Source organism: Odontesthes bonariensis, chromosome 9 (genome assembly GCF_027942865.1).
Source record: "Odontesthes bonariensis isolate fOdoBon6 chromosome 9, fOdoBon6.hap1, whole genome shotgun sequence".
Taxonomy (NCBI): domain Eukaryota; kingdom Metazoa; phylum Chordata; class Actinopteri; order Atheriniformes; family Atherinopsidae; genus Odontesthes; species Odontesthes bonariensis.
Window position 1 is genome coordinate 5,395,249 of NC_134514.1, and position 121,896 is coordinate 5,517,144.

Here is a 121,896-nt window from a genome sequence, read left to right on the forward strand (position 1 = left end):
TATGTAGATGTGACAAATGCCACACCGGAAAAAATGCCCCTCCAAAAATAAGTAAGAAAAACAACAAATACAAGATGTTTTTGCTTAAAATGAGCAAAAAAATCTGCCAAAGGAACTAGTGAAAATCGGCTTGTCAACATTTCTTGAAATAAGATGTGATATTTGGGACTTTTGAGATAAAAGTGATCTTGAAATTAGCTTAAAAACCTCTTCAAATGTAAAAAAAAAAAGCTTGTTTCATGTGAAATATGACTCAAAACAATTTGTTTTCAAGACTTTTTCATTTAACAAGATATTCCAGATGTATTGTCTTCAAACAAGTCCCTATATCTGGCTGAAATAGTACTTGTTAGGCAGTTGTGTCTTATATTAAGTGTAATGAGATATTTGGACTAGAAATGAGACAAATATACTTGGTAAAACTTTGATTTTTTCCAGTGCTGCCATCTTCCATTACACATAAAGTTGTTTAACAGAAGTTGGAGGAGTACTGCTTTTTTTAAATGTTAACTTCCTTCCTCTGCTGCGGGACTACTTGGTCACACATTGAAAGCACCTGGTTAAGGTTAAACATTAGAAGTAGGCCCACTTGTTTAATGTTAGGCTTTAAAGGTTTAAGGTGAGGCAATAAAAAGTGTTTGGTCAAGGATGGAAGAACGGCACGGTTAGGTAGGACAATACACAATAAATTAAATACATTGTATAGCAGGAAGTTTGGCCAATGTGACTTTACCAGCTGGGGAAAGCTTGAAGCTCTGCATTAAAACCAACTACTGACCAAACATCATTGAAAACCAAAAGGCGAATCTCTCAATCTTCTGATTCAGCTTCGTTCCAACCCTCACCCATAGTCACAAGATCTGGGTACTGATCAAAAGTATGAGAATGGGGAAGCAAGCGGCTAAAATGAGTTTCCCTTCCTCTCGTGAGTCTCCTTTCATCGCTCTGAGGTTCTGCCAAAGAGAAAAGGCGAAAGGCTCGACCATCCGGGGGGAGAGCAGAGCTGCTGCTCGTCTGAATTAAATGAAGTCAGCTGAGGGCGTTTGGGCATCAGAATCCAATATAGCAACATTGGTCTGGCCCAGTTCTGGCCCCCATGATGCCCTTACATCTGGCCCACATGATGCCCTTACATCTGGCCCACATGATGCCCTTACATCTGGCCCACATGATGCACTTACATCTGGCCTATATGATGCACTTACATCTGGCCCACATGATGCACTTACATCTGGCCTACATGATGCACTTACATCTGGCCTATATGATGCACTTACATCTGGCCCACATGATGCACTTACATCTGGCCCACATGATGCCCTTACATCTGGCCCACATGATGCACTTACATCTGGCCTACATGATGCCCTTACATCTGGCCCACATGATGCCCTTACATCTGCTCCACATGATGCCCTTACATCTGCTCCACATGATGCCCTTACATCTGGCCTACATGATGCCCTTACATCTGGCCCACATGATGCCCTTACATCTGGCCCACATGATGCCCTTACATCTGGCCTACATGATGCCCTTACATCTGGCCCACATGATGCCCTTACATCTGGCTCATACGATGCCCTTACATCTGGCCTACATGATGCCCTTACATCTGGCCCACATGATGCCCTTACATCTGGCCCACATGATGCCCTTACATCTGGCCCACATGATGCCCTTACATCTGGCCCACATGATGCCCTTACATCTGGCCCACATGATGCCCTTACATCTGGCCCACATGATGCCCTTACATCTGGCCTACATGATGCCCTTACATCTGGCCCACATGATGCCCTTACATCTGGCTCATACGATGCCCTTACATCTGGCCTACATGATGCCCTTACATCTGGCCCACATGATGCCCTTACATCTGGCCCACATGATGCCCTTACATCTGGCCCACATGATGCCCTTACATCTGGCCCACATGATGCCCTTACATCTGGCCCACATGATGCCCTTACATCTGGCCCACATGATGCCCTTACATCTGGCCTACATGATGCCCTTACATCTGGCCCACATGATGCCCTTATATCTTGGCTACATGATGCCCTTACATCTGGCCTACATGATGCCCTTACATCTGCTCCACATGATGCCCTTACATCTGGCCTACATGATGCCCTTACATCTGGTCTACATGATGCCCTTACATCTGGCCTACATGATGCCCTTACATCTGGCCTACATGATGCCCTTACATCTGGCCCACATGATGCCCTTACATCTGGCCCACATGATGCCCTTACATTTGGCCCACATGATGCCCTTACATCTAGCCCACATGATGCCCTTACATCTGGCCCACATGATGCCCTTACATCTGGCCCACATGATGCACTTACATCTGGCCCACATGATGCCCTTACATCTGGCCTACATGATGCACTTACATCTGGCCTACATGATGCCCTTACATCTGGCCCACATGATGCCCTTACATCTGGCCCACATGATGCCCTTACATCTGGCCCACATGATGCCCTTACATCTGGCCTACATGATGCCCTTACATCTGGCCCACATGATGCCCTTACATCTGGCCCACATGATGCCCTTACATCTGGCCCACATGATGCCCTTACATCTGGCCTACATGATGCCCTTACATCTGGCCTACATGATGCTCTTACATCTGGCCTACATGATGCCCTTACATCTGGCCCACATGATGCCCTTACATCTGGCTCATATGATGCCCTTACATCTGGCCTACATGATGCCCTTACATCTGGCCCACATAATGCCCTTACATCTGGCCTACATGATGCCCTTACATCTGGCCCACATGATGCCCTTACATCTGGCCCACATGATGCCCTTACATCTGGCCCACATGATGTCCTTACATCTGGCCCACATGATGCCCTTACATCTGGCCCACATGATGCCCTTACATCTGGCCCACATGATGCACTTACATCTGGCCCACATGATGCCCTTACATCTGGCCTACATGATGCCCTTACATCTGGCCTACATGATGCCCTTACATCTGGCCCACATGATGCCCTTACATCTGGCCCACATGATGCCCTTACATCTGGCCCACATGCCCTTACATCTGGCCTACATGATGCCCTTACATCTGACCTACATGATGCCCTTACATCTGGCCCACATGATGCCCTTACACCTGGCCTACATGATGCCCTTACATCTGGCCCACATGATAACCTTACATCTGGCCCACATGATGCCCTTACATCTGGCCCACATGAAGCCCTTACATCTGGCTCATATGATGCCCTTACATCTGGCCCACATGATGCCCTTACATTTGGCCCACATGATGCCCACATGATGCCCTTACATCTAGCCCACATGATGCCCTTACATCTGGCCCACATGATGCCCTTACATCTGGCCCACATGATGCACTTACATCTGGCCCACATGATGCCCTTACATCTGGCCTACATGATGCACTTACATCTGGCCTACATGATGCACTTACATCTGGCCCACATGATGCCCTTACATCTGGCCTACATGATGCCCTTACATCTGGCCCACATGATGCACTTACATCTGGCCTACATGATGCCCTTACATCTGGCCCACAGGATGCCCTTACATCTGGCCTACATGATGCCCTTACATCTGGCCTACATGATGCCCTTACATCTGGCCCACAGGATGCCCTTACATCTGGCCCACATGATGACCTTACATCTGGCCTACATGATGCCCTTACATCTGGCCCACAGGATGCCCTTACATCTGGCCTACATGATGCCCTTACATCTGGCCCACATGATGCCCTTACATCTGGCCCACATGATGCCCTTACATCTGGCCTACATGATGCCCTTACATCTGGCCTACATGATGCCCTTACATCTGGCCCACATGATGCCCTTACATCTGGCCTACATGATGCCCTTACATCTGACCCACATGATGCCCTTACACCTGGCCCACATGATGCCCTTACATCTGGCCTACATGATGCCCTTACATCTGGCCCACATGATGCCCTTACATCTGGCCCACATGATGCCCTTACATCTGGCCCACATGAAGCCCTTACATCTGGCCCACATGATGCCCTTACATCTGGCCTACATGATGCCCTTACATCTGGCCCACATGATGCCCTTACATCTGGCCTACATGATGCTCTTACATCTGGCCCACATGATGCCCTTACATATGGCTTACATGATGCCCTTACATCTGGCCCACATGATGCCCTTACATCTGGCCCACATGATGCCCTTACATCTGGCCCACATGATGCACTTACATCTGGCCTACATGATGCCCTTACATCTGGCCCACATGATGCACTTACATCTGTTCTACATGATGCCCTTACATCTGGCCTACATGATGCCCTTACATCTGGCCTACATGATGCCCTTACATCTGGCCCACATGATGCCCTTACATCTGGTCTACATGATGCCCTTACATCTGGCCCACATGATGCCCTTACATCTGGCCTACATGATGCCCTTACATCTGGCCCACATGATGCCCTTACATCTGGCCCACATGATGCCCTTACATCTGGCCCACATGATGCCCTTACATCTGGCCCACATGATGCCCTTACATCTGGCCCACATGATGCCCTTACATCTGGCCCACATGATGCCCTTACATCTGGCCCACATGAAGCCCTTACATCTGGCTCATATGATGCCCTTACATCTGGCCCACATGATGCCCTTACATTTGGCCCACATGATGCCCACATTATGCCCTTACATCTAGCCCACATGATGCCCTTACATCTGGCCCACATGATGCCCTTACATCTGGCCCACATGATGCACTTACATCTGGCCCACATGATGCCCTTACATCTGGCCTACATGATGCACTTACATCTGGCCCACATGATGCCCTTACATCTGGCCCACATGATGCCCTTACATCTGGCCCACATGAAGCCCTTACATCTGGCTCATATGATGCCCTTACATCTGGCCCACATGATGCCCTTACATTTGGCCCACATGATGCCCACATGATGCCCTTACATTTAGCCCACATGATGCCCTTACATCTGGCCCACATGATGCCCTTACATCTGGCCCACATGATGCACTTACATCTGGCCCACTTGATGCCCTTACATCTGGCCTACATGAGGCCCTTACATCTGGTCCACATGATGCACTTACATCTGGCCTACATGATGCACTTACATCTGGCCCACATGATGCCCTTACATCTGGCCTACATGATGCCCTTACATCTGGCCCACATGATGCACTTACATCTGGCCTACATGATGCCCTTACATCTGGCCCACAGGATGCCCTTACATCTGGCCTACATGATGCACTTACATCTGGCCTACATGATGCCCTTACATCTGGCCCACAGGATGCCCTTACATCTGGCCCACATGATGACCTTACATCTGGCCTACATGATGCCCTTACATCTGGCCCACAGGATGCCCTTACATCTGGCCTACATGATGCCCTTACATCTGGCCCACATGATGCCCTTACATCTGGCCCACATGATGCCCTTACATCTGGCCTACATGATGCCCTTACATCTGGCCTACATGATGCCCTTACATCTGGCCCACATGATGCCCTTACATCTGGCCCACATGATGCCCTTACATCTGGCCTACATGATGCCCTTACATCTGGCCTACATGATGCCCTTACATCTGGCCTACATGATGCCCTTACATCTGGCCCACATGATGCCCTTACATCTGGCCTACATGATGCCCTTACATCTGGCCCACATGATGCCCTTACATCTGGCCTACATGATGCCCTTACATCTGGCCCACATGATGCCCTTACATCTGGCCCACATGATGCCCTTACATCTGGCCTACATGATGCCCTTACATCTGGCCTACATGATGCCCTTACATCTGGCCCACATGATGCCCTTACATCTGGCCTACATGATGCCCTTACATCTGGCCTACATGATGCCCTTACATCTGGCCTACATGATGCCCTTACATCTGGCCTACATGATGCCCTTACATCTGGCCTACATGATGCCCTTACATCTGGCCCACATGATGCCCTTACATCTGGCCCACATGATGCCCTTACATCTGGCCTACATGATGCACTTACATCTGGCCTACATGATGCCCTTACATCTGGCCCACATGATGCCCTTACATCTGGCCTACATGATGCCCTTACATCTGGCCTACATGATGCCCTTACATCTGGCCTACATGATGCCCTTACATCTGGCCCACATGATGCCCTTACATCTGGCCTACATGATGCCCTTACATCTGGCCCACATGATGCCCTTACATCTGGCCTACATGATGCCCTTACATCTGGCCTACATGATGCCCTTACATCTGGCCCACATGATGCCCTTACATCTGGCCTACATGATGCCCTTACATCTGGCCCACATGATGCACTTACATCTGTTCTACATGATGCCCTTACATCTGGCCTACATGATGCCCTTACATCTGGCCTACATGATGCCCTTACATCTGGCCCACATGATGCCCTTACATCTGGCCTACATGATGCCCTTACATCTGGCCCACATGATGCCCTTACATCTGGCCTACATGATGCCCTTACATCTGGCCCACATGATGCCCTTACATCTGGCCCACATGATGCCCTTACATCTGGCCCACATGATGCCCTTACATCTGGCCCACATGATGCCCTTACATCTGGCCCACATGATGCCCTTACATCTGGCCCACATGAAGCCCTTACATCTGGCTCATATGATGCCCTTACATCTGGCCCACATGATGCCCTTACATTTGGCCCACATGATGCCCACATTATGCCCTTACATCTAGCCCACATGATGCCCTTACATCTGGCCCACATGATGCCCTTACATCTGGCCCACATGATGCACTTACATCTGGCCCACATGATGCCCTTACATCTGGCCTACATGATGCACTTACATCTGGCCTACATGATGCCCTTACATCTGGCCCACATGATGCCCTTACATCTGGCCTACATGATGCCCTTACATCTGGCCCAAATGATGCACTTACATCTGGCCTACATGATGCCCTTACATCTGGCCCACAGGATGCCCTTACATCTGGCCTACATGATGCACTTACATCTGGCCTACATGATGCCCTTACATCTGGCCCACAGGATGCCCTTACATCTGGCCCACATGATGACCTTACATCTGGCCTACATGATGCCCTTACATCTGGCCCACAGGATGCCCTTACATCTGGCCTACAGGATGCCCTTACATCTGGCCCACATGATGCCCTTACATCTGGCCCACATGATGCCCTTACATCTGGCCTACATGATGCCCTTACATCTGGCCTACATGATGCCCTTACATCTGGCCCACATGATGCCATTACATCTGGCCTACATGATGCCCTTACATCTGGCCCACATGATGCCCTTACACCTGGCCTACATGATGCCCTTACATCTGGCCTACATGATGCCCTTACATCTGGCCCACATGATGCCCTTACATCTGGCCCACATGATGCCCTTACATCTGGCTCACATGATGCCCTTACATCTGGCCCACATGATGCCCTTACATCTGGCCTACATGATGCCCTTACATCTGGCCCACATGATGCACTTACATCTGGCCTACATGATGCTCTTACATCTGGCCCACATGATGCCCTTACATATGGCTTACATGATGCCCTTACATCTGGCCCACATGATGCCCTTACATCTGGCCCACATGATGCCCTTACATCTGGCCCACATGATGCACTTACATCTGGCCTACATGATGCCCTTACATCTGGCCCACATGATGCACTTACATCTGGTCTACATGATGCCCTTACATCTGGCCCACATGATGCACTTACATCTGGCCCACATGATGCACTTACATCTGGTCTACATGATGCACTTACATCTGGTCTACATGATGCCCTTACATCTGGCCTACATGATGCCCTTACATCTGGCCTACATGATGCCCTTACATCTGGCCCACATGATGCCCTTACATCTGGCCTACATGATGCCCTTACATCTGGCCTACATGATGCCCTTACATCTGGCCTACATGATGCCCTTACATCTGGCCCACATGATGCCCTTACATCTGGCCCACATGATGCCCTTACATCTGGCCCACATGATGCCCTTACATCTGGCCTACATGATGCCCTTACATCTGGCCTACATGATGCCCTTACATCTGGCCCACATGATGCCCTTACATCTGGCCCACATGATGCCCTTACATCTGCTCCACATGATGCCCTTACATCTGGCCAACATGATGCCCTCACATCTGGTCTACATGATGCCCTTACATCTGGCCTACATGATGCCCTTACATCTGGCCTACATGATGCCCTTACATCTGGCCCACATGATGCCCTTACATCTGGCCTACATGATGCACTTACATCTGGCCTACATGATGCCCTTACATCTGGCCTACATGATGCCCTTACATCTGGCCTACATGATGCCCTTACATCTGGCCCACATGATGCCCTTACATCTGGCCTACATGATGCACTTACATCTGGCCCACATGATGCACTTACATCTGGCCTACATGATGCCCTCACATCTGGTCTACATGATGCCCTTACATCTGGCCTACATGATGCCCTTACATCTGGCCTACATGATGCCCTTACATCTGGCCCACATGATGCCCTTACATCTGGCCTACATGATGCACTTACATCTGGCCCACATGATGCACTTACATCTGGCCTACATGATGCACTTACATCTGGCCCACATGATGGCCCAGATCCGGTTTGCCAGAGCTGGTCCACACTTGGGCCACCATTGCCAGATTTTTCCCAGATCCGGTTCACTTACCAGCATCATTCGGATGCCTCCTGATCACCTCCCTTTAGAGATTTTTTGGGGCAGACCCAGAATATGCTGAATTGTATATGTCTCTTCTGGTCTGAGAACGCCTCGGGATCCCCCAAGATTAGCTTGAAAGTGTGGCTGGGGAGCGGGATGTCTGGATTTCACTGCTGGACCTTTTTTCTCAACAGCCCAACCAGTGATAATGTAAAATAATGGATGATTAGATTGATGGATGTTGAATTGTTTAATTGCATTATTTAGATCTAACCACTCCCGTGTTTTACAATAAGCATGATTTGAAAGTTTAAACCCATTTTGCTTCCTTGAGACTGACAATAAAGGGATAGTTCGCCTCTTTTGCATTGAAGCTGTATGACATCCCATATTAGCAATATCATTTATGAACATTTTCTTACCCCCTGCTGCGTCCTGTGAGCCGAGTTCCAGCCTCGTTTTGGCGTTTTATGAAGGTAGACCGGCTAGTTGGCTGGGGCTTAAAAAATAAAGCGTTTTGCTTCTCAAAACAATGTCCGTTCAAAGGATTAATACATTTGCATCACAAAATCGTTCAACAGGAAAAAGTCAGACCTCACAATCGCTTGGCACTGTATTTTATTTTTGTGGCCCCAGCCAACTAGCCAGACTAGCTTCCGGCACTGGAAGGTAGTCAGAATAGATTTTAAAAGCCTGCTGATGGTTTACAAATCCCAGAACGGTTTAGGGCCAAAATACATCTGTGATCTGTTCAGAGAATATAAAGCCAGCAGAGCTCTTAGATCCAAGGACTCAGGTCAGCTGGTCCAGTCCAGAGTCCAGACTAAACATGGAGAAGCAGCATTTAGCTGTTATGCTGCAAACAAGTGGAACAAACTGCCAGTGGAGATTAAACTTTCACCAAATGGAGACATTTATAAATCCAGGTTAAAAACATTTCTTTTCTCATGTATCTATGCATGAAATCTGCACAATATCTTGTTTGGACTGCTGTTGCTTGTTTTTAAATTCATTTAAATTATTTTGTTTGTTTCTCTTTATATTCTTTTATGTATTTTTAATGCTTCTTCCACTCCCTGCTGCAATGCTTTTATTTTATGTGAAGCATTTTTAACTGTTTTGTACATGAAATGTGCTACAAATAAATTTTATTTGATTTGATTTGATTTGATTTGATTTGATTTGATACCTTCATCAACGCCAAAACGAGGCTGGAACTCGGCTCACAGGACGCAGCAGGTGGTAAGAAAATGTTCATAAACTATATTGCTAATATGGGATGTCACACAGCTTCATGTCAAAAGAGGCGAACTATCCCTTTAATACAATAATCTATCTGAATTATACAAATAAGAACAGTTTTACAGCACTGAATATATAATACGCTGTATCTATCTTATGCTAACACCTTATTCATGCGAGCAAACAGAGAGTGTGACGAGCCTTTGTGTAATGTTTTGAAAGCAAATTTCCAGCAGGTGCAGCCACTTGATGGATCGGTTTCAGGAAGCGCACATGCAGCAACATGCAGAGTTCTCTGACATCCACCTGTGATGGGAGTGGAAGCCGGTCTGACCACTTTACTGAAGGTGCAACAGGTTGTCCTTAACCCATTGAAACCCAAAGTCCCCTGCTGGTTAATGCTAACTGCAGCTAGCGTTTTTGTGTCCAATAACGTTTATGTTTGATTTTAATTTAATTTAATTTAACTAAACTAATCTTTTATTTATTACGTGTTTGAAGATGCGTGTCAAACCCAATCAGTGAAATGCTTTAGGAAGTCAAATAAGAAAAAAAGGAAGCAGAAGTTGCTTGTTTTTGTCATTTGCCTACGGAACACTTCCCCAGTTTTTTAACTATTTCACCTCAAAAATGAACTTATATCAACATTCCCTTCACAGCTTTGTGTGTTTCATTGTTTTAATTAAGGGAAATTATAATTACAATTATAATATAATTTATTTATTATATTTAAGGGAGATTTTTTAAATGTTTAATTCAACCTACCAACAAAGGAAAACTTAACACCCGCGTTTGTTTTATCGTGTGTCATGCCCGAACATGCATTTCTCAGTAATCACCTGTAAATACATAAATAGCCCAGTGAAACTGTGACACTCCCTGAGCGGTGGCCTCAGGGCTCGCTGCGATGAAGTCACACAGGTGCATACCGTCCCATTTTGATACATGAAACCACTTTTTTTTTTTTTAGCTCTTGAATAATCCAAACAATGTAACTAAGAAAAAATGTTTCCATTATGTCTCAAAAGCTTCCATAAAGTACTTCCCCTCATGTTTTGTTCTTTTTCAGTGTAGGATGATCGTAAATAAATGTGATTACTTTTCATTTGTTGTTCAGTCTGTCAGTGGCTGGTGCCCCTAAACTTTGCAATGGGTTACCATGGTTACCGCTGCATATCCGTTCATCAGAAACTCTCGAATTTTTTTAAAACATCTCTTAAAACCCACCTTTTCTCTCAGACTTTCAGACCTGGGTGAAACAAATGTTGTCTGTGTGTGTGTAAATTGTTTTTTTTTATCTCTTGCTGAATTTCTTTGTTAAATGTTTCTGTTGAATTTTATTGTTATTTATTCATGTAAAGCACTTTGGTCAACCCAGGTTGTTATAGAATAGAATAGAATAGAAAATACTTTATTTATTTATAAAGTTACAAGGTGCTGTATAAAGTTATGAGGTGCTGTATAAATAAACGTGACCTTGACCTTGTTAAATCAACATAAATGAAAATGATTTCCTCCAAAAACATGCATGTTAGCTTAATTGGTGTCTCTAAATTTGTCCCTAGGAGTGAGCGTGAGTGTGGTTGTTTGTCTCTGTGTGGCCCTGTGAGGGACTGGGGTCCATCTATCCGCTGGGATAGGCTCCGGCCCCCCGCGGCCCAACAGTTGGATTATAGTGGATAAAACTGTGGAACGACCTCCCATTTCACATCAGACAAGCCCCTTCACTGCCCATTTTTAAAACCCGTCTTAAAACCCATTTTTTATTCCCTGGCTTTTAACCCAGCATGGGGCTCTGTTTCTGTTATTGTTTTTATTGTTTTAATATTGTTATTGTGTATTATTGTTTTTACATTGTACTTGTGTTTTTTGCCTTATATTTCGTGTTGTTACTCATGTACAGCACTTTGTTTCAGCCACGGCTGTTTTAAACGGCTTTATAAATAAAGTTGAGTTGAGTGATAGAAAATGGATGGATGGATGATTTAATGCTAACTTATTCTCCTTGTTTCCCTTGTTTGCTTCGCGGGTTTTTTTCAGCTCGACATTGATCTGCATAGTGACCCAACCAGATAAGCTGAAGGGTTGGACGCCTGAATGAAAGCCAAAGCCAGCCGTTACTTCGGCGTTTGGGCTTGCCTCTGACTGCCTGCTGACACTTGTTGCTTCACCTCCCTCTGGCATTTTCTCACGGCTCCTGGAGTCCTACGAGTGCCTGTTGCTGTAGAATTTGTTTTGTTCCCTTTATCTTATAGAGCGCATTACTCTGGCATGTGTGTGGAATCAGCTGAATATCCTGAAATGTTGTCAGTGGGTGCTTTACATTGAAAAAACACTATTTGTTTCACAACATGACTTTACTTTGTCCTCAGTCTGATTCATTAAACGTGAGTTAAAGTTACCGAGTTCACCAAATAGGATTCTTACAAAAGCATTCACACTGGAAAAAATGCCCCTCCAAAAATATATTACAAATTACATTTCAGAATGATACACATTTTAAATGTTGGTTTTTAATATCGGGCTTGAAATATTTGCCGATCATTGCATCCTGCGATAACATAAAATGAAAAGCTGAATATGAACATTACATTCAGTCCTTTTGAGTGATTCCCACCAGCATAATGTTATGATACACTGGAAAAAATGCCCCTGTAAAAATAAGTAAAAAAACAACAAATAAAAGACGTTTTGCTTGAAATGAGCAAAAAAATCTGCTATTGGAACTAGTGAAAATTGGCTTGCCAAGATTTCTTGAAATAAGATGTGATATTTGGGACTTTTGAGTTAAAGGTGATCTTGAAATTAGCTTAAAAATCTCTTCAAATGTAAAAAAAAAAGCTTGTTTCATATGAAATCCGACTCAAAACAATTTGTTTTCAAGACTTTTTTATTTAACAAGATATTCCAGATGTATTGTATTAAAACAAGTCCCTATATCTGGCTGAAATAGTACTTGTTAAGCAGTTGTGTCTTATATTAAGTGTAATGAGATTTTTTGACTAGAAATGAGACAAATATACTTGGTAAGACTTTGATTTTTTCCAGTGCAGTAGGTGATTGCAACCTTTTTTGTAGCTCTACATCAGGGCTGATCTCAGCCTGAATCCATCTCTCCTCAGAGTCTTAATTGCAAAAATTCCTCCCTGTGTCCTTATGTGCGGAACCCAATCTCCATAGCCAGGCTCAAGTACCTTTAATGATCCTACCTTGGATAAAATAGAGGTATTATAGTCCTAACGGTAGATCTGGCTCTTAAACACTGCCTCCATTCTTTTCTGAAAACATCTGATTCTCTCTCTACCTCCCTTTGCCTCCTTTCACTGTTCCCTCTTTTTGCAACAGTCTAACAAGTGGAATCCTTGGCACGGCGTCTGCCATTTCCCCCAAAAAATCTCCCTCCTGATGTCTTCTTACCTCTGTGGATAAAACTATAGATAATTAAAGTGGGACCTGGACTGCAAAGTGCCCTCCCTGGACAAGCCGTGCCATCCTGCTGCAGCTCCTCATCCTTTAAGGACTGACATCACCACACGGTCAGCAGTTGTTCTGTTACCGGAAAGCTAAGGTTTGTAAGAAAATGTTTGCTTTCATGCACATGCTCTCGCTTCTTGCTTTTCTCTTACATGGATGTGGCCTGTTTCAGTTAATATGATCATAGTTGGATTGTTGTGTGTGAATAATCTGAATGGCCTGAGCACAAAACTGCATTTCTGTTGTCATTTGTTTATCGTGTTATAAATATTCTGCATTAGCCAGTTTGATTTAGGAGCCAACTAATCTTCTTATTTATGCTAAATGTTATCTGATTCAATGTGTTTCATTCTAACACCTAGAAATAGTTAACATTAAGAGCAGGAATTGTGTTTTATCCACTTAAAAACACTTTCTGACATGTTTCGGTCTCAGTTACTGGGCACAAGAAATGTGGAGGCTCTACTTTTTTCTCTCAAACTAAAGCCGAATTTAAAAACATCAGAGGATAAAGACTTCACATTTTGACCTGGGAGATATCAAAGACATGTATAACCTGTAAGGGATTTAAGAGGAATCTTGATAATTGTTTGTCCAACCTTTAAAAGACACACTCAAAAATACACTAATAGCACACACTGGAAAAGATCTAAATCTTACCAAGTATATTTTTCTCATTGAGTATCTCATTACACTTAATATAAGACACAACTGCCTAACAAGCTCTATTTCAGCCAGATATAGGGACTTGTTTTAATACAATACATCTTGAATATCTTGTTAAAGCAATACTATGTAACATTTCTACCTTAAAATATTGAAAAAAATTGTGCGGCTAGAATGAGTTTTAATATTACGATTGGCCTGTCTCCTATGCCCTTCGGGGGTCTGAGTTGGAAAAACTGTGCTATGTAACTTCGCTGGACCGGCCCGGGAGCTGAGCGGAAGTACTTCGACTTGCTTTCTGGCACACCTACCGCAAAAACAAATAGACCCCTCTCACGCTCCCAGGTATAAGGCTAAGCTAGCGCAACATTGTCAGTACGATCATCATGGCAGAGGCACCGAAGAAACAGAAGAAGACGTTGACTGATTAAGCAAGGAAGAGAAAGAGATTTACGACAAAGCAGGAGACCGGACTAGAGTTGCTCTCGGCTCCAAAGTGGGCTTTTTGAGAAGTTACATTGTATTGCTTTAAGTGAAAAAGTCTTGAAAACATCTTGTTTTGAGTCATATTTCACATGAAACAATCTTTTTTTTTCATTTGAAGAGGTTTTTAAGCTAATTTCAAGATCACTTTTAACTCGAAAGTCCTAAATATCACATCTTATTTCAAGAAATCTTGACAAGCCGATTTTCACTAGTTCCATTGGCAGATTTTTTTGCTTATTTCAATTAAAAACATCTTGTATTTGTTGTTTTTCTTAGGCTACTTATTTTTGGAGGGGCATTTTTTTCCAGTGCAGCACGAAACCAGAAAAAAAAAGCCATCTGATTGTTAAAAGTGTTTCTTTAAGGTGTGGTTAGCACTTTTTTTTTAATTTAATCTTTGGTCTGCTTTTCTATGCTGAGCACATATGAGTCACAGCATGTCGAAACAACAAAAACCCACATGATTACACATGTCTGGGTCTGACGGGGGGGGGGGGGTTACAGAAACCACGTCACACCTGTGTGACAGTGTGTCAGCATGTGTCAACCCCCCCCCGCTGAGTTAACCGTATAAAAGACCTGCTCCAACCTTCCTCTAACATTCACTCTTGGGGATCTCTCAAGTAAAAGACTTTCACAGACAGAAACCTTTGGACCTACATTTCTTTGGACAACAGTTTGAGACATGGTGTCGGCTGGATTTCAGATCCTGGGCTTAGCCCTGTGCATCATAGGCTGGGTCGGGACCATCATCGTCTGCGCCCTGCCTCAGTGGAGGGTGACGGCCTTTATCGGACAGAACATCGTCACGGCTCAGACCACGTGGGAGGGCATCTGGATGACCTGCGTGGTTCAGAGCACGGGCCAGATGCAGTGCAAGGTGTACGACTCCATGCTGGCCCTCAGCCAGGACCTGCAGGCCGCCCGGGCCCTCATCATCATATCTATTCTGGTTGGAATCCTCGCCCTTTTCATTGGCATCGCCGGAGGCAAGTGCACAAACTGCGTGGAGGATGAGAGCACCAAAGCCAAGATCGGCATCACTGCCGGTGTCATGTTCATCATTGCCGGGGTTATGTGCCTCATCCCCGTTTGTTGGACGGCTCATTCCATCATCAGGGAGTTCTACAACCCCATGCTTAGCAGCTCCCAGAAGAATGAGATGGGAGCATCACTCTTCATCGGGTGGGGGGCCTCTACCCTGCTTCTACTGGGCGGAGGACTTCTCTGCGCCAACTGCCCGCCCAAAGACACCTACTCTGCCAAGTACACGGCTCCACGTTCATCTGCACCCAAGGACTTTGTCTGAGGAGAGAGAAGCCGGGCGGGAAGGCAGAGAGACTGAGAAAGGACTTGATGTGAATGCTCAGTGGTCCATGAAATTAATTCATGATGCCGCACAAGTATACTTTTCACTGATTTTGTTGTGCTTGGCGCTTAGTTTGAGTTACAGCCGTTCGTGATAAGTTCCATCTGCAGATGTGAACCACACCCAAACAACTGCCACTGCATAACGAGGGGTTCCATCTGCAGGAGGGACAATGTTTGCATGAATCTGTAGTTTTTTTTTACTCGTTTCAATCATTTCCATTCATTTAATTCATTTTTACCCTGTTATATATATATACCTTCTTTTATTGTTCTGCTTGTCTGAAAACTGTAAATAAAATTGTTTCTGTTTAACTCAGATATGCGGTTTTGTGTGCTTTTCTTCAAAAACTTTTGAACATTTTTGTTTTACTTGTTTCACGTTGAGCTCAGAAGACACGAGGCGGCACCCTGACTTGTTTTAAAGCTAAAACAATATTTTGTAAAAGTTAAACAAATTCTTAAATTAACTTGATTTGTACTCTTTACAATTTAATGCATTAAAGACCCTGTAAACTAGACAAAGCAGGTGTCTAAAAAGCTTTATTCACACCAACACCTGTCATTTTTTAAAGAAACATGAAAATACACCTCTGAAAATACGCCTTTCCCTATTTTTTTATTATTAGATACATTGCTGTTAATATTATTACCATTACGAATATATTTGTTCATATTCTTGCTGAAAAATACATTTATAAATGGCTCAAAACCAAGAACAGTGCTTCGAAAGCAAAGCGAACCGCTCCCTGAGAGGAACAACTGGTGCAACACTGCCCCCTGCTGTCAGAAAAGAACACATCTGTAGTTTCTGTCACCTGTTCGTGCTCATTTCATTTGGTACATTTTGTCTCATATTTGGATATTCACATTTCACATATTCACATTAAGCTCGTCTTGTTTTTTGATAAACCAAAATGACACAATAAAGATCTTTTATCCAGTTTCCTACAACATTTTTAAGTGAAGTTCCATTTTTGGCTTTTTTACAAGAACAAAGCAGCTCATTTCTGTACGAAACAATGCTCATAAAATGCCTGATTTAATGCAGAGTGAGCAAATAGAAATACCCTAAAATCCTGCCCTTAAATATGAAAAACAGAAAAAAGATAAAGATGTGACAGAAGCTGAGTTAAAGATAATAAGTCAAATTAAAATGTCTTGTGTCAGTGAGTTTTTAATAGAAGAGGAAAAATGATTCAAGAGTTTATAAGTCAGATTCAACAAGTCATCCTCAGACTGAGGTTTATTCATAGCTATGTGAGAAAAGTTTGAGTTTTTCCAGCTGTCGGACTAAACTAAAGTGTGATGTGCAGTGGTTTCCACATCTGTGCTGCAACAAGAGTCCAGTTCCAAAAAATGATCCACTGAAGGCACATCAAGTACTTCTGCTAAAACATGTTTTTTTTGTATCGTGTTTCACATATCAGGACATAAAAAGCATGAAAGTAGTCAGAGTCCTATTATAAAGGAAATACCTGTGCTTCTTATGCTAAATGAGATGATAAAGGAAGCCATGCTGGTTCTGCTTCATGGCTGCCACTCACTGCATTCTACTCAGTTAGAAGGATTTCTAAGCATAGAAGATACCATCAGCTGACCAGCTTTTTTTAATTTGCTCTGGGAAATCTTTAAGTTCGGGTAATCGAAGACTGTTAGCAACATGTTTTGATTGCATTCACAAGCATGCACATTGTTACCACCGCAGCCTTTAAGCACTGCCATGCTGCAACCTGAGCTTATCTGGACTCTGACTTTAACGAGCTGTAGGAGTTACACACACCTGAGGGGGAGCTCCTCCCTGCAGCAGCTTAAGGACGACACAGTTTACCCGGTTTGCACCTTTATTTCCCCTGTTTTCACTTTGGATCATGACTTATGTACATTAAACCTCTCAGTGTTCTTATCTCAGTGAATATTTCTCAGTGCCGTCTTTTCTATTTATAACAAAATGATAGTTTTCAAAGACAGGGACAAAATGGCCCCTTTGAGAAAGTGTTCGGGACATGTTCCCAGTGATGTACTGTAAATTACATCTAGATATCATATTGTTGGCCGCCATTTAAGAGACAAAGTAACAAAGTTGATATTAAAAAGTTATGCAAACAGTTATTTATGTTAAAAATGCATCTCAGTAAGGAGTATCACAATGGAAAAAATCTAAATCTTACCAAGTATATTTGTCTCATTGAGTATCTCATTACACTTAATGTAAGACACAACTGCCTAACAAGTACCATTTCAGCCAGATATAGGGACTTGTTTTAATACAATACATCTGGAATATCTTGTTAAGTGAAAAAGTCTTGAAAACAAATTGTTTTGAGTCATATTTCACATGAAACAAGCTTTTTTTTAAGCTAATTTCAAGGTCACTTTTATCTCAAAAGTCCTAAATATCACATCTTATTTCAAGAAATCTTGACAAGTCAATTTTCACTAGTTCCATTGACAGATTCTTTTGCTTTTTTCAAGCAAAAATCTTGTATCCGTTATTTTTTTAACTTATTTTTAGAGGGGCATTTCTTCCAGTGCAAAATAAAGTGAAGGATTCATATCAAATGAACTGCCAGTTTTTCCAGTAATGAGCCCAACACTGTGGGAATAGCATGTTGCTATGTGACCTTGGAGCTCTGGTTTCTGGCAGGTCAGCACAGCTAAAGGGCGCCGGGTCTTTGTTTGTGTGTAAACTCTTCTAAGCCAATAGGAGCTGAGGACTGTGGTGTCACATACCCTCATGTCTCGGTTCCTTCTTCTCACATGACAGACTATAAATTCAAGCTTTCGCCATTTCAGTTGTTTTTTGTTTTTTTGACTCACGTGGGAGGGATACAGCCTAAAGATGGTCTCTCAGGGGATTCAGGTCACCGGTATGCTGATGGCTGCCACCGGCTGGCTCTTCGTCATCATAGTGTGTGCCCTACCCATGTGGAAGGTCACTGCCTACGTTGGAGCCAACATCATCACTGCTCAGAACATTTGGCAAGGCATGTGGATGAACTGTGTGGTGCAGAGCACGGGCCAGATGCAGTGCAAGGTGTACGACTCCATGCTGGCTCTGCCACAGGACCTGCAGGTGGCCCGCGCTATGATCGTCATCTCCATCCTGATGGGAATCTGCGGCCTGATCCTCTCCATCGCCGGTGGAAAATGCACAAACTGCATTGAGGACGAGCGATCCAAGGCCAGGACTTGCATCGTTTCCGGGGTTACGTTCATCGTCTCGGGGCTGCTCTGTCTCATTCCCGTCTCCTGGTCTGCCAACACCATCATAACCAACTTCTACAACCCGGTGCTGCTCGGAGCCCAGATGTACGAGATCGGAGCGGCGCTCTATCTCGGGTGGGCCGCTGCCGCACTGCTGCTGATGGGAGGGGGGCTTCTGTGCTGGAACTGCCCCCCCCAAGATGAACACCCCCGCTACATCACCAAATTCACACCTGCGAAGTCAGCCTCCACTTCCAGGGAATACGTGTAAGATGGTTCCCCATCTCTGCATGGAACTAATTTGCTTTAAAACTAATATCATCATCCTAAATATATGTTCACTGACATTGTAAATCTGACTGACATTGGATTTTGGCATCCGATTCGCCAGCCTCCGATTCGCCAATTAAATGGATGGGCATAAAGGGCCATTTCACTGCATTTTGATCGACCAAAACTAGGTCCTGTATGGAAACTACAATTGTTACACTGCTCATATCTGGATGCAATTATTCTAAAGAGGCTATAAATTCATTAAAACCTTGTTTGGGATTTGTGAAACCTTTTTCTGATTTGTGAAAATGCAGAACAGGGCCATTTTACTGCATTTTTTTTGCATTTTGATCGACCAAAACTAGGTCCTGTATGGGAACTACAATTGTTACACTGCTCATATCTGGATATAATTATTCTTAAGAGGCTATAGATTCATCAAAACCTTGTTTGGGATTTGTGAAACCTTTGTCTGATTTGTGAAAATGCAGAACAGGGCCATTTTACTGCATTCTTTCTTTTATTTTGATCACCCTAAATTAGATCCTGTATGGAAACTACAATAGTTACACTGCTCATATCTAGATGGAATTATTCTAAAGAGGTTACAGAGTCTTTAAAACACATTTTATGATTTGTTAAAACTTTATTTGGTCATTGAAAATTCAAAAAGGTGAAATCATCTTGCTGTAAAAGTGGGGGTGTCGAAACACCCCCATCCCCCCACGGGTGCGACGCCCATGTTGTAAATAATCCACAGGCTGAATGATCAGGCTTGACAGAATTTTGTCTTTGTTAAAGTTGCCCATATCACAGCTGACATTTTGTTCTGTGAAGCTCAGGGTATAAATAATATCTGTCGGTTTTTCCAGTGGGCTCACTGTCACACATTAATGGAACAAAGCCTTCGATATTACTGTAAATGGGCCTTAAATTTAAATAAAAAAGAAGCATATCCTTCTTTTTTACGCATTAAATGAAACATCATCTGGGTTGTCTTTCAGATCCAGTTAGTTTTCGTACATTAATGAGGTTTTAATCATGTTCTGATACTTAAAACCTAGAGACTGTGTTTTAAAAGTCTCGGCTGGAAGCTGTAGCTCAGTGACCAGGCAGAGTATGGAGGCACAATCAAAAACCAAGAGATGAGCAACGTCTCAACTTAGCTGCTAAAATAATAAGAAGCTTTACTAAACCAGAACATTTGACTATTTTATAAATAATTATGATTACAATGAATTGAATTCCAATTGGCTTGAATTGGACTTTATTATTTAAGTGCCTTGAGATGACATTTGTTGTATTTGGCGCTATATAAATAAAAATTAATTGAATTGAATTGAAGATTTAGTTAACCAGAGAATATTTCCCTGTATGGTAGCTATTATATCTTTTAAGTCTTGTGCAATTCTTTGTTTTTGTAGACTTATACTATCTCAGAATCTAGACACTTCATTATGAGCCCTGAGGTCCTGTGAGACAAGGCATGATTTTATCATTTTATCATTTCCCATCCTTGTTTGAGCTGGTTTCAGGGTTTTTGAAGTTATAAAGTGGTTTTAACAGCCTCCAATTAACCCACTGCACTGGAAAAAAAATCTAAATTACCAAGTATATTTGTCTCATTTCTGGTCAAAATATCTCATTACACTTACTATAAGACACAACTGCCTAACAAGTGCTATTTCAGCCAGATATAGGGACTTGTTTTAATACAATACATCTGGAATATCTTGTTAAGTGAAATCTTGACAAGCCGATTTTCACTAGTTCCATTGGCAGATTTTACTGCTTATTTCAAGCAAAAACGTCTTGTATTTGTTGTGTTTTTACTTATTTTTGGAGGGGCATTTTTTCCAGTGTGTGTAATGGAAGATGGCAGCACTGGAAAAAATCAAAGTCTTACCAAGTATATTTGTCTCAAATATAGTCAAAATATCTCATTACACTTAATACACAACTGCCTAACAAGTACTATTTCAGCCAGATACAAGTCCCTATATCTGGCTAAAATAGTACTTGTTAGGCAGTTGTGTCTTATATTAAGTGTAATGAGATATTTTGACTAGAAATGAGACAAATATACTTGGTAAGACTGATTTTTTTCCAGATATAGGGACTTGTTTGAAGACAATACATCTGGAATATCTTGTTAAATGAAAAAGTCTTGAAAACAAATTGTTTTGAGTCACATATCATATGAAACAAGCTTTTTTTTCATTTAAAGAGGTTTTTAAGCTAATTTTAAGATCACTTTTATCTCAAAAGTCCTAAATATCACATCTTATTTCAAGAAATGTTGACAAGCCGATTTTCACTAGTTCCATTGGCAGATTTTACTGTTTATTTCAAGCAAAAACGTCTTGTATTTGTTGTGTTTTTACTTATTTTTGGAGGGGCATTTTTTCCAGTGTGTTACTGGAAACAAACAAAAAAAAAGAATCTGCATGTTATTGTTTAAAGGTGCGGGCCACACCTCTTTCCTTCAGCAGCAGGAATCTTGTTTGACCAGAAGAACTCACCTGACGACAGCCCTCCTCCTTCACATCCTGTGACAAACAGCAAGTGAGAGAGCCGTGTCACTCCGAACGGGATTCAGACCTGCACACCTAAAAACCCGCTCGCTCCTGCCGCGGACAAACCCTCTTCACCATGGGGAGGCTCGGCAAAGAAGTGGCAGGCCAGGTGCTCGGCTTCGTAGGCCTCGTTTTGGCGTCGGTCACCTGTGGGATCCCCATGTGGCGAGTGACCTCCTACATCGGAGCCAACATTGTGACGGGGCAGATCATCTGGGACGGTCTGTGGATGAACTGCGTGATGCAGAGCACCGGACAGATGCAGTGCAAGCTGAACGAGTCCGTGATGAGGCTGACCCAGGACCTGCAGGCTGCCCGAGCGCTGGTCATCATCTGCCTCGTGGTCGGCCTCATCGGCTTCATCCTCTCGTTTATTGGAGCCAAGTGCACCGGCTGCCTGAGGAAAGACGCCTCCAATGCCAATATGGTCATCATAGGCGGCTGCCTGATGATCTTAGCAGCAGTCCTGGTCCTGATCCCCGTCTGCTGGTCTGCAGCCATCACCATCGCAGACTTCATGAACCCCCTGACCATTGACACCCAGAGGAGGGAGATCGGTGCTTCTATTTACATCGGCTGGGCCTCTGCTGCATTCCTGCTGATCGGAGGGATCATCCTGACCACTTCTTGTCCTCCTCAGAGACCCACGTACGCCGGCTACCCACCGGGACCGATGTACCCATATGCACCGGCAGTATACGGGCCCATGTATGCGCCCCCAACCAGCCGGCCATACACAGCCACGGGGTCATACGTCTCCGGCAAACCTTATGCAGCACCGACCACGTATTCTGCTCGGCAGTTTCTCTAAAGCTGAAGGGACAAACAGAGTTTAGAGACTTTAATATCTACCCTGATGGCTTCTGAATACTGACTTGCTGTAGTAAAAATGAATTTATCTCCAGAGGACGGTTTGTACACCAACGCATTCTGGTGTGAAATGAATTCACTCGATCACTGTGAGCTTTGATTGTAAAACGCTTTGATAAAATGATTTCTCTGTTGCATTTACGCACGACTCTGATGCAGAAATCTCTGACATAAGAGAAACTATTGTGTCTTCGTGGTTGTGAACCCTGACAGATGCAACTTGCTGTTGATATATATTTATTTTCTTGATTTGTAATGTGTTTGTCTTCTGTAAGCGTCACTTTATTATTCAGATTATTCAGAAGAATTTCAATAAAAAGTTTGAGTATTTTCACTGATCTGTTTGTGGAGTCATTGTTTACTGTATAAAAACAATGAAATATGCATAAAGGAACTCTGACATGGCAGAATATCCGAGCTTTTCTTTATGTCTGCACATATGTGTGTTAATGGTAGAAAATAATCAATCATATCATATTTAATATATTTAATATATATTTATATTTTAATATGTTTAATATATTTATATTTAATATATTTTATATTTAAATTAAACCTTCTTACATATAAATATCATATTTCCCTTCCAAATCTCAGGTAATAACTTCATCTTAAAATTGAATTTAGAGAAAATAAAACTAATGCTTTAATACATTTAGGTTCATTTTTACTCTTTTATTATAAACCACAAAGAACTGATTTAAATCCCCAAAGAGTTTCTGTCCCTTTGATTTGCATCAGTACAGTTCCGTAATTCTGTCTCACAAAAGTGAAGCTGAAAACAGGAAATTGTACCATAAATGGAGACCGCTCGTGACACCCGGTGAAACTCCGGATGTTTTTTAAAAACCTGAAGCTAACGACTGGACGTGACGTCCCAGAAACCCGTCCAATCAGCGGCCGCTCACAGGCAGAGCATTGTTTGAATGAGGCACGTGGCACCTCTCCACAGACCTCATTTGAATAGACGCGTATCTCATCGAAACTACACCTCTTCTACGGGTTGACAATGTGAAGAATCTGGTTGAACCGGAGAATCACTGCCAGCGCCGGTTTCAGGTCAGAGGTGAAGACGGTTTGGCCCCGCCTCTAAGAGCAACGTCCTTATAATGGAAGGAAGTGATTCTTCAGTCTACATTCTGCTTTACAACCAAAGCTGAGCGGCTTCTCTGACTCTTAAACCTGACTTACTCCTCATCATGGTGTCTATGGGACGACAGATGCTGGGCTTTTGCCTCGCCATCGTTGGTTTCTTGGGGACCATCATTGTGTGCGCCCTGCCCATGTGGAAGGTGACCGCTTTCATCGGAGCCAACATTGTGACGGCACAGATCATCTGGGAGGGCTTGTGGATGAACTGCGTGACGCAGAGCACGGGCCAGATGCAGTGTAAGATCTACGACTCCATGCTGGCATTGCCCCAGGACCTCCAGGCCGCCCGGTCCCTCGTGGTCATCGCCATCATCGTTTCCGCCTTAGGTATCATCCTGGGAATCGCCGGGGGAAAGTGCACCAACTTCATCGAGTACGAAAACACCAAAGCCAGGGTGGCCATCGCTGCTGGGATCATGTTCATCTGTGCCGGGGTTCTGATTCTCGTCCCCGTGTGCTGGTCTGCCAACACCATCATCATGGACTTCTACAACCCCCTCATGACCGACGCTCAGAGGAGGGAGCTGGGAGCGGCTCTCTATGTGGGCTGGGGCACGGCGGCGCTCCTCATCCTGGGGGGCGCCCTGCTGTGCAGCTCGTGCCCTCCCAAAGAGAGCCCGGAGTATCCCGTCAAGTACGCCGGCGCCAGGTCCACGGCCACCAGCCGGGCCTACGTCTGAGAGCTCCGCTCTGCGGGGAAAGACTGTAAACTGGTGTAATATTCTTCTGGAACCCACTTTTAATCTGGGTTTCGGACAGGTTTCCACAGATTGTGTGACTGAGAGATGCTGTGAGATATGATTCTTCTGAGAAACCGAGAAGAGGTTTTTAAGCTAACTTCAAGATCACTTTTAACTCAAAAGTTCCAAATATCACATCTTATTTAGAGAAATCTTGACAAGCCGATTTTCACTAGTTCCATTGGCAGATTTTATTGCTTATTTCAAGCAAAAAGGCTTGTATTTGTTGTTTTTCTTACTTATTTTTGCATATAAAGCTTGTGTTACACCTAATTATTCTGTGAATGTCTGCAGGCGAATCTAATGCTCTGACGGAAAGAAATGTGTACAGAACAACTGGTATATTGTAAATTTATTGTGTGAAATTATTCTACAACTATCTGTTCGGTGTTGTCATCTGTGAACTGCCTTTATTTACTGAACCATGCTGATTTGTAATAAAATGTTTATATTCGATCTTATTTGTCAAAGAGTCTTTTTAAAGCGGTCAAAGTGAGTGCGGTTATCTTTAAAAACTGCCTGTCAGCTCTTGTGCTTTGCATTTAAATATTTTGTTTTAAAGACCACAGAGTGATTCTTTTTTTTTTTTAGATCTGTTTAAAGTAGTTTAAAGTGGAAAAAAACTTACTTTTTTTAAAGTGTAGACACACTCATTGATTGCATAAAAAGAAGAAAATCTTAGAGTTGAAATTCAGGACGGACCAAAGGAGGAACTTGGCAGTAAAATAACAAACTTTAAGGCTTTGTTGAAACTAGTTCAACCTGTTTTACAGCATGAAGTCAAAGCCTTATTGTTGGTTTCAACCAGCATAGAGATGAGTCACACACACCGTTTACACTGTCCGAATGTACTTGTAATTGTTTACATTTAAAGAAGGGAACCATGGAAGACTTTTTGTGACTTTGCAGAGTAGTTTTGTTCACTCAGCAGTGAGTGTCCACACCCTTCTGAAAATGTGTGGCTCGTTGATACGTTTCCCTTTTTCTGGACATTGTGAGGCAATAGAATCATTTCATGGGTTTCAGGTGGACCTTTAATACTGGCATGTTTTTACTATTGTCTGAAAAACTGTTAGACAAAGACAAAGTGGAAGCAAACCACGACAAAACAAACCCAAATGCAACATTAAAAACACCCAGAGACTGATTATTTCTACCAGAAATGAGAATAAAAAGTAAAAACGAATGTTGGGTCAGACTCCTCCGATGGTAAAATAAATCCAGTAATCCTGAAAACAAACCGACACATAGTAAACCCACTGGAAAAAATCTAAATCTTACCAAGTATATTTGTCTCATTGAGCATCTCATTACACTTAATATAAGACACAACTGCCTAACAAGTGCTATTTCAGCCAGATATAGGGACTTGTTTTAATACAATACATCTGGAATATCTTGTTAAGTGAAAAAGTCTTGAAAACAAATTGTTTTGAGTCACATATCAAATGAAACAAGCAGGGGCGGTTCTAGGGGCGGGGCCACAGGGGCATTGGCCCCAGCTGAAATCTGATTGGCCCCCTGACGTGCCCCTGTCCTGTAACTCATCTGTCTTTTGTCTTTTGTTTTGTTCAGTTCCCGTCACAAAAACGAAGAATAATGCTGTTTTAGAGTGATATTTACAGTAGTCACCCACATGCAACTTTGTGTATGTTTGTGAGAGAGATGTTTTGAAATGACAGTATTTGTCAAAAAGTAAAAAGGTTTTAAAAAATTAAATAAAATGCTGGATTTTCTCACATGCTGTGTGTGTTTGATAGCATTTTGTCTATGGACAGTAAAAATACATGTAAAATTGGTTAGGAGTTTTTTTTTAATTACGTGTTTGAACATGGTGTGACTGGTGAAATGTATAGTACCTTACCAAAACAGGGAATTGTGTGCAAGGGTGTTGGACAAATACTTGGCCCCTCTATGAACACTGTGGCCCCTTAATGGCCCCTTACTCAGAAATATCCTAGATCTGCCACTGGAAACAAGCTTCTTTTTTTCATTTGAAGAGGTTTTTAAGCTAATTTCGAGATCACTTTTAACTCAAAAGTCCAAAATATCACATTTTATTTCAAGAAATCTTGACAAGCCGATTTTCACTAGTTCCATTGGCAGATTTTGTTTTGCTTATTTCAAGCAAAAACGTCTGTATTTGTTGTTTTTTTTACTTATTTTTGGAGGGGCATTTTGTCCAGTGGAGGTAAATGAATATCAAAGGTATAAAAAGGCCATAAAGGTTGCAGTAACACTGCCAAAGCCATTTAAAGCTGAAAGTTAAAAGGCTTATTTATTCATTATTTAAAGTCCAGTGCATCTGTTTAAGCATGACTCTTTAAAAAATGTCTCGAATCAATGCCGGGAAATGACTCCCATATGTCCTATTTACAGGAATCCAGCAGCCTTTATCTGTTTATTCTTGTCTTTTTTATCTATGATCACGATCAACAACTCTATCTAAATATGAATTCTCCCAGAAACACGAAAATGACGCCGTCCTAAAATAGATATATCGTTGTTTTGTTTTTCGTAATCGTGGCCGATACTCCTTGACTTTCAGGAAACAATGTGTGCGTTTCTTCTGCGGTCCAGATGATCACGAGCATGATGTCAGCATGGCACAGCAGGGTGTCTGACAGGTGTGGACACACCCTGTTCTGTTGTTTCCTCTCACCTGGTATCACATGCACAAGCTGGCTACCAATCTACGTAAACCGGTTACAAATCAATGCTCACACTGGAAAAAATTAAATCTTACCAAGTATATTTGTCTCATTGAGTATCTCATTACACTTGATATAAAGACACAACTGCCTAACAAGTACCATTTCAGCCAGATATAGGGACTTGTTTTAATACAATACATCTGGAATATCTTGTTAACTGAAAAAGTCTTAAACATCTTGTTTTGAGTCACATTTCACATGAAACAAGCTTTTTTTTTTCATTTGAAGAGATTTTTAAGCTAATTTCAAGATCACTTTTAACTCAAAAGTCCTAAATATCACATCTTATTTAAAAAAATCTTGACAAGCCAATTTTCACTAATTCCATTGGCAGATGTTTTTGCTTATTTCAAGCAAAAACATCTTGTATTTGTTGTTTTTTTATTTATTTTTGGAGGGGCATTTTTTTCCAGTGCATCCCAGACAGAAAGTACAGAAACTCATATGTATAAAAATCATAGCGTTCATATTCACAGATACCAAAAGTACCTGAATTTAACTACTTTGTTGAATAGAAATAAACGAAACTGAAAGATAAGAATCAACCTTTCAGACCTATGATTGGAGACAGAAGTTGATTTTGTAACATTTGAAGCACCTGAGGTCAGAATAATAAGCAGAGAGCAACAGTTTTTCTTTGGAGAATCGGAATAAATGTTAGATGCACGAGTCATCTATGTCTAAAAGTTCTTAAAGAAGGGAAATACTCCTGCCTAAATTGTAGAATGTCTGACATATTTAGTTTTTAGATGAAACCATTTGATGGGTGATGATAAACCTGCCATAACAGTAACTACAGGAGCCTTATTGATTGATATGTGAGGATAATGTTTTTATCATTTTCTGTTTCAGACCCATTCAATTTAAAGTCCCTCTCCAGAAATTATAAATTACTTAGAAACTCATCTGAGTTCCTCAAATAATAATATATTTAATTTATGAAGCACTTTACATCAACTTAATGACCTCAGAGTGCTACATTTTCAAACTAGCATTTAAAAAAGACAAAACAAAACAAAAAAACAAACAGAAAAAGAATTTTAAGAATTTTTTTCAGTTGAGCTAAAGGCTTTTCTAAAAAGGTGAGAAAATTGTACATTTTGTACACGTCTGTGACTTTTAGAGAAACTTTTGGCTCCAGTATGACACCTTTTTTCCTAATTCAGTGAGTGTTGGATCAGTGAATGAATTCATCTGGCCCATCTGGTCTCTGCTACTGTAATGTCCGGTTTGGATACTGGGTTAATTCATGCTCGAATCAGATGTTCTCAAGAAGAAGAAACTGAGTTATACAATGTTTATGCAAGTGGAAATATCAGAAACCTATCAGATTTATCCAGAATGCACTGCTACGATCTGCGGCTCCTGCTTCTACTGGCTGCTCGTACTTTGGCTTTTACTAACTTCTTATTTAATTAGATCATTTAATTCCTCATATATATCAGATGAGATAATCCCTACACTGGAAAAAATGCCCCTCCAAAAATAAGTAAAAACACAACAAATAAAAGACGTTTCTGCTTGAAATAAGCCAAAAAATCTGCCAATGGAACTAGTGAAAATCGGCTTGTCCAGATTTCTTTAAATAAGATGTGATATTTAGGACTTTTGAGTTAAAAGTGATCTTGAAATTAGCTTAAAAAACCTCTTCAAATGAAAAAAAAGCTTGTTTCATATGTTATGTGACTCAAAACAATTTGTTTTCAAGACTTTTTCATTTAACAAGATATTCAAGATGTATTGTCTTCAAACAAGTCCCTATATCTGGCTGAAATAGCACTTGTTAGGCAGTTGTGTCTTATATTAAGTGTAATGAGATACTCAATGAGACAAATATACTTGGTAAGACTTTGATTTTTTCCAGTGTGTGATGATGATGATGTTAAACAATCCTGTCCCTGAGCCCAACAACAATCAAACTGACATGTGCTCAGTGGCAAACATTCTTGCAGAAGGATTCCAAGAAGCCTAAAGCTTCAACCCCCCCTCCTCTTCTCACAGAAGAATCATTGAAACCCTAACCTTTATTGTCCCAGCGTGCAACAAAACCTGCACTGCTGGATTTGTTTGGCAGCCCTTCTAATGTTTCCTTGGCTTTCACACCTCCCATTCTTCTGCTGCACACATAAACACCTGATCAGCTCTTCTCTCAGAGAGACTCGACGATGGCTTCCATGGGGATGCAGATGATCGGCTGCGCCCTGGCCCTTTTCGGCTGGATCGGGGTGCTCGTGGCCTGCGCCATACCCATGTGGCGGGTCACGGCTTTTATTGGCAACAACATAGTGACATCGCAGACCATGTGGGAGGGCATCTGGATGAGCTGCGTGGTGCAGAGCACTGGACAGATGCAGTGCAAGGTGTACGACTCCATGCTGGCCCTGAGCACAGACCTGCAGGGGGCCCGCGCTCTGATTGTGGTCTCCATCATCACGGGCATCGCAGGGCTCCTCATCGCTTTCGTCAGTGGCAAGTGCACCAACTTCATTCCAGGAGAACACGCCAAGGCGAAGGCCTCGGTGGCCGCAGGCGTGGTGCTGATCATCACCGGCGTCCTCTGCCTGGTCCCTGTCTCCTGGACAGCCAGCATCATCATCCGGGACTTCTACAACCCTCTGGTCATGGACGCGCAGAAAAGGGAGATCGGGGCTTCTCTTTACGTCGGCTTTGGGGCTGCCGCGCTGCTCCTCCTGGGAGGGGGTCTTCTGTGCGCAAGCTGCCCCCCAAACGAAGAGCACAGCCCCTCTGTGAAGTATCTCTTAAAAAGCTCTGAAGCCAACAGCAAAGGACCGTCATTCCGATCTGTTACACCGACAAAGACTTACATCTGAGTTTCCATCAAAGAAGATTGTCAGTAATCCGCTGAAGAGGGGCCCTCACACACATTAAACAAGCTACGATGAAGGAACTCTGCACTTTACCCTCAGAAGTTATTCACACTTTAAATGAAGACCCTGTGCGTAATGAACGTATTTTATAATTACTTTAACCCTCCTGTTGTCTTGCAGGTCAAAAGTGACCCACCACCATGTTTAGCTGTAGAAAAAATACCTTAAACTATCTTTTTCCAACTTGAAATTTTATGACTTTTCCTAAAGGGACCCCATCATTAGAAAAAGTCAGACTTTATTTTTGTTTATGTGTCCATGTGGGCTGCACACCACTAGGGTAGCCTGGGAATTCCCATGCTGCTTTGCGCGCGATTTCATTCTCACTGCAAAGTCAAGGGCCGTGTATACTCTCGCAGCAGTGTGTCGCAGTGAGTTTGTCGCAGGTAGAAAGTGTTTTAAGTAGCTTAGAGCGCTAGTTTACTTTTATTTTACTTTTTTTTTTCTTTTTCCTCGTCGAATTTCTGTCGTCATCTGGTATAAGTGATACAATTGGCTATGAATCGCGTAGAGCAGCATGGGAAGAACCAGACGCCATTTGATAGACATTCGTAGCGCCCAATAAACGGCTCCAGGCATTCATAAACCACGCCTCAAATGAAGAGAGTCTCCCAGACCACCATCTCATCGGGACTGTGGACGCGTCAGCCAGGCTACCACTAGGGTACAAAGATTGTCTTATGGGTCATTTTTGACCCGTGAATTATAAAAACATTTAAACAGCAGAAAAAAGTTCACTGTTTTTTTCCCTTTCAATATAATTAATTCAGAAGTAATTACTTCACATTAATATAATAGCAATAATAAACCTTTATTATGTAAAAGAAAACTGAGAAAACAAGAAAACTGTTGGTCCAACTGACAGTTGGTTTGTGGTATAAAAAAAAACAAAAAAAAAGTGTAATCCTGAAAACTGGTGATTGTGTTTTTGTATTGTGTAACAACAAATACATGATAAAAAAAATATTGAATTGAGTTGAATAGATAAATAACAGGTGGTTTCATCATACAGAATAGATTTTGGATTTAACATTCAATTAAGTTGCTTTATTTTGGGGCTCTGGTAGGGCGGGTCATTTTTGACCCGTAGGACAAAGGGAGTAAACACAATGTAAAGACCGTACAAAGGGTTAAACAACATAAACTCTTTGTTTTATATGTTTCAAACAGGTTTAAGCTGGAAAAAAATTGTAATGATAAATTGTAACTATGAATCTTCTTGGTTTTATATTTTTCTCAATAAATGACCTTGCATTGTACATGTTTCCTGTGACAACTTCTGTTTAGTTTCTTTTGAAAAATGCACAAATGCTGCAAGAACCTGTTTGTCAGGTACTTTATCAGATGACTATCCAGGGAACAAAAGTGGTGACTCAGCTCGGGTGTTTTATAACTCACGAAGCATGACTTCCTCTCAAAGGTTTCAGTCAGCACCATAAGAGCTTGTTGCATACGTGGGAAGAAAGAATGACTTAGATAAATAATTTAATGGGGTTTTACGAATGTAAAACATGGTTAATGGAAAAGTTTTCACACAGAAATCCTGGTTTCACAAGCTCGATGTGTTGATTTAGTACACAACGTAACCAGCCTGGGAGAAATGTTGTTTCCTCATGTTATCAGGCTGGAGATCAGAGAGAAGGTGGAGTCACATTACTTAGATACCACAGGAGTACAAGTCTACTACAAGTCTTTAAAACTTAGGATGTTCAGAATACTGCAGATCACTGTTAGAGCATGGCATAGAAATAAAGATAGATGCTTTAATAAGACGTTAATCCCTGCTGTCAGTATTTACAATCACTTATAAAGTATGCCATGTAAATGTAAATGTATTTTATTCATACAGACCTTTACAAACAATCATTACGATGTACCAAAGTGCTTTACAGCAATAAATAAAGAGAAGAACAAGTAAAAACAAATAAAAACAATAAAAGAATAGTGAAAGCAATAAAATACAACAAAATCGAATAAAATAAAATAAGATAAAAGTGTCAGTTGTTGTTCTCAGCCATGAAGACATACTAAAAAACACTAACAGATAATACATTTGTAATAATCATTACAGAAAAGAAGGATGCGTCCAACAACATGTGGATCAGTTGTACTTTATAAAGCCGTGTTTTTTTTAATGGAAATACATTGAATATACATTTTATTTGACTTTATTCCTTTATTAAAGGCAAATACAGGAGCACTGAGAGCAAGAGACGACAAAAACCCACTTTGGGTACTCGTTTGTTCATCTCTTGTCACACACTGCCACCTAGTGGCGAGTTGCCTCCATTACAGGATAATCTCTAAATGTTTGTCGAATGGAGTCAGTGACAGGAAAATGTAAATGTACTTTATTTATACAGCCCTTAACAGACGATCCTTACGGTGTACCAAAGTGCTTTACAGCAGGTAATAAATAAAGAGAAGAATAAGTAAAAACAAGTAAAAACAATAAAAGAACAGTGAAAGCAATAAAATAAAAATAAAAAACAATGCAAAGGAAAATAAAATAAAAATACATTACATTTCAGAATGATACATATTTTAAATGTTGGTTTTTAATATCAGGCTTGAATTATTTGCCGATTATTGCATCCTGTGATAACATGAACTGAAATGAAAAGCCGAATGTGAACATTACATTCAGTCCTTTTGAGTGATTCCCACCAGCATAATGTTATGATACACTGGAAAAAATGCCCCTGCAAAAATAAGTTTAAAAAAACAACAAATACAAGACGTTTTTGCTTGAAATAAGCAAATAAATCTGCCAATGGAACTAGTGAAAATCGGCTAGTCAAGATTTCTTGAAATAAAATGTGATATTTAGGACTTTTGAGATAAAAGTGATCTTGAAATTAGCTTAAAAAACTCTTCAAATGTAAAAAAAAAAAAAGCTTGTTTCATATGATATGTGACTCAAAACAATTTGTTTTCAAGACTTTTTCATTTAACAAGATATTCCTGATGTATTGTCTTCAAACAAGTCCCTATATCTGGAAAAAAATCAAAGTCTTACCAAGTATATTTGTCTCATTTCTAGTCGAAATATCTCATTAAACTTAATATAAGACACAACTGCCTAACAAGTACCATTTCAGCCAGATATAGGGACTTGTTTGAAGACAATACATCTGGAATATCTTGTTAAATGAAAAAGTCTTGAAAACAAATTGTTTTGAGTCGGATTTCATATGAAACAAGCTTTTTTTTTTTTACCTTTGAAGAGGTTTTTAAGCAAATTTCAAGATCACTTTTATCTCAAAAGTCCTAAATATCACATCTTATTTCAAGAAATCTTGACAAGCTGATTTTCACTGGTTCCATTGGGAGATTTTTTTGCTTATTTCAAGCAAAAACGTCTTTTATTTGTTGTTTTTCTTACTTATTTTTGGAGGGGCATTTTTTCCAGTGTATATAGTACTTGTTAGGCAGTTGTGTCTTATATTAAGTGTAATGAGATATTTTGACTAGAAATGAGACAAATATACTTGGTAAGACTTTGATTTTTTTCCAGTGTATGATAAAACATCCCACACGTCCTCTCTAAAGAAACTCCCACTCCCACCCTTGTGTGTTTCCCAGGGTGTGAGAGTCTGCTGCGTCTCCCATGGCTCTGCAGGAGCTGGGCATCAGTCTGTCCATGACAGGCGTTGCCGGGACCATCCTGATCTGCGCTCTGCCCATGTGGAAGGTGACGGCGTTCATCGGCACCCATCTGGTGGTGATGCAGGTGTTCTGGGAGGGTCTGTGGATGACCTGCGTCAGCGAGTACACGGGTCAGATGCAGTGCAAGCTCTACGACGCTCTGCTGGACCTGTCGCCGGACCTCCAGGCGGCCCGGGGCCTCATCTGCATCAGCCTGGTGTTGGGATGTTTGGCCTTCCTCATCTTCATCCTGGGGGCACGTTGCACCAACTGCCTGAGCCACCCTCAGATCAAGGCGAGGGTGGTGCTCAGCTCCGGGGCCATCTTCTGCCTGGCAGCCCTCACCACCATGGTTGCTGTTTCTTGGACAGCCAACACCATCATCGCTGATTTTCACAACCCTCGAGTCCCGGAGGTGCTGAAGAGAGAGCTGGGCGCGGCCATTTACATCGGCTTTGTGACGTCTGGGCTGCTGTTCTGCGGAGGGGCCGTTCTGTGCATGAACTGCCCCCCGCAGAGGGCCAGATGCCCCTCTGATGGGTACATGCTGTCCAAGACGCCCACACGCAGCAGCTACGCCGTCAAGAACTATGTTTAAAGTTAGGCTGGCACACACACACATCTGAGTGTGAGAGATGGAAACAACTCAGAGAATGGTCACCACTCTGGGATAAATGTTTTTAATTGAATCGCAGTGCCAATGATAACAAAAACACATGTAGACCCCTTTTAATGCAGTCCAAAGAGCAATGTCTAATCTTTGAAGTCTTTCTTGGAATTTGTAGTTAAATTTCCGTTTAAATTAAGTTTTTGGACACTTTCGAGTTTCGACATTTTCTTGTTTCAGACTAATCATTAAAGAGATTTAAATTCATGGTTTTATCATCACTGAAATACATGATCACAAGTACAAATGTTCTTTCTAATGATCCAGAAGCTTAAAACACTTTCCCCTTTAGATGTTTCTAAGTTAAAGGGATAGTTCGCCTCTTTTGACATGAAGCTGTATGACATCCCATATCAGCAACATCATTTATGAACATCTTCTTACCCCCTGCTGCGTCCTGTGAGCCGAGTTCCAGCCTCGTTTTGGTGTTGATGAAGGTAGTCCGGCTAGTTGGCTGGGGTTTAAAAAATAAAGCGTTTTGCTTCTCAAAACAATATGCGTTCAAAAGAGTAATACATTTGCATCACAAAATCGTTCTCCAAGAAAAAGTCAGAGCTCACAATCGCTTGGCCCTATTTTCTCTCCCTTCGTATCACTGCCCGCTGTGCAGACCGAGCAGTAAACACCGTAACAGGCGCAGCTGTCGGCAGGTGGCTGCACGCATTGACCTCCACTAAAATGAGCAAATGGGTTGTTTGTTCACAGCCTTTTTATTAAATCCACAGAGTCGTCTTCTAACCTACAACCCTGACAGGCAGCATGAGGGAAATACGACTCACACTAAAGTTTTAACTTTAGCAAACATCCCATAAGCAGCAGGGAGGGCTGCACGTTCAGCAATGGGACTGAAGTTTCGACATAGCATCTGTTTTTACACTTCTGGGTTACACTCACACACAACAACACTTTAGTCAAACAGCATTACTCAATCGGGAACAGAAATGAAAAAAACTTTTCTTTTTACAACATCATCTTTCAAATGCCATTTTGCTGGTTTCCTTGGTAACGTGTCAACTAAACATGCTGCTTGGGTGATAACAAAACTTGTTAAGCATTAGAAATTTAAAATTACTTGGGTGTGGTCTGTGGCGTAGTGGGTTGAGCACACTGAAAAAAAAATCTAAATTACCAAGTATATTTGTCTCATTGAGTATCTCATTACAGTTAATATAAGACACAACTGCCTAACAAGTACTATTTCAGCCAGATATAGGGACTTGTTTGAAGACAATACATCTGGAATATCTTGGTAAATGAAAAAGTCTTGAAAACAAATTGTTTTGAGTCACATATCATGTGAAACAAGCTTTTTTTTTTTTTTGAAGAGGTTTTTAAGCTAATTTCAAGATCACTTTTATCTCAAAAGTCCTAAATATCACATCTTATTTCAAGAAATCTTGACAAGCCGATTTTCACTAGTTCCATTGGCAGATTTTTTTGCTTATTTCAAGCAAAAACGTCTCGTATTTGTTGTGTTTTTACTTATTTTTGGAGGGGCATTTTTTCCAGTGCAGGCGCCCCATGTACAAGAGGCTGTAGTCCTCGCTGCAGCTGGCCCGGTTTGAGTCCCGTACCGGATGGCCTTTTGCTGCATGTCGTTCCCCCTCTCTCTGCACCCTGCTTCCTGTCTCTCTTAACTGTCCTATTCATTAAAACGGCATAAAAGCCAAAAAACAAAAAAAAAGAAATCAGAACTACTCAGTTGTGGTTAGAACATTTAATAGGCATATCAAGTACTGGAAATCAGTTTTTTCTTGGCAGAACTGCTCAGGCTCAGCCAGCTTGGGTTCAATCCGGTGAAGATGTTTAGGGTCCAGAACTTTCCCGGATCAGTCCAGGATGGCAACAAAGTTTTCTTAAAGTGTTTTCCTGCTTGTTTGCTTTAAGTCATCCTTTCCAGCCTGATATTTTTTTTGTTCTACATTCATCTTTCTTGCTCAGTAGACCGACCGTCCCCACAGCATGATGCTGCCGTCACCATCTTTGACTGCAGGGATGGTATAACCACATATATCATTGGGGACTGTGGCCAAATAGTTCAATCTCTGCGTCATAAGATCAGAGGATTTAGCTTCTCATGATGTGAGAATCATGCGTCTTTGCATGTTCTTAGCAGGCTGCCGTGCACCTTTATTCAAGAATAAGTGCTTTTTCTGACCTCTCTGTGGTAAATGTCTGATTTCTATTCTGTAAGGTTTCTTATCCCTACTTTGGATCTCATTTAGAGCGAGCACACATACAGGTAGCGTCCTTCTGCTCCTTCTTTGGGCTGATGTTAGTTGCTGTGCTTCCTGATCTTTAAGTGCTGCACACGTTTTCTTGTTTCCCTCCTCAGATCCGAGCCTCGACACAATCCTGGCTCACAGGCCTAAGAATAATAAATCTCTCACAGTTTATTACTCTGACATACACCTTAAAGAAGGTGTGTTCCTTCTTTATCATGTCCAGAAACATCACAAGAGCCACTAACGTGAACGGGACTTACTCGGGCTCTGCTGTCAGTGTGTGGTGGAAATCTTTAGTAAGTCAGTTATTTTCAGAGGACATAAGATGCTTTTAATAATATCTTGCAAGAGAAAACAACACAGCACAGAGTACAGAGCTGCTCTGACCACTGGGGCAAAAACAATTCAGTTATTATGCAGATTATTGCGTCAGCGCTCCTTCATAGTTAAGCATTTTTATCTATTTGTCCTCCCTTCCTGCAGCCAAGGCTACCTTGATACTGCACCATCTATCCTCCTTAAAGTTGTTTAATCATATAACGAGCTCACAATGCCCTCATGGAAGGAAGCTTATTACAGGTTATACACAGAAACACTCAAATACAATGCATATAAGAATTCATTTTCCTTTACAAGTGTCGTAAAAAGGGTCTTAATAGATGAGTTTCTTAACGTTTTATTTTTAAAAAAATCCCCAAACACTCAGAAAAGGAGGGTTTTTTTTACACTGTGCAGATTTGTGCGCAGACTGATAAGAAATATTTAATTTAAGATGCATCTGAAGCAACAAAATGTGGAACATTGAGAAGGATTTGGAAACTTTCTGTCCAAACTATTCTTCTAATGCTGTTATTATGAACTAACATCTCAGGTTTAAAATACTGTGGCTGCAGTTTGTCTTTTTCTGTTTAAGAATAAATGTGTTGCCGGATAGAGAATACATTCATAACCCCTGTATGTGTTTCAATCTGTAGAAAATGACATATTCCATGTTTTAGTAACCTTTTTAAGTGATTTGTATTGTTGTGTAACACAAATAAAAGCTGAGGAGTAACCGTGTGTCATTTGAATCTATATTCTGTAGTCAGCTCCCCAGATTCTGGGAACAGAAACACCAGCACAAGTAACAACTTGTGCCTTTAAAACAGTTTAACTCCACAGTTCAGTGCCAGAGTTCAGAGTCCTTTCACATGTCACATTTTAATATCATTCTAACTTATTAAACGTTCTCTTTGAGTTTCCCACAAACACTTTAAACCCAGTTTCCGAACAGAATTAAGGCCGAGCGGCTGAGCGGTCGGAGCACAGTGGAAGCTTTGTTTTTCCCTCTGCATAGAAACTGAGAGAAAGGGAATGTTTTGAAACCATGGCAGAGCAAACAGGGGTTTCCCTGCTCCACCCAGCTGCAGCCAGGCCAGTGCCTTCTTTTTAAGAATACCAAAGAACTGGTTTCCCCCTCTCTGCAACCGACATGCAAAGCAGACGCACACACACACTGTTTCTGCTTCCCACACACTGTTTCTGCTCCACACACACACACACACACACTGTTTCTGCTTCCCACACACTCTTTCTGCTCCACACACACACTGTTTCTGCTCCACACGCACTGTTTCTGCTCCACACACACTGTTTCTGCTCCACACACACTCTTTCTGCTCCACACACACTGTTTCTGCTCCACACGCACGGTGAAACAACACCCCACCCCAGCCAGCTCTGCTGCCAGCTGTTTCTGCTTCGGAGGTGAAGAGGAGGACGAGGCAGGCCGGAGTAATGAAGTGGCAGCTGGAGTTTGCCGCCTTTGGCTTGGCCCTCGTTGGATGGATATGTTCCGTTCTGACTCGCTGCCTCGCCCTGTGGAAGGTAAGCGGCACCCTCAACAACACGACGGCCACTCTGCCAGCTTACTGGGATGGGGTGTGGCTAGAGTGGGATCACTGGGATCTGGCCCACGATGGCAGCCTGCACTGCTCCTTCTACCAGTCTCTCATGTCTCTTTCCGGGAGTTTTCGGACGTGGAGAGCCCTCATCATGGCGGCCATTGGAGCTGGGGCTTTTGCGGTGGTTATCGGAGCGGTGGGGGTGGTGTGGTTCCCCAGGCGGGGCCAGATCAAAGTGTTTTCTGGTAGTCTCTTTGTTGTGTCAGGAATCCTGTTGCTGGTTCCCACAGCCTGGACATGCCACCACACCAGCCAGCCACTGGAGGGCGCTGTGACGCTGAGGAGGGACTGGGGGCCTGCCCTGTACCTCGGATGGATCTCCTTTGCCTTGATGCTGGCCGGTGGGGTGTTTCTGACCACGAGGTGCCCCAACGCTGAGGGGCAGGCGGAGCATCCTCAGGGCAGCAGGAACTCAAATGTAGAAGAGGAAGCCAATCACCCGCTGAGCAGGATCAACAGGACTGCCTTCACACACAGCCAGTTCCAACGCAGATCAGAGCCCATCTGAGAGGACTGGGATGAAAAATGTAACCGCGGGTGATTAATCTGATAAATCAATAACCTGTCAAACCAATGTGAACAACAGCTGGGGAACATCTGTGGAAGTGTTATCAGTAGCTGTTTCACTCATATCTAACTTTTATTGATGGGGATTGCATCTTGTTTTGCTGTGTTTATCATTTCTAACAAACTGCACATTTACAGCATAGTTCCAGATTCAATCCTCATTCCCAAGATTTTTTACACATGGATCAGCTCTACAACTACAGCCGTTGTGGAATCTGTTTTTTTTTTTTTTTAAAGGAGTGATGAACATTCTTCAAAAAAAATCTGCCAATGGAACTAGTGAAAATCGGCTTGTCAAGATTTCTTGAAATAAAATGTGATATTTAGGACTTTTGAGTTAAAAGTGATCTTGAAATTAGCTTAAAAACCTTTTCAAATATCAAAAAAGCTTGTTTCATTTGATATGTGACTCAAAACAATTTGTTTTCAAGACTTTTTCATTTAACAAGATATTCAAGATGTATTGTCTTCAAACAAGTCCCTATATCTGGCTGAAATGGTACTTGTTAGGCAGTTGTGTCTTATATTAAGTGTAATGAGATATTTGAACTAGAAATGAAACAAATATACTTGGTAAGACTTAGATTTTTTCCAGTCACATGTCTTTACAACGTAAGAAAACAGGTCGTATCTTACTCAGTATGCCACTCAGCTCCTGTTTGTACAATGAATCTACACAGATGGTCTGATCAGCCAAAAGAAGGGACACGGAATTCCACTGGTCACCCATGGCTGCCCAAACCCAGTGATGCTGTCCACAGAGCAACTTCTGGGCAGCTTGAACTCAGTAATACAGGCTTATGCTCCTTTCAGAATTTTGTCTCGTACGTTTATGTTTCCGCACAAAGTCATCTCAGTTCAGACCGATTTGTGGTTTCATCATGGTGGGATGAGCTACTGATTGTTAATAGATTAGGGGAATAACCTCCCCTCATGCCTAACCTGCACTTACCTTTTTCTTCTGTACCTGTTCTGCTTTTACTTGAACATTTAAATTGTAAAGAAATTTAGCACTTAACGCACAGTTCAGTGTTTCTTACTGTGCTCCAGCAATTAATTTATGTGCGGCTTTGGATAAAATCCTCCCCTAAATGACTACTGTAAATGTAAAATGGCACTTCTCAGCGTCTCTTATACTGTCGAACACTGAGGACACAACATCTGTCGGATGATTTCAACATGTTCTGATGTCCTCAGTCTGAAAAAGTTAACAATATATGAAAAATATGTACCTTTCCTGCATGGCACAAATTGATTGCATTGCATTAAAGACGACGTTTTCAGAGTAGGAGACGGGGCTGAGAGACATTTCATTAGTTAGTCCAGGAAAACACGGTGGAGTGGAAATGTCGGCCAAGGACGGAGCTTCTTTAATATATATGGTGCGGTCTGAATTTATTGGCTAAACCGAACAGAACTAAGAGAGTAAACTGAGCAGGAAGCGGTGCTGTTAGGTCCCATCTTTGCTCACCGTGTCTGAGCTTTGAAAACATCGTCGTTAAAAGTGATGCAATTCGTTTTACAACCGATTTGTTCTGCACCCTGTGGAATGGGAGAAATGTCCCTGACTCAAGTTAAGCATTATAGTATGTAAATGATCCAACGCTGAACGCTTGAGTGGTTTAAGGTGGACAGTAATCTGGAGCCAAATGGCCACATAAACTCTCTGTTGTACTTTTTGTTTCCTCCTCCTCCTCCGAAGAGTTCACGACAAAAAGGAACCAATGTGTTCTGAGGGTGAAATGTACGGCTCATAGTAGACTAAAGCAGGACTTTTTTACACATTTATAAATCTACACTTATGTTAAGGGACTATTTAATAACAAGGAAGGCAGGAAACACTGACAATGAGAGCAGCGTACAGACCATACACTTGAACTTTATTCATTAATTTATTCAACAAACTTTATTTGTCCAATGTTTACTGTGAAACCAAACCAAAAAAAAAAGCCTTTCTTCCTGTTGTTCTTCCACATCTGTTTGAACTTTGAGAAAATGTTTTGGGATTTTGAAGGCAAAGCTTGTAGATTTATGAATTTTATGTGCAATCCCTTCCTCAATTTTGCAAATAAAAAACTTTTTTCTGCTGTTTAGTTTGTAATAAGAACAAATGTGTGACTATTCTTTATAACCACTTAAGACTAAACATGTTTATTAAATGCATTCTCTTACATTACTTTTAAGTCAGAGATAAAACGGTGATGTGTTGGCTTTAAATGGAACTTACTTGGATTAACTGTTCCCTGTTTGTGTTGAAGCAAAAAACCAAACAAACCCTGAGTGTACACCCCAAAAATTAGTTTTTATCAGTTTGTTTTAAAGCAAACCCATTTACAGATGAATATATATCACTGGCACATGAAAGATGATGAGAAGCTTTTCATCTGTACTGACATAAAAAAAAAGAATAAATAAAAGAATCCAGATCAGAACCATCTAAGGGTATAAATGCCAATTCTTACTCTCCAGATATATTCCTGTCAGCATGCAAATCAAATTCTTCCAACATTACTGCTGAAAATGAAGTGAATACAACAACAAACGGCCGTTTTCAGGAGTTTTTCTGTTTTTATGCTCCAGTGACGTGTGTTACTGTGAATAAAGTGCAGAGTCCTGACGAGCTGGGTGACTATAGTTTCTCATCTCCCTCCTCCACGTCCTTCAGGCTGAGCACCTCCAGAGAGCCTTTGCCTTTGGTCTCACAGCGAATCAGCTCATCGATCTCCCTGTAGCAGCCGGGATCCACCAAACAGACCTGAGAATGATAAAAGTTCAAAGGCAGGGAAAGTAGAAGTTACTGTAGGCTCCTAATCATTTCTATAAAATGGTCTGGAATATAAAAGTATCCACAGCCTTTAAAGTACTCTGTGGATACATATATCACTGCATTACACCCACAAACTCACCATTTCCAGCTCCTCGTCAAAGTCCTCACTCTCCACAACCTGCAGAAGCGGCTTCAGCTTCTCCTTCAGCCTCTTGGCCTCCTTGGCGGGCAGCACCAAGCGCAGCCTCATGTAGGCTCTCTGGATCTCCATGGTCTCCTTCAGCTGCCGGATCACTTCCAGAGCCTGGGACCAATGGGACAGAACGGTTGGATTTACACACCATCTCAGCGATCGAGAATAAAAATTAACTTTGTTCTAAACTTAAATGTAAATGTATTTTATTTATACAGCCCTTTACAGACGATCCTTACGGTGTACCAAAGTGCTTTACAGCAGGTAATAAATAAAGAGAAGAATAAGTAAAAACAAATAAAAACAATAAAAGAACAGTGAAAGCAATAAAATACAACAAAATCAAATAAGATAAAAGTGTCATCATATTATCGTATTAAAAGCCATCCTAAATAAGTAGTTTTTTAGCCTAGATGTGAAGAGGCCCGGGTCAGAAATAAGACGTAGCTGGACGGGGGGCTTATTCCAGAGCCTGGGGGCAGCTTTGGGAAAAGGCTCGCTCACCCCAGGGTTTGTATTCTGACCTGGGCACTTCCAGCAGAAACTGATCTGTTGACCTCAGAGCTCTACCAGGACTAAACTTAAAATAAATTAAAAGAAATCTCTGAATTCTGATGAAGATAAGATGTTTAATCAGCAGTTAATCTCAGTGTTAAAGAGGGAAAGATTTACTCCCTCCTACATGAAACTCTCTAGAACTTTCCGAGGTGAAGATGTTGGAACCCACGGAACAATGCTGCCTTATGCTTTGCCGCAGGAATCATTTCTGCTGGTAACGTCTGTTATGATGCGTAACCATGTCAACGGGAAAGCTGTTTACATCTGTGAGCAGCTGAATGAGCTTTTCAAAGCACAAGTAATGCCAGGAGTTACCTGCTAATACCGTGTGTGACATCATCAGCTAAGCATCACCCCAAAGCATCCATGGCAACCACTGGAGAGTCCAATCACGCCTCTCTCTGCTACACTTCAACTGTCAACAGTTTGCCAACGGATTTCTGTTTTTATTTGATTTTGTGATCCATCTATAACAATATACTGGAGCGATTCATTTTCTTCATAGTTAATAAAACAGAAATGAACTGGTCTGAATCATCACAGATGAGTGAACACAGGGTCAGCCCACCTGCTGCTTGGTGTTCTGGTTGGTCTTGATAGAATAATGGATGTCCTTCATCGCCCGCTCGATGAGGCCTACCGTGTACGGCCTGTTAGTGTTGGGGTTGACACACTTGTCCGACACAATTGTCGCAATGTCCTTGAACATGGTCTCCAGCTGAGACTGCCTCTCCTTGTCTGACACTTGGAGCTCGCCTTTGGTCATGATCTGTCCCAAACAAAAACATGCTGAAGGAAAACAGCAGGTAGAAAGCCTCAAAAACACTTAGCATAAAATATCGAGACCTGTACCTGTTTGCAGATTTCTGTCTGATCGTCTGTCCCAAAAGCTTTAATCAAATCTTCTTTCTTTGCCATCTGACCTTTGGACACATTAACGAAAACAGAGTGCGTCTGCAGAACCTCATCAAGATCTTTCTCTCTGGAAGAAAACAACAAACAAACGTTCATTTCCAATAACTTGTAATAAGCTAAGAGCAGCAGCATTTAAACTGATGGATTAGTGATTTTAACACATTATGAAATACTAGTTTTTTATGCCAATACAGCCCTTTGAACATTGTGGATGTTGACGTTAAATGTGACTCACGTTCCTGATCTCCAGCTCACAACTTTGTTCTTGTAACAGGCGATTTCAAACCGCTTCCCTCCTTTCTTTATCCGCACCACCGCCACATTCGTCAGTCGGATTTGATTCGTCGGCGTAAATATAGACATATTTGTTTTTAAGAAGACACACGACTGTGTCCAAAGGGCTACTTTGAAGAAAAACGATGCTATCAGTAGCAGCGCCGTTGGTGTCCCCACCAAGTGTGTTTTCAATGAGTGTCCTCCGTGAAACATGGAAATTGAACAATCGTTCCGCTTCATTTCATTTGTTAATGTCAGGCAGATTAGTTTTTAAGCATAGACATCTATATATTCGTTTAAAAATATGTTCTCTTGGCTAAAAAATGAAGAATTCATATAAAAAAATGATCAGTATCTGCAAAATTACCCCTTAATTTCAACTTTTAACTTCGCGTTGACGCAGTAAAGATTAACCACCGGAAGTACTACCAAAATAAACACCACCGAACAAGAGTATTACAATGAGATGCTATTTTTTAATTACACGTTAAAGAAATTAATACATCTTAAAAAAATGTCTTAAATTCAAATTTCCCACTGATGAATATGAAGCTCTTATCTCAAATAGTTATTTTTAAAGATCAGAAATGTTGCCATGCTGTTACGCCAGATTTGACGTCAGATGTACTCTTCAATCTGACCACGAGACTGCAGCAAAAAAAAACATTGATTTATTTAAAATTTTAAACGAACAAATCATTCTTAAATACTGTGTCACTTACGGATAGCTTTAGAAAGATAATTGTAGTATTTTTCAACGTCAGAAGAGAAATCTAACAAGACGAACAATACAGTCCAAAAGCAAATTTAGATTTTAAATGTCTGAAAAATTTAACCGTAAACCTCCTTATTTCATCTAACCTGCACTGATGCCGGTCTGTGATGTTTGGAACAAGTGACTCTTCCAGTTCCCCCAGTGGTCTTAAGAGGGCAGCACATTTCGCCTTTGTGGAAATTGGAAATGATTTCATGGCATTGTGTTGAATCCCACTTCCTTCAACATTAGTCTGAAAGCTTGCTATCTTTAAACAGTATTAATATTGACAATATTCACTATCTTATTGTGAGTTTCAGTCCTGCTTGGTCCCCTTTATTCACTTATCTCACCCTAATTGGAATGCATGCTCCTAAACCAACATCACAGAAGTTTGTGAACCTTGATTAGATCCAAGGACTCAGGTCAGCTGGTCCAGTCCAGAGTCCAGACTAAACATGGAGAAGCAGCATTTAGCTGTTATGCTGCAAACAAGTGGAACAAACTGCCAGTGGAGATTAAACTTTCACCAAATGGAGACATTTTTAAATCCAGGTTAAAAACATTTCTTTCCTCATGTGTCTATGCATGAAATCTGCACGATATCTTTGAACTTATCTAGACTGTTGCTTGTTTTTAAATTCATTTAAATTATTTTATTTGTTTCTCTGTATGTTCTTTTATGTATTTGTAATGCTTCTTACACTCCCTGCTGCAATGCTTTTATTTTATTTAAAGCACTTTGAATTGTTCTGTACATTAAATGTGCTACAAATAAATTTGCATCCCACAACTGTAGGGATGTTGTTTGTTTTCAATGTCACAATAAGCTAAATTACTAATAATATAAAAGACTGCAGTGACACAGGGTGAGCATTTGAGGGGATATACACATATTTAAATATGCAGCTTGTCTGTCACAGTTTTTGATTAAATATTTTATAATTATTTTATTATCGTGAAATCAGACATAAGAAAAAAACGTCTGCTGATGACATGAAAAAAACTTGTTTTCCAAATATTTTTATATTCTGAGAGGAAGGGTTTTTTCATTCATGGTGGGAGCTTAATTTTTGTCCAAAAATTTGAACTAAAACAATTCAAATTTCTATCAGCGCGCAGGAACCACACAAAGAACTACATATCCCAGAATGCCATTCGGCCAAACACTATGGCTGCATACTACAACATTAGCTTCTGAGGACTGTGTGTTTTATTGAGTACTTGCCTTTTGCAGCGATGCCAGGTTTGTTCGTGATTATTTTGCTTTTCACGGGCCCCGTGTCTGCCTTGGATACTAAAGGTGAGATTATTTAAGTCTTTAATGGAACATAAAACCAACTTTACGTTGTGCTTTAGCTAAAATTAGTAGTTAGCATGTGTCGCTAACCCCTGACCCGCCTTTCAGTGGCTGCAGGTTAAAGGTTTCGTCCTGTTCCCCTGCTACTTGCTTTGATTTCGTGTGAGCTGTTCTTCTTTTATTCATATTATCGATCTGACACCAAGGGCTCAGTTGGATGTGTTTTCTTCCTTCAGTCTCGCATGATGCCAACAGTCCCAGTGACAACTATCTCATGTTGGTGTGGCACAACAGGCTGTACTTGTATTCAGCTGCTGCACTTGTCTTTGGTGTCTGGTTCTCCCTGAAGGTAGCTTTGAAAAAGGTGAGTTCTCGCTTGACAATTTATTTATTATTTATTTAATTAATTTTATCTGGCCAATTTTGTGTAATTGTAGGCTAGTTTTCTGTTAGCCTTTGTTGTATTTTCTGTCAAATTGTTTCCAAAGTGGCTGCTAGTTTGAAGTGTTTGTGCACCAGTCATGTTGGCACACATTTCAGGGATCGTGCATTTAGGAAAGCTTGAATAGAAACACCAGTTTCTGAATGAATTCTCTGCTTTGTTCTGTTTTAGAGAAGCTTCACAGAGGGCGCCGGCTTGTTGGTCCACAGAGCTGCAGAAAACAAAGACAAAGACGCCGAGGTTCATGTGTCAGGAGTTAAAATCTTCTTCGGCTCTCAAACTGGAACAGCAAAGGTACAACTTTTATTTTCTGCAAACATAAACCTCACTGACTCATGAAGCTAACAGACATGATGATGCTGTAGTATTCTGTAAAAATCCATCGAGACGCTCGGTTATTTTGACCAAACCCCAAACACAAACAGAGAAGTAATTATTTAGGCTTTGACTCAAGTCGTGACCGATTAACTAAAGCTGGAGGTAAGTTAAGTTTTGAGATGTTGAATAAGCATCTTTCGTGTGTTCAGGGTTTTGCAGATGAGCTGTCGGAGGAGGTGAAGGCTTTGGGTATACCAGCTGAGGTGGTCGACATGAAAGACTACGATCCTGACGATCGACTTGCAGAGGAGGTAAGAAAAGTTGAAAGCTTTGTCCTGACTAAGTAAAAGCAAAAAAAAAAAGCACTCAATTCACATATGAAACCTTATAAAGTAAGTACCTAGTTATCTGTTCATTGCTGCAGCTCTGTTAAGTATGATGACACTTTTATCTTATTTTATCTTATTCGATTTTGTTGCATTTTATTGCTTTCACTGTTCTTTTATTGTTTTTATTTGTTTTTACTTATTCTTCTCTTTATTTATTACCTGCTGTAAAGCACTTTGGTACATGGTAAGGATTGTCTGTAAAGGGCTGTATAAATAAAATACATTTAAGAGATATTTACATCATACAGAGAAACTGTAAATGCCAGCGAATGGGACTTTGCAGCATCAGCATACAGGCAAACTGGAATTAAAAATGACAAACAAACAATTACAATCAAAATTCTTCAGACTGTGAACAAATGTTTTCCTGCTCAGCTGAAGGAAGACGGATTATTTTCACTGGTGTTCCCTTTTTATTTTGTGGGTGTAGTGGCCATTTGTCCATAAAAAACAAATTAAACTTAAACCAAACTAAATCAAAAGGCCACTGATGCACCATGGGGGATGTGGTTTAACGCAGGCAAAAGAAGATGAATGTCCAAAAATGAATTCTTGCGTTTTCTGATTATTTATTTCCAAACAATAAAACAAACAAAAGAACAAAGAAAACCTGCTGCTCTCTCCTTTTCCCTGGTAAAGAAACCATCGGCCCACCCAGGTGCATGCTGGTACTCCAGGTGCCCAGTGTGACCCAATTACCAAAAATATTCTAAACAAATAACTAACAAAGAATATTAGCAAAAAATCTAATCTAAATAAAGCACTGAAATTAATCAAATAAAGTTACTCATAATTAGCTAATTAAATTTACAACTAGAACCAAAAAACAAAAACTAACTTTACAAATAGCTCCTACAGTGGGCACCGGCTCCTTGTTCTGCACTGAGAGCTGAGCAGGAAAGTGTTTGGCTGGTAAGCAGCAAAAAAAAAAAAAAGAGGAGAACTATTTAATCAACCAGAGAATGATAGAGTTTGCAGAGACAGAAAGCCTCCACATGAGCGATGGCTGCAGGCCCCAGACGCTCCGTGCACGCTGCTGATCGCCACAGTGCGCCGGCTCGCTGTCCGGCCATCGGTGTTTGGTAGTTTGTTACATGAGAAACCAGACTATGTCTGCTCTCCTAGTAGGAAACTTTTTCTCTTTAAGATTTCTTTTGGTGTTTCTGCTCTGCTCAGTTTATTATTCTATCATTTTGTTGCACTTCTCCAGGCTGAAGACACACCTATTTTCAGCTGCATCTGAATAAAGCTCCAAATCTGAAGCTTGAGTTTCAAAACTTAATCACATTTTAACTCCTGATTTTATCTATTGTTCTTATTTCTTTCTTTTTTGTTTAAAATTTAAATCATGCTTTATATTTCTAAGCAACCAAAATGACTGACTTTGATCAGGAAACCCTACATTTACAGAGGTGTCCTCCTTTTGTTTCATTCAGGGCGTCAGTAAGTCGGTCTGCGTGTTTCTGGTGGCCACCTACACTGACGGACAGCCCACAGAGAACGCCGAGTGGTTCTGCAAGTGGCTGGAAGAGGCATCCACTGACTTTAGATACGGGAAGACCTACCTCAAAGGCCTCAGATATGCACTATTTGGTCTTGGCAACTCTGTCTATATTGGCCACTATAACACAGTAAGAAATAGTTTCTACATTAAGTTGCATTGAAATAATAATACTATTATTAAAATGTCCACTATGTTATCCAATAAGTATTCCAAGAACAGCCAGACTTTATTTATTTGACCTGCTTTTCCTCCAGGTGGGTAGAAACGTGGACAAATGGCTGTGGATGCTGAGTGCGGCGCGAATCATGACCAGAGGAGAAGGTGACTGCAACGTGGTGAAGAGCCGCAACGGTAGCGTTCAGGCGGATTTTCAGGCCTGGAAGGTCAAGTTTCTGAGTCGCCTGCAGGCTCTGGCAAAGGGCGAGAAGAAGAGCTGCAGTGGGAACTGTAAGAACGGAGGCTCCTGCAGGAAGAAAGACAAACGGGATGAGGAGGACAGGACGGCTTCGCCTGAGAACAGCTCTGAGGTAACGACAGTTCAGGAGCATGCTGTAAAAATACCCAAACAGCTCTTCTAAGGCTCACTGATGAGATGCCATGGATTATTGTGCAATGATAACCATCCTGTCAAAATGTGAAAAATCCCATTTTCTTCCATCACTCTCTTGAAATTGCACATTTCAGAAATTTCCCCATTTTACATGTTCACACACACTGTTTTCATATGCATGACGGCACACACAGATTATCGGTTGTCATGGTATCGGGCACCTCGGTGCCAGCTTCAGCTTCAGCTGAGACTTCCTTCCCTCTGTCTGCAACACTCAAGAAGAGGCGACATTCAGCCGGAAGAACTGCGGTGAAGGGTCCATCGTGATCCATCGACCCGCTTTACCACTTTACCCATTAATCCTGCTGCCTCAGAACCCGAAAGCCAAGAACACTAACTGCTGTACACATGCTTTGTTTTAACACGTGTTCCACATCAGCGTCCTCACTCTGTCATTCAGGTTTTTAATTAGTTTTAACCTGAAAAACGTGAATCGATCTGCTTTTTTTTTTTTCTATAACTCGATCACATATCTCACTATTTTAAAGGGATAGTTCGCCTCTTTTGACATGAAGCTGTATGACATCCTATATCAGCAACATCATTTATGAACATCTTCTTACCCCCTGCTGCGTCCTGTGAGCCGAGTTCCAGCCTCGTTTTGGTGTTGATGAAGGTAGTCCGGCTAGTTGGCTGGGGTTTAAAAAGTAAAGCGTTTAGTCTTCTGGGAATATGCGTTCAAAAGAGTAATACGTTTGCATCACAAAATCGTTCTCCAGGAAAAAGTCAGACCTCACAATCGCTTGGCCCTATTTTCTCTCCCTTCGTATCCCTGCCTGCTGCCGCCTGCCGACAGCCGCGCCTGTTACGGTGTTTGCTGCTCGGAAGCAGGGGACTGCTCGGTCTGCACGGTCTGCACAGCAGGCAGTAATACGAAGGGAGAGAAAATAGGGCCAAGCGATTGTGAGGTCTGACTTTTTCCTATCCCTTTAACCTGGTTAACATTTTTAATCACCTTTTTGTGTTTGTTTTCTTTCTTGTTTCAGGTGGATTTGATCGAATCCAGCAGTGATGAAGATGAGTCTGGTCTTCCACATGAGACGAAGTCGGGTTCAGTGGTGGACATGGAGGATCTGGGCACCATCATGAACAGCATGAAGAAAGCAAAGGTCAGGCTGTGTCCACAGGCCTAATCACACATCTTTTTCTGTTGTGCTTCGTTTAGTCTTCTGGGAATGAGAAGGATCCCAGGATCCCTTATTCAGATGACCAGAGTTGTTTATTTCTACTTACAGATATGACTTGTTGTTTTTCACCTCGCAGTATTACTACCAGGTGGCTGTTTAGTCACGCTAACCTTGAGCTGATCATTCAGCGGGTCCATTTACAACTTCTGCAACTTAAGAATCGGTGTGGTATTCAGCTTCCATCAGCTTCGTACACTCCAGTCTTTGTCCGTGAAGAGAAGAAACGGTGTCATCGAAGGAAAAATGGCAGATGGGTTGATAGACACCAGACCCCAGCAGATGAGAAGTGGAGGCTTGCGTAATCTCGAGGACGCCCACTTGACAGATTTGTGAGGAAAAAGTGACTCAAGGAAGGCAGGAAAAAAGAAAAAAAAGAGGGAAGAGATACCATCACTCCCCTGTTATAGGCTGTCTGAACACGGCCTGTGCAGGGAAGTGAGCGTATAGAATAACAGGAGCTGTTACTAGTGTTGCGTAGTAAGTTGAACTATTTATTAAAAAATAACAATCATATGGCTGTTTTTGCCGAAGGAAGTATAACATCAGATAATCCCGTTTCTATTTAAACCGTCTGACGGCGTGTTGGCTAACCTGTTTTTCCTGTAAAAACAGGTTAGCCAATTTCACATGTAAATACAACTCAAGTCAGTTAAGCCCTCGCTACATTACGAACTGATTGGGCATCTGCATGACGTTAAAAAGCTCCATCTGAACACAAGGGACTCCACGGTGGGTTTAAGGTACAGAGACTTCATGGTGCATTCAAGTACGTGTTATAAACCTAAAAATTTTTAATCTAATTAATCACATGATTTCCCTGATTAATCACGATTAATCGCATTTGAACGCAAAATCCCAAAATGAATCCAAAAGTAGCGTATAGCTTTTAGCATTTAGCTTTATTTTAAATGTGCTGCCATATGAATGAAAGTGCCATAACATTTGTTGTGCAAACACACTTTTAACATCAGCATCTTTCTGTAGTTTTTATGTAGAAGCCTCGCTCCACTGTCTGTTTCCTTGAATGACTTGCTGCTATCAGTTGTGTGTTTTGCCTTTAAGTGATATTTTAGACTGGAACTACTACGCTGAGAAGACAATTCAACTTGGCAGTGTTTACAGATGACTTTGGTTCTGTCGACTCCGCCGTCTGGAAGAACTTTAAAATGAAAATGGCCGAGTAAAAGTTCCGTACCCTTCTCCATGTTTGGTGGATCCGCCGATTACTTTCTTTTCCGGTTCCACAGCAGACAGCAGCAGACTTTTACAAAATAAAAGCCTGTGAGCAACAGACTTTTACAAAATAAAATAAATAATAAAACAGGGGTCCGTGGCGTAGTGGGTTGAGCAGGCGCCCCATGTACAGAGGCTATAGTCCTCGGTTCGAGTCCTGCGGCCCTGTGCTGCATGTCGTTCCCCTTCTCTTGGCCCCCTGCTTCCTTTTTTTGAGAAAATTTTATTAAAAATTTTTTCTAAAAATAAAATAAAATAAACCTACGTTAATGCGCGATAAAATATTTTTCGGCGTTAAATAATTAAGGAGTTAACGCGATAATAACGAGTTAACTCGTCCAGCCCTAGTTTTTACATTTTTCACTGCTTGAATAAAAACGTCAGTCATTTCTTTCTTGTCCCATTGCCTTCTTCAGGTCTCACATAGATTCTCACTAGATTTATTTGCCCGTATCCTTCAGCTCTGATTATGATTCGGAGGTAAATTGGCTCATTTGACAGTATTAAGGGTCCAAAGAGAGTGGCTTCCTCCCACATTCTGATGCATAAAATGCGTTTACTTTGAAACGATTCCACAGAATGACATTTCATTAGAGCGCCTGACCACTCGTGATTTGGTTTAACTTCACTTTGTGCAGATTAGCCTAATTCTGCCTCGGTGGAGAACACACATCCATCTGCAGCAGCTTAGCAAAGTGTGGGAAACATCTTCTTAAGTCCTGTGACTCCTTCTGTGATGAGGCTTGACAACATTTTGCATCATAAGGACACTGATCTTAATTATTTTAAGATTAAGCACCTGCTGTCATTTGTATCTTTACTGTTATTATCAGCTGGATCAGACTATCAGTATTCCTACTTTTTCTGCCATGCGAGGTGTGATCTCACTGGCTCTGTTCGAAACCGCATACTACATACTTCCATACTCCATACTGATCATTCAGACAGTGCAGAGCGTTTACCCACAATGCATTTCGCTCCTGCCCGAGCCGAAATCAGCCGGCCTGAAGCTGATTTCTCTTAAGCTCTAAACTCTGTAAACTTTGGCAAAATTTGAAACATTTTCAGGTGAGAAAGTAGTCGTTTAGATCCCCAACGTGTTGAAAACCTGACAAAATACCGGCTGTTTACAATTTTGTTCTCACGAATTTGGCGCTACTAAAGCTAGCCGCAGTGAACTACGCACTTCTGGTTATTTTCACAAAATGAAATACCTGTTGTCTTTTATCATAGGGAAAGCCATTACGATACAATTGGTGCTTTTGTTTTGAAAACAGGAAGTGAACCTACCCTCGTTGTAGCTAGCTTGAAACTGCCGTTTTGACAGGAAATGACGATCGGCGACGTCACGTTACGTTGCATCTTGGGTAGTTTGAGTATGAGTAGTAACCTCATGATGCATACCCAACATTTCAGAGAATCTAGTATGCATCCGGGAACTTCTCGCTTACTCAAACTCGCTTACTAACTCAAAAAGTTAGTAGGAGAAGTAGGAGAAGTATGCGGTTTCAAACACAGCCACTGTTTCACGGTCGGTGGGATTTGTTGTATTTTATTGAGGGATTTTTCACTTTAACGTTACCTGTTTTGTTTTAGTTTGAGCTTGTTCCAAAGCTCATTTCTGTTAGTTTTGCTTCCTGTTTGTGTCTAACACCTGCCTTGAATCGGTTGTTACTTCCCTTCCTACATTTGGGTTCTCCTCCCCTGAACATGCCTCGTGGCACACTGCACTTCCTTCTCCTGCTGTGGTGTTCTGGGACCTGAGTCTAAAACTGGTGCCGCCAAATATTTACCTTGACTTCAAACATTCAAGTGACCATATTTTCAGCAGGCTCTTTGGCTAAGTGGGCCTTCCGTGTCAGCCAGGAAACATTCAGGTTCACCTTTACTTTAGCCATCCACACACTGCGTTTCAGCTGGTGATTTGATGACTTTCAGGAGCATGAAGAGATGTCGTTGTGAAATAAATGATAGCATAGATGCTGCTATCCTCACATTTGGACGCCTTTGCCCCGTCCTGATAAATTGGAGCAAGATTTGCATAATTTGATCACACAGAGCCTTCATTGTGAAATGTAATTGGCTTGAACGTTAAACATTTGCCAAGAGACAACACGCACTGAGCCAGGCTGCATATTTCTGACCGGAAAATGATATTTAACTGAGTTACAGTGTTGAACAAGCTTGTGTGCAGTTTACTCAGGGTTTTCTTTCTTCTTAATTAATATGCAAAAGTCATGCATATGGTGGAAGAATTCTTACACTGGAAAAAATACCCCTTCAAAAATAAGTAAGAAAAACAACAAATACAAGACGTTTTTGCTTGAAATAAGCAAAAAAATCTGCCAATGGAACTAGTGAAAATCGCCTTGTCCAGATTTCTTGAAATAAGATGTGATATTTAGGACTTTTGAGATAAAAGTGATCTTGAAATTAGCTTAAAAATCTCTTCAAATGAAAAATAAAAAAGCTTGTTTCATATGAAATATGACTCAAAACAATTTGTTTTCAAGACTTTTTCATTTAACAAGATATTCCAGATGTAATGTCTTCAAACAAGTCCCTATATCTGGCTGAAATAGAACTTGTTAGGCAGATCAACCGTCTCTTTGGCCGGGTTTGTCCACTAGGTGATGGCAGAGACTCTCAGTTGTTGGCAGCTGAAATCACTCAGTGACCTGCTGGAGCACCGGACCTTTTATTAGTTTCCTTTTCTCTTATAACTCCATTTTTTTTTGTGAGAGACGCAGTGTAGCAGAGGGTAAACGTGTAGAGTAAAGATGATGCAGGGCGGGAGGTTTTATTCAGTGCACAAACATCACATCACACATCATCTTTACATCTATGTCAGCCTTAAAAAAACATCCTGTTTCAGTCAGGCCCTTTTATCATCTTCAGACTTTCCCTTTAGTTTTCAGTCTTAAATAAACAGATCTCAAAACTCATTGTGGTAAAACTCAGTTTAAATGGATTTTTGAAGACATTTTATTGGAAAATTGGATAATTAAATTGAGGGCATACCAGACAGAGGACACACCTTTCTAAAGCTGAAGAAAATCTAGTTTATTGCCATTGGATTCATTGTTCAGTCCTGTTTTGGAGCCATAAAATCAGTTGTATTGGTCGTAACGTTTGATGCTCCGAGATAAACAAAGATAGACTTGTCTCTATTTGATTTTTAATCTATAATTAATTAGACAAAGCATCTGCGTCCAGCTAATCCATAAACTAATATCTCACTTGTGTTAAATGACTTCATCAAAGACAAAGTGTGTTGGTTAATGGAGTCCAACCCATAAATAGCAGAAAGCTGTTGAGCCAAATATGACACAGATGGATTTGGTTATACTGATGTCCGCAACTTGTAGCCAAGCTGGAATGAGGAGGAACTTCTTGGTGGATGCACATTTCTTCAGATCTACCCAGTGATGGACAGGTTTGCATGCTGTGATTGGATCCAGAGTTTGCATTCGTATTGCCAAACTTTAAAATATATTGGTCCTTGGCTGTAGCTCTATTTGTATTGTGCCAAGTGTCAGCAAGATTCCTTTCCATTGTTGCACTAACTGATTTTTGCAGAAATGTTCATAGCACTGGCAGTGAAACTTGGTCATGAGAATCCTCCCTTTCTGCCAGCGTGGCCCGTTTTCATGCTGCGGGACTGTTGCCCAGTAAGAAGTTGGTGTGAAACGGATCATTAACCTGTCCTGCTGCTGCACAATATTCTTGGCTCGGTTTTTGGTGTTTTCAGCACTTTTCCCACGGGGGAAAAAGCCAAGCACGAGATGCTGCTTTGACTCAAAACTCCTTTTGTATGATTAAAAACAGCCTTTCTGTCAGTCTTCCAAATGCACCGAAGTTATTTTCAGCTCTCACACGGTTACCCGCTACGTTAGGTCACCTGACCGCCAAACTGTAGCCGACTTCATCTGTTGAATAAAACTGCACTTCACAGACTGAGCACTTTAATTGAGTTACTCCAGCGCACTGGAAAAAATGCCCCTCCAAAAATAAGTAAAAAAACAACAAATACAAGACGTTTTTGCTTGAAATAAGCAAAAAAAATCTGCCAATGGAACTAGTGAAAATCGGCTTGTCAAGATTTCTTGAAATAAGATGTGATATTTAGGACTTTTGAGATAAAAGTGATCTTGAAATTAGTTTAAAAACCTCTTCAAATGTAAAAAAAAAGCTTGTTTCATATGAAATCCAACTCAAAACAATTTGTTTTCAAGACTTTTTCATTTAACAAGATATTCCAGATGTATTGTCTTTAAACAAGTCCCTATATCTGGCTGAAATGGTACTTGTTAGGCAGTTGTGTCTTATATTAAGTGTAACGAGATATTTTGACTAGAAATCAGACAAATATACTTGGTAAGATTTTGATTTTTTTTCCATTACGGTGCTTTTTATAACTGCATTTTGTGAATATTATTATCTTTCCCGATGCTATTTTTGCAGAGCGAAAGGAAACAGTTTCACAGTGTGTAGAAGTGTTGGGCGGTCGGATGTCCTTGGAGTAAAACGTCTTACAGAAAAGCAGGAATGATTATGTGATGCATCACTTTTCTTCATTACAGTATATTAACCAAACTCACATTAGGGGGTAAAATCTTGTTGGTTTCGTCTTCTTTTCTGCTTCCTTCTTGCATTCTGGTTTATCTGGTTCTTCTGCAGTTTGGAACTGTTCTGTTTAAGGTTCCCTATCCCATGGTTTTTCCTGCTATTTTTAGGTTCAGCACCTAGTTTTCACACCAGAACGGTGCCCGAACCAAATGAAATGGAAGAAAATGCTGAATTTCCGCGTCATGGTTTCAAATCTGAGTTTTACAAAAGTCTCGATCCACTCCTCATTCCTAACTTGGTGATGAACCAGCGTTGTGTCTCCACGTAACATGCGATTTAGCAAAGAACCTATTTTAGATGGTGTCTTTGGGCTCTTTGTTACGAGCAACTTGGTGCAAAGACGCTCAATTTGTTACCATGTTTTCAGTTTTATCCATAAAAAAAATTACAAAACCCAAAGATAACCTTTAAGCAATCTTTTAAAGTGTTCTATAGTCAATAGTTCTCCAGCTTTCTGAAGGTTTCTTTGCACATTTGGCTGCTTTTTCAGTCCAGTCCTTGTACCTGACCATTTTTTAATTTATCAAGCCACTTAACATTGACCTATAACTTACTTTAGAGGTCCTTGGCTCTTAATCGTATCGATAGGCACTTTGTTACGAGCAGCCTGTCAGAAAGGGACATCATTTGTTCCCATTTCTTTAGCTGCATCTCTGGAAAACCAGCAAAGATAACACAGTGCGACAGACAGAAAACAGGATTTCTGCAGCAACAAGGTGATTCCCAAAGAGCTGTTAGCTGAAAACTTGGCATATCTCAGCATGGTGTGCAGTGTGTCCTTAAAACATTTGAGGAAACTGGACAAGTGGAGGACAAAAGAAGAAGTGTCAGGCCTAAAGAACTATCTACAGCAGATGAACAGGATCTGAAAGTGATGTCCTTAAGAAAGAGGAAAACATCCAGCAAAGACCTGACACAGGAGCTGAGAGATGCATCTGGACCTTCAGCTGATCCATCTGCTGTTGGCCCAAGCCTCATCAGAAATGGGCTCCATGGAAGGGTGGCTGTCAAGAAGCCGTTCTTAAGGAAGGGAAACAGGGAGAAAAGGCTGAGCTGTGCCAAAGGACACAAGAAGTGGGCTGAAAATCAGTGGCAGCAGGTCTGATGGAGGGATGAATCCTCCCCAGAGCCCGGAGCTCAACATTACTGAAGCAGTGTGGGATCATGTTGGCAGAGAACGGAACAAAAGGCAGCCCACATCCAAAGAAGAGCTTTGGGATGTCCTTCAAGAAGCCTGGAGAACTATTCCTGAAGACTCCTTAAAGAAAGGACAGAAAGCTCGTCTGAGAGGGTTCAAAGAAATCAGGCTCTGTATTGTGTGTCTGAATGAAGCTGTGAGGACCAATAGCTTTATTAACCAGAGATGGGACCAAGTCACACATGTGCAAGTCTCAAGTCTTAGCTTTCAAGTCCCAAGTAATTTTTCTTTTGGTCAAGTCAAAGTCAAGCTACCTTATTATTGCAGTTTTACCTGCAGAATCTGATCTTAATAAAGTGAAAACACAAGATATAAGTAACTGTCAGTAAACATCATTGGCCAATGTGTCCAACCTGTCCACCCCGTACCATACCAAGCTAACTAACTACCGACTAGGCTAACAGGATAATATTAGCTAATTTGACGAGCACTTACTGGTCAGAATGGATCTTTAAATGACGAACAAAATTCGAAGTTGTCGTCTGGCTGTCCGAGATGTTGATGCCGCTGTGCTGTTCGTCTTTTGCCGTCAAAATGGTAATTACGAAGACAACGACTCTCGGTCCCGCTGACATGTTGATGCATATCTGATATGAGTTTATTCTCTCCAATAAACACGTAAGGTATGTAGAGAGGGCATGGCTGATTGACAGGGTAGGGATCCAATAATGACGCCATTCTCAGCCTGCGCTCCTACCGGGTAATCCATATTATTTTTTAAATTAATTTATTAATTTTATATTCAAACTGAAAACATGAACTGAATAACACTCAAGTCATTCAAGTCATCGTGTCTCAAGTCAAGTCAAGTGCCGAGTCTTTAACTTCCAAGTCCGAGTCGAGTCTCGAGTCTTTTCTTTTTTTTTTATCAAGTCACAAGTCATCAAAACAGCGACTCGAGTCCAAGTTACAGTGACTCGAGTCCCCATCTGTTATTAACCTGTGTCTGTGTGACAGAATGCGGCTGCTTTAACAGATCTGTGAGGTCAGCTGTGTTACTATGAGCTACCGTGCCTAAAGCTACAGTCTTGTAGGTATTATTTCACGTAATAGCAGTTCTAATCATAATGCAATGAAAGCATGGAAGGTCTCATATGTTTATCCCTCTCTTTGTCACATGTTAGCCCTTAAGTCCCGTGTTGTTCCACAGCAAAACACGGTGCTGTGAGATGTCCCAGTTCTCAAGCGTAACTGGATGTCTGTGAGCTCTCAAGCCCGAGTGAAAGCCGAGCAGTGGAAACTAGAACTGAAGCCAGATGAGTCGGCAGGGCTTCACGCGAGCGCCTCGGGGACAGATTGCTTCTCTGTCGGCTCCGTGTTGTGTATACTGTCAGAGCTGAACATGCCACAGATGCATTAAATGAAGGTGGACATTGGTGCCGGCTGTGAGAGGCACACTCGTCTCCTCTTATTCTGTCTTTTATATCGCAGAATACACAATCGTAGCCCCCAGTTTAGATATCTGGCTAACTTCAAAGCTACTCGAGCCTCATCCTCCGGATGATTACACCACGGGGTGACTGATGCTATCCCTGATTCGCATGTGTTTGGGTTCCCATTCTCCTGCCATGATGACTGCGATAGATAATGCCTTAAAAGTAATGCAAAGGAAACTATAGTCTAAGATAACTTTCAGAGATGTACGTTTTTTCCAAATATAATCCATCAAACACTCCGTCTCAGAGAGAGAAGTAAGAGTTTTCTGGCACAGGATGAAGACTTGCATCCTCACGGCATCAGCTGTCAAAGAAACATCTCCTCCAAGGGGCAACTGCTGCTGTCAGGAGTGAGAAACCTCTCCTGGAGCCGAGGCACGGAGCAGAAAGGGTTGTTAGAGAGCTGTAAAAGCTTTGATGTTTCCACGTGGAAGGTGACAGTTCACTGCTTTAAGGGAAAGATCTTACACAGACCGAGCAGTATTTACGCAGCTGATGTTGGGCTTTATTCCAATTGTTTTGGTCTTCTTTTACAAAGCTTGTGAGACAGCAAAGGGAGGTTAATTCATCTGCGTTGTGGATTAATCAAACTCACGAATGCCCTGATGTTGACGTAACATATTTTTTAACGTCCAGGGACCCTGAAATTCAAACAATCGGAAGCGATTTAACATTTTTTTTTTTTATATATATATTTCTGTTGAGGGTAATTAAGTTACTCATCACATTATCCCTAAAGAATAAAATAATTTTTTTTTTTATACATATAAATGCCTAATGATAATATAATTATGCCTCAGTCAGCTGTTTTCACTGGAAAAGCTCTTTTTCAGAAAGATTATTCGAATTAAACCGTATGTCTGATTGGGTTAAAGGTCTTAATTATCCCTGTTGGTAAGAGGACTGGAGGTTAGCTCCCTGGAAAGGGAAGCTATTAGAGGACTGAATGAGGATAATGTTTGCTTTACTTTAAACTGACTTGTGATCTTGATGACTTTGCTGAAGCACAGCGAGCTTATTTACCACTGAGCCACAAACACTGAGGAATCAGTGAGCCGTCTTAGCTCCTCAGGAATCTACACAAGCAATACAAACATTCATCTACATTTTCTGACACAGTATCAGCTGCTGGGGAGTGCTTCTGTGCTCGCAGCAGAGACATATAAATCCCTATAGACAGGCCAAGGCAGTTTAACATGCTTAATCATAAAGGCAGGTCATCTGTTGAACCTTTCTGAAAAGAAATACCTGCTCCCGTTTCCCCCCGGCAACTTTTCTGGGATGCAATCAATCTTCTGTTTGAGTACTCAGGATATTTCTGACATATTTAAGCCTGTTATACAAATAAGAGTAATGTAAGTCTGGCCTGAGAAAAGGTGTTAATCTATCAAACTAATGGGATTCAGCAGCTTTAATACAAAAAAAAACTGCTTTTGGTGGTTTGAGTTCCAGCTTTAATCGTGTTGTAGAGAAGCCTTGATGATTATTATTTTGTTAACTTAACAGAATGATCAAAAATAATGGATTTATGATCAAAGAATGGAGGCAAATATGGGGAAAAAAAAAACACTTTTTGTTGATTTACTGATCATTACTGGTCAGTACAAATGTATTGGTGCACTGTTACTTTTCATTTCATCATCTTAAACATTTGTATAAGCGTTAAACTACCTGGGTTAAGCTTAATGTGGACACCCTTATTAGCCCGTTAAGCCCTTTATAGACAGATCTTAATACTCCCTGAAATAGCTGTGGATCTAAAAAGGAAGTTTAATTGTCCTCAGATTTGGAGAAGTGCATAAAAAGATGCCAAATCCCCTCCAGCCGGCAGGTTTCCACTGTCCAAAAAATGAAAATAAGGGGAGCTAAGAGAGAACCGAGCAGCGAAAGGCAAAACAAATCTCTGTATGTCTGCCAAGGACACGCAGGGAGGCCGAAGGACGGCGGCGCATCGATCCACTCTGCAGGGCCGATGCTCAGGGTCAGTTTGTAGGCGACCTCGGAGAAACCATTACCTGAGACCTCATCAGATAAACATCTGAAGCATCACAAGCGATTAAACGAGATCTGTACACAGATGGAATCTGGTTTCTTTGGGTCATTTTGATAAAGAAAATGAGTGTGTTGCATGAGAAGAACTAGTTGCACTGTTTGATATAATTAGAATTAGAAGTTAGCTTATTTGCCATCAGCCTATGTCTCAAAATGTGTGTGTTATAATGGCTGCTGTGATTAATGTGAAGTGTTTTATTAATCCATCTTATTCTAAGTTGACTTTGAGTGTTACTTCTTTATTTCTGCTTAACTTAAACCTTATAATTAGGGCTGGGCAACGATTAAAATGTTTAATCTAATTAATCACATGATTTCCCTGATTAATCACGAATAATCGCATTTGTACGCAAAATCCAAAAAATAAATTCAAAAGTAGTGTATAGCTTTTAGCATTTAGTTTCATTTTAAATGTGCTGCCATATGAATGAAAGTGCCATAACATTTGTTGTGCAAACACACTTTTAACATCAGCATCTTTCTGTAGTTTTTATGTAGAAGCCTCGCTCCACTGTCTGTCTCCTTGAATGACTTGCTGCTATCAGTTGTGTGTTTTGCCTTTAAGTGATATTTTAGACTGGAACTACTACGCTGAGAAGACAATTCAACTTTGCTGTAAATGCAGGAGTTTTTTTTTTAAATTTATTTTGAAATACGTGCTTTTATGTTGAAACAAGTAAAACCGGAAGTAGTGCCGGTTAGCTCCGTTAGCTTCACACCTGTAGCGGTGATGTTACCTGCTAGCTTATCTTTATTTTGTTACTCCATGCTTCGTGGTGTTTGCTGTAACTGTGTGAATGTGATGCATTCAACAGACTTTTACAATAATAAAAAACCTGCGTTAATGCGCGATAAAATATTTATCGGCGTTAAATAATTAACAAGTTAACGCGATAATAACGAGTTAACTCGCCCAGCCCTAATTATTACACAATACAATCAGCATTTATAGCACTATATTTGCTGCTTTTATAGTTACTAGATCAGAGCCAGACTTATTTCTTTCCTTCTATTTCTTTGTTTGAGTTTTGAAACGGTAACGGAGGGAAAGTTTTGTGTTTTGTTTTTTTTGTTTTTTTGTCCCTCAGGGCAAAGAGGAGGGTGAAGGTGGAGGGCAGATGGTGAAGCTGACCAAACTGAACGGCGTGAAGAAGGTTGAAGATGATGAAGGGGAAAGAAGAGAGATGATCACCCCGGCTCTGAGAGAAGCACTGACAAAGCAAGGTGAGGAAGGAGCAGCTCTGGATTTAGAGATAAAAGCTCACAGAAGCAGGTCGGTAGTTACCTAATACTGCCTCAGTCAGTGGTAGAATTTTATGCCTCTTCGGTTTGACTGTGGACAATATATTCACGTTATCCGTCTGAATTGCTTTGTAATTAAAAAAAAAAGGCTGTTTTACATGTAACCTTTCTCTTTCCAGTAATAATTTACTGTGAAACGCACATTATGAGCCGTGCATTTCTTTACTTTCAGCTGTTAATCTCAAGTGTCAGGCCAATTATGGTTGGCATTTGTGGGGGAGTTTATAATTTAACACAATATTAGATTGAATTTAATGATCTGAAAGGTAAATTATATTGTTGTAGTGTAATAAATTAATTGTCTTTAGTTATCATAAACAGTCATTATGCATGTTTACATTTAAAAAACGTAAAAAAAAACGATGTAAATGCTTAATTTCGGACTTATCTGACTCAACATGTCAGAAGTTCTGACTGAAAATCAGCCCATTAAGAGTATGTGCTGACCTGCTGTCACTTAAAGCATTTCCAGGCTGTCGCTCTGCTCTAATAAAAGGCTGATTTTATAACTGCAGTTTCAACTTAAAGACGACCCCCCCCCCACAGAAAAAGTTAGAAGCAGCCGAACATTTTCTCACACGGTCCTCAAACTCCAGAAATGTGCTTTATTCCCTCTTTAAGCATTGGCCACTTCTTTACTTCTTTACTTTAGAAGTCAGGGAACCTCTCGCAGTTGATCGGGCCCTGAAATAGCGTCCCATTACCTTCTTTCTCCCTCCAGTTGTTACTTTAAGCTGACTGAAGGTCGGAGCAGAAGTTTAAAAAGGGGAAATATGTGTTGTCTAATGGGACTTAATGATGCGGCTCAGTCCAGTTCACCTCTTTGTAATGATGGAAAATGAGAAGAATATGGCCTCTTGAATTTGAGGATCAGGTATTAAAGGTAGGGTAGGAGATCCTGGATTTTGAGTCCAGCGAAGCTGCATTTTGAAAATACACAGGTAAAAAGTCCCAACCCTTTTCTTCACTTTCCCCCCGAAGCAACGCCTCTAGAGTACATGAACGAGCACGAAGGTGCACGAGCGCTGTTCTGACAGCAAGCATCGATCGTTGCCGTATTTAGTATGCTAACTATACGTTTAATAATGCTAGATGCTAGCCAAGCTGGCTCTAGTTTAGCTTCCTGCCAAGCTTCTGGATGCGTAATTCGTTCACGGAGCAGGGTACGAGCACAGGGGGAAGGAGGGGGAGGGAGGAGGAGGAGGAGGGAGGAGCAGATTGCAGTTTGATAGACTGCATCAGAATCCAATCATCGTTAACGGTCCGTTCAGTATGATTGGATAGTGTTTTTCCTAGATTGTACGTTCTAGAGGCCACTAAAACTTTTCATATTTGTGTCAAAACTTTTAATTAATTGGTTGCAATGGGGATGTGAAGAGTATTTCAAGCAATTTGTAAAAAAATGTTACAGAAAAAGATCCCCTACCCAACCTTTAAGTCATTTAAACGTGTGACTGCAGAAATAATAACCTTAATGTGCAGCAAATCTCACTGTAATCCTGCTTTTTCTTGGACCCTGAGAGCCACAGTCTTGGTTTTTAACTCATTAGATCTCATTGAAACATTTCACTATAGTACTACTATTCTGTGTACTATTCAGTTCAATAGTACTTTTCATTTTCAGCCAATACCACTTACTGTTGGCCTACGTAAAACACTATAAATAGGAACTCAGTTTGCGAGACTTCACTTAATTTGACCAAATGTTGACCTATTTCATGTGTTTGTGTTGGCAAGCGTCAGTCCTGGCGGGCACCTTGTTTTTATTTGGAGTAAGAGAACAAAGGAGGAAATGTTGGCATTGAGTCTTGGAAAGCTGTTGGCGTGGCATGGATGTAAAAGTCATGCTACTCAAACTCTCACGCAGTGTCCAAGTAAGTTTACAGCTATTGATTTTCATGGTGAAATAATTAACGAGCAGCAAAGCTTTGAAATCCTCCCGTTTTCAACAGCAAAATTAATTGTAGAGAAGATTCGAATCAAAGGCACAGAAAAATGAGCTGATTTTAGATTTGAAGGTTATTGGATGTGGGGCAAGCTTGAGATTGAATCTTTGTTGAGCATGTTAGTAAAAAAGTAGCCTGATTTCGTGCTTTTTGACTCAACTGCCAGTCTTTTAAAGGGCCCTAATGGATTTTTTTATCCTCAAAGAGGTCAGAAAAGTGTGATTATTTTACTTTGGTTGAGATGATAAAAGACTTTCATGACTTAGTGATACTTTCGATAATTCCGTTTTGGAAACAAATCTCATTAACTCTAATGGCGTGTTTGTCTGAAACATTTTCTGGGGTTTGTTGTAGCACGTAATTCAGGACTCACGATTCAGGACTCACGATTCAGGACTCATGATTCAGAACTGATGATTCATGATTTAGGACTCGTGATTCAGGACTCACGATTCAGGACTCATGATTTCGGACTCATGATTCAGGACTCATGATTTCGGACTCATGATTTAGGACTCATGTTACATGATTTAGGACTCATGATTCAGGACTCATGTTGCATGATTCAGGACTCATGATTTAGGACTCATGATTTCGGACTCATGATTCAGGACTCATGATACATGATTTAGGACTCATGATTCAGGACTCATGATTCAGGACTCATGATTCAGGACTGATGATACATGATTTAGGAGTCATGATTCAGGACTCATGATTTAGGACTCATGTTACATGATTTAGGACTCATGATTTAGGACTCACGATTCAGGACTCATGTTACATGATTTAGGACTCATGATTCAGGACTCATGATTCAGGACTCATGATTCAGGACTCATGTTGCATGATTCAGGACTCATGATTTAGGACTCATGATTCAGGACTGATGATACATGATTTAGGAGTCATGATTCAGGACTCATGATTCAGGACTCATGATTCAGGACTCATGTTGCATGATTCAGGACTCATGATTCAGGACTCATGATTCAGGACTGATGATACATGATTTAGGAGTCATGATTCAGGACTCATGATTTAGGACTCATGTTACATGATTTAGGACTCATGATTTAGGACTCACGATTCAGGACTCATGTTACATGATTTAGGACTCATGATTCAGGACTCATGATTCAGGACTCATGATTCAGGACTCATGTTGCATGATTCAGGACTCATGATTTAGGACTCATGATTCAGGACTCATGATTTCGGACTCATGATTCAGGACTCATGATACATGATTTAGGACTCATGATTTAGGACTCATGATTCAGGACTCATGATTTAGGACTCATGTTACATGATTCAGGACTCATGATTTCGGACTCATGATTCAGGACTCATGATACATGATTTAGGACTCATGATTCAGGACTCATGATTCAGGACTGATGATACATGATTTAGGACTCATGATTTAAGACTCATGATTTAGGACTCATGATTTAGGACTCATGATTTAGGACTCACGATTCAGGACTCATGTTACATGATTTAGGACTCATGATTTAGGACTCATGATTTAGGACTCATGATTCAGGACTCATGATTCAGGACTCACAATTTAGGACTCATGATTTAGGACTCACGATTCAGGACTCATGATTCAGGACTCATGATACATGATTTAGGACTCATGATTTAGGACTCATGATTCAGGACTCATGATACATGATTTAGGACTCATGATTTAGGACTCATGATTTAGGACTCATGATTTAGGACTCATGATTCAGGACTCACGATTTAGGACTCACGATTCAGGACTCACGATTCAGGACTCACGATTCAGGACTCATGATACATGATTTAGGATACATGATTCAGGACTCACGATTTAGGACTCACGATTCAGGACTCACGATTCAGGACTCACGATTCAGGACTCATGATTCAGGACTCATGATACATGATTTAGGACTCATGATTCAGGACTCATGATACATGATTTAGGACTCATGATTTAGGACTCATGATTTAGGACTCATGATTCAGGACTCATGATTCAGGACTCATGATACATGATTTAGGACTCATGATTTAGGACTCACGATTTAGGACTCACGATTCAGGACTCACGATTCAGGACTCACGATTCAGGACTCACGATTCAGGACTCACGATTCAGGACTCATGATTTAGGACTCACGATTCAGGACTCACGATTCAGGACTCATGATTTAGGACTCACCATTCAGGACTCACCATTCAGGACTCATGATTTAGGACTCATGATTCAGGACTCATGATTTAGGACTCACGATTCATGATTTAGGACTCACGATTCAGGACTCAGGACTCATGATTTAGGACTGACGATTTAGAAGTCACAATTCAGGACTCACGATTTAGGACTCACGATTCAGGACTCACGATTCAGGACTTCAGGACTCACGATTTAGGACTCACGATTTAGGACTCACGATTCAGGACTCATGATTCAGGACTCACGATTCAGGACTCACGATTCAGGACTCACGATTTAGAAGTCACGATTCAGGACTCAAGATTTAGAAGTCACAATTCAGGACTCATGATTCAGGACTCACGATTTAGAAGTCACAATTCAGGACTCAAGATTTAGAAGTCACGATTCAGGACTCATGATTCAGGACTCGTGATTCAGGACTCATGATTTATACCCGACTCACAGCTCACTCCCTCCCGGCTTGCTTTCTTTCTTTCTTTCTTTCTTTCTTTCTTTCTTTCTTTCTTTCTTTCTTTCTTTCTTTCTTTCTTTCTTTCTTTCTTTCTTTCGGAGGAGGAAGTGGGAGTTCATTCATTCTGTACATAATTATCTTATTCTAATGGTGCAGTGTTGAATGTTAGAATATTATTATTTTGGCACTATTGTTTAGGTTATTTAAATGTCCTATTTGTGCACAGTTTCATACATTTTATTATAATTTTGCACTGAATGTTAATTTATTGGCTGTTTGGGTTATTTGAATTTATTTAGAGAGAAAGAAAGAAAAATATATGTTTCACTTCGGAGACTTCTTGATTTTTTTTTAGCCTTTTTCACAAGGATTTGGGACGTGGTTTGGAACTTGTTTGTACATTCCGTGGCGCACACTCTGGGTGATTGATTCTAGTGACTCGAAAACCCGATTCACTTTAGTGAGTGAGTCAGCAAAAGGAATCAAGTAACTAACTGCAGGATCCAGAAAAAGTCCAAATATATTTGTTTGATTTAACAACCAACTGATGGGAAAACATCCTCGGCCCGCTCTTTTTATTCGCTGCAGGCATTTGAGGAAGAAAGATGGAGTCTTACAGAAGGCGTACATTATTAAAATATGATATTTTTAAACATTTGGACTCTGGAATCACATAGCTTTTCATTTTGTCTTCAGTTGCTGTTTGTAGCAGATTACCTGAAAAGTCACTAGTTTCAGTTTTCAGTCTGTTTTAATGATTATTTTTAGCTTGAGTTCCAATCTTGCTGCTGTTGCCTTGTTAAGGTTCCAGTGTGTAACACACATACATCTATCATCAAAAGAAGCTGCAGGCCCAACTTGTTTCATTGTGCTGTGACTACAGTAGCCCAGATGGGACAAACCAAAGAGCAGCTCCAGGCGGAGCTTATTGTGTTTTTCTTGCCACTTTAATATCTTCTTACACACCTGGATGGTGTGGTTGTGGTGCTGAGTGTTCATTTGGTTGCTATTTGCGGTTTATGCCACCAGATGTCACTACATCCAGCACAATGAACGTGTTTTAGTATGCAAGTCTAATGTTTTCTTTCCCTCTTAACTCGCATTTTGAGTCACTTTCTCTGTTTTTTTTTATAATCTCTCAGACCTGGGATTGTAGATTTCTACGTCTGGTACTTGCTTGTAGAAAGGTTGTGTTCTGGAATAATCCTCTGGTGCAGAGTTTGTGCTTTTGTAGCTGGTGTTTCCTCGGTGTGCTGTTTGATACGAGCATTACGGTAGATAGAAAGAGTGTATCTTCAGCTTTGATGACTCAGCTAGATTCAAACCTGAGATCTCTGGACGCTCGGACACACCTGAGCACACATTTCCTCGTGTTATTTTATGTGGTTCATACTTTGTTCATCAGTTTAATAGCTGCTAAAATTTATATTCTGTCATTTTTTTTTTTTCAAAATAAAGTGTTGGACTGGAATCAGGCTATTCTGAAAGTCCTTTTAAATGAAAAAGGGCAGAAAGGCCTTCTTGATAAAGCGATCCTGTTATCATGCTCTGGTGTTTCTTCAGCACATTATGTAATATAGATAAAAATATTCTCTTTGACAGATATCACAGAGGAGGATGTGTTAAAGAAGAAAAAAAGGCAGAAGCTGACATTGACTCATACAAACGTTCATAGCCGGTAGTTTGAGGCTGTGGTGATGAAAGAGGACAGCATGGCACCCTTTTTGAGCGAAGTGCGTTTGTAACACTTTTGTGCCACAGCTGAATCTGAAATGCCTTCCCTCCTCTGACCAGCAGCAGATCTCTTTGTTGCAGATGTTCGAAGACGTTTCTCAGAGGATTGTGAGAGAAAATGACCTTGTGAATGTAGAGCAGGACTTCACTGATGTACCACACATGAGAATATAACTTTCTCTCTGCTGAACTCGGCCTGTGTGCTTCTGCGTCCTTCTTTCTCTTGACTTCATCTCTCTGTGCAGGATACAAACTGATTGGAAGTCACTCAGGAGTGAAGCTTTGTCGATGGACTAAGGTAATGGAATTTGTCCTCCTTAATCTAATCAAATCAAATCAAATTTATTTGTAGCACATTTTATGTACAAACAATTCAAAGTGCTTTACATAAAATAAAAGCATTGCAGCAGGGAGTTGAAGAAGCATTAAAAATACATAAAAGAATATAAAGAGAAACAAATAAAATATTTTAAATGAATTTAAAAACAAGCAACAGTCCAGATGAATTAAAAGATATCGTGCAGATTTCATGCATAGACACATGAGAAAAGAAATGTCTTTAACCTGGATTTAAAAATGTCTCCATTTGGTGAAAGTTTAATCTCCACTGGCAGTTTGTTCCACTTGTTTGCAGCATAACAGCTAAATGCTGCTTCTCCATGTTTAGTCGATCGCTACGTTTTGTTCTTGGAATTTTTTGACAACCGCCGATGCACAGATCACAATTGAAAGTGCTGTTTCTGTTGTTCAGTCCATGTTGCGAGGGAGAGGAGGTTGTTACAAGCACACGTTCTACGGCATCGAGTCCCACCGGTGCATGGAGACCACTCCCAGCCTGGCCTGTGCAAACAAGTGTGTTTTCTGCTGGAGGTAAGTACCGCTAAAGACTTCAAAGGACCAGTTGTTGCTGCTTCTTTTCTCCTGCCGGCCCCCTCTCAGACAGATTTTTTTCATCAGGGAGAATTTTAAACTGTGATTTATCAAAGTTATTAGGGCCTCTGGGACACAACAAGCACTTGAATTGCCTGCTGCAAACGATCATTCTCTGTCTTAGATGTGGATCAGTCACAGACCTGAAGACGAGATGAACCGCTGTTACGATGCATAAATCAGTTTCAGCATTTATTTAAGGTTCTGCTTTTCCAGAGAGCAAAATGCAAACAAAGTGGAAGTCAAGCGGGCGACCTATTTTCTAGCATCATGAGTAGGGCTGGGCAACGATTAAAATGTTTAATCTAATTAATCACATCATTTCCCTGATTAATCACGATTAATCGCATTTGTAAAATGCGATTAATCCCAAAATGAATCCAAAAGTAGTGTATAGCTTTTAGCATTTAGTTTTATTTTAAATGTGCTGCCATATGAATGAAAGTGCCATAACATTTGTTGTGCAAACACACTTTTAACATCAGCATCTTTCTGTAGTTTTTATGTAGAAGCCTCGCTCCACTGTCTGTTTCCTTGAATGACTTGCTGCTATCAGTTGTGTGTTTTGCCTTTAAGCAGACAGCAACAGACTTTTACAAAATAAAAGCCTGTGAGGAACAGACTTTTACAAAATAAAAGCCTCTGAGCAACAGACTTTTACAAAATAAAAGCCTGTGACCCCAAATTTTTTTAATTACATTTTTTTTAAATAATAAAAAAAAACAGCGTTAATGCGCGATAAAATATTAATCGGCGTTAAATAATTAACGAGTTAACGCGATAATAACGAGTTATAATAACGAGTTAATTCGCCCAGCCCTAATTATGAGTTTAATGCCTGCATCCATTAACTAAAACAAACTTGTTTATCTCATTGCTCAAGGCCACTCCTGATCAGTGGGGGAAGTTGTGATCCACATGCAGAAGATAAATGGCCTAAAATTGGACACTGATGCATTATGACACTCGTGAGAGAACGGCTCTCTCTTACTCCACTGAAGTTCCATCCGAAAAAGCAGCTCCGAAAGGTCGCTGTCAGAGTGTGCTGCAGTGAACCGCTGCCCTGTCACTACAGATAAACCAGTCTCTCTGAAGACGGCTATGTGGGAAGACAGGAAATAAGCATTTTCAGGGCACAGATTTATTTCTACAGATGCCATCACCCTCCACCTCTCTGAGGCAACAGGTGACCCATCAGTGTAGGGATCTATGCCTATGCACCGGACTGAAAGTAGTGCCTCTGGATACGTTGTTGCACACAGATGTCACACTCATTACGTGCCATTAACGAGGGGGTTTGAATCCAAGAGAAGATTCTGTGTCATCTTTTTTATGAATTAGATAATAATAACGGGTTATAATTGCATTGAACTGCCTTTTAAGTGCATTAAAGGGATAGTTCGCCTCTTTTGACATAAAGCTGTATGACATCCCATACTAGTAATATCATTTATGAACATGTTCTTACCCCCTGCTGCGTCCTGTGAGCCGAGTTCCAGCCTCGTTTTGGTGTTGACGAAGGTAGTCCAGCTAGTTGGCTGGGGTTTAAAAAATAAAGCGTCTTGCTTCTCAAAACAATATGCGTTCAAAAGAGTAATACATTTGCATCACAAAATCGTTCTCCAGGAAAAAGTCAGAGCTCACAATCGCTTGGCCCTATTTTCTCTCCCTTCGTATCACTGCCTGCTGCCGCCTGCCGACAGCCGCGCCTGTTACGGTGTTTGCTGCTCGGTCTGCACAGAGATATTGCTAATATGGGATGTCATACAGCTTCATGTCAAAAGAGGCGGACTATCCCTTTAAAGATGACTTTTATGAGTCAGCGCTGTAGAGCTAAAATTAACTGAATAGATGTGAACACCCAAAGGAGGGGTGGTAGGATGCATTCTAATGACACCAGTGTATAAGTTTTTATAATTTAATGGTGTTAAATGAGCCCGGTCTAATTGCCTTGGAGCGTCTGAATGGGAGTAAAACCAGGGAAATGTTGTGTCATGTGACATCGCAGCATCACCACAGACTGAGCACGGATGCAGTGTTGTGGAAAGTCTCCCTGTTGGTTCGTTTTGATGTTTAACTGTCAGACATATGTCATTTATAGCCGTAACCTTCAAATAGGGGATGTAGATTTAGCCTTTTTATATAAAACCACGTCCTACTCTCTAACCCGTACCTTTTGGTGTTTGTTCCCCTCTAACAGACATCACACCAACCCCGTGGGCACAGAGTGGCGATGGAAAATGGACCCTGCGGAGAAAATCCTGGAGGATGCGCTGGAAAAACATCAGAGTATGATACGGCAGTTCAGAGGTGAAGTCTCTCTATCTCTAGGTTTAGTTTCCCACGTGTTGCAATGTTAACAAGACCAACTGCTTCATTGCAGCCTTCAGTTTACTTCTTATGACCTCCTCATAACCTTGTGTGTAATGAAGCAGAGTAAAGATTAAAATCCTGCTGTTGTTTCTGCTGTTCCTTCACAGCCTGGCAGCTATAATACCTCATAAATCAGGATTCAACTGCTGCACACCCCAAACACGCAGTTTATTTACTCTGAATGTATCAACGTTTGTTCTCTAACTTTAATTTGGGCTCCACCGAGCTCTCAACATTTAAGTTATGGGAGTGTTTAACAATAAAACTTCCCTTTTTTGGGCTCCATTTGCACCACTTCTACTGGTGGCAGCAACCAGCATCGGCTTAAGGTGCTGCCATGGCTCGCGGTTTCGTGCCGGTCATTTATACCGGCAAATTATATATATTTATTAGTATTATTTAATATCAATTAATAACAATATTATAACATATTAATTATATATTTATAACTGGCACGAGTCGCTGCACCAATAGTTGCAATTTTCTCCATCACAGAGGTGTCGATATTTCAATAGGTGTGTTCTCACCATTAGCATCATGTGTTCTCTGATATAGTACTTAGAATATTGTTATAGGACTTTTAAGTGTATTGTGTTACCCTTTCTTTTAGGGCTGGGCGAGTTAACTCGTTATTGTCGCATTATGATTTAAATATTTTATCGCGCATTAATGCACGTTTTATTTTTTTATTTAAATTTTTTTTAGGGATTTTGTGCCTTTTAATAGATAGGAAAGTTCAGAGAGACAGGAAGCAGGGGGCAGAGAGAGGGGGAACGACACGCAGCACAGGGCCGACTGATGCGGGACTCGAACCTCTTGTACATGGGACGCCTGCTCAACCCACTACACCACGACCACCCCTGTTTAATTATTTATTTTATTATTGTAAAAGTCTGTTGCTCACAGGCTTTTATTTTGTAAAAGTCTGTTGCTGTCTGCTGCGGAACAGGAAAAGAAAGTAATCGGCGGATCCACCAAACATGGAGAAGGGTACGGAACTTTTACTCCACTGTCTGGAAGAACTTTAAAATGAAAATGGCCGAGTCGACAGAACCAAAGTCATCTGTAAACACTGCCAAATTGAATTATCTTCTCAGCGTAGTAGTTCCAGTCTAAAATATCACTTAAAGGCAAAACACACAACTGATAGCAGCAAGTCATTCAAGGAAACAGACAGTGGAGCGAGGCTTCTACATAAAAACTACAGAAAGATGCTGATGTTAAAAGTGTGTTTGCACAACAAATGTTATGGCACTTTCATTCATATGGCAGCACATTTAAGATAAAACTAAAGGCTAAAAGCTATACACTACTTTTGGATTCATTTTTGGATTTTGCGTACAAATGCGATTAATCGTGATTAATCAGGGAAATCGTGTGATTAATTAGATTAAAAGTTTTAATCGTTGCCCAGCCCTACTTTGTTTGTTTGTTTGTTATGAAATAGTGTGCTTCAATGGGCACACTTGGGAATTATCGTTACCTTTCAGGATGCAACAATAATAATAATAATAATAATAATAATAGATCGGTTTTATATAGCGTCTTCAGTCCAATCTCCCGTCCTGAGCGTGCCTGGGAGACTGTGGAGAGGAACGATCAGAACCAGAACCAGGAAGGGTGGCCATCCACCTCCACCAGCTGGGGTTTGAGAGGACAGAAAAGAGGGGAAAAAACCACTGTAACACTATTCAAAGGATACCTGTTGGAACAGGGAAACACCAGTTAATGACCACAATAATGTCACATATACATAATGTCATTTGAGAAATTAAAGGGAGGGGGGGGGGGGGAGAGTAAAGTGAGGAAAGGTGTGACAGATGAGCTGGGGGATTTGGAAAACTAATTTTATTCTAAAAAGATTTAACGCCCAGAAGAAGATATTTTCGTTGAGTCATTATTAGCAAAACTCAGTGAAAATGTCTCGTCCACTTTCCAACAGCCTCAAGTTTCTTGTTTCGTCTACCAGGTATCCAGAGAAAAGAGTAAAAACAGATCAAGAGTCAGATCCTCAGGGTTGAGAAGCATATAAATGTCAAAGTTTTAATATTAAACATGTAGAACCTGAGAGCAGCAGATAACATTTGGCCATGTTATCATGTTTTTCGGGACTCTCACAGCCCCTGCTCATTAGCTTTGTATGGTGGCAGCTCTTTATCCCCCCCGAAAAAGCATCTCTTATTTCTTATCTTTGGTGCATGTGAATCGACGGTATGTTCAGCCGAACTGCTTATCCTTGTGTCCTTTGCTTTAAATGCAGAAGGCACCACTAATATTCGGCTTCGTCCCTTTTCCGGCTCTTTAAAACGCTCGCCTGATTTTAGCCTGCCGTGCCTCCATCCAAGTGTTCTTCAGACCTGAACTGATCTCGCATCTTTGCAGTCGGAGCCGCGCCTCCCTAACCTCAAAGCTGCTGCAGATCCCATTATAAAACACTGAGGCCAACGTACTGAGGTAATGATATATATGACAAATGTTAAAAGCCTCTGGGACATATCTTCTTCAAAGGACCGTTATTGTTAATATCATTCTCAGGGCACTTAAGCGAGATGTATTACGATGCAGGTAAATGTCATTTCCCAGGGCACACATAGTGGAACAGGAGCATGCAGAAACTGATGTTGGCCATAGGCTTCTTGCAAAAATAGTCCATTTTAAATTGGTTACTAAGATACAACTAGCTTTTATATAAGAAAATCTAAACATACCGAAGCAATAGTCGAATATAAACTGACTTCAGTCCTAATTATCCTTCCAGGTGCACTGTGAAATCATATTATGCAGCCCTTACCTCCATTTAAAGTTGACAATGATACATCTTACTCAGTGCGGCGTAATGGACTTTCCAGACAAAACTCTGAAGCTCATCTGAAGCTCTGAGGGCAGTTAAGTAGGTCAGCGTCTACCATACGAAAGGCCTCGTAAAATGGTGGTTTTGAATGTTGCGCAACAGTTTATTATGAAAGTTATTAGGCTTCACTTGAAATAGGAAAAAAAAAAAAAAAGTTAGTTTTTTTCGTATAAAGACGTCAGTGTGGCCTTTCACACATTCGTGAATCCTTTTACCTGGAAGAGAACTCAGCCCAGAGGTCACTAATGACTCCTGTCTCGCAGTGAATTGAGGATTCACTGATGCTTTGTGGAATGATAATGTTGTCAGTATTGATTGGAGGTTGTTGAGGAGACATTTACGTGCTTCTTTGAGTCGTGGAGAGGGTTTGAAACAACCCAAATGCAGGAAACTTTTAGTAGAGATCAGTCAGTGGGGTCTACATGGTGAGCAGGGCTCTAAATTAACCTTTTTGATCACCAGCCAATGTGGCAAGTAAGTTTCTGAAGTTACCAGCCAATCAGAATTTCCACTAGCCACATATGTTTCCGTGCACAAAAGACAGATGAGAGACACTGAATTAATTTGATCAATTTATTAACTAAAGCTTTAAATTCATTTTACAGTGAAATTGGGAATGTATATCCAATTAAAATAATTACAATAATTAAACTTATGTACATACAAAACTTATTCTAACATTTCATTACTCCTCAACCCTCACAGACTATTCAGGGTCACATTTTTTGTACATAAAAAAATAAAAAAAATAACTTTAAAACTGATTTATATTCATGTGAAACCTGAATCTACAAAAATGGAAATATTTAACAACTTTCTAAGCATGTTTTAGTGCAGATAATTCACAAAATTAAACACAAAACTATGTGCAGAGAGTAATTATGAGGGGGATACTGGGAAATGCTTAAACATCGTCCGAGCTCTCTGAACTGTCTTCGGACCCATCTGAATCAGTTCCATTTTTCCCTTTTCTCACAAAAAATGTGGCCGGCGTGTTTCGTGAGGTTCATTATCATCCTCCTCCCCTCCTTTGGCGGGCATATCTTTTTTCTTCACGGCCGGCTGTCCCAACCATCGCCACATTTTGTTAGTGTTTGCGTCTGTATTTGTATTTGTACCGGCGTCTATCGTATTTCCAAACCAAGAGTGACCCACGCCCACTCCCCTAGTACGGCAACCTCGGCGGATGCGTTCCCATAGAAACTGCGCTCGCGCGTCCCGCACATAGACTGAGACTGTATATAATAATTTCGCGTCCCGCGAAATAGATGGTAAAGTTCTTCATTTATCATCGGCCAAGCCGGCTAGTGAGTTTTTTTTAATACACGCCAAAAATAACTTTGTTAATTTAGAGCCCCGATGGTGAGATTAATTCGATTATAGCGATTATAGTTGGGTAATTCTCCTTGGATATATGGCGGTGAATGAATGGGATCAGAGGCACAAAGCGTGTCATACCCCGGTATGATAGGTGGCGCTGTACCCATTCCAGCTGTTGCTAATAGAGCCACTTCCTGTTGACCTCTTCACCACCAACAACAACAACAAACTCAGGCATTGGAGAAAGATGGAGAACGCAGAGCCAGATGAAGCTACGTCCCTCTACATTTGGTCTGTGATGAGCTGCTTGTTGCACAAACTCGATGCCCAACGGAGCATTCTCCATCGCGTTGTTTGTTTCTTTCTGACGGCGACAACAACAGGAATATCGTCTCCTTTGACTTCCGGGTCACGACCCCGGGAAAACATCTGGAGCATGCGCAGAACGCAAAGTCTGATTCACCACGAGCTTCAGCGTCTACAAGCAGGTTTAGTGTGACTTTCAACCCAGTTATCTCGGAGTCTTAATCCGATCCGATCCAATTCTTAGTCAAACTAAGGTGTCTACATGCACTTAATAACTCAGTCTTATTGTAATTTAGCCAATAATCCGATCCTTTCAGTGCCACGTGACCCCACTGAGTGATAGCTGAAATTAATCATTTTGACCCATTGTTGTTGCTGGTTCAAATATATCCTCTAGGGCTGGGCGAGTTAACTCGTTAATTGTTTAATGCCGAAAAATATTTTATCCCACTACGCCACGGACCACCCGTTTTATTATTTATTTTATTTTGTAAAAGTCTGTTGCTCACAGGCTTTTATTTTGTAAAAGTCTGTTGCCGTCTGCTGCGGAACAGGAAAAGAAAGTAATCGGCGGATCCACCAAACACGGAGAAGGGTACGGAACTTTTACTTGGCCATTTTCATTTTAAAGTTCTTCCAGACGGCGGAGTCGACAGAACCAAAGTCATCTGTAAACACTGCCAAGTTGAATTGTCTTCTCAGCGTAGTAGTTCCAGTCTAAAATATCACTTAAAGGCAAAACACACAACTGATAGCAGCAAGTCATTCAAGGAAACAGACAGTGGAGCGAGGCTTCTACATAAAAACTACAGAAAGATGCTGATGTTAAAAGTGTGTTTGCACAACAAATGTTATGGCACTTTCATTCATATGGCAGCACATTTAAAATAAAACTAAATGCTAAAAGCTATACACTACTTTTGAATTCATTTTGGGATTTTGCGTACAAATGCGATTAATCGTGATTAATCAGGGAAATCATGTGATTAATAAGATTAAAGATTTTAATCATTGCTCAGCTCTAATATCCTCTAGTTTTTTCCCTCCTAATTGTTGATAAAATTAGGTCTCATATATAGTGGGATTACATTACATTACATTAAGGTCATTTTGCAGACGCTTTTAACCAAAGCGACTTACAATAAGTGCGTTCAACATCGGTAGGCAAAAGAACTTCAGGTCACAAGAAATCATAAGTGCATTTCCTTCCAAAACCAAACAGCTAAGAGCATAACTAGTGCTAGAGTAAGTGCGATAACCAACCAGCCTCTCACCAACTGCACACCAGTCACAGCGGGGTGGGGATGCAAACCCTGGTTCGGGTAGGGGGTAATGAAAATATAGAGGGTGCCAGAGGTGGAGGAAACAATAAGTGCGTAAGGAACTAGGACGGCGCAGGTGCTGTCCTAAGAGGGCGGAGCAGGGTAGTGTTTCCTGAAGAGATGGGTTTTCAGCCTACGGCGAAAGATGGGCAGCGACTCAGCTGTCCTGATATCAGTCGGGAGATCGTTCCACCATCGGGGTGCCAGAACAGAGAATTAGATTAATGCAGCTCTCCCACAACCCTGAAAAGATCGAAGTCGGTATAAAAGAAGGGTGAGTCGGTTGATGTATGGACAGGATTATCTTGACTTTTACATTTGCACATTTAGCCTGATGCTTTTGTCTTCGATGACTTACAAACGAGGAAGAACTTTTAATCTTCAGTGCAGTCAGAAACCCTGGTTTACCCAGAGAGTAGTTAAAGATGCTTTTCAAATGAACAGATTCACTAAAAAAATAAGGAAAACAGCCTCGGGATCGATGAAATAGATTTTATTTTGAATATATTTAACAAATGTGACATTTTTCAAGCAAAACTTACAGCTTCCTGCTACTTTGAGTGGCAGGAACAGGCATGAATGGCTGAGTTTGAATGTTGTCCACAAACCATAACAACTGGTCCTTTAGTGACATTTCACATGAACAGATTTTACAAGCTGCGGTGCAGATTAAACTGGATTTGGCTGAGATGGAAAGGCAGGAATAAAATGATGGGACGAGTCGATCAGAAATGTTTAGCATTGCAAACCTTCACCCTGAAGTTTTATCGTTTGGACACCTCCCTTAAACCACTGTGTAATCTCTGAGTTCTGCTGTGGAAATGGAGGATTTTTAAGCTTATGGTTCTTTTTAAAAGTAGTCTTCCAATAAATTAATGAATGAAGTTTATGCAAACGAGGTTCTGCTTCCTCCGTCTGAGGTTGCATGAAAAGATGGAGACACAAACGGTAGGACTGTGATACCTGTGTGCAGCATCTTAGACTCTCAGCACATGTATAAAACAAATATATCCTCATTGCTTTAGTACTGAATATGTATTTAACGGGGCTCCACTTGTCCTCTCAGTCCTGTGCTGCTGGTTTTTTTAAAGACTTTAGTAGGATTTCTCCTGGGAAACAGTTGATTTGTGATGTCTTTGCAGTTATTGTCGAAGAAATGTTCTTAAAACTCGTGAAGGAAACGAGCGCAAAGTTGCATTTTGGTGTAAAATCACATGGCATCTGCTGTGGCTGCAGGCGTATCACATTAGATGGAATTGATTCAACTTTTCATCAGGCTTTTTTACTGTTTCTTCCCTTCATTGTAAGTCCTTCCAGTGTCGTGCAGCTGTTAAAATGCTTCTGCCATCAGCACAAAACACCACTGTCCAGATCCACAAAGCAGACTTTAAACTCGCATATAAACACAGACATCATCTCTGCTGCTGTTCACAAGGTTTTTGTTTCTTAGTTTTTCTTATTTTGGCTGCTCAGCCTCAGTATAAAGTGTCTACTGTATACATCCTGCCTTTGGCTTAACTGTAACTGACTAAACCTCCAACTTTAAACTCCTTTTCTTACTCTGAGGGAATTCTTTTGATGGTCAGAATATTATAGAATAGAATAGAATAGAATATTATAACCTTCAGGTACACTTGAAGGTTGGTGCACAGATGGTATTTGTATTGTGCTTTGAGTTTTATGTCTCTTTAAAAAACTAATTGAATGGATGTGGTCGGAGCTGGAAGAGACTTTCAGAGGACAAGCCCAGAAACGAGGGCTTCTGGACCTGACCCAAACCACCTCCTCTGCTGTAATTCATCTCATCTTTCATGAGCACCGTATGTCTCTGGTGTGCATATTTATTTGCAAGTAATTACTCAGTCTGATGTCACTTCAAATCCGTACCTCAAGCTGCTGAACGCCACAGCCTTTTGAAGTTTGCATCAGTCTGATTTATGTTTTTTCTTTATTTTTTGTATTGGTTACATATCAATTAAGATGTGTTGTGCTGCCTTTTAAACTGTCAGGTGTCCCCGGAGTGAAGCCTGAGCGCTATGAGGAAGGCTTGGCAGTGAAGCACTGTGCCCTCTCCTTGGTGGGTGAGCCAATCATGTATCCTGAAATCAACACCTTCATTCGCCTCCTCCATCGCCACCACATCTCTAGTTTCCTGGTCACCAATGCACAGTTCCCAGAGGAAATCAGGTCTGTAAAAGCATACGAAAACATAACTGTGGCTGATCTCTAGGGTCTTTGTCTCAAAATAACTCTGCTTTGGCTTATCGGGATTCTGCAGAAGGTACACATCTTTCAAAGTCTGGAGGATGAGTGTGTGTTTAGCATTTAGATTGCATTACGGTGTTATTGGCTGTGGTACTCCAAGCGCACAGCTTTCATTCAACCTTATTGTATTATTGAGGCATTTAAAACGGTGGTATATCACTCCAAAATATCTACATGACCAGATGTTTTTCAGTCTAAGTGCCACGTTTTTTTTCCAACGACAGTGAAGTAACCCTTTACACCATGATTGCTAATGTTCACACCCTGTTTGAGTGTGTAAAGAGGCAAGTTTCCTACTTATCATGTGCAGCTGGCTCCACTAAAAGATCTCCTGAGATGTGTTTGGGATTTCTCCCTAAAACCAGAACTACATTTTAGTCTTTTAGTCTGTGGGGGACACGAGAAAACTCTGTGAAACTCTGCACTGACGCATCATTTTACATAAACTGCGTGTGGTCTTAGCCAACAAGTGAAAAATCCATCAAAGATGGCCTCTGGTGCAAGTCGTGCAATTCTCAGACAAACATGCGGTGCCTCTTTCTGCTTTGCATCGACTATCTCAGAGGGCTCGTCTGCATCTGTACAGGAAAGGCAAGTTTATTTATGTTGTACGGAAGCATATTGCATTCACTTAAAAAAAATAAATAAAAAAAATCCGTTTTTTCCTTTCTAATTTATTTTTTGGTTTGTTTTTCGGGGTAATTTTTTCTGTTTTTTGGGGTAATTTTTTCCGGAAATATCGAGATACTTTGAAATCCTGCGATATTATCCAGCCTGCAAGGTGACTCCTGCCCCCACCCATACATGTGGGTAAAGTCTACAAACTAATAGTTATACCGTCTACATGACTTAAAGACAGGACTATCTCCCAGTGTCTTAAACCCAGATCAAAGTAAAACTTGCTTAAACTAAACAAACCAGTCATGTTTGCTTCCATTAAATCGAGCCCTCATAAAGGGCGTTGATTGTTGCTTTCTAAACTAAAAAAAACTAAAAAAAAAAAAAATTATCCCAAAAAACAAAGCAAAAAATAAATTATACAGAAAAACCGGAGTTTTTTTGTTTGTTTTTTAAGTGAATGCAATATGCTTCCGTAATGTTGCACGTTTCATATGAAATGACAATTCAAAGTGCTTTACACCGAGCAGAAGAGAGAAAAACCGATAAAACCAGAGAACAGTAAACATTCCAGGATGCAATGCATCAAAAACAATGATCCTTAAAAAGGCATTAAAATGCAAATTGGAAGAACAGAAGAAAATATTCATAAAACTTTCAATACAAGTTTAAATCAAAGTGTCTGAACTCAGAGGAAATAGGCTCTTCTTATAAATGCAAAGAAAGAAGTGTTTTCAGTTCAGATTCAGATTCAGATTCAGTTTGAAGCAGCAGAACAGAATACTGATGAAAAGTAATCTCGGTGTGTTTGGGTTGGATTCTGAACGCCACCGGCTGCTCAGGTGTGTGTTTACACAGCACACAGCTTTGCTCAAATATAACGAACCCGAGGAAGACAAGTTTAACAGGTTGTCATTGAATCAGGAGTAAGCAGCGTCCTGCCTATGGCCAATCTCCTCCAGCTCCAGAGGACAAGGCTCACCTTTTTAGAAAAGCCTCTAGTTTACCTGAAAAATCTTAAATTATTTTACTGTTTATGTATTTTTTTATTTTTTATTTATTTTTATTTTTTCATTTATTTTTAGATGCTAGTTTTAAAATGTAGCACTCTGAGGTCATTAAGTTGATGTAACGTGCTTTATAAATAAAATATATTATTATTATTATTATTATTATTATGGCCTGCAGAAACTCAGTTTAACAGTGAAACCGGCTGTTATTCAGCCACAGAACGCAGGTTACCGTAGAAACCTCGTTGCCCTCTCAGGTTTTTGGGTCTAAACGTGTTGTCCTCAGACGCACGTTGAGCAAACATCAATTCTCACTCGGGCACAGACGACTTGTAAAAGGCCTCCCCTGTTAGCTCGGTATTGATCTGAGGAGCTTTATGTTTCCCTTTCTGCACCGCTGGAGCCTAAACTGAACCCGGTCACATTAATGGGCCGTCATTCACATTGTGGGTTAATCTGATGTATGGCTGAGGTAGAATAAGTAGATAACAGAGCTGTTCAGTGTCCTACTCCATGGTTTCTCTCACTAATATACTGCAAGTGTGTTTTTTTTTGTTTTTTTTTTGCTTCTTACTCTCTGTGCATTTCAGCTGCTCCCATCCACAGGTTATAAACTCAGCATCCTCAGCAGACTTGTTGGACAGATATGAATTACTGTGGCGATTATGTCAGAAAAATGTTGTGTAAGTCTCAGTCAGTGTATGTCCCAAATAGGCAGAGGTGGGTAGTAACGAGTTACATTTACTTAAGTATGTTTTTGAAAAGAATATACTTCTCGGAGTAGTTTTAAATCTCTATACTTTTTACTTTTACTTGAGTAGATGTGTGCAGCAGAAGCTGTCCTCTTACTCCGCTACATTAGGCTACAATGAGCTGCTTACTTTTCTTCTTACCTCTTTGGTATTCTACGCCTCATTATTTTTATCCCCCCGCGTACGCCTCATTTTAATGTTTTATTCTGACAGAGAGAGAGACTTCCGCCAAAGGCTCTACCACCTGACTGTGTTCCACCAATCAGACGCAGCCGTGCAGTCTGGTCACGTGACCGTACTCGATCTCAGCGGCGGGACGGGTTAGCTTTAGCATTAGCAGTCGTAGCAAACAAACAAAGAAACAGATGAAAAATGTCAGAACCAACGGTGGGAAATGAAGACGCAGACGAGGCCTCATACTGAAAGCATGTTTACCTTACAAAGAGTGAGAAACAGCAGCTACATTATGTGTCTTCTGTGTCAACCAAAACAAACGCACATTTCAGCAGAAACTCAACATCTAACTTGAGGAAACATGTAGCGGTAAGTTTCCTAAATTAATTTCCCCCATGGATAGGTGAATGTTTGTTTTTAGGTTGCATATGGGTTACATATGTTTTAAACATTTCCTAAGTCTCTTTTATTTTTTATTGAAGTTCTTGAATTTACCTGGATTATTTTTAATTTAAGCTATTTTGTAATTAATTAATTTAATAATTAAAATTTATTTTATTAATTGGATGAACTTTAATTTGCCTAAAGATGATTATTTAGTATTTTTGTCTGTCTGATTGAATGCTTGTGTTAACAAATAAATCAGACGTTACTCAACAGTTACTCAGTACTTGAGTAGTTTTTTCACCGAGCACTTTTTTACTCTTACTCAAGTAATTATTTGGATGACTACTTTTTACTTTTACTTGAGTCATATTATTCTGAAGTAACAGTACTTTTACTTGAGTACAATTTTTGGCTGCTCTGCCCACCTCTGCACATAGCACCAGTGTGTGAAGAACTGAATGCTGTGGCTGTAACGGACTGATAAGGTATTAGTGTTCCGTGTGTTAGATCAAATGATAATTAGATCATTTAACTGATATTGTGTTAGTGAACACCTGACCGGTCTTTTGGCTTTTGGCCTGCAGTTGTTGATGTTTCTGGAAAGATGCCCAAGTAAACAGAGCCAGTTACAATATCCAGTATAACTCTTCGTATGAAGCCCGGAGATGGAATACCTCATGAGCTCTGAGACGCTGAACTCTCTCTGGGAACTCTCTGTGGGAATTTTGTCATTAATTGCAGTGAATTGAGATTCTCTCTTTGCAGATGTGGTGAGGTTATAACTGCAGTGTCGTGTTGTTGGGTCCCTTAATGGGACAGAGAGACAGCAAGGGTGAGGTGAGGGGTGGGAATCTCCAGTTTTTGTTTGGGTGCTGCATCCCAGGGGCATGACGTGGGCCTGAGGAGACGGACTGAGGAGACCGTGTTCCTCCCAGCTCTGCAGCTCTGTGTTGGTGTGCCTTCCTCACTGCATGTACTGAAACAGCATGATAATGTCACAAATGCATCACTAACAATGTTAACTTGCACAAATGTAGCATTATAGTGGCGTTTCTGTCAAATTCTACAACTAAAACCTGCACAGTTATGGTAACGTGTTTACTTCCATAAGATCAAAAGTTTGCAGAAAATAATATTTTGCTGTTTTATTTTTCAGTGAATCAGTTCTTCACAACTATGAAATTATCTCTCATTTGGATGTTCGAGGTACTTTTAACCTCACAAAGGCTATGTGAAGGTTCCTTTTATAACTTCTTGATCCCAAAAAAGTCAATAGTTTGTTCTTTACTAGCCGTTTATTTTGAAAGAAGATCTGTACATTTAAAATGAGTCGAACATTTCCAGATGTTTCTGTCGTCTGACCTCTGAATTCAGAAGCACTTCCTGGTTGTCACCACATATCTCACCCAGGCACATCAGCCTGTCAGGGGCCCACTTATCACACACTCATCATCCATCAAGGTGAAGGCAAGGAGACCAGTCAGCGGCCATTTTTCCTGTCTTCCCGAGCCGCCTGGGTGGAGATGAGCTGCCGTTTCTGCTGCAGTCTGCTGGGTTATTCAGGGGGGAAAGTTTGCTTTTATCTGTCAGGATTTAAAAGCTTTTGAGTTTCAGCCTCATGAAGATTCTTTATTTTTATACTTCTGTTTACTACTGCAGCTCACTTTTATTAGTTCAATACTTGAAAGCCATCCATGCCCTAATAAGTTCAAGGTCAGACTATTGCATCACTCCTGTTCTGAACTCCCTCCATTGGCTTCCTGTTCTTTATAGAACTCATTTTAAACTTTTAATGTTTGTTTTTAAAGCTCTTAACGGCCTCGCCCCGTCGTATTTATCTGAGCTTTTAACAGTCCTGGTAGAGCTCTGAGGTCAACAGATCAGTTTCTGCTGGAAGTGCCCAGGTCAGAATACAAACCCTGGGGTGAGCGAGCCTTTTCCCAAAGCTGCCCCCAGGCTCTGGAATAAGCCCCCCGTCCAGCTGCGTCTTATTTCTGACCTGGGCCTCTTCAGATCCAGGCTAAAAACTTACTTATTTAGGATTGCTTTTAATACGATAATATGATGACACTTTTATCTTATTTTATCTTATTTGATTTTTTTTATATTTTATTGCTTTCACTGTTCTTTTATTGTTTTTATTTGTTTTAACTTATTCTTCTCTTTATTTATTACCTGCTGTAAAACACTTTGGTACATCGTAAGGATTGTCTGTAAAAGGCTGTATAAATAAAGTACATTTACATTTAGAAATACTGTACTGGAAAAAAATGCCCCTCCAAAAATAAGTCAAAAAACAACAAATACAAGACGTTTTTGCTTGAAATAAGCAAAAAATCTGCCAATGGAACTAGTGAAAATGGGCTTGTCAAGATTTCTTGAAATAAGATGTGATATTTAGGACTTTTGAGTTAAAAGTGACCTTGAAATTAGCTTAAAAACCTCTTCAAATGTCAACAAAAGCTTGTTTCATGTGAAATATGACTCAAAACAATTTGTTTTCAAGACTTTTTCACTTAACAAGATATTCCAGATGTATTGTATTAAAACAAGTCCCTATATCTGGCTGAAATAGTACTTGTTAGGCAGTTGTGTCTTATATCAAGTGTAATGAGATTTACATTTTTTCCAGTGTGAGTAAAATATCAGTAATGTCTTCCTATGCCTGAAGTGTTTGTGTGAATGAAGCCACGAGGAACATGAACACAAATCTGTTTTTGTTCAGAAAATCTGCAGCCTAATGAGAAACTACCCAGAAATATGTATTAGTTTTATTTTGTGTTGTGTGTGTGCATGCATGAATATTCCCTCTAACTGCCCCATACACTGTGTGCCTGCCTTTCTCATCATTTTTGCCCGACTCGCTTCCATCTACATCTTTTCTCATTTCCAGGAGCCTGGTGCCAGTTACTCAGCTGTACGTCAGTGTGGATGCCAGCACCAAAGATAGCCTGAAAAAGATTGACCGACCGCTTTTCAAGGACTTCTGGCCACGCTTCCTGGACAGCCTCAGGGCTCTCGGAGAGAAGGTAAGCTACCCCCACTTCACTAATTTGGTTTCCACCCAGGCGGCCTTATCAGTGAGGGGTTGAACTGTGTGCTACTGTAATAGAAAGTTCTGCTTAAAAAGGGATGCATCTGCTCAGCCAAGTTTAACCAGATAAGAGGAGGAAAACAGATCAATTGCTCTCCAGCTGTAAGCTGCGCACGCCTGAATCACCCGGTATGTCGGTGCTGTTTTCTCCCAAGTGTGACTACCCCAACGTGGTTCTGTCCTAAAACTGTAACGTCTGACTAAAACGGCCGGTTAGTGAAGGTGAAGATTAAACAGAACCAGGGCTCCTGAGATCCAACTGCACTGGAAAAAATGCCCCTCCAAAAATAAGTAAAAAAACAACAAATAAAAGACGTTTTTGCTTGAAATAAGCAAAAAAATCTGCCAGTGGAACTAGTGAAAATCGGCTTGTCAAGATTTCTCTAAATAAAATGTGATATTTGGGACTTTTGAGTTAAAAGTGATCTTGAAATTAGCTTAAAAATCTCTTCAAATGAAAAAAAAAAAAGCTTGTTTCATATGAAATCTGACTCAAAACAATTTGTTTTCAAGACTTTTTCATTTAACAAGATATTCCAGATGTATTGTCTTCAAACAAGTCCCTATATCGGCTGAAATGGTACTTGTTGGGCAGTTGTGTCTTATATTAAGTGTAATGAGATACTCAATGAGACAAATATACTTGGTAAGATTTAAATTTTTTCCAGTGTGCACTCGAGCTAAAATGATGTCGATTATTAGTTTTAAACCTTTTTTTTTCTGTATTTTATTTCTATAATTTGTAAAGTTACATCTCTGAATATTTTAGGAGCCATAAACTGTGTGTTTGGTTGCATTAAACATTAAATTATCTCGCACCACACGGTGCTGCTTTCCAGCTCGTAATTAAGTGTTGGATGAACGCTCCCCTGTTAATCAAGGACTTAACTGAGTTTTCTTTCCCTCAGTTTTGGCCTCCAACAATCATTAAAAAAACACGATAATCCAGATACAACCATTACGGTGCCACATTCCCTTTTACGATCACGCTCTCATTCTGTTTAACCATCACACTTTGGCCTATTTGTAACGGTTCTGTCTCCTCTTTTTTCTTAAATACACTGAACAAAAGGTTTTTAATGATACGGATCCCTGAAGATTTCTGCTTTTCTTTGTGGACTTCACAGTGAACACGGATTTAAAGTCTTTAAATCTTTATATTATATATTATACAGTCTTTATATTATAAAGGATTGAACTATAAGGAGCACTTCAAACCTTTAATATGTTAATCAAGTGGGGAAAGGGGGTTTATTTAATGACCGATTTGTAATCTTTAAGATAGATAGATAGATAGATAGATGGATAGATGGATAGATAGATAGATACTTTATTGATCCCGAAGGAAATTCAAGCATCCAGTAGCAGACATAATAAAGCAATAAAAATGTTTATACAATTATAAACACTTTAAAAACACTCTAAGAATTTAAAAAACAATTTAAAAAAAACGGTTTAAAAATATAAAGGGACCAGTGAAATTCAGAAGAATTCATTTTAAAGAACATGTCGATATTAAGTTAAAATTTTACCTTTTTTGTCTCCCAAGACTGAAAAAAAAGCTAAATGTGCTGTCACTACAGCTTGAAAAAGTACCTCCAATAGCAGGTTTCATGATTTTAAGTGTAAGGTTTGCATATTTCCTGGAACAGATCGTTGCACTCTAATTGCACCTGGCTCATCCCAACATGAAAATTAGTGATGCTCCGATCGATCGGCTGCCGATCAAAAAACCGATCACGTGACGTAAATTACTAGCGACCACTTTCTAATGTGGTACGTGACGTGTGTACAGAACCGAACAGGCAAAACCTCTACAGTGCATCTCGACAACATGACCTCTCTTGTCTGGAATTTCTTCAAAGTGTGTCAGAAAGATGTGAAACTTACTGCGGTCACGCCATCTGCGCTTCGCGCTAGCTACACTTGAAAATCGAGTGCCCGTTTACATCGCGTCGTACGGTAGCGTGTGAGCGGATTTATGGTGCATTCAAGTGCACCCCGTAAACTCAGAAATCTATATCGAAGTTGATTTTTCATTTGTTGGAATACATACACCTGTCATTACTTGGTTGTTATTTTTACTACATTCTTTTTAATGATTGAAACAAAATGATAGAACAAAATTATTGAAGCATATTCAGAATCAAACTCATTTCTGCATAGTCAGATTTGAAAACTTCCTTTAGAACCAAATCAAAATGTTCTCTGCCGACTCCACCAGATTCTTGTTCTACATGTCCCCAGCTACCTCTGGCGGTTTAATTTCTATAAATGGTGCACTCTCTGCTAGATGAAAGGCATGGAAATGTCAGATTCCTTCTGTGATCGGCAATCGGGCAGATCATGATTTTGGTGATCGGTCCAAAAAATGCTGATCGGAGCATCACTAATGAAAATATCAGCCTGAGGTTCCTGCAGTTGTCGTGCCTTCAGTTGTAACGTTGCTGGTTTTATCCCCAACTTCCCCAGGCGCCATATGGAAATGTTCTTGGTTTAGGAGCTGAAACCTAAATTGCCTAAAGTAACAGGAATAACTTGGATTTTTAGGAACGAACGGCCTTAAAATGATAAACTTCTTTTTGCATACATTCTAAAACAGCCTTTTCAATCAATCTCTTATTACTCGGGCTGGGCGAGTTGACTCGTTATTATCGCGTTAACTTGTTAATTATTTAACGCCAATAAATATTTTATCGCGCATTAACGCAGGTTTTATTATTGTAAAAGTCTGTTGAATGCATCACATTCACACAGTTACAGCAAACACCACGAAGCATGGAGGAATAAAATAAAGATAAACTAGCAGGTAACATCACCGCTACAGGTGCTGCTCGGTCTCTGTGTGAAGCTAACGGAGCTAACCGGCGCTACTTCCTGTTTCACTTCTTTCAACATAAAAGCACTCATTTCAAAATAAATTTTAAAAAAACTCCTGCATTTACAGCCAAGTTGAATTGTCTTCTCAGCGTAGTAGTTCCAGTCTAAAATATCACTTAAAGGCAAAACACACAACTGATAGCAGCAAGTCATTCAAGGAAACAGACAGTGGAGCGAGGCTTCTACATAAAAACTACAGAAAGATGCTGATGTTAAAAGTGTGTTTGCACAACAAATGTTATGGCACTTTCATTCATATGGCAGCGCATTTAAAATAAAACTAAACGCTAAAAGCTATACACTACTTTTGGATTAATTTTTGGATTTTGCGTACAAATGCGATTAATCGTGATTAATCAGGGAAATCATGTGATTAATTAGATTAAAAATTTTAATCGTTGCCCAGCCCTAGTAATTACTCTACATATTACTGTAAACCATCAAGGGACATAACTTTACACATCCATAAGTGCTGATCAAACAGGACTCTCCATCACTTTACTGGCTTCTTTATTCTATCAGTTTTTGGCTTTTTCGGTGTTGATTTTACGGTGAAAAGTCGATATTTCTATCTTTTTAAACACGTTTAGGTTCTGTGAATCAGTGTTTCTCATTCATCCACACAGACGCTCATACAGCATGCATCATTTTATACATGCAGCGCTTTTCCTGGACAGTCACTCCGATGAGCACACTGGGGACAGAGTGGGACTCCCTGACATGTTGGAGCTGGGGGTCAAACCACCAGCCTTCCTTTTAGAGGACAGTCGCTCTTCCTGCTGAGTCATGACTGCCGCATTTTAAGAGCACCGGCCTCTGTTTCACAGCATGAAGATAGAGATGACACAGAATAGACAGTGGACCAGCGTGATGATGACAGTAAATATTAAAAGGTCCATCAGAACGGGTGCATTTCACCCAAATCTGCATGCAGCTGAGCCCCACAGCTGCACCTCAGGGCAGGGAACAAACGAGCCCAGTGCACGTATTTAATCTGGAATGCTGGTGACTGTAGATATGAAAACTGATTGCTCCCTCTCCAAAGTGACTAAAGGTCAGTCCCCCTTAGGCCAGGCTAGTGACAGCAAAGTCCTGCTGCTGTCACAAAGTGGCACTTCGTCCTGCCGGCACATTTTTCTGCGTATTTCAGGTAATCTCATTATTTTGAATCCTGTTTGACAGTTTCGTGAAGTCATTAGAAAAGGTCTAATAATACATCACCTGCCTCAGCATTTTAAAAAGTAGATTCACACCAAATGTTTGGAATGTTTTCATTGTAAAAAGATTATATTATTTTACTGGAATGAATCATTTTTTGTTTCTATGCATTTCTTTACGTGTGACGCTTCTGAAGTGCAGTTATTTGGTTATATTGTTGGCTTTGATCCCACTGTGGGAACTAAATGTGAGCGATGGTTTGGCCTTTGGCGCACACGAGCACAGCTTTAATTCAAAGCACTGGAAAAAATTCCCCATCAAAAATAAGTGAAAAAACAACAAATACAAGACGTTTTTACTTGAAATAAGCAGTAAAATCTGCCAATGGAACTAGTGAAAATCGGATTGACAAGATATTCAAGATGTATTGTCTTCAAAAAAGTCCCTATATCTGGCTGAAATGGTACTTGTTAGGCAGTTGTGTCTTTATATTAAGTGTAATGATATTTGACTAGAAATGAGACAAATATACCTGGTAATTTAGATTTTTTTTCCAGTGTTGATATATGCCCAGTGAATATTTTATAAATGCTTTTGAAGGGTGCACTGAAAAAATGCCCCTCCAAAAATAAGTAAGAAAAATAAAAAATACAAGACGTTTTTGCTTGAAATAAGCCAAAAAAATCTGCCAATGGAACTAGTGAAAATCGGCTTGTTAAGATTTCTTGAAATAAGATGTGATGTTTAGGACTTTTGAGATAAAAGTGATCTTGAAATTAGCTTAAAAACCTTTTCAAATGTCAAAAAAAGCTTGTTACATATGAAAGCCTACTCAAAACAATTTGTTTTCAAGACTTTTTAATTTAACAAGATATTCCAGATGTATTGTCTTCAAACAAGTCCCTATATCTGGCTGAAATAGTACTTGTTAGGCAGCTGTGTCTTATATTAAGTGTAATGAGATATTTTGACTAGAAATGAGACAAATATACTTGGTAAGACTTTGATTTTTTTCCAGTGCATGAATTTTTGTGTGAAAGAATACGTGTTTAATCAGCTTTTTAGATTGAAATGATGATGATTGTTATTATTTATGTACTTAAGTGTGTGCACCTCAACCCAATATCATGGTCTATCTTTGTCCTCATCTGAAAATAATCTGTTTCTTTTGCCATCTGCCTGATTCAGCTCTCTATGTTCCCAAGTCATTTCCCATTTCATGGTGCCCTCCATCTCCATCCATCCAGGGCACTTATCCCTCTCTGCTCTGTGTCTGTCCTCCTCTCCTCCACCTGGCCTCCCTGTCAGTGCAATGGGAATTGATAGAGTTGTGCCTCAATGTCAGATACGGAAGAGAGGCAGCTTGCCTCACCTCCCTGCTGCCACTGGCCAATTATCCCCTTCCCTGCCATGCCGAAAGATAACCTTCCAGTGCAAGTTGGGAGAAAATGAAGGAAAGGGTGCGCTCTCTTCTCCCATTACTCTTTACTTGTTTTTTTGTTTTTTTCATATTAACCATTTGTCATGTCGTTTCTTACCATTTCTTCGTCTGGTGTTTGTCTTTGATTGCGTATATTCTCCTCTCCATCACATCAATAATCCACTTTCTGCTGCTGTACACCAACAGCAGCTCAAACTCACAGCTCTGCCTTTTAAATACCTCACAGTGAGGTATAGATCAGATTTGTTTTTATTTCTCCCCGACACACATCCAAAGCTGCAGATTCTGTATTACACTGGAAAAAATGCCCCTCCAAAAATAAATAAAAAAAAACACAACAAATACAAGACATTTTTGCTTGAAATAAATCAAATCAAATCAAATTTATTTGTAGCACATTTCATGTACAAACAATTCAAAGTGCTTTACATAAAATAAAAGCATTGCAGCAGGGAGTGTAAGAAGCATTAAAAAGACATAAAAGAATATAAAGAGAAACAAATAAAATCATTTAAATGAATTTGAAAACAAGCAACAGTCAAGATAAGTTAAAAGATATCGTGCAGATATCAAATAAGCAAAAAAATCTGCCAATGGAACTAGTGAAAATCGGCTTGTCAAGATTTCTTGAAATAAGATGTGATATTTAGGACTTTTGAGATAAAAGTGATCTTGAAATTAGCTTTAAAACCTCTTCAAATAAAATAAAAGCTTGTTTCATGTGAAATATGACTCAAAACAAGATGTTTTCAAGACTTTTTCATTTAACAAGATATTCAAGAAGTATTGTCTTCAAACAAGTCCCTATATCTGGCTGAAATGGTACTTGTTAGGCAGTTGTCTTATATTAAGTGTAATGAGATGCTCAATGAGGCAAATATACTTGGTAAGATTTAGATTTTTTCCAGTGTAGATTTATTTTATATTAGTTAGCCAATGGCTGCACATCACAAACAGCACAGAAAGGATCTTATATTCAAAACCTGCTGTTTGAGTGATTTACAGCTTTGTTGTCCATGTGAATTATTATAGCATCAAGAATCACATGATTTGGAAAGTTTAACTTCAGCTTCAGATGGAAAACAGACGGCAAAATAAAATGGCATCAAATTCAAAATAAGAAAAAATACTCGTCAAGAACCGAATTCCTTAGTTTTTAGCACTTAGTGGTTATCTTTATTCTATTTTAAATCAAACACGGAGCTTTTTAGTTTTTAAAACCTTTGCCCACTGTTAGGACTGTAGGAACATTAGGAAACGGGCTTGTTTGTTCCCTCTCTTATCGACTCCCGTTTGTACATCCAGAGGCAGAGGACGGTGTACAGACTGACGCTGGTGAAGGCCTGGAATGTGGAGGAGATGCAGGCCTACTCCGAGCTCATTGCTTTGGGTCAGCCCGACTTCATTGAGGTCAAGGTAAGACTCGGCAACATCTACGGAATCTTATTTTGTTTTCTACCAGCTGCTTGGCTGGTTTAAATGGAGGCAAGTTCTTGATTTCTCACACTACATGCATACGTTTTGCTCTCCCTGTAGAGTTGCTGTTACTGTAGGGACGTAAGTAGGAAAACCACATTTCCAATTGCTTTAAAACCTGTTAAATTAGTTCAAAACTCCCAAACATACCTGAACATTTCAAATGAGGCAAATGAGCATCTGCCTTCTCAGAAACAAGCTGCTCCTCCTCTTATTAATCATCAAAGCTACACTTCACTTCCTTCAGATGATGAATCATTTCTTGTTTTCCTTTTATTTATCTGTGCACAACACACATAGTTATATAATTAAATAACAAAGACAACAGCCCCAGAAATGTCAAAGAAAAAACATGTTTTTGATCAGTTTGGAGCTGAAATCGTGGTCAGAAGTGGGAGTTTCTGTTTTTATGGGGTAAAACGGGTCCGTTTGTTCGGTACATCCGATTGTTTTGTCACATTACAGTCGATGGCAACACAAAGAAGATGGTGAATTCTCAGGGCAAAACAGTGTCAGCATCTTAGCACGGATAAAAATACAATAACAATTGTAACAACAATAGTCCAAAGTGGTGCTTGACCCGCCTGTGCTGGCTGGTTTCAGAACACCAGAATGGAAAGAAATGTACTTGCTTTTTAACTTTGCCTTTAAGTAGGCATCTGGCCCTGTTTTCAGGGTAATTGTGCATGTGCTTGGACCATAGTGGCAATACTGAATGCGGAGACAATAAAGGAGGGAGCCCTAAATCAAGAGCATCAGATATCCTGTCATACTGGCCCCTACAGTCCATAACATTTCTGTGGACATGTGCAGCTGCACAGCAAATGAAGGGCTGTGATACACACGCAAACACGTAATTAAAAGTAGGGCTGGGCAAGTTAACTCGTTATTATCCCGTTAACTCATTGATTACTTAACGCCGACAAATATTTTATCGCGCATTAGCGCAGGTTTTATTATTTATTTTATTATTGTAAAAGTCTGTTGCTCACAGGCTTTTATTTTGTAAAAGTCTGCTGCTGTCTGCTGCGGAACCGGAAAAGAAAGTAATCGGCGCATCCACCAAACATGGAGAAGGGTACGGAACTTTTACTCGGCCATTTTCATTTCAAAGTTCTTCCAGACGGCGGAGTCGACAGAACCAAAGTCATCTGTAAACACTGCCAAGTTGAATTGTCTTCTCAGCGTAGTAGTTCCAGTCTAAAATATCACTTAAAGGCAAAACACACAACTGATAGCAGCAAGTCATTCAAGGAAACAGACAGTGGAGCGAGGCTTCTACATAAAAACTACAGAAAGATGCTGATGTTAAAAGTGTGTTTGCACAACAAATGTTATGGCACTTTCATTCATATGGCAGCACATTTAAAATAAAACTAAATGCTAAATGCTATACACTACTTTTGGATTCATTTTTGGATTTGCTACAAATGCGATTAATCGTGATTAATCAGAGAAATCATGTGATTAATTAGATTAAACATTTTAATCGTTGCCCAGCCCTAATTAAAAGCAAATATATTTTCTTGTCTTTCTGTGTCATCACAAATGATGCTTCAGTTAAAAAGCTAGACGGATGAAATGAACACGTAGGGAGCTGCTGCATCTGTGCACATCTCCACGCTGTTTCCTCCGTGACGTGAAGGTCACAAACCGTTTCACACGGGCTGATTCTGCCAACTCTCTTCATTTCTCTCAACAAACGCACTCCAGTGGAGCGGTAATTTCTCCGTCTTTTTATTCACCGTCTTCGGTTTAAGGCTCGGTTTGCACGGTCCTTTACGTAAGTGGGATAATTCATTAGAGGGGTGGGCTGTGTACCACGCTGACCTCATCCTGGTCATTTGGCGGGCACGGTATTTATTATTAGTGTGGGAGGTGGCACCCAGCGGCAGTCTGAGCCGTGGTTGTCATAGTGACGAATCTGCCTGAGTCTGAGCTCATTATCCGTTGCATCACATGGAGGTTTGATCCCAGCGGAAATGGAGGGTGAAGCAAAAAGAAAGGGTCAGTGGATCTTTTGTCTGAGTGGCAGAACCGTCTCCAGCAGAATTATGAACACTTTAAAGCAGTTTTTTTTTTTTTTTTAAAGGTACATTCTACTGATTCAGTTCCAAAGTGTTTTCACCTTCCTATCGTGTGAATCGAGACGCACGCCGGAAATGTTGAAGGAACATTTGAGACTAAAAATGTCAAAAGTGTGAAGCAGAGAGCCTCCGCTGGCATGACAACAATCCTTCTCAGGCAGTAAAGGACGCTGCAGTTTAATATCCATTATGTTGCAACATCATACCTTACACAAAACAATTACTCTGGAAAAAATGCCCCTCCAAAAATAAGGAAAAAAAACAGCAAATACAAGACGTTTTTGCTTGAAATGAGCAAAAAAAATCTGCCAATGGAACTAGTGAAAATCGGCTTGTCAAGATTTCTTGAAATAAAATGTGATATTTAGGACTTTTGAGATAAAAGTGATCTTGAAATTAGCTTAAAAACCTCTTCAAATTTAAAAAAAAAGATTGTTTCATGTGAAATATGACTCAAAACAATTTGTTTTCAAGACTTTTTCACTTAAAGTAATACTATGTAACATTTCTACCTTAAAATAACAGCTTGAAAAAAACTGTGCGGCTAGAATGAGTTTTAATATTACGATTGGCCTGTCTCCTATGCCCTTCGGGGGTCTGAGTTGGAAAAACTGCGCTATGTAACTTTGCTGGAGCGGCCCGGGAGCTGAGCGGAAGTACTTCGACTTGCTTTCTGGCACACCTACCGCAAAAACAAATAGACCCCTCTCACGCTCCCAGGTACATTTGATTACTCTTACCTTCTTGGTCGACATAGCTTGCACCTTCTGACTCCTCGCCGGTTTGTCAACAAATGTGAAACGTGAAAGCGAAAGGGTGTTGTATTTACGACAGTGTAACCATACATTACCTCCAAGCCTGTAGGGGGAGCTCCATAGTGGGCTTTTTGAGAAGTTACATTGTATTGCTTTAACAAGATATTCCAGATGTATTGTCTTCAAACAAGTCCCTATATCTGGCTGAAATAGTACTTGTTAGGCAGTTGTGTCTTATATCAAGTGTAATAAGATATTTTGACTAGAAATGAGACAAATATACTTGGTAAGACTTTGATTTTTTTCCAGTGTGTTAGCTTTGTTATTAAAAACTCAGGAAGTGAGTTGTTGAACTTTTTGTTTTGATCACGGATCAGAGTAAAAAGTGTGTTGTCTGCAGTTTTCTTCCCCTTTAAAAACTGCCTACACTCATAATTAGTTGCCCCCACTTTAGATAGCAGAGATCAGAGAGAGTCCTGATCTTTGAAGTTTATATTCAGTCGTAGTCTATACTGTTTTAATTTCACTGCGTAGGTGCGAGCTAACTGCTTTGAGCATATTTCAGCCCTTGCACATCAAAATCAAATCAAATCAAGTTTATTTATATAGCACATTTCATGTACAAAACAATTCAAAGAGCTTCACATAAAATAAAATTATTGCAGCAGGGAGTGGAAGAAGCATTAAATACATAAAAGAACATAAAGAGAAACAACATAAAATAATTTAAATTAATTTAAAAACAAGCAACAGTCCAGATAAGTTCAAAGATTTCATGCATAGACACATGAGAACAGAAATGTTTTTAACCTGGATTTATAAATGTCTCCATTTGGTGAAAGTTTAATCTCCACTGGCAGTTTGTTCCACTTGTTTGCAGCAGAACAGCTAAATGCTGCTTCTCCATGTTTAGTCTGGACTCTGGACTGGACCAGCTGACCTGAGTCCTTGGATCTAAAGCCTGATTCTTACTCGGCGCAACCTCGCTTTGACCCATTCTTACTAGCTGGTCGCAAATGGCGCAAACGGTCACGTGACCCAAAATTCCGCCACGCCCCCCGTCGCAAGCTTAAAAAATCCTCGCGCGTCGCAAGGGCGCGCACACAACTTTTTTTCTGACTTCGAGCGAGCTCAACCGGAAACAGCTGACCAAGAGAAAGGAAACATGAACACTGCAGAGACCGCGGTGACCGAGAGGGTGCGCCTCTACAAACATCTGTACGACACGTCTATGAAGTTATACTGGGACAACACGGCAGTGTCGAATTCCTGGGGGGAAATCGGCAGGCATCTGGGGCAGTCGGTGGTGGAGGTGAAGAAAACATGGAAATGCATTCGTGCATTCTGTTTTTGCCGCAGCCGCTTAGCTCTGAGATACATATACAGTTCTACACCCAGAGTAAATTCATTCCATCAGATGTGCCAGCCTCTGCTGACGTGACACCACAGGTGGCATTGTGTATGCTTTCTTCCTATGCTTTTCAGCTTGTTTCCTCAACAGTGACGCCCGCTGGTCTGGAGAGAACTGCAAATGTGACGCATACTCGGCGCAAACTGCGCTTATGAGCTGAAGGAACTGTGAAGGGGCTGGTGCTTTCGATGACGTCATTAATGGTTCTCGAGCCAGAACAGTTGCGCGGTTGCGCCGAGTAAGAATCAGGCTTTAGAGCTCTGCTGGCTTTATATTCTCTGAACATATCACAGATGGATTTTGGGCCTACTTCCACATGGATGCATTTAATGCTCTCATTTCTTGCCTCAATCATCCTAAATGTCCTAAAAAGGCAAAAGAACATGAGACGCGTCCCACAGACAAAGTTAGATTTCATTAACTACCTTTTCCCACCTGGAGCTCGACTTTGGAGCACCTCCCCACGGCGTCTGAACCCGGGCTCCTTAACCGCAGAGTTCCACTACAGGGCTTCTCTTACCCTGTTACCTTCAGTGTTCCAGTTGCAGTTCGCTGCATTGAATAGTCTATATTGACTGAGTGACTTTTTTAAAAAATATTATTATTTATTTATTTGTTTTTTGTTTTTTAATTCTTTTTTGATTTACTCATTGGCTGCCAGCCATTTAATTAAAAAATTTAATTAAAAAAAAAAAATAGATTAAAAAAATAATTAAAAAATGAATAAATTTAAAAAAGACTGAGTGACTTATAAACAGAGGTGGGTGGTAATGAGTTACATTTACTTGAGTAAGTTTTTGAAAAAAATTATACTTCTAGGAGTAGTTTTAAATCACTATACTTTTTAGTTTTACTTGAGTAGATGTGTGCAGCAGAAACTGTCCTCTTACTCCGCTACATTAGGCTACAATGAGCTGGTTACTTTTCTTCTCACCTCTTTGGTATTCTACGCCTCATTATTTTTATCCCCCCGCGTACGCCTCATTTTAATGTTTTATTCTGACAGAGAGAGAGAGACTTCCGCCAAAGGCTCTACCACCTGACTGTGTTCCACCAATCAGACGCAGCCGTGCAGTCTGGTCACGTGATCATACTCGATCTCAGCGGCGGGACGGGTTAGCTTTAGCATTAGCAGTCGTAGCAAACAAACAAAGAAACAGATGAAAAATGTCAGAACCGACGGTGGGAAATGAAGACGCAGACGAGGCCTCATACTGAAAGCATGTTTACCTTACAAAGAGTGAGAAACAGCAGCTACATTATGTGTCTTCTGTGTCAACCAAAACAAACGCACATTTCAGCAGAAACTCAACATCTAACTTGAGGAAACATGTAGCGCTAAGTTTCCTAAACTCGTTTTTCCCCCCATGGATAGGTGAATGTTTGTTTTTTAGGTTCCATATGGGTTACATATGTTTTAAACATTTCTGAAGTCTCTTTTACTTTTTATTGAAGTACTTGAATTTACCATTCTAATTTAACCTATTTTGTAATTAATAAATTCATTTTAATTTATTTTATCAATTGGATGAACTCTAATTGGCCTAAAGATGATTATTTAGTATTTTTGTCTGTCTGATTGAATGCTTGTGTTAACAAATAAATCAGACGTTACTCAACAGTTACTCAGTACTTGAGTAGTTTTTTTCACCAAGCACTTTTTTACTCTTACTCAAGTAATTATTTGGATGACTAACGTTTTACTTTTACTTGAGTCATATTATTCTGAAGTAACAGTTATTTTACTTGAGTACAATTTTTGGCTGCTCTGCCCCCCTCTGCTTATAAAGAGTAGGAATATGTTGCAGGAACAACGTCCTGCTACATATTCCAAACAATTTCCAATGAAGGTTTCCCAGAACTCTCTTTTTCGAGGCATCTCGTGGCCTCGAAAACCATCAGAAAAAAGTTTATACGTACCACATCCGCTCTGGGCTTCCGTACACTTCAAGCCAAGCTTGCTTTTAATTATATAGAATGTTGTTTTTTCTCCAACTATGTCGTTTAGCCTCTTTCCCTCCGCCGATTGGCTTCAGATTATCTAACTTCTCTTGTGCTGCATTTTGTTCTATAAAATTGCAACCAGCTGAGATTAAGATCGATTACAAGGCCTTAAATTGAGATGGTCAATCAGACTGTAGTGCACTGCGTCTTTCAAATGTCATACAGTGAAAACCGGTTAGAATTAGGCGAATTACGATGTGAGAAGATCCTATTTGGCTGACACGAGGTGTGAGGGACCGAGCCGGTCAAGCATGAGGACACAGAAATCATTTTCAAGAAAAATGGGTTTATTCCCCAAAAAATAACAAACTTCAAACAATAGTTGCAGAGCCCTTTAAAAGAGGTCAAAATGAAGTAACTAAACACAGTTAGCTTAAGAATCAACCTCAAACTAACGACTCAAAAAACAAAAAAACTGACCTGACACACAACACACAAAGGGGACTTAAATACTGGCTGATCAGACCATAGTGACACACTGAGGAAGGGGGAAGGGAAACATCTACACAATTTTAAACAAAAGTAACTAAACACAGTTATCTTAAGAATAAACTTAAATGACTAATAACTAAACAAAGTTAACAAAATAAGCAAATCAGAACTAATGCAAAAATTAGAATGAAGACTCCATAGTCTTCCCCCATGGAACTCTAGATGGTATCACCCAATCAGCTAGTCAAAGATTGGAGTGTTCCAGCCAGAGTCCAAGGTACTTCCCCCACAGCACCAACAAAAGAAAGCCCAACAAATTAAATATTTGACTAAATTAAACATACAAAAGCTAACTAAATGTGCGCGCTACAATTAGAACTAATGTACTTCAATATTATCAAATGAAAATAAACTACCCATATATTTGTGCTACAGTTAGCATGTATATGTAAACTCAGAATGAAAAAGTGTTGGTGTGTGGGGTTACCGCACATGAGGACTTGAGACGCAGAACAAGACTTGCTTTTATGAGGTAAGGGGGGACAGCTTTGTGCAGCCATGCAGATAGAAATTTGGACACCAATTGCAATCAGTAACACTTTAAACACATTGTTACCATATGAGAAAGTACACCAAAACCAAGCCAGGATCGCCAAACATCACACGGAAAAATGCTTGAATAACGAAATCCTGCTGCGTTTTATGGCCACATTTTACCAACATTTACCTTTTTTCTTTTAGTAAGGGATAAACGGCTGCTGCACTCGCATCTTACATTTTATTCTCAACTTAATAACCAATGGAAATTGGAAATTTTCAACCTCCCACTTATAAAACTTTGAGAAAACGCAAAAGAAGTCTGATATCTGGGACCTCAGATAAGGTTTAAAAACCCCAACATGTGCAGGGAGAAAGGTAGTTTATCAAGTAAACATAGAATGTTTTATTTGCTATTCTTATAATATATAATTGGACGTTAAACAAAATATTGGTAGAGCATTATTAGCTCATTTCTTTTTAACTTCAGTGAGCTATAAAACTGCTGATTAAGATTTGCTGTTAAAAGCGAAGAAGCTCTGATTTCACACTTCCAACATACAGCAAATGCAGCATGTCGTCAGGTGGTGGGTGGCGATAAAAATGCTGGATCATTTTCCACAGCCCCCCACAGATCTCAGCGGCTCCCTGATTAACGTATTTTTAGAGCGAGGTGAGCCCAAAGTGACAGGGTTGTGTTTGGGTAATCGACAGCTTGCTTTATGACTGAGTTCATCATGAGTTTAGGAGAGAAAAAAAAAAAAAAAAAAGGACGCAGTGAAATGATCCGCAGAGACCCGCTGTTCTATTGATGTGTGCATTGATCCACCACAACATGACATTTCATTATATCAGAGTGAGTGCAGCTCTTACAAGACAGCTGGGAGCGCTGGAGTGGATCTATAATGGGAGAACCTCTGAGATGTTTAAAAGATGAAACCACACCCACTTTAGGAAACGCCTGCACTGCTTCCTTTTATCCAACAGAGAGGAAACGCTTTTACAGTATTTTGGTATTAATGGTAAACGCTTATACAGCGCTTTTACTTTACAAGCCACATGAACCCATTCTCACAGACGTACAGCACATCTTAAGATGTGCCACATGTTACTAAATGCTTTTGTCCCTGGTGCAGAGATTCACACAACGATGGATGCGTCGAAAGATTTGAGCCGCCCCATTTCATAGACGGTTGTTGACAAAAAAAAGTCATGAAAGGTGCAAATTTCCAACCTCAACAGCCTGAGTTTTAGTCTAACTTCCCCACAAATGCATTCATTCAGTTTGTGGTTGTTGTGACAGAGATTTTTTTATGGGTAAGGCTATTTGCACCCCTGGTACAATTAGCACTGTATGCTGATTGTACCCTGGTGCAAATAGAAGTGAATGCTATTCGTACCCCGGTGCACTCAGCAATGTGTTTTATTGATACCCCGTCTGGTGCAATTAGAAGTGTATGCTATTTGTACCCCGGTGCAATTCGAAGTGTATGCTATTTGTACCCTGGTGCAATTAGAAGTGTACGCACCGGGGTAACTTCAAATAGTTTAGCCTCTCCAAAACCGGCGCCAAAATGCCTTTTCTATCCAAACGTGAGGTGATCAATAAAGGGTTACCAATGCCGGAGGTCCAAGGTATATGCTTCAAGCAACAGGGCATAAGATATCTCGATCTACTACTCGCATTCAAATTGAACCCAAGGATGATTATGAAAAAATAAACTGAAATGGCAGCTAAAGTTTTGTTTCATGGTTGCTTTGGTTATATAGCTAATAATCATAACTTTAAGCTTAACGAAAAATGGGAGAGGTGATTTAGCATGAAATGATAGCTAGTTGAACCACTGTCTCCCGTATGGAGGATTACGTTGCTATCCATTAAGCCAGAGATGTCCTCAGCTAAGAGTTAAGAAAGACATCTATATTTCAATTTAAAAAGATATTAGTGCCATCAGAATTCTTCGCTTTCTGATGAAGAAAAAACGAATGTCCGCAATGGCCTTTGTGCTCACGAGCAAGCTGTTTTTGGTGATAATTCACTGGGTGTGAAGAATCACAGATCTATAAAGAACCTTCTTTAGGACCAGGGGTACTAATAGACATTCAGAATAATGTATGCTATTTATAGCAAAGTGTGCTATTTACACCCTGGTGCACTAGCTAATTGTTGCAATCAAAACTTCCGTTTGAGAACTGAATTGTTTTTCAAATTGCGCGGCTTCTCTGCAGAGACGTTGGTATGCGCACTATCACTTCTCACTGCCAAAACGCATCGGGTAAGAATCGAACCCGAGACTCCTGTATCTTTACCCAAATCGCTTACCACTACGCTAGTTGATCCTATAACATATCCGTGGTGTGCAGGTAACTTTATAGTTATTATGGCTGAACGTCATGATCGCGAAATTTCTAAAAACTAACAAACTGACGGTTGTAATGTGTTCACTGAACATCGATTATGAAAATAAAACACAATGTTTCCATCTAGTTTTTAATTGGAACAGATATTAGTGCCGAAACCTAGCAGTATTCTTCACTTTCTGATGACGAAAAAACGGATGTCCGCCATGTTTTTTTGTGCAAGCCAGCAGCTTTTATTTTGGTGTTATGTCACGGGGTGTGAATAGCTCAGCTGTGTGGCCAAGGCTATTTGTACCAGGGGTGCAAATAGACACTCCGATTTTTTATTTTTATAGTTAGGGCTGGGTGAGTTGACTCGTTGTTACCGCGTTATAACTCGTTAATTATTTAACGCCGACAAATATTTTATTGCGCATTAGCGCAGGTTTTATTATTCATTTTATTATTGTAAACGTCTGTTGCTCACAGGCTTTTATTTTGTAAAAGTATTTTGCTCACATGCTTTTACTATTGTGAAAGTCTGTTGCTCACATGCTTTTATTATTGTGAAAGTCTGTTGCTCACATGCTTTTATTATTGTGAAAGTCTGTTGCTCACAGGCTTTTATTATTGTGAAAGTCTGTTGCTCACAGGCTTTTATTTTGTAAAAGTCTGTTGCTCACAGGCTTTTATTATTGTGAAAGTCTGTTGCTCACAGGCTTTTATTTTGTAAAAGTCTGTTGCTCACATGCTTTTATTATTGTCAAAGTCTGTTGCTCACAGGCTTTTATTATTGTGAAAGTCTGTTGCTCACAGGCTTTTATTTTGTAAAAGTCTGTTGCTCACATGCTTTTATTATTGTAAAAGTCTGTTGCTCACAGGCTTTTATTATTGTAAAAGTCTGTTGCTCACATGCTTTTATTATTGTCAAAGTCTGTTGCTCACGTGCTTTTATTTTGTAAAAGTCTGTTGCTGTCTGCTGCGGAACCGGAAAAGAAAGTAATTGGCGGATCCACCAAACCTGGAGAAGGGTACGGCACTTTTTCTCGGCCATTTTCATTTTAAAGCTCTTCCAGACGGCGGAGTCGACAGAACCAAAGTCATCTGTAAACACTGCCAAGTTGAATTGTCTTCTCAGCGTAGTAGTTCCAGTCTAAAATATCACTTAAAGGCAAAACACACAACTGATAGCAGCAAGTCATTCAAGGAAACAGACAGTGGAGCGAGGCTTCTACATAAAAACTACAGAAAGATGCTGATGTTAAAAGTGTGTTTGCACAACAAATGTTATGGCACTTTCATTCATATGGCAGCACATTTAAAATAAAGCTAAATGCTAAAAGCTATACACGACTTTTGGATTCATTTTGGGATTTTGCGTACAAATGTGATTAATCGTGATTAATCAGGGAAATCATGTGATTAATTAGATTAATTAGAGGTGCTCCATCTCTTTGGAGCACCTCTCTTATCTCCCTTTGTTTGTAAAGATTTTGGCAGTATGAATAAAGTTCTTTGTTCTGTCCAAACCTGACCTTCAGAACAGGAAAGATAACTCGTCTCCGCCACATCCCGACAATCAATTATTTAGCCGTCTCTGCGGTGCAGGTGAGGGGTCGCTGTCGGGGTGAACGCTCACTCACTTCCTAATCTCTCTCTGTCCTTTTTTCTGCTTGGTAATCGCTCCTGTGTGGTTCTTCCTGCCCCCTCACTTTCCCTCTCCCCGCCTATGATCACTATATCGTCTGTTACTGAGGAGATAAAAACGCTCTGACTGCTGAGCTGTGAGCACGCTATCGACTTCTGCATCATGAGCCCGTAATTAGTGCGTCCCCCCGACGGTGCGATAGAGGAAGTCGCTCTCATAACCAGCTCTCAAATCAGCCGTCACTGCTGACCAATGAGGGCGTTTCGCACTACGGCCGTCTCCCTAACCCTTATATTATAGTTACGATATTCCATTTAAATCAGAGTACCAGACACCTCAAATATGCAAGTTGAACACAAAGTTTAAACTTCTGTCATTCCAATTCACCTTTCGTTGCTTTAGATCAGTGATACTCGCTATTTTTTTCACAACAAAATCAAGGGAAGAGCCACTTTTACGACAACATACTAAAGTCCACTTTATATGCATTTCTACATATAAAACATCCCATAAAAAAAGAAACAACACAGCCAATACATTTTCAATTAGGACCATATTCACCTTAAAGGTAGGGTAGGAGATCCTGGATTTTGAGTCCAGCGAAGCTGCATTTTGAAAATACACAGGTAAAAAGTCCCAACCCTGTTCTTCACTTTCCCCCCGAAGGCACGCCTCTAGAGTACATGAACGCGCACGAGCACGAAGGTGCACGAAGGTGCACGAGCGCTGTTCTGACAGCAAGCATCGATCGTTGCCGTATTTAGTATTTAGTATATGATAATTATACGCTAGGTGCGGGCCAAGCTGGCTCTAGTTTAGCTTCCTGCCTGGTTTTTGCCCTTTTTTAATTAAAAACCAATCCATTGTGCCTGCATCTCGCGCTGGCTAAAGGAGCTAACGTGCTCTGCGGTCAAGTGAGAGGTGGTTTAAGCGGGCTGCGTTGCCAGGTTTAACAGTTCCCCCTTTAGTAAACACCATTAAGCCTTAATTAATACTTAATAAAAATACTTAAAGGGATAGTTTGCCTCTTTTGACATGAAGCTGTATGACATCCCATATCAGCAACATCATTGAAGGTAGTCCGGCTAGTTGGCTGGGGTTTAAAAAATAGAGCGTTTTGCTTCTCAAAACAATATGCGTTCAAAAGAGTAATGCTTTTGCATCACAAAATCGTTCTCCAGGCAAAAGTCAGACCTCACAATCGCTTGGCCCTATTTTCTCTCCCTTCGTATCACTGCCTGCTGCCGACAGCCGCGCCTGTTATGGTGTTTGCTGCTCGGTCTGCACAGCAGGCAGTGATACGAAGGGAGAGAAAATAGCGCCAAGCGATTGGGAGGTCTGACTTTTTGTACATACATTTTGTGATGCAAATGTATTACTCTTTTGAACGCATATTGTTTTGAGAAGCAAAACGCTTTATTTTTTAAACCCCAGCCAACTAGCCGGAACTACTTTTGTCAACACCAAAACGAGGCTGTAACTCGGCTCACAGGACGCAGCAGGGGGTAAGAAGATGTTCATAAATGATGTTGCTGATATGGGATGTCATACAGCTTCATGTCAAAAGAGGCGAACTATCCCTTTAATACTACAAAATGCAAACTTAATAAAAATACTCAATACTGTGCAGTATTCGCTGTATGTTATTTGAAAAAAATGTATTGTTATTGTTACCATATAGTTGTAGCTACTATACGAGTGCGAGCCGCCAATTTAAGCTTGAGGAGCCGCATAATGAGCATCTCTGCTTTAGACCAAGTCGAGGATCACAAAAGATGAGAGTTTGTGAGATTTAAACTGGTTAAAAATGTGAGTATCGTAAGTTAAAGGGAGACGGGTGATCCCGTGTTAGCAGTGAACTTCCCTCTGAGAGGGAAAGGATATCCCAATCATGCCAGAAAACCCATCTCAGAGGAAGCATCTCTTCCATTTTCTCCCTCCTCATCTGAAATCTGTCCGTTCGTCTCCCTTTTGTTTATGTAATGATTTAAGTAATGTGCACGAGTTTAACCAAGACAAAGCGTGGGCCTGTAAAGATGATGAATTGCATGGATATGTGCTCGTCCACTGCTACCGGTGGCGAGATCTTTCTTATCGAGGCCATTAGTTATTCATCATTTTATGCGATGCAAGCCAGCGCTGTTTGTTTGTTTGTTTGTTGGTCCGATTTATCGCCCCAGCGCTGCATCAATACCACTTACCTGCCACCGGTCGCTCTCTGAAAGGGAGCGTGAAAAGAGTTGGTTGAGGGTGTAAATGTGCACAGATGAATTTAGCACTGCGTTTGGGCTTTAGAAATCAATATTTATGATTTCCATCAAAGGTGGAACAAATAGATTATCTGAAAAGGTGAAGGGCTCTCATTCGTTGGCTCCGTCGCCCCCACACACTTCCCCAGCTGATACAGTACATTAATTCCTTCCATATAGATCTTTACCCATCTCTCCCATTGCTCTCTCCTGCCTTGGCCATTCTCAGTGATTTATACCAAGTCCTGGATAGTTGATCTTTATTCAGCGGGCCTCCAGGCAAGGCTGATAACACCAAGGACTCTCATCAGTTCTGTGCAGCGATCTTGACCCACCTCGCCACCCCCTTACAGTCCCTTCCAACTCAGCCCCTAATGATCCGGTTCACTTTGTTTGTTTTTCTTGTGCTTGTGCAGTGGAATCACAATCAGCCCCTCAAGACTTATGTGGTTCCATTGCACAGATTCCCAGTAGATGGGAATGGTGCTCTGAAAACAGACCAAGAAGTGAATACTCCAGTGTAGAAATCCACTATATTGGTTTTAGAAAGTTATCTTGACGTGGACCCTGTTAAATAGGGAAGTTTCTGATATTTATTCTTCCCGGGCGTGATATCTTTCATTGATCAGACGGATTATTTACCAGAATAATGCCCTGGAAAAGCTGAAAATGGCTCTTTCTAAACACCGTGAGATGTAAAAGATGGTGGCAGGAAGGAGCATTAAAGTAAATAAGAATTAAAATGGAAATGCAACAGTTTTTAACCATTATTTATAGAGTTTTTATCTGTTCAGTTCTCTCATATACGGGACACCGTATAGTAAATCTGCTGTGAGACTCTGCAGGTAACATGTTTTTGATTTCATTTGTTTTCTCTGAGGCTCAGGGAAAATTGTTATTCTTCACCGGAATGTGCCGCATCATCGGAGCTGAATAAAGCGCAGGCTGGTGTCTTTATTTTCAGTGTTTTTGTTGAGACTGAGCTGAGAGAGAAAGGGCTCTGTCACTGTTGTTTTTCCTGCTGATGGTTACCTGATTGAGGATCAGAGGGTGTTACTGGAAGCAGACTCAGTGGGGTTACATGGCACAGTAAAAATTAGATTAAGGGCTAAATTACAATAAGACTGAGTTATTAAGTTCATGGAGACACCTTAATCTGACAAGAAATTGGATCGGATCGGGTTACTCGCGATTGGATTAATCGTATCCGAGTATGACATGCGTTGTGCCTCTGATTCCATTCATTCACCACCATATATCCAAGGATAATTACCCTTTGCTCAAATAAGGAGCATAACACAACTCTTGCTATAATTGAATTAATCTCACCACACTGGAAAAAATGCCCCTCCATAAATAAGTAAAAAAAAACAACAATTAAAAGACATTTTTGCTTGAAATAAGCAAAAAAAAATCTGCCAATGGAACTAGTGAAAATCGGCTTATCCAGATTTCTTGAAATAAAATGTGATATTTAGGACTTTTGAGATAAAAGCGATCTTGAAATTAGCTTAAAAACCTCTTCAAATGTAAAAAAAAAAGCTTGTTTCATATGAAATCCGACTCAAAACAATTTGTTTTCAAGACTTTTTCACTTAACAAGATATTCCAGATGTATTGTATTAAAACAAGTCCCTATATCTGGCTGAAATAGTACTTGTTAGGCAGTTGTGTCTGATATTAAGTGTAATGAGATATTTGGACTAGAAATGAGACAAATATACTTGGTAAGACTTTGATTTTTTTCCAGTGCATGTAGACCCACTGAGTGATACTCAGTTCTAAGTTCTACTCAGTTCTAAGTTCTATAAGTTCTACTTGGATTTCCATTTTTGTGAAGACTCACCAGAGTTTGAGGAGTTATGAAGATTCGGCCCACCGTCCTTCAAAGTGCATTAAAGGAGGTTAAAGTGTGAATGTTTTAATTAAAGTTAAGAAATGAGTTTCTGTTGGTGTCAGAATGGGCATTTTTGTTGTGGTGCTTAATGTTAGCATGGTTAGCATAATATTGTGCATATTCGAATAATTATATTTGAGCAGAAGGCAAAGCATTACTCTGATGTGTATGACTCTGGGACCACAACTGGAAAATGGCTGCAGCACCAGTATATAACTATGATGGAAGGCAGCCGTGTTATAAATAAATATAAATCACTGAACACTGAGCAGCTTTGGTTCTGTATAATCCTTAGAGGTAAGTTCTGCGTGGCTAACTGACAGAAGCAGGCAGTTCTTCAGTCTGTGGAAATATTTCTCAGACATCTTTGTTGTAACAAACATTTCTAGTTTAGTTCAGGGAGCGTTGTTCAGCTCTATTTGTGAAGTGAATGGTTGCTGCGTGTCAGTCTTCTGTCTGTCATTGGGAACCGTTTACAGCTAAATTCAGTTCGTAGAAACTCACTGTTTTGCTCTTGTGTGCTATTCTGAAATTCACTGTATACCTTTAGGTAATCTTAGCTTTTATTTTAGGAAATACTGCTGTAAACGCCCCTTTAATTTAACTTTACTGGCCAAATTAGCATATATTTATAGATTTGATCTATCCATTGAACAAGGAAGAAAAGGGGGAATCCTATCTTTAGCAACTTTAAAGCCTAGAGAGGTATTTCTGGTGGCAAAATTGGATTTTGTCGTGCACAGATGAGTTTTTAGAGGATTTCTAACGGCTGGTGAGGTACTTACAAAGCAAGCATTAGAAATATTGTTAATCAGCTGTTATCTGTAACTTCTTATGTTGTTGGTTAATAATTTAAGAACTCTGCCTTTGAAAGCAAGTCATGAACAGAGGCGGTCCTGGTTTAAGTGCCTGCTTCACATAGAAAGAGGATAAACTATGAATAAAAGAACAGCCTCACTTACTTTATGTGATAACTGGAACTTTTGTCTGATAATGCATCTAATTGCTGATGCTCGGCTTGTATCTGAGGACATTGGTTTGTATCGAAGCAGTTTCACCTGCTTCCTGCTTCCTCTCTGATCAGAAAATACCTCCATCCTGCTGTTTTTGATGCTTTATTACTCCAATTTTCATCTTCAGCTGAGTTCTATAGTTTACCAGCCTCCAGGATTAATATTGATAACCTGAAGCTATTGCTGTGTATATTAAATATAGGTTATTTAGTGTTTGTTGTTCATCCTTCTGCTTCTTTCAGAGAGTAAATTAATAAAAACGAGTCAAAACAGCCTCAGTGAGTTTTATTTAAGGACGATTTTGAATGAATCGGTCTGAATAACCGTGTTTTAAAACTTTATTTTTGGTCTTTAGTGTGTGGATCTGCATTAGCTGATGATTTTGACAAACAAACTACCCTTAAATATCTAAAGTTTGAATTTTTTGAGCCTCAAAGCGTCTCACAGCTGCCCAGAATGCAGCTAAGAATGTTCCCAAATGCTGTGTTTTTTCTTTGTAATGCACCAACCTGAACCTGCTCAAATGAATGCTGACATTTTTCTGTCGAATTACTTTTAGTACGGCGAGGAATCCTGAGTGTGAATGGGCAGATATCTAAAGTAACTTGTTTTCTGTGGCTCTGAAGGATCCTGCTTCAGTATAGATCCCATTTCTGTTATAATGACACTCAAAATCTCTCATGTGATAATATTTGAAGACATAATTGCTGTCCTCGGGTGTGTAAATAGACATCGTTCTTGTTTCCTGTGTGGTTGCCTTTAAAAAGCTGTGTCTTTCGGTGCTTTTGTGTGTTCAGGGCGTGACTTACTGCGGGGAAAGCTCGGCCAGCAGTCTGACCATGGCCAACGTCCCCTGGCACCAGGAGGTGGTCGCCTTCGTCCAGCAGCTGGCCGACAAGTTGCCTCAGTACGAGATCGCCTGCGAGCACGAGCACTCGAACTGTTTGCTCATCGCTCACACCAAGGTAAGAACCCGGCCGAGTTGTTGTCAATAGTTCGATATCGTCCCAAATCTGCAGAATAAATCAACTGAACGTGACATTTAAAGGGATAGTTCGCCTCTTTTGACATGAAGCTGTATGACATCCCATATTAGCAACATCATTTATGAACATCTTCTTACCCCCTGCTGCGTCCTGTGAGCAGAGTTCCAGCCTCGTTTTGGTGTTGATGAAGGTAGTCCGGCTAGTTGGCTGGGGTTTAAAAAATAAAGCGTCTTGCTTCTCAAAACAATATGCGTTCAAAAGAGTAATACATTTACATCACCAAATCGTTCTCCAGGAAAAAGTCAGACCTCACAATGGCTTGGCCCTATTTTCTCTCCCTTCGTATCACTGCCTGCTGTGTAGACCGTGCAGACCGAAGTGCAGACCGAGCAGTAAACACCGTAACAGGCGCGGCTGTCGGCAGGCTCAGGATTTCATTGCATTTTGATGTTGCCTCTTATCTGATTTAGCCCCCTTTTTAGAGCAATGCCACCATCAGAGTCGGTTTTATCGTGGCTGAGACACACCACCCAGTAAAGTATCATTCTTAGCGTAAACTCTCAGCCTCGGCAACTGTCTGTCAATAATTAATGATGATTAACTGTCACCTTGGAGTCCATTAGGCACCTAAACACATGATTTATGTGTTTTAAATGTTGAACCATGGGGCTTTGCTGCTGCTACTGGGCCCTCAATACCTGCAGAAGGAAAAGGAAAGCAAATGGCTTATTTGTCTAGCCTGGGTGCCAGCCGAACTTAGCCCCGCCCATAAAAGTTTTGGTCGGGAAGTTCGGTCTGGCTCTGCTCAGTTGGGAAATCATTATGCCCGACCAAGAATCGGTCGACCCAATCAGATTGCCAGGGCGGGCTTAATACGATGATGGACAGATGATCAACAGGGACATTATCGACTACGTCACTAAAGAGCGCTTAGTTTGACTTGGTTTGGAACAAACATGGCTGCCGCTGGAGAGCTAGGGTGTGTAGATTCTGCCATCGAGTCTGTTCTACAGGATCTCCACATTGCATTCATTTTGAAAGACGAACAGAGGAACGCGATAAAGGCTTTTATCGATAGAAAAGATGTTTTTGCCGTCCTTCCTACAACAAGTGTGTGTTGCTTAATCTACGTCACATACTACATTGCTCTGATTGGTTGTAGGTCTATCCAATTGAGCGACGAGGCATTTTTTTTCTCCTGGTTCGGTTGAAACACGCCCCATACTCAAAACTCTATTGAGCGGTATCAGACTCACATTCTGACTAGAATCGTGAGTATGACGTAGTCAGGCTATTATTTGTCTCTGAGGTTATACGAAACAGTCACAGGCTTCAACTTGTCTTAGGAGCAAAAATAAGCTCTTAAAGTTGTATGAAAGCAGATTGAGTGGTAGGATTTTTTCAAAAGGAAACTGCAGAATATTTAACAGTTTTACCACTCGGGAAAAAGAAGAAATGCCATCGTGCTTCACTGGGCCAGTGGAGCTCAGCTGGAGGGATGGAGTCCTGTCTGACCAACATCTTCCACAGGTGTTCAGTCAGGTTGAGATCTTTTACACCATATTTTGGTATAATATCATACTCTCTCAGCCGAGACTTCTTGGAATAGATGATGTCTTTGTGCTGACCCTTCCCTCTGAGCTAATTACACGTTTTCCATCTGCAAACATCTGTTTTCCACAAGCAAACAATTCTATCCATGCTGCCTTTCAGGTCACCTACACCTAAACTTCCCATGCTTGGGCATGTAATCCATCTGTAGTTCATTGTGTGTGTGGATAATGGCGACTGTCCTGCGAAGTCTTACCCCAAGACGATCCCCCGCATTGTTCTTCTGCTGCTCGTCTTTGTCTGCTGTGTTTCTCTCTGAAACCATTGATCCAAGAGCTTGTGCTGTTTGTTCTGTTGTTGTCTGCTTGACTTCCCATCTTTTTCCAAAGTATTAATTGGCTTCTAGAGGGCAATTTACCAGAAACAATGGAAGTAAAACCGGGTTAGGGTTGGGTGAGGATGGAGCCCTTGTTTTCTCCAGTGATTTTAATACAGTTCAGCCTCTGGAACCTCTGGAAAATCTGGAGGTTGTGGGTCTGAGGAGGTGATCAGCAGATCGGGCACATTCCATATTTCACTGAACTCCTTTGCAACAGAAATATAACAGCAGACGAATGACACCTTAATTCATATGCACCTCCTCGCCTACACCCGTCGGAATTTCCTAATATACTCTCTCAGACAGGTTTTCTGCTCCTCTTTCTGCTTTCTCCTCTGTTGCTCTCCGTCATTAATGTGGTGATGGTGCTGGTTGCTCTCAGCTCTTTGAAGTAGCAGCCCTGTCCGTGTCACCGTGACAAAAAATGAACGGTATTTTGCTCTCATTGTGTCTTTTTTAGAGATTTCGAGAACATGCTCTGCCTTTAATTCTGCTTTTTTTTTCCTGAATCAGTATGAATGTATGTACATTTTTGTGCTAAACATCAAGGATGCTCGGTGCTCGGGTGCAGCTGGGGATGATGGACGGTGTTGGCCAGATGCTGTGTATTTTTTACTTCTGGTAATCTGAAGTCCTGCGCTCTCTCTCAGCTCAAAACACAGTCTGCCCATCAAGCTGTGATGGAAAAAAACACTCCACAAGCCTTTGATTTCTCATTGCTGCAGCCCGGGTCTCCGCTCATTCGCTCCAGTCTCCTGCATCGGAGCGTCTGCTGCGGTAAATTCAGATTTCTGTAGCTCCTCTCCAACATTTATGACTGTATATCTGTCTTAAATGATCCAATTGAAGCTTAAAATAATCTAAATAACGTGTATTATAATTGCATCATCAGGATGTTCATGTGAAGAAAAATCTGTCTCTGTCTCCAAACAGTTTCACCTCTGAGCACACAAACTGAGGAGGTCTAATGTGTTCATTATTAAAGGTGTTTCGGTCGGTCGGGCACCGATCGTTATCAGGCGGTAAAGTCTGATATAATGCGATCGGTGGTCCCGATAAGGCCGATCTGAGGGGCCCGTCCTCGGTGTTATCTTTAAATGGAACGGAGAGCTGCACCGTCTGCGCTGAAGCCTGTAAGAGAACAACAGGAGAACTCACAACTGGAGTTGAGTCGAGTAATTGTTATTTATTTTCAGCTCCTGAGGCTACATATCTGGGTCGGATCAGACACACGAGTTGGTAATAATAACAAATTACCTGGTGCTGATTAGATAATGTCAGCGCAACAAGCAGCCAGCAGATATATCAGCAGATATCAGGAGATATGAACAGATATAAGCAGATATATAAGAATATATCAGCAGATATATAAGCAGATTTCGGCAGATATATAAGAATATATAAACAGATATAAGCAGTTAATAAGCAGATATCAGCAGATATATCAGCAGATATATAAGGAGATATCAGCAGATTTCAGCAGGGGTTGCTGCTTTGGCATGCTCTGACCCACATTCAGATCATGTGTGCTGAAGATGTTTTGATGGAAGTACCTTTGTGCAGCTGAATAATTGAGGTAAATCTGATCACTCCAACGGCAGCTGGAGCTGAACTCGAGCCTCGTTCACGCTTTAGGAGTGTCAGTGCTGTGGGATCGTTGTTGTTTTTGCTGATTGGCTTCTTCTTCTTCTCTGATCTTCATCGAGCAGTTCTCGCTGTCATGTCCAGGCACGTCACCAGACACTTTTTACCGGGGCACGTGCCCCTGTAAACATGCATTGTGCCCCTGTAAAAATTCCCAAATACATCCTTCGACGCCCACGCCTACCTATTGGCCGCTGTAATGTCTTACGCCAAATACACAACGTTTGCATTTAGGCTTAAACAGCGTCTGGTTCCATGGCAAACACAATATCCTATTCTGCCTATTATAGCCTATTTACTAAACTATCTTAGGCATTATAAATGGGTCAAATGTGGGTAGGCTAGTTTAAAAGGCTACTAAATCAGGGGAATAACTTATCAGACCATATCAGTTGCTCTTAATTTAAGGTTTTTGACTTTTTATTTTGCAATATTCCCTCTTGTGGAAGCATTGATTGACTGTGCTGCAGTAAGATTAAAACCTGTTCAGTACCTGGACTGAAATATTGTAATAATATTGTTTTTTAGTAATATTTCCTCTTGTTAAAGGCTGACTTGGTTATGTTTGGTGAGATACAGAAGGAGGAATTGAAAAGCTAAATGGCTGAACTCAAAAGTGATTTTATTTGCTTAGATAGCCTGTAGCTCTGTTAAACCTGTTCAGGTTCATGCAAATTTGAATAAATGTTCGTATACATCCAGTACAGGCTCATTTTCTGTATATAGTAAGGCAGTGTTGGGGGGCTCCTGGTTTCTGACCACGGCTTCTTTGTCGAGTCTGTTAGTGCACACTGGAAATATCAAAGAAGAAGATGTAGACACCAGCATTCAAACAGATTCTGCTTGGTTTCCTGTGCTGCTCGTAGTTCGTCCACCACACTCTCTTGGATATTTGTTGTATTTTTCTAAGATGTCTCTGTAAGCATCCCAGATCTTTCTAACCTTCTTGCATAGCGATTAATGATGGAGCTGCAGATTTGCCTGAAATCTTAGACTATTTGTCTGTGACCTTCCAACGTTTGTTTGCATTCTGAAAATAAGCCCAAAATCTTGTAGTTTATGCCCACAAACACTGCCAAGCTGCACAATTCTGTTTCACATTAAGTTTGACAATTTTGATGCCACATATTTTCTATCAGACTGCAGACACCAAATTATAATAAGCCGCAGTTCTTTAGCAGTTCCTTTAACCTTTTCAGGAACGGGGCCGTTTTTTCCCACATTCGCACATACAGGAACTCGGGACCACGGCCCTCAGTTCCTGGAACCATTTCAGCTCCTTCTCCTCAGCTGGGTCTGTTCTGGTTTCCATAGCAACACATCTGACGGAGGTGTTTGGTGGTCGGTAGCTCCGCCCCTTGTCATGTTGTCAGGCTGAAATGTTTCCTCACACGACACGGACTCAACCTTGGCGTGTTTAATAAGTTAAACCTCCACGTGGTCTCCTTTGTCTGCGGCGCTCTGCTCTCCTTCCTTCATGAAACCAAGAAGTATGGCCTGCTCTCGATCCTTCGTCTCCTGACTCTCTCTGTGAGCTCTTCCAGCCTCCATGTTAGACGCCCGATGTGATCGTCCATGATTAATATCACCATCATGCAGACCATGAACACGGTGGCCTCCTCGCTCTCCATGTTAGCTTCTTAGTGGAGTTTTCTTCTTCTCTCCTTACTTTTACCGGGTTTTGTTTTGTTGTGTTTTGTTGTTGAATGTGGCGCTAAAGTAACACGTCGCTGTCGCAGACGGCTGCGTCGCATCAGTCCCCATCAAGGTCCGACTCATGTGGGAATGTAAACTGAAACAGTTCTGCTGGGGAAGGAATTCAAGGTGGACCGTTCTTAGCACTGCTCTGTCCGAATGCGGCTATAGTTGTACCGAGAGAGTTTGGTTAAAAATACACAAACAGGCTTCTTTTTTCCTCTTATTTAGGAGGTAGAAGTGATTCTTCTGAGTGACTGTCGGCACGACATTGACTGTGACCAAAACCAGTTGAATCACTCCTATATGTATGCACCCAACTAGACTCAAATGGGCCTTGGTGCTGTGCAGTCAATCTAAACATTTCCAAACTCTCACTCTGCCCTAACTCAGTTCCACTCCTGTGCATGTCTGCTGGGGAGTTTAACTTTCTCAACTCAGAGGTGGATTTTTCCCACTTTATGCTTGAATAAGATAAAAACTAAACACCTTCCCGTTTCTCTATGTAAATAATAAGTGATGTGTTTGTGCTGCTGTCTGTGGACGGTCATCAACAATCCAGCAGACTTTAGAACCCGAACAGAGATTCTCACATTCACCAGTTAAGTGTCTTCATATATCTTCATACAGAGCTGTCACTGCAGGAAATGAGTTCCTGAAGGTTTCATCTTAACTAGCGTGGCAGCAGAGTGTGACGTGCATCACAGTCTGATTCTGTTTGTGCAGCAGTGTGTGTGTCTGCATCCATAGGAGGTAACAACACATCCTCCCAGCGCTGACACATCATCATCATTAATGCTCTTTCCGAGCCTTTCTCTCGTTGGATCTTCCCTTCTCTCCTCCGTCGTTCCACTTCTTCTGCCTGCCTCTTTGGCTTTTATCTTTTCCCTTTCTTCTTTTCCATCCCTTCCCCCGTGATTTCATCCACTTTCTCTTGAGATGATGCTTCACCCAACGTGTGCAGTGAAGACGATTCTCCCAGAAGTTCCTGAACAGCACAGCTCAGTGAGCCGTCCTCTGGAGCAGAGATACTCACTATTAGTTTCACAAGAGCCACATTGGCACAGCAAAATCAAGGGAAGAGCCACTTGTAGGAGCTATTTGTAAAGTTAGTTTTTGTTTTTTGGTTCTAGTTGTAAATTTAATTAGCTAATTATTTATTTAGATTAGATTTTTTGCTAATATTCCTTGTTAGTTATTTGTTTTGAATATTTTGGTAATTGGGTCACACAGGGCACCTGGAGTACCAGCATGCACCTGGGTGGGCCGATGGTTTTTTACCAGGGAAAAGGAGAGAGCAGCAGGTTTTCTTTGTTCTTTTGTTTGTTTTATTGTTTTGAAATAAATAATCAGAAAACGCAAGAATTCATTTTTGGACATTCATCTTCTTTTGCCTGCGTTAAACCACATCCCCCATGGTGCATCAGTGGCCTTTTGATTTTGTTTGGTTTTAATTTGTTTTTTATGGACAAATGGCCACTACACCACTTTTACGCCAACATACTAAAGTCCCCTTTTGCAAATATGCATTTCTACATATAAAAATCCCACAAAAAAGAAACAACACAGCCAATACATTTTCAATTAAGATCATATTTACCTTAATACTGGGATGAGTGGAAGCTGGCATGCATGTCCTTGACTTTCTTCATGTTGTATTTGTAGTTTGTTGTTGTAATCATAGTGAGACATTCAGGATGAGCATGGTTTTTGTGCTGGTTTTTGCCCTTTTTTGATTAAAAACCGACACATTGTGCCTGCATCTCGCGCTGGCTAAAGGAGCTAGCGTGCTCTGAGGTCAAGTGTGAGGTGGTTTAAGCGGGCTGCGTTGCCAGGTTTAACAGTTTCCCCTTTAGGAAACACCATTAAGTCTTTATTAATACTTAATACTGCAAAAATGCAAACTTAATACAAATACTTAATACTGTGCAGTATTCGCTGTGTGTTATTTGAAAAAATGTTTTGTTATTGTTACCATATTGTTATAAACTACTATGTGAGTGCGAGCCGCCAATTAAAGCTTGAGGAGCCGCGTAATGAGTATCTCTGCTCTGGTGGGATCTTTCACAGAGCGCATCGGTACACGTCTGAAGACGGATGGCGTGCAGTCCTGTGGAAGTGATGCACAACTCTGTGGTTCTGTGGGTGAAGAAGTCTTTGTCGTGATCCTCAGCTGTTTGTTAGAACCGCAGGCCGCCTTGTTCTCCTCTCAGACAGCTCGGCTTCGCTTTGTTACTCAGAGACTGAAGTTGTTTTCCGAGGCGTCGGCTGAATAAATATCATCCTTTCTCATTACTGGAAACATTAACTCCCAATAGGCGCTACTTTAATTCTTCTCTCTCTTCTTCTCAGGCCTCATTAGCAATGCAGCAGGCGGTTTTTCTCCATAACAGGCAAACACAAACACTTCACCGTGTCGCTCCCTCGGTCTTCAGCTGTGCAAATGAGTGTTAGTCCATCATGAATATATATTTTGTATGTTTTTAATTGCTGTTGTTTCGTTAAAAAAAAAACCCTCTGTGATCTGATTTCTTTGCTTTTTTTCTTCAGTGTTCCAGCTTTGGTGCAAGTCTGAATATTTTAAGCCTCAAACCAGCCACCAACTTGAAGGGACTGCTAAATGCTCAATAAAAGCACAGCAGTGGTGGTATTTACAGCCCATCAGAAAGGTCCAGACCTTCCTGTTTTGCTAAAGTTTGGAGCATGATGCAGTCTCAAGTGAAAACAGCTCAGGATTTGGGGTTTTTTAGACCTTTTTTTCTGGCTGACAGATCCATAAAGTTGAGAGTTAATCGACTGGGAAGTGTAAATAAACCCAGGCGACACTTAGTCGTTCCATGCTTCCTGCTTTCTGTGAGATGTTTCCCTCGGTTGCCATGTCTGCTGTCTCTGATCCCTCTGTCCTTCCAGCCTCTGCGGATCAGACGGGAACCGTCATGCTTTCAGGCTGAAATGTTTCCTCATACGACACGGACTCAACCTTGGCGTGTTTAATAAGTTAAACCTCCACGTGGTCTCCTTTGTCTGCGGCGCTCTGCTCTCCTTCCTTCATGAAACCAAGAAGTACGGCCTGCGCTCCATCCTGCGTCTCCTGACTCTCTCTGTGAGCTCTTCCAGCCTCCATGTTAGACGCCCGATGTGATCGTCCATGATTAATATCACCATCATGCAGACCATGAACACGGTGGCCTCCCCGCTCTCCATGTTAGCTTCTTGGTGGAGTTTTCTTCTTCTCTCCTTACTTTTCCCGGGTTTTCTTTTGTTCTGTTTTGTTGTTGAATGTGGCGCTAAAGTAACACGTCGCTGTCGCAGACGGCTGCGTCTCATCAGTCCCCATCAGGTCCGACTCATGTGGGAATGCAAACTGAAACAGTTCCCCCGGGGAAGGGCAGTTCTTAGAACTGCTCTGTCCAAATGCAGCTAATGTGAGCCTTTTCCCTCACTGCTCAACACCAACATGATTCAGCTCCATGCTCTCATGTCCGTTTAGCTCCTTTTCTGCTCTCTTCTCTGTAAGACGGACGGTGAATTGAGGGAAGTAAGAGGAGAGAAACGGGGAATCGTGTAAAGAAAGGCTAAATTAACAGCTTGTTAGTCTTTTGATCACATTTGTAAATTCTTTATGAAGTTCTTCTGTTTTTTTTAGTTATTTTCCTCGGTTTGTTTTGCTTTTTGCATCCGTTTTATATAAAAAAAAAACTGTGTGGAATGTGCAGGTCTGCGAAGAGTTTTCTCATCGTGCAATGACAGATTCAAGCCTTTTAAAACACTCAGCGGGGTCACATGGCTCTGAAAGGATCGGATTATTGGCTAAATTACAATAAGACTGAGTTATTAAGTGCATGTAGACACCTTAATCTGACCAAGAATCGGATCGGCTTCAGACCCCGAGATAACTGGGTTGAAAGTCACTCTAAACCTGCTTGTAGACGCTGAAGCACGTGGTGAATCAGACTTTGCGTTCTGCGCATGCTCCAGATGTTTTCCCGGGGTCGTGACCCTGAAGTCAAAGGAGACGATATTCCTGTTGTTGTCGCCATCAGAAACAAACAAACAACGCGATGGAGAATGCTCCGTTGGGCATCGAGTTTGTGCAACAAGCAGCTCATCACAGACCAAATGTAGAGGGACGTAGCTTCATCTGGCTCTGCGTTCTCCATCTTTCTCCAATGCCTGAGTTTGATCCGGTTCATTCACCGCCATATATCCAAGGAGAATTACCCTCGCTCAACTCATTCTTATTGTAATTTAGACAATAATCCGATCCTTTCAGAGCCACGTGACCCCACTGACTGACTCCCGTTCACTGATCTGACGGCAGCTGAACCCGTTGGATCCCTGCCTCACTGACCAGCTTGTCTCTCTTGTTTCTCGTGCTTTCAGTTCAAGGTGGACGGCGAGTGGTGGACGTGGATCAACTACGAGCGTTTTCAGGAGCTGGCCGAGGCGTACGAGCAGAGCGGGGGGCGGCGGAGCTTCTCGGCCTCGGACTACATCGCCCAGACGCCCAGGTGGGCTCTTTTCGGAGCGCACGAACAAGGTTTTGACCCTGCCGACACGCGCTTCCAGAGACGCAACAAAACCAAAGACATCTCTGGATGCTGATGCTGGAAGAAAATCAGATAAAGGGGTGGAATGAATGGACAGAATGTCGACCTCTCCGTAAAGAAATGATTCATTAAGTTTTGTTTTTAGAGACGTTTTCTCCTGGTTTCATGTCTCATATGTTTGAATCGTTACTGGTGTCACCTCTGAGATTACCCCCCAAAAACCAACAGCATCTTCCCGACACCCCCCCCCTCCCTCACATTTCTTTGTGTTTTTTGTTGTGCCACGTGCATATGTATATATATATATATATATATATATATATATATATATAGATAGATAGATAGATAGATATATATATATAGATATATAGATATATATCTATATATCTATATATATATATATAGATATATATATATATGCGTCACTTTCCGAAAGGCTCATTATCATTCATGTCTGTGTCTTTGATCTTTATCCTCATATGGCTGCACAGGGGCGTTTTTTTTACACTGATAAATTTGGTGGATCCGCCATCTGCCTCGTTTCTCGTATTTTTAGAAGTCCATGTTGCAACGGCACGGCACATGGCACCATAAACATGTCAGGGAAAAGCACCTGTATCCCTCCATCTGCCGTCCTTGGAAACAGCACATCTTTCCCAGGCTCTTTAGCTCTTCCTCCTACTCATTAGAGGACTTCATTTGGCTACTGTGGTCAATCTCTATGCCATTTTCTGTCAGAATGGAAGGTAAAACAGTAAACTAGGTAATATCTAGGAAAAGAGTTAAAAAATAACCTGGGAATGATATTAGGTGTGAGCACCTATATGGTTTAGACACTGAAAATGTCTCTTGTTTTGTATCTCAGTTCAAGAGAGAATTAATCCAAATTCATTCACAGACTTGCAGTCAGTCTTGTGTCATCGTGTAAATTAGTTAGTTGAATAGACACATTACAGCAAAGGTCAACTGTGAATGTATTTAAAATGTAAACCAAACACTGAAACGTACACATTAGGTGAAGAAATGTGTAAAAAAGTCCTTACGAGAGATTAATACTGGCCAAACTCGTGGAAGCGTCCTTTAGTGCAGCATGCCAGAACGGTCCCTTAATTATTATTATTATTTTATAATTGTTATTTTGAATGATTTCTGTTGTAAAAGTCCATTTAAATCTGTTTTGTGTTTAATGAAAGTCTTGATGTAAATGTTTCTTAAGTGCGTTTTCGTTTGTTTTTTTCGAAGGTTTCTGATGCCGCAGTGCCTCCCTGTTTGAGAGAGAGAGAAACTGTATATTTCAATGGAATAAATACATTTGAATGATTTACTTGGTCATCGTTGAGCTTCATGCAAAGTTTCGCTTCTGACGGTGCCATTAAGGCAGCTTCATCACTGATAACAAAGGAACAAATCTGACATTTTAAGGCTGCATTGATTGTAGCAGAAGCTGT

General features: G+C 40.9%; 8 protein-coding genes across 8 annotated transcripts; 7 read left to right on the top strand and 1 right to left on the bottom strand.

Moving 5' to 3' along the window:
• The first annotated feature begins 15,257 nt into the window (after window positions 1-15,257).
• Window positions 15,258-16,350, top strand: LOC142388008 (claudin-4-like). The gene has a single exon (XM_075472831.1). The coding sequence runs from the start codon at window positions 15,349-15,351 to the stop codon at window positions 15,970-15,972; it is 624 nt and encodes a 207-aa protein (XP_075328946.1). The 5' UTR covers window positions 15,258-15,348; the 3' UTR covers window positions 15,973-16,350.
• A 2,468-nt stretch (window positions 16,351-18,818) lies between these two features.
• On the top strand, window positions 18,819-19,799 carry LOC142388007 (claudin-4-like). The gene has a single exon (XM_075472830.1). It carries the CDS (start codon window positions 18,874-18,876, stop codon window positions 19,507-19,509), a length of 636 nt encoding a protein of 211 aa, XP_075328945.1. The 5' UTR covers window positions 18,819-18,873; the 3' UTR covers window positions 19,510-19,799.
• Window positions 19,800-21,642: 1,843 nt separating this feature from the next.
• Window positions 21,643-23,295, top strand: cldnf (claudin f). Its single transcript, XM_075472829.1, has one exon. It carries the CDS (start codon window positions 22,164-22,166, stop codon window positions 22,896-22,898), a length of 735 nt encoding a protein of 244 aa, XP_075328944.1. The 5' UTR covers window positions 21,643-22,163; the 3' UTR covers window positions 22,899-23,295.
• A 715-nt stretch (window positions 23,296-24,010) lies between these two features.
• Window positions 24,011-31,710, top strand: LOC142388009 (claudin-4-like). Its single transcript, XM_075472832.1, has 2 exons — window positions 24,011-24,632; window positions 29,719-31,710. Exons 1-2 carry the CDS (start codon window positions 24,157-24,159, stop codon window positions 30,392-30,394), a joined length of 1,152 nt encoding a protein of 383 aa, XP_075328947.1. The 5' UTR covers window positions 24,011-24,156; the 3' UTR covers window positions 30,395-31,710.
• Window positions 31,711-34,061: 2,351 nt separating this feature from the next.
• cldnj (claudin j) lies at window positions 34,062-34,697 on the top strand. Its single transcript, XM_075474311.1, has one exon. The coding sequence runs from the start codon at window positions 34,062-34,064 to the stop codon at window positions 34,695-34,697; it is 636 nt and encodes a 211-aa protein (XP_075330426.1).
• A 3,756-nt stretch (window positions 34,698-38,453) lies between these two features.
• LOC142388011 (claudin-3-like) lies at window positions 38,454-41,850 on the top strand. Its single transcript, XM_075472834.1, has one exon. It carries the CDS (start codon window positions 38,768-38,770, stop codon window positions 39,440-39,442), a length of 675 nt encoding a protein of 224 aa, XP_075328949.1. The 5' UTR covers window positions 38,454-38,767; the 3' UTR covers window positions 39,443-41,850.
• Window positions 41,361-44,576, bottom strand: sbds (SBDS ribosome maturation factor). Its single transcript, XM_075472833.1, has 5 exons — window positions 44,170-44,576; window positions 43,872-44,001; window positions 43,588-43,788; window positions 42,408-42,572; window positions 41,361-42,256 (listed from the first exon to the last, which is right to left on the bottom strand). Exons 1-5 carry the CDS (start codon window positions 44,448-44,450, stop codon window positions 42,131-42,133), a joined length of 903 nt encoding a protein of 300 aa, XP_075328948.1. The 5' UTR covers window positions 44,451-44,576; the 3' UTR covers window positions 41,361-42,130.
• Window positions 44,577-46,126: 1,550 nt separating this feature from the next.
• tyw1 (tRNA-yW synthesizing protein 1 homolog (S. cerevisiae)) lies at window positions 46,127-120,732 on the top strand. The gene is made up of 16 exons (XM_075472835.1): window positions 46,127-46,267; window positions 46,501-46,628; window positions 46,878-47,000; window positions 47,234-47,335; window positions 48,850-49,044; window positions 49,172-49,444; window positions 50,514-50,636; window positions 62,351-62,486; window positions 69,159-69,211; window positions 69,665-69,783; window positions 72,044-72,153; window positions 80,025-80,202; window positions 86,115-86,250; window positions 93,100-93,210; window positions 110,441-110,608; window positions 120,282-120,732. Exons 1-16 carry the CDS (start codon window positions 46,204-46,206, stop codon window positions 120,501-120,503), a joined length of 2,241 nt encoding a protein of 746 aa, XP_075328950.1. The 5' UTR covers window positions 46,127-46,203; the 3' UTR covers window positions 120,504-120,732.
• Window positions 120,733-121,896: the final 1,164 nt, after the last annotated feature.

What these genes read in the sequence shown, in the direction of transcription:
- sbds (XM_075472833.1), bottom strand. Translation starts at nt 44,450, where the DNA reads ATGAAGCGGAACGATTGTTCAATTTCCATGTTTCACGGAGGACACTCA. An exon ending in GTGAGCTGGAGATCAGGAAC is followed by an intron (nt 44,002 to 44,169) that starts GTGAGTCACATT and finishes GTTTTCTTCCAG; the next exon opens with AGAGAAAGATCTTGATGAGG. An exon ending in TTGACGAGGAGCTGGAAATG is followed by an intron (nt 42,257 to 42,407) that starts GTGAGTTTGTGG and finishes TATCATTCTCAG; the next exon opens with GTCTGTTTGGTGGATCCCGG.
- LOC142388009 (XM_075472832.1), top strand. Translation starts at nt 24,157, where the DNA reads ATGGTGTCTATGGGACGACAGATGCTGGGCTTTTGCCTCGCCATCGTT. An exon ending in ACCGACGCTCAGAGGAGGGA is followed by an intron (nt 24,633 to 29,718) that starts GCTGGGAGCGGC and finishes CTTCTCTCAGAG; the next exon opens with AGACTCGACGATGGCTTCCA.
- cldnj (XM_075474311.1), top strand. Translation starts at nt 34,062, where the DNA reads ATGGCTCTGCAGGAGCTGGGCATCAGTCTGTCCATGACAGGCGTTGCC.
- LOC142388011 (XM_075472834.1), top strand. Translation starts at nt 38,768, where the DNA reads ATGAAGTGGCAGCTGGAGTTTGCCGCCTTTGGCTTGGCCCTCGTTGGA.
- LOC142388008 (XM_075472831.1), top strand. Translation starts at nt 15,349, where the DNA reads ATGGTGTCGGCTGGATTTCAGATCCTGGGCTTAGCCCTGTGCATCATA.
- cldnf (XM_075472829.1), top strand. Translation starts at nt 22,164, where the DNA reads ATGGGGAGGCTCGGCAAAGAAGTGGCAGGCCAGGTGCTCGGCTTCGTA.
- LOC142388007 (XM_075472830.1), top strand. Translation starts at nt 18,874, where the DNA reads ATGGTCTCTCAGGGGATTCAGGTCACCGGTATGCTGATGGCTGCCACC.
- tyw1 (XM_075472835.1), top strand. Translation starts at nt 46,204, where the DNA reads ATGCCAGGTTTGTTCGTGATTATTTTGCTTTTCACGGGCCCCGTGTCT. An exon ending in CTCAAACTGGAACAGCAAAG is followed by an intron (nt 47,001 to 47,233) that starts GTACAACTTTTA and finishes TCGTGTGTTCAG; the next exon opens with GGTTTTGCAGATGAGCTGTC. An exon ending in TCAGGGCTCTCGGAGAGAAG is followed by an intron (nt 86,251 to 93,099) that starts GTAAGCTACCCC and finishes TTGTACATCCAG; the next exon opens with AGGCAGAGGACGGTGTACAG.